At 47.8% G+C, this 108,296-nt stretch overlaps 2 protein-coding genes across 3 annotated transcripts; one reads left to right on the forward strand and one right to left on the reverse strand.

Moving 5' to 3' along the window:
• The first annotated feature begins 19,102 nt into the window (after positions 1 to 19,102).
• LOC144121632 (techylectin-5A-like) lies at positions 19,103 to 35,467 on the forward strand. 2 transcript variants are annotated; one of them, XM_077654939.1, is made up of 6 exons: positions 19,103 to 19,227; positions 19,581 to 19,761; positions 22,058 to 22,200; positions 24,192 to 24,297; positions 31,199 to 31,366; positions 34,929 to 35,467. In XM_077654939.1, the coding sequence occupies exons 2-6, from the start codon at positions 19,611 to 19,613 to the stop codon at positions 35,198 to 35,200; spliced, it is 840 nt and encodes a 279-aa protein (XP_077511065.1). In that variant the 5' UTR covers positions 19,103 to 19,227; positions 19,581 to 19,610; the 3' UTR covers positions 35,201 to 35,467. The 2 variants fall into 2 exon arrangements, with proteins under 2 accessions (XP_077511065.1, XP_077511066.1); XM_077654940.1 differs by having other exon boundaries at positions 19,109 to 19,234.
• Positions 35,468 to 39,481: 4,014 nt separating this feature from the next.
• Positions 39,482 to 96,198, reverse strand: Pi3K92E (phosphatidylinositol 3-kinase 92E). The gene is made up of 21 exons (XM_077654938.1): positions 95,951 to 96,198; positions 85,970 to 86,197; positions 82,833 to 83,064; positions 81,075 to 81,310; positions 80,071 to 80,247; positions 74,778 to 74,847; positions 73,071 to 73,237; positions 72,007 to 72,228; positions 70,828 to 71,076; positions 68,570 to 68,626; positions 68,099 to 68,284; positions 63,559 to 63,680; positions 61,238 to 61,381; positions 59,056 to 59,221; positions 58,406 to 58,524; positions 54,459 to 54,568; positions 54,081 to 54,159; positions 53,067 to 53,240; positions 43,396 to 43,513; positions 42,211 to 42,359; positions 39,482 to 39,904 (listed from the first exon to the last, which is right to left on the reverse strand). The coding sequence occupies exons 2-21, from the start codon at positions 86,114 to 86,116 to the stop codon at positions 39,637 to 39,639; spliced, it is 3,192 nt and encodes a 1,063-aa protein (XP_077511064.1). The 5' UTR covers positions 86,117 to 86,197; positions 95,951 to 96,198; the 3' UTR covers positions 39,482 to 39,636.
• Between the last annotated feature and the right edge of the window lie 12,098 nt (positions 96,199 to 108,296).

The raw sequence follows: 108,296 nt of genomic DNA on the forward strand, positions 1-108,296 counted from the left end.
GTACACCAATCAGGATTCCCTGGTACACAGGGATTGAGCGTCGGCAAGCACAATACAAATAACCAAAGAAGCAAAATACTCCTTTGAAAAGAGATACGCCTTGGCGGTCTTTTTAACCTTTATTTCGTTTTCATACCAAAGGTGCTGGGAGGTAATTTACTGAAGCAAGTTGGAACATAATAAGCGCGTGTTCGAGTGCCGTATCTTGTTGAACAACGAGGTCTCCAAAATTGGTTTTTGGGCCTTAATTACGCAAAGGGAGGAAACTTATGCAACTAAAAGACCACTGGACCAAAAGTGAATTAAAACAACCGTATTCTTCAATAGATCCTTGAAATCGGGCATCGAAAGTATTTTAAAACTGTCTGCGCCTGCATTCAGGCTGAGATCATGATAGATGTTCTTTAAGAGAAGCATTTATTCGGTTATTCCCCTCGGACTCCTCAGGGGAGCAGATATCCAAGAAGCAGTGAGAAAGGCGGCAACGCTCGGCACGCAAGTATTTCAAGCGGACGCGATCTACGCAGAACGAGAAGCAAAACGCCATCCTGGTGAGCACTCCGAGCAAAACAATAGCGGACAAGTACCGAAAAATTCGAAACGATCACGGTGAAATATAAGAGCTACGAGGACTCGCGAAGAAGCAGTTCCCTTAATTCTTCCGGCGACAAACAAGATCCAGACCGCAGCGGTGGCCTAGTGGTTGAGCATCCGCCTCGCATGCGGAAGGTGCGGGGTTCGATCCACAGTGCCGCCGGGTACCCACCGGTGAAACAATGGGTACAAGCTTCCCTTTGCCTGATGCTCGGCTTAATCAGGGCGAACTGCTTGGGAAATGGGTCTTTGACCCCACCTTGAGCAAACTACAAATACCTTGTGCCATGGCGCTCTTTCGCCGCAGATGCCCTTGCGCCATAAAAATTCACTATCATCGCAAACAAGCTCAGTCAGTCTGTCTGATATATTGGCATTGTATAGTGGAGCGCTTCAATCATACATTCGACACTAGTGGAAAGGGTACAGGGTTCAAGGTTGGGGGTGGGGAGGGGCACGGCATCGGCTGCAGAAGTCATGAGAAGGCGATTGCCCCCCTCCCTCCCTCCCTTATTCCGGAGTCCATGCGCCCGTGTTGAAACCCAAGGAAGGAACCATACGGAAGGTGTCCAAAGCAAACAGGCGAACCACGATGGCGCCACTCGGGCGTTGAGTTTAGCATTATGCGTCCCGTTAGCGACTCTGTGTTAATGTGCAATATCAACGATAATTCTAAGCTCAAGAGGCTCACCATTAGTAGTATCCCCGTGAAGTGGGTTGAGGCGGCCAGCATCCCGCATGCCAGCGCTTTCATGCTTTATTCAGTTACATTTTTACTACGCGCTTGAGGTGTGCGCCGTGTCGGTTTCGAACGGCGGCGGCGTGGCGGCGCAAGGCCATTTTTCGATGGCGGCGTCGGCGCTGGAGGCGCGGAAAGGTAAACCTCAAATTTAAAAAACTATTTTGCTACAGCCTTCTTTGCTAAACTCGTTGACATTTTGGGGATTTTAGTACTAAGGGCTCAGAACACAGAATACAGAGCGGTTGAAAGGTGAGAGAAATGCAAAATGTTCTGTAAATATTGTTTTTTATTCGCCCTATAAAAAAAATTTGGCGCATATCACATGCGCGTATGTTGATTGTGTTTATGCATTTCTTGCTCACGGACGTGCGAACCTTTCTGGTTTTCTGCGTTGTAGTCGCAATTGTTTTCTTTTTTTGCTGTCTTTTGGTTATACAGGTTTGTTTTCATTGCGCAGTCAGTGAATTCGTCTAGAATTGTTAAGCGGGCACCGACGCACGAAAAACTCAATATGTTAATCATACTTCCACTTGTTCTAAATGAGATTATGCTTATACATTATTCTTTGCGTAAAAAGAAACAGACCTCTTTTATGACCAACTTTTGCTTGGTTCAGCGCTTTACCTGTTGTCCAATCAGTAGATGTTATAACACAAGCATTTCCGTTCGGACAGTTGGGGAAATCACTTGTTCTGAATATTAATCACCATTTGTTTAAAGCAAGTGTTCTTACAAGTGCCTTTTTCCATAATAAAAAATAAAACAATTCTTTTGCAGTAGGTGAACATTTTTGTAGCTGCGATATGTGACAATGCGTTAATGCCGTTTTGGGACTTGTCGCTGATTTCACCCGCAGCCACAATGTCCGCGACCCTCAAGTCGTTATTCCGACGTTCCGAAACCGTTTCTTCTCATTGCGCCATGTTGCGCTTTTCAAGAAGTTTCGGAATGCCACGTTGCGTTGTCTGCTGGCGATGCGCATGCTGTTAGGTGTGGGGCTTCATCCCGTAGCAGGCCACCAGTCTTGGGGGATTTCGCTTCGATCCCACCGCTGCCACCAGTTGTTAAGTGCGGGGCTCCAACCCCATAGCAGGCCACCGGTGTTGGGGATTGCGCTTCGATCCCACCGCTGCCACCAGTTGTTAAGTGCGGGGCTCCAACCCCATAGCAGGCCACCGGTGTTGGGGATTGCGCTTCGATCCCACCGCTGCCACCAGTTGTTAGATGCGGGCCCCTGGTTCGCCTGTGCCGTCTCTCGCCAAGGTCGGTGTCCCCGGGTTCCGGATCGGGAGACTGCTGTAGTGGGGTTGACGAAGAGATGAGAGGGTCTTCGAGGTGAAGGAGAGACTGAAGGGTTTATTTACATTTATACAAAGATTGAAAGAGTGAATCGGGAGCTGGCGAACACACGCCAGATCGCTGCTTAAATAGGGTCCGCTGTCCTCAGGTCCCTAGTTGGGGAATCTAGTTCATTAAAAATGCGTCGAATCACTGTGATGTAGATCACGTGTCCAGTCTTCCGGGTCCGCCCCTAGCCACACACTCTTGCCACTTCTGGCAGATTGGGGTCCACGCTGTCCAGGCTTCAGTGATGAATAGCCCGAAGGGGGTCCCACTGAGAGCGTCGAAGGTCAGTCACCTGCACTTCACAGCGGTAGCGTGGGGGCGAATGGATCCCACCGCAGTTCGCAGAAGCTTTCACGTAGAGCGTGGGAAAGCACAGTCCAAGTCGAAGTTGTTTTCGAAGCACGAAGATTCCAGAGACGTTGGCTTAGTTAAACCCGGCCGCATTTGTCACGGCTGATTTGCAGTTCCGCCGCTCGCCGGCTCCCCCGCCGTCCCCTCCGGGAGAAAAATGTCCCGGGTGGGTCCGGTGTTGAGAACAAAAGACGAGTTCACCAAAGCCTTTCTCAAACAGCAGGGGGGGGGGGGGGGGGGGGGGGAAGGACCCTTGTAGACGCCACCACCTGCACTCGTAGCGCTGCAACCACATCGACGGCCCTTTGAAGCCTCGGTAGATTGATGATTCCCAGTGGCTTTAATATTCTTGGCATGTTGGCGTCTCCAAACGTAACAGCTCCTCCGCGGCCAGGACAATCTCGATCGGCCAGTGGTCACAATCACTGGTCGAGGAGAGATGACTTGAGTTGTAGCGTGGAAGGCCCTTCTTCATCTTGTCTGCAAGCACAGAGTAGAGTCCTAAACCTCGGACAACGGAGGCATTAGTCGAAATCAGCCACTCAACATGGCGCCACTCCCCAGGCAGTGCACGAAATTCACCCGAGAGCCGCCAGGCTGTTTTGCAATACTACTGCATTGTCAATGTAAACGTAAGCACAAAATTTTGTAGCTGACAGCAGTAATCTCGGCTACTAAGAACAGCTTCCATGTCTGCCAAATTCGCTGCCAAAGCCCGATTCGCCGAACACGGCTTGAAGAGAGGTGGCAAATTTGGAAGCAAAAGAAAAAGGATAATAGGACACCACGCCAAAACAAAGCTAACTAGCACCTAAAAAAAATACGAAAGGCACCGAATTGCCACCGAACGGATACCTCAATTATGGGAATAACCTGCTCAATCCGTCGGCATTGCCATGACATTTGCCCCTTTTGTATCGCACAGAAAAGTTATATTGCTGGAGGGCTAGACTCCATCGAAGCAAGCGGCCATTCTTGGGCGACATTTGACGCAGCCATGTAAGCGGACAATGATCTGTCTCGAAAGTAAATTTCGCCCCGTAAACATAACAGGCTAGCTTCTGTGCGGCCCAAACCAGACAAGCGCATTCCTTTTCCGAAGCGCTGTAGGCTTCTTCCCTTACGGTTAACTTCCTGCTGGCATAAAGGATAGGGTGCTCCTCATTGTCGTCTCCGACTTGGCTTAATACGACCCCCATACCCCGGTCGCTGGCGTCACACTGGACCACGAATTCCTTGCTGTAGTCCGGCGCGCGTAACACGGGCCGCGAAACCAGCACGCTCTTCAAGCTCTGAAACGAAATTTCTTTTGCTGCGTCCCAGATAACGCTATTCGGCTTTTCTTTGCGAAGCGCATCGGTCAAAGGACTTGCTAGCTGTGAATAGTTGGGTATGTACCTTTGGTAGTACCCCACCAGACCGAGAAATGACCGTACATCCGTCTTAGTTCGGGGCTGCGGGAATTCAGCGATAGGGGCTATCTTGAGGTCTGACGGTCTCCTCGTCCCTCTACCGACAACATGACCAAGATAGGTGACATGTGAGCAGCCAAAACTACATTTTTCGGCCTTAATGGTTAGCCCAGCGTCCCTCAAACTCGTCAGTACCCTCCTGAGATGGGAAACATGGTCTTCCCAAGAGTTAGAAAAAATGGCCACATCGTCAAGGTAAGGCAGCGCGAAATCCTGCATGTCCTTGAGGATGATGTCCATTAGCTTTGAAAAGCTAAAAGGTGCATTCTTTAGCCCAAAACTGAGCACCAAAGGTCGGAATACCCCCATGGGAGAAATAAATGCTGCATACCGACTCGCGCTTTCCGAGAGGGGGACTTGCCAGTACCCTCTCACTAGGTCAAGGGTGGAGATGTACTGTGCCGCGCTAGCTGTCTCGATCCTTTCTTCGATGTTCGGTATTTGCTAAAGATACAAAGCGAAACGTGTGCTCAAAATTCAAACACAAAGAAATTTGCTTACTCGGAACGGTTCTACATAAGCAAACAGCTCATCATCAACTCGGGAAATGTCTTCGCTGAACTCCTGTGAGTGCCTTTATCACTTGGTAGCATCTCAAATTGACACACGTCCTTTCTAACTCAATGGCACAATCACCTTTATTTAAGTTTTACGAAAGCAGTAACGCTTGATCAAATCCAAATTTTTAATTTAAAACAGAGTAGCATTTCCTTCCTCGTTTTTACACGCACACACAAAAAGAGGAATAAAAAAAAAACAGCTACTTCGAATTGCTACGCGGGGTCAAACATGGCTCACCACCCCCGCGTCGAAAGGATTAGTCCTTCAGCCGCGCCCGCCGGGGTCGCGCTCCGACTGATTGTACGACTGTCAACTCGTGACAAAGGGCAACTAAAAGAAGACATTCCTGATCGCTACTGTCCTCTCCACAGCCCCTCGACGCGCTATAAAGCCCCGCCCCGGTAGCCCACGCAGTGCCGATAACCGATTTCGGGCGCCGGACCGCGACAAGCGCAAGAAGCTACTCTCTGTTCTCGCCCCAAGCAAGCCCGGCTACCCTTTCGCCCTGCGCGCTTCCTCGAATACAGTGGGGAAAGTGAAGGACCCATCTTTCTCAAGAGCGCGCGCCGAACATGCCTGCGAGCGCGGTCTGTCTTGCTCGACTCCTGCGCTCGCATGCGCCGGGTGTACCGCAGTCTAGCGCCTTCTGATCTTTCCTGCCACTTTGCCTTTTTCTTTACCGCCTTTCTGTCAGGTCCGGGTTGTCTGGGTCTTAACGCTGGCCGATGCCCTTTCAAGAACATCGCTCCTGTTCTGCTTGGAGGACGCGTTTTTCTCTTTCTGTTTCTGGGGTTACCTTTAGAAGCACCTGCGCGTGCCGCCTGACCAGTAACATTAGCTGCAAAATTACAAGGTTCCATGTGGGAAGTCTTTTCTTCCCCTTCTGCCGCACTTTTATCTGTGCTAACGTTAGCACCTGTCTGCGCCCCTGTATTTATGGCTTGGCATTTCAACCTTTTTTTCTTGGTCCGTGCCCTCTTCCTGTTTTTACGCCTAGACCCTTCCGTTTGCGTCCCCTGATCACAACCAGATTCATCTAGTTTTTCTGCTCGGAGACCATTATCTAATTGCAAACTGGCCGCTTTGCCTTCGCAGGTCAGTGTCAGCTCCACACTGCTGACAGACGGACCTTCCGCTGCCCCCGAGTTGGGCATTTCTCTTTCCTGAAGGCAGTCCTCCACCGACCGCTTATCGGTCTGAGCGCTTACCCCTGAAACGCCCTGCTCGTCTGCAATTGAGCTTCCGTCATCTGTCTCAGCGTAGCTTTCGATACTGCGTTTCGACGCACTTACAGCTCCACAATCTTCATGCAGGTTATGCGCTGTTTCACAGTACTGTTTTACGTCGTCACGTCTGTCCAACTGGAACGATCCGGCCTGACTCGCTCTCTCTGGAGTCTTGGCTCTCGAGATCTCCTCTTCCAGTTTCTTTATCTCATACGCGAGCTGTGACCTTCTGAGCTCCCGTTCCTCTCGCTCGGCCGCTAGCCGTTGGCGCTCATTTTCCTCTTTCTTTCGGTCATTTTCCTCTTGCTTTCGCTCATCTTCCTTTCTCTTTCGCTCATCTTCCTTTCTCTTTCGCTCATCATTGAGGAGTTCCCACGTATCGATAATTATTCTTTCCTCTTCGGTTTCCAAGAGCAATTTGCAAATGTCCGAGTTTTTGATCTTAACCCCTACGTCTACACCCAACTCTTCGCACAGTGACAGCAAATCTGTCCTTGGCAACTTCATTAGATCCATGTTTACTGCTCCGAGCCTTGAACTTTGCTGCACAACTGTTGACGTGAGCTACACGCACTCGTCTCACTGATCAACTTCCCACGATTCCCAGCAGTTCAAAGTTTTAACCCAAACAATTGAAGCCTGGCGAATCTCAAGCAAAGTTCAAGCACTCACCCATGGAAGCAACACCACGCCGCATGGTCGATCCAACCGCTGCCAACCAGTTGTTAGGTGTGGGGCTTCATCCCGTAGCAGGCCACCAGTCTTGGGGGATTTCGCTTCGATCCCACCGCTGCCACCAGTTGTTAAGTGCGGGGCTCCAACCCCATAGCAGGCCACCGGTGTTGGGGATTGCGCTTCGATCCCACCGCTGCCACCAGTTGTTAAGTGCGGGGCTCCAACCCCATAGCAGGCCACCGGTGTTGGGGATTGCGCTTCGATCCCACCGCTGCCACCAGTTGTTAGATGCGGGCCCCTGGTTCGCCTGTGCCGTCTCTCGCCAAGGTCGGTGTCCCCGGGTTCCGGATCGGGAGACTGCTGTAGTGGGGTTGACGAAGAGATGAGAGGGTCTTCGAGGTGAAGGAGAGACTGAAGGGTTTATTTACATTTATACAAAGATTGAAAGAGTGAATCGGGAGCTGGCGAACACACGCCAGATCGCTGCTTAAATAGGGTCCGCTGTCCCCAGGTCCCTAGTTGGGGAATCTAGTTCATTAAAAATGCGTCGAATCACTGTGATGTAGATCACGTGTCCAGTCTTCCGGGTCCGCCCCTAGCCACACACTCTTGCCACTTCTGGCAGATTGGGGTCCACGCTGTCCAGGCTTCAGTGATGAATAGCCCGAAGGGGGTCCCACTGAGAGCGTCGAAGGTCAGTCACCTGCACTTCACAGCGGTAGCGTGGGGGCGAATGGATCCCACCGCAGTTCGCAGAAGCTTTCACGTAGAGCGTGGGAAAGCGCAGTCCAAGTCGAAGTTGTTTTCGAAGCACGAAGATTCCAGAGACGTTGGCTTAGTTAAACCCGGCCGCATTTGTCACGGCTGATTTGCAGTTCCGCCGCTCGCCGGCTCCCCCGCCGTCCCCTCCGGGAGAAAAATGTCCCGGGTGGGTCCGGTGTTGAGAACAAAAGACGAGTTCACCAAAGCCTTTCTCAAACAGCAGGGGGGGGGGGGGGGGGGGGGGGGGGAAGGACCCTTGTAGACGCCACCACCTGCACTCGTAGCGCTGCAACCACATCGACGGCCCTTTGAAGCCTCGGTAGATTGATGATTCCCAGTGGCTTTAATATTCTTGGCATGTTGGCGTCTCCAAACGTAACAATGCGTAGACGCGCGGAGACCAGGGTTGCTTTTGTTTATTTTGTGTTCATTCATTGCAACAAGCTTGACATGATGACTCCTTCACATGAATATATGCGTCAGACTGGGAAAAGAATTAAACAAGACAAAACCAAGTCACAAACGCAGCTATATTTGCGGGCAAAATATATTCATATGCGCCATCGCGCCGAGTGAAAACGTCGGCGGCGGCGGCGGCGGCGATCAGATTGCGACGGCGGCGGCGATGCAGGGAGGGCACACGGCGGCGGCGCGCCGATGCCTCGGCGTACAGTTCTACGGCGCGCATAACTGCTTGCACCATCTATTGGCAAAAGACCAAAGCACTGACACGGACCATCACAAAGCTTCGCCAGAGAGCAGTACGTTCGAAATGAAAAATGTGGTACAAGAAAAAAGTAATGCGTTTAAATTAACCCGACCTTGTCGCATCGACAAGGTAGTCTCTATTAAGAGAATACTTGAGAGACGCATGCTTTCTTGGGTTTGTGCATCAAAACAGTACAAATCGCATAAGAAGTTGCATAAACTTTGCATTAAATACGTAACGTCACTGCATTCACTTAGGAGGCCCGTATGTGTTCCCTGTGTTGCGGCATGCAGCTGTTCTTAGCTCAGACTGCTCTAGGGGTGGGTTTTCTTTAAACGAAATATTTTAGATCTCTTCTCGGGGGCACATTTAAATAAGTGTTCGTTATTCGTGTCCAATCCAGGACAGCCCAGAAATTTAATCTGGTCTCTTGGCTGAGATTGTTCTCTGCTAGTACCCGCTGTCTTTGAGCTAAATTTTTGGACGGCCTCCTCGGGGGCTCGTACTCAATTCCAAAGAAAGGTTTCACATACAAATGAGTGTTCGTTATTCGTGTCACAATCGTGGACGCGAGTGTATGGTCTTGAATGTCCTCTGCTACTTCCGAAACCGGCGTTCAGCGATCTGCCCGCAGGACGGAGAGCGCCATAGTGTCTGGCTCGTGAACCAGTGTATATGCGGTGTCCGATGGGGGCAACATAAAGGCACACGCACTTCCGGCGGTGTTAGTAAGAACAAGCAACTTGTGTGCTCGCTGGCAGTCCGACTGGGTCAGCGGTGTCCGCTTCGTTTTGTTTGATTTAGGCCACTTCTGCTGCGCATTTTTTGGCGCTAGTAATACTATGCAACGTCTGTTTGTTTTTTGGCTCTAGTATTACTAAGCAGTGACAGCATCACCGGCAGATTTCTTGGTGACATAGAGAAGAAAGTAGATGTTATCTGTCGGTGACGAACGCAAAAAAGTTACCACGCGGTGCAGACCATCACGGGAAATGATTTTCGAGACTGCGCAGTGTAACCAGGGCAGAGCTCTTTTGGCGGTTCTTGATAGGCCTAAGCTGTCTCCCACATTTGCTCTCGTCAAACATCGGGTAGGGCCGCCGGCGCCGAATCTCCATAATTAAAGCATGCACCACAGGTGTTAGCTGCAATCGATGCTTGTCACGTTATTTGGTGCGACGCGATGCACTTCCTGGGGCTAGGCGATGCTTTTCAGCGGCGTGCACTACCACTGCTTAATTGGGGACGGCCTGTCGAGCTCGCTAATAAGGAGGCGCGCAGTCAGCTTTCGGTTTTTTGCGGGACTGCGGTGCGTGCCCTTACAGATAGATATGCCCCGAGATGGAGATCGGAGGATAGCTTAATGAATGCGGTTCAAACCAACAGATAGCGATGCTACGTAGCCCTAACGACACGAGCGACATTTCAAGCGCTTCGAACCACATTTTCGTCGGCCATGGCTAAGTAGGTAGAGATCGGTATTGAGAGAACCTAATGCGACGTGTAAAGCTTTGGGCTTAGTTCACGTCAAGTGGTGGAATAGTTACTCATTGCAAGCTGGGTCGTTCAGTTGCATCGTTTGCCAACCATTTTAAATAGGCTAAGTGTGAAAGTTTCATCGCAATAAAGTGCTAACTTCAGTCTTACATTCCTTAGTGTTGCTTATCAAAAATACGTGCTAAAATGGCTGAGGCATGCTTTAAAAAAATTTTGATCCGTTATGCCCAAACCAATCCTCTAAAAAGACCGGCAAAAGAAAAGTTTCATTATGCCCAGAAATAAATAATAGCAAAATAGATTGCCTTTGCAGCTATTTTGGTGACGTTTCAGGTGACTGACACATGCGTTTGCACTCGATGTAAAACCACAACTTGTTTTTGTTGTGATTATTTCGGAATGGTGAAAGCTTTGCGCCTAAACACACGGCTGTACACTGATCCTGAAGCCATCCCGACATCCCCGGCGCAGGAACATCCAACAGTCACGGGAGCCCTCAGCCGCCTCTCGCCTCCGCAGAGGAAGGGGACCTCGAGAGTAGATCCGACGGAGGAGCTCAGGTTGAGGTCCAGGTGATATAAACGGGCGCGGCAAAGCGAGCATTCATAATGAAGGCGGGCACGAGAAGTGCCTGCTACTATGAGGACGCAGTGGCGAGCGCACGTGCAGGGCCACTTTGCACGTTCGAATGAAGCGGGCACACGAGGTGCGCGCAAAAAAGTCGACCACGACGGTGTGTCCAGAGGGCGATGTTGACGGGCACACAAGGCGAATGCAGCGAAACGTTCGCAGTGAGTTTAATCCCGGCGAAGTGTGCTGTTGAAAGCACTGCACGGAAAGGGTTCAGGCAGGTAGAAATTAAGCGACGCCGTCGACTGTTGGCGCGAAGACGACGGCTGCAGGGAGCACCTTTTAGCCTAAATAGGTTTTGACTCGTACTGCGTGATGCGTTCGGGGTTTTTATATAGTGGGAAATTGTTTTCGAAGTTGAGAAATTTTCTTAATCTTCTGCATCTGTGCTTATCTTGCATTTCCCCAACACATTTTTGAAGGTTTTGTGCACGCCGCGTGAAGGCCTTTGTTCGCGACAAACTTTGGCACTTTTCCAAAAGCGCATTGCTGATCTTATCATTGATTCCGTCAGCGTTTCATAAAATAACATTAGCACGATTACATTTTCGTTGCGGGCACAGGTGCACATGGTTAGGCCTGTCACAAGTACTCTCGTTGTGCGACGTACGTTTTAAAATACCAACGGTTCAGCTGGTCTTGGAAGTACGGCTGCTTTGAGAAACGGCAGAATTGCGTCCTTGAAAGGTACTCTGCGCAACTATTTCAGCAGTCAACGATGCAGCAATTCGTGCAGGACATTGCGAGACCCTTACGATTGCAAGCGCGCTGCTCTATGCTGCCATCAGACAATACGGCACAGGCTTCCATAGGTGCCACCAAGCAGCGGCACCGTGTTGCTGCACGTTTCCCATGCTTACGCCCTGGCAATGGCGCTTTGAAAGCCGGGCGGTTGTCGTAGTCGGCGTACATTATTTCATGTACAAGTCGTGCTTTCTTCCACCACAACCCATGTATATGGACGAAGTGTCCCGCCGGAGGCATGCCCTTCTTGCAGCCCTATTAAACAAATTTGCCCTTCATGGGTAAAGTAAAAAAAAATCGTTATGTATTTAGGGGATACCTTCAGAAAAACAAGCGGGTTATTGCAACCGCCCCCCACATACACATACACACTCAGGCGGGTGTTGGGAATTCAGTGGTAATCGCTTTTTTTTGGTCACTCGTGTCGGATGCCCGCCACGCACGTGCAAGTTTTGGAGATAAACAATAAACAGATCAAGTCGGTTAATAGTCTGGCCCCTCTCCAAGGTGCCTCCAAGGTTTTCGTCATGTATTGCTACCACACGAAATCGGAAACTGATCACAGAGGTCCCCGCAGTGGCCGCACACCGGCATAAGGGCGTCCTGGTCTGGTCCGATAACATCACGTACACACTCTCAGAGGTAGTAAATGATAGTTAAAGGCTAATAAGTGCAGCACTTACTAACTGTGACTTTGTTGACTACTTTTTACAAACTGTTGCAGCCCTCTTCAAGGTACGGTTAAAAAAATTAGCCCTTAATTAGTACCCTTTATTAAATATAGGACTAGGCAATGAGCTGCCACCACTAGATACCAAAACACAAAAAACTAATTGCGTCATTCACGAAATGCTACTCACGCCAACACCTAACAATATGCATTCTGCTCACTACGAGGGGCGAAGGAAAGCAAGGGCAAAAGCTCTACACAGAATGTGCAGCCAATATGAACAAGCGGTATTTCGATATGTCGCAGAATACAAACAGAAACAAATGTTTGCACTAGCGTCGGGGGACACGCAAGGCAGACTGTTAGTCTCCGGAACTACTAAAACGAGAACGTCAGAAACGGCAGAAGGGGCGGGTATCGCCCTTCCTATCATTAACACCAATGCTGATACTATACCACGCGACTCTAAATTCGCCATACCCAATTATTTGAGGGGAAGAATTTCTCAGGCAGCAAAAAAGATATTGGGTCAAGCAAAAAACTTAAACATAATTATTGGGTTGATATGATTCCCGGCTCACTCGCGGAATCCTGGTAAAGAAGCAGCACACATCGAATCTCGAGTATTCGTCATCCGAGCAGGGCACGCGGCAGTTAATGAGAGTTTCTCAAAGGACGGCCTACCATCATATCACGTAATTTCTAACCATTTTAAAATAGAAAGGAAGATCTTCCCTCCTCCAGTCAAAACCTTGGATAAGGAGCAGGAGACCACTGGAGGCGTCTCCAGACGCGATCCTTAATGATTCCTTACTTACTATCAAAATTCTACCCCGGTGATTACGACCCCGAATGTACACTACGGGGCGAAAGTGCCACTTACGATCACATACTGTGGAACTGTAAAGAGGAGCCGCCACTGGAATCTCTAGTAGAATAGTTTCGAGCGATGGGAGGTCGTGTTGGTAAGCTCAGACCCGGGCGTTCAAATCCGGGCCATTGAATGGGCTACTCAGGTCTCTGTCAGCAGAGTACTATAGGCACCTAGCACGGACCATCTGCATTTTGCTTTCTGACGAAATAAATCTTTTGCAATTCAATACAGATGCGGTGAATATTGGCGGTATTGTGGGTCATGTCTCGTATGGAGCAGAACACTGTTTTTGTTCACACCCTTGTAGGTCACGTGATAGACGACTGTGAACGGGACCTGATTAGGGCAGGCTGATTCGGCTCGGCCTTTTTCTCAGCTGGATGTCCCCTATCCAGGCGCTAAGTGGCGGTGGTCAGGCGCAGGACCTGTATTTATACAGAGTTATTCGTGTAACTATAAGGGCCTATGTATAGTAAAATACGAGGCGCTATTTAAAAAAAAAGCACTGCTGTGCACATTGACTAATGGGCCCATATCAAGCGCGAGTAATTTTTGCCTGACTGACTCCTCTATGATAAGCTTTATTCAGACATGCGCGAATAGTTACTAGCTGCTCTGTTATCAACGATAAGGGTGTGAGGTGATTTGGCGATTTGATTTGAATTGCATTTCCTTCTGATTATTCTGGCACTTCGTGCAAATGTACAATTGTAGAATATGTAGAATGCAATGTTTTGCAACACTTCACTGTTTTATAATTAGGTTTTCGTAGGTGCCTAACATTTACGTCCACAAAAAGAGCAGTATTGATGCTGCATTTCAAGTAAATGGTGGATTGGGGCTACGCCTACTCTAAAAAAGCAATAGCATGCACCTGGGCTTCTTCATTTCGCGCGTGCGATGTGCAGAATTGAAAAATACGGCACTTGTGAGGTCAAGCGGAACTAATATTGTTTTATTAAGCTGGTCTCTCCTGGTAATCATTTCTGCATACTGATGTCCCGGAATCCACATCACAGCAAACTTTCGTGGCAGCCGAAAGGGCGAGCTTGCTCGCAGTTTACTCTGGTGCCATTTTTGTGCTTCATAGGCTGCGTCTGCTGCTCGCAAGCATGTTCTTAGCCCACGCTGAATAACCTTCAGCCGCAAACTCTCCTCAGGTATTGAAACAAGCCTTCTGCAGACGCAGTACATATCTGTCTGCAATCTGCACCATGTTGATGAAGTGGTGTCGTCCAGGCTTCTGTTTGGGGAAGGGACAGTTCGCCTCTCCTCTCTTTATTTTCTTGTTATTTAGGAGTAAGCCGTGTCTAGAGGGGTCAGGTCTATCGCAGTCAGGCCGTTGCCTCCCGGAGGGAGAGGATGGGCTCGTCCGCGTACAGATCGCCGGGGATCCCTTCATGTCTGGGTATCCGGACGAAAAAATTGCAGGGTACACTTAAGGTCCACCTCAATTCAAAACTGATAGGCACAGACCAATCATTGCCAAGATGACCTTCTTTAAAGACAAGCAGAACATCCTTTCAAATGGCCACAAATTGAAGGACTCCAGTTTTGCAATCCGTGAGGATTTTTCCGCTACAACTCGTGAGGCTAGAAGCAAGTTGACCAAATTTGCAAAGTCACAATCCAAGTCTTATAAACTGGCATTTGATAAACTTAGAATGGACAAACAAACATATGCGTATGACCGAGCCACTGATTCGGTCATATTAGTATCACCATAGCTAGGCAATGCACCTAGATTGCGTGATTGTCCTCAGTCCACGTCATTCCCCCAGGCTCCGACGCTGTCCCTTTCATTTTCTAATATCCGAAGCTTGATGCCTAAACGTGACCATCTCTGCTCTTTTCTGCAAGACAGTGAATCTGATATAGTTGCTTTAACTGAAACTTGGTTGCACGCCGGTATCAAAGACAATGAAATCTTTCCAGACGCCCATGCTTACAATATCTACAGACATGACCGTGCCGATAAAAGAGGGGGTGGGGTGCTTCTTGGTATTAAAAAAACGTTACCATCCACTGCTATCAATTCTAACTCAGACCTCGAAATAGTTTGGGCTGCCTGCAAAACTATATCTTCGAATTTACTTTTTGGAGTGTGTTACCGTCCGCCCGATTGTACGACTTCTTTCATTCATGATCTTCTGTCTAGCATTGCTGCCGCTGTCGAACACAGTTCACCTAGCAACATCTACTTGTTGGGGGATTTTAATTTTCCTGAAATAGATTGGCCTCCCAGTTTACTCTGGTGCCATTTTCGCGCTTCATAGGCTGCGTCTGCTGCTCGCAAGCATGTTCTTAGCCCACGCTGAATAAACTGCAGCCGCAAACTCTCCTCGGGTATTGAAACAAGCCTTCAGCAGACGCAGTACATATCTGTCTGCAATCTGCTCAATGTTGATGAAGTGGTGACGTCCAGGCTTATGTTTGGGGAAGGGACAGTTCGCCTCTCCCCTCTGTATTTTCTTGTTATTTAGGGGTAAGCCGTGTCTAGAGGGGTCAGGTCTATCGCAGTCAGGCCGTTGCCTCCCGGAGGAAGAGGATGGGCTCGTCCGCGTGCAGATCGCCGGGGATCCCTTCATGTCCGTGTATCCGGACGAAAAAATTGCAGGGTACACTTAAGGTCCACCTCAATGGTATGACACGATTGCGTACTGGGTTAATTCTCATACATTCAGACGCGCATTCCCTATTTTACATTCACAGATCCCTGGGAGTCCTCATACCGCTCCTGGCGCAGTTAGGCAGCGGTTAAGAGATTGTGCCACTGCCCAGCGATGTCAGGTGCTCCCAGCGGTGGGCCTTGTGCGGCCCAGGTTCCTCTTCCCGAGCAACCAATAATTAATTTAACTGCCACCTGCCACGGTGGCGGTTTTCTCAATATCCGGTGGGTAGGTTGAATGCCGCTGCCATATCACGTGACCTAAGTGGCCCACCTGCGTCCTAGGTTGCTTTCTGGAGACCTCCGGCCACAGTCAAGACAATGGTTTTTCGCTCACAACGCCGACGCCGTCAACACCGACATCGGATTTTCGGGAGAACAGGGGCGTTAATGCTATCGCTTTAATTACTGAGCACGCTCGGATTCAGAACAACCCGCAAATACGAAAACAACGACGAGGAAGAAATAAATGACAGCCATAGGTAGATACACAGTGTGGCACGCAAACTTAAATTCATGACTGCCACCATAAACAAGAGAAGAAGGGCCAGAGCCGAATATGTGCGAAAAATTCTAGATTCGTCAATTAAGCCAGACTCACACATGCAGCCGAAAATACAGTACATCCACAGAAATCTGTGTTGAGAAGAACGGTAATATCAGGGACCCACCAACAATCGCCAGGAACGCGGTCGAAGCGAAGACCGCAAGCAAAAGAGGGATGGGTACGTACGTGAGCATATAGGCGCCAAAAGGGGCTTGGGAGACACCCAACCGGACTGTCGCCTGTGTAGCGTCAAAATAGACCTGCCTCTCCATACCTCTCAGCGGCTAATGCCAAGCAGCTTTCGATTATTACTGTTCTACGCGAGTAATCTGAGATCTAATAATTCTCCTGTAAAGCTTTCATGTACGAAGCGAACCAACTCTCACAATTGAAGGCAGCGTTTCCACAAGTCCTCTGGTCAAAACGTTGGCAAGCACCCTGAAGGTTTTTCCTCCCTCGTTCATCTTCTGTGTAGTTCCGTAATAGGCACATATAAATGCCATCCAGGTACAACAACGGCAACCTTGTAGCACTAGCCGAGTGGTTAGAGCATCATCCTAGCACCCAGGAGACGTGGATTTAATTCCCACTGAATCCTAGTCTTCTTTTGTTTATATTATTTTTGCCGGTGTGGACTGACGTACGAAAAACAGAGGGACAAAAATTTGCGGACAGGGTAGGTGAAAATGCAGCAATTAATGTCCCTCCTGCATTGAAAAAAAGCTATTCTGCTTAGACTGTTCACATGGAGAGTCCTTCGCAACGCTGCCATAAGAAATTATTTATGGTGGCCCGTCCAGATCGTTAATATTGCCAATGGTAGGACACAACTCAAGAACGCAGCGCCAACCGCAGCGGCGTCCTCGTGCTAGACTGCTCGTCTCGGCCACGGGAGGTCGGAGTTGCGATTCTCGCGGCCGCTGGTCTACCCAGCCGGTACATTCAATGGGACAGGCGGTCCCCCGGCCTAGCGCTCCGGTCTCCAGGACGGCCCCTTGCAACTGGAGCATGTCCTTGGACCCTGCAGGGACGCGGCTTCGGGTGTGAGTGGGACAAAAGCATTTTTAGTGTTTTTAAGAGACACGGGTTTGGTGGACATTCTTCGACAACAATGTGTGTGTGTTTGTGTTTGCGTGAGTATGCTTGATTTCACCATTCAGCCTTTCTTTTTCTCTTTTCCTCTTTTAAAGCGAAAGATTTACTGGCCGCGAACTTGAGATTTCGCCGTGGTGGTGCTCCGAGCAGGCACATGACGTCATAACGTGCGCCTCTCCACTGGTATTTCTCTTGTCTCTCGCTCCCTAGTCACTACTGCGCATGCGCCACTAGTAGCACCGAGCCACGGGTGTACCGCCTCTGCGCCATGCCTGTCCTCAAAATAAAATTTTCAATTTCCTCTTCCTTTCTTCTTCCCCCCCCCCTCCTTTATCTTTTCACTTGCGGCGAGGTTCTGGTGTCCACCGATACATGCGAGACTGTTACTGTACAATTTCCTTTCCTCAAAAACCAAAAAAAAATAAATAAGCCGAAGGCGTTCATAGAGTTCATTGGCGTTGACAACTTTGAAAAGGCCGTTTATTTTCACAAAATGAAAGGCGCACAACCGGCTCCGTGGGTCAGTGGAGACCTCAATCTCGTTTTCATGTACGTGTGGCAGGGATAACTGTGCTACGCATCGCCTCCTATGCGATGCGTAGCACAGTTACCCCTGAGAATAAAATTACTTGTCGGTAGGGTGAAAAAACACTGCGGGCAAATGTTTTCGTTAGAGCTGAAAAGCTGCCACTTTCTTTGTCATGCCTGTAAAACCACGAAGAGGAAATTGTCTGCCAATCTTCATTGCTCCCTTCCTCGTGCTCGATAAATGCACGGAAGCTGAGTAATACTGTTGCACCCAAAGCCTAATTAAGACGGCAACTGCTGGGTACGTAAGCGCGATGGGCGTCGAATCGCTGACAGCTGTGCTCTTCCGGCCGAGCTTTGAAAGTGCGAACCTCGATCGAGCGATAAGGCTAGCGGCGGCGGTCGTAATATCGTATCACGCGCCCAAGACGCAGACTTCCGAAGCGACCGCTTCCTTTTACGGAAGTTCGTCAATCCCGCTTGCGTAGTTTCAGTTTCGCAGTCCTTTGTTTCATTTCTCCATGCATGACCATCTTTCTTCCCCGGATTGTCGCATTAGATGACTTATCGCGTTTAAAATTAATTGGCAATAATTACGGGGAAGGTGCTCTGGTTGCAGTGTGACCATAATTTGCAAGAACACGAGATCCGCCCTGAGTCTACGATCCAGAGGCCTTGTGCTGCATGTGTAATAAAATTTAACGCACAATTTTTTCGAGTCATGAATAAGCTGAGTTTTCCTGATTCCATTGCAAATAAGGCTTACATGCATTTTACTGAGAGGGCTCTTTCTTCTCACCAGTTATCTCTGCTGTAAAAGACAAAGCACAGCAAAAGCACAAATGGGCACCTACCTGCACCGCGGTGCGCTCTTTTAAATAACTATTTCTTTCCATGACTACAGTGATATATGAGATCCATTAAAATTTGATTTTGTCCTTTGTTTCCGGGTTTCCTTGCCAGCCAGGTGCATGACTTAGGAGTTGCCTTAACGGCGGCGCGTTTCTGCTTATTGATATATTGATTTATTTATTAAACTTCAGCTGGACAGTTCAAGCTGGTATGCATGTCAGAGTGTGCCCGCTGTGGGAGAGCGCAATGGTAGATGATAGGCAGAAAGTTGTTGTAAATTTGACGGCAGGCATACGTTGAGTTGAGAACAGTGCTTCAGAGATTCCAGTGATGCAACTAAAAAAGCAGTCAGGCCCTGGCTTATAAAAATTGTGGGTAAACTGCGCAGCAGCGATAAGAACGTACGAACGCACAGAGTTTCCCCTTCCTCTCGCATGCAACGGCGGCACTCATTGGCTATGAACGCGAGCGTGTTGCGGCCTCGGAGTGGCTGGTTCACTCCAACGCCTCTTATCTGGCTTGAGCCTTCTCTTACATTGTATCTGTCTCGCATATACAAAGCGGCGCTTGAGGTGGCACCACCTTCGCGTGACATCAGCAAGTGTCGAGGAGCGTCGAGCATTTGTAGCCGAGGTTAGCGAGGGAAAGGACGCCTGTCGCGTGGGCTCGAGGTCTTGCTCTTCGTAAGTGGTAAGGTTCGCTAGTTACCGCAGCCAGTTATCAGCTAATTTGTTCATTTTTGATGCACCCAGCTCTCGTGCTTTTAGTTTGTATCGGAAGACTTGGATCGTAGTTCGTGTACCAAGGATATAACATTTGCAGATTGGTTTTAACTCTAGCATAGCATGAAAACAGTTGTTTTGTAGCGACCATGCTGCCCCAATGCAACTTGTGATGCAAGATGACATGCTAGATTGAGCTAATACTTGAAAACTCTAGCAAGCCAGAAGGGCCGTCATTAAGGGAATTGTTTTAGCTTTACTGCTTTTATTCTTACTGCGGACAGGCATTGCTGTCAAGGTGCTAGTTTTCGCAGGTCTAAAGTGCAGACGAGCTTTACGAAGAAATGCCTTCGACTTTCGCCGGGAGTAGGCTGCTCTTCGTCGTCGTGGTTTCGTGCGCATTGAATGTGACGGCTGCTGGCACAGTGCACACAGCCATTGCTCAGGCAGAAGGGCACATCAAGGACCTCATGAATGCTGTCTCGGACATCAAAGGTAAGCTTACCCAGTGATACAACATGGTGCTCGGGCGCCTTGGTAGCAGCGGTGCTGGGAAAGGCATTTCAATTGTTCGTGGGCGGGCAATGGTGCCCCAGGGTTTTACTCGACTAGTGTGTTTGTTTGCTTCTGGCTGCGGTGAATATTCTAGGGTGGTGACAGGTTATGACATATTATACCGAATTCCGCAGATACAAACAGCGTTAAAGTGACAATATCAGTCGACGGCGGAATTATTCGATAAAATATTTTACTGGCGCTTAAAAACAAGCACTTCATGAACATAAACGCTTTATATCAAGGGCAAAAGTGAAGAGGAGGTGTGAGTGGTAATATTCATGGGGAACCATGGCCGCTGCTAACCCAGGAGATCAAGTGGCTATCTTGTTTTTGCGCGCACAAAACTACATACAAGTCAATCGCCCAGGCACTACGGTACAGGAAGAGAGGGGGGCGGAATGTGGGCGGCCACCCCTTCCTCTCAACATTTCTCCAAAAGGGCATTGGCCATCCAGTCTCCAACATTTTGCGTTGAAATCATATTTTTTGACAAACTCTTTAATTTGAGGACTTTAGCCGAGCTAGTTGGCTTCGTATCCGGTCTTAAAGCTTTTCGTTCAAATAACCTACATCAATCACGTCCCACTAGAATTAAATGACTAACTCATGTTCGCGGGCATGATTAGAAGAGTTCAAACAGTCCACGTGGAAGCTTTTTTAAAGCACTCGATCGCTCTTTGCGTGCATTCGCAGTCAGCGTCAAATCAAATTCCAACAATACATTGAAAATGAAAACAGCTGCGAAACGAAATTCTAACGGAAGGACAAATAATCCTAGTGCACATAATTTTTCACTAGGACGATGCTAAGATTTTAGTGTGAAGGTTTCAATGAACCCATCTGGTATTCCTTCTCCAGAAACTAATATTTTTTTTGTCCTTGTGTTCACGTTTCAGTTCACTTGTTTGCGTGTCATTTGGCGCTGATGGAACACCTTTATAAACCTACACGTTTCGTTTTAAGGTTTAAATGCATTAAAGACATACCCTTTAAGCAATGAAGAGTATAACGAAAAATATCAATAAACACATTAAATACAAAAATAAATAACAGGCTACAAGTCCTGCTGCCTTGTCTCCTACTCAAGAAAAGTTTCCGCCGACCCTGCAGTCCCTTACCACTGGAAGCAGCGTAGACTCTCTGCAACACCAGTACGTCTCCATCTGTCCGGAACCCCTCTTCAGGAAAGTTTTACAGTAAAATTGTAGGGACGATGGTCAACGAGTCGGTAACGGGCACTGCTTAGCTTTCTTGGCCTGAAAGGCAGGCGACTCAACCGCTGGGTGTAATTCTACGCATTGCTCCTATAACGGGCGCCGCCCGCTCATACGCTTCACGGCGGTTGGTGAGGGCGCCGCACGTCTTTTACCAAGCGTCAATTCTGGCATTTGAAGAACGCGAAATGAGGTCACATTAAAGCTGCAAATTCATAGGCATTTAGAGTTGTGACTAGCCTTCCCCGCATCACTCCGATCGCGGTGCTCGAAGAGAATGCACAGCTCAACGTACTAGATGAGTTCGTGCAGCAGTGACGCGATGCTCATAGGCTTAAGGCTAGCCTTTCGCCCACAGTGTGTTCTCTCACGTCTTATGCGTCGTCGCACTCCGTTCTACCGCTGCCATCGGCAGTTCTTCCTTCTGACAGCGTGCACAACTGCGCGACAACAAGCCAACGTGTATACGTCGACCAACATCAATACATGGCGCGTCGTCCCTTCGTGACCGAATTACGAAAAATGCCGGCCGTCCGAATGGCTCCATTATCATCTACGTAGATAGAAGCACCCGGGCCTGCAAAACGGCCACTGCAGCTCACGGTTATTGCAAGCCTGCCCTTAATAAGATGTCTAGGTTTGGACTCCCGGAAACTCTCTCCTCGTAGTGCGTGTGCTGAACTGATTGCTGTTCAAGAGGCGCTTTGCTCTGTGGACACCATTCTCGTGATCCCGCGCCTCGCAGTGTCTTCGGCACCGAGGCCTTTCAAGTAACACGGCTACTCAGACGTTTCAATCGTAGTCCATAAATACCATATTCTCCATGTGTATCCTGAAGCAATAGATATCGCTGAAAAAGCAAGAAAAGACTATGATTCTAGCTACAGGCAATGATGGCATATATGCTGAGCCCCTACAAGTACTGATGAGTACCTATGTTCACAAAGATATCGAACGTTCAGTTTTAGTACCTGTTCCAATTTTGGATCCGCGTGTGAACACGACAACGACTTTCGCAGACAGAATACGGCCGAAGCATTGCGCCGACCATCTGCACGCGGGCCAGACGACAAGTGGCGTCTACACTATCTTCCTCCGGGCCGACGACCAAACGGGACAGGCTGTGTACTGTGACATGGAAACGGACGGAGGAGGGTGGACGGTAAGTGAATCCATAGCACCTGGCGGCCGCCTGGTGATCACATCTCTCTTAAACACAGTTGTATGGCGTCTCCTGGCCTTCGTCGTAAGATATACGTCATGCGTATGGAAATAGGCAACAGCTTACCTTCCATTGCTGCCGTAAATGTCAGTGTGCTCGCAATATTTCATAAAGAATTCAGGTTTACTCAATGCTGTAAACTTTTCCCGCCGGGACAATGATTTCGACTGAGAGAAAAAACTATGCGGTAGGGTTGTAACATAGTTAAACCAAGTGTACTACGTGCGAAAGCATATGTTTAGCCTAGTTGCCTCACGGTTTTGCTTTGCTGGATCGTCGGAACGTCTGGAGACAACATTTGTCCGAAAGTAGAATCAGTTGAGGAAGGCGATGTGCAGTGCACAGCTCGAGAGTGCGTATATTAATTAGTTCGATAATAGTACTAGTTGCTGAAGACTACAATGTGCATTGCACAGCGCGAGAGTGTGTTGGAGTTTAACACGAGGTGTGATCGGCTGCGGCGATGCTATAGCGCTCTCGTGCACTGGCCGCCGAAGCTAATTTGGTCGAGCTGCCAGGCGTTCCAGTCTCAGTCGCGTTAGTGTTTATTTTATTTACTTCTGGTTTGGCCAAGGTCACCCTCAAGATCAAGCTTCACGCAAACTAGGTGCGCCGGTTAGGCCTCGTGAATTCGTGCTTTCGCACTGAAAATTGGTTTGTGTGCGGTTTCTGAGACGTCTTGCACGCACGTATCCCGCTTTTTTGGGTAAAATATTTGAGTTCTGACAACATGGTGCAGCATGCGCTGCACGCGCGTGGGCTTCTGCGATCACACAAGGGCACTTGCGACACAACTTTTTGGATGAGGTGACCAATTGTTTTTGTGCTTCCCTAGTTGTGACGTGTTACCGGAACCTCAAGAGATAAAAATTGAAACCTTAAATGGTGCCAATACATAACGTAATATTAAATTAAGTAAACCCGAAAACTGAATGCCATATCGTTTTAAAGAGTAACTTGCACCGCACGCAATGCTTAGAATAAAAATGGACAAAAATAGACACGTATAAAGTTGACGTCCGCACTTAGATAAAGAGGAGAATAACTGAAACGCTCCCCTTCGGGTAAAAAGTGACTTGCAACAGCTGGCTCTCCGAGTGATGGCTCAATGATGACTCAATGACGACTTATATGCATGAAGAGTTTGAGGACAGTTAGTATTTCTCTTGTCTCGTTACGACGACCACTTTATAATCTGAGAATGTGTGGAAAGTGTAAATTTGGGGCAAGGTGTTCTACGAGTGGGCACCAAATCAATTCTTGCGTCGCGCGATGCGTCTGCTATCGAAGGGGTATATTTAGACTAAGAACTTTTCTATGGCAATGTCCCCAATGACCTATTTGTGTCTGTGCTAAAATCACCCAAAATAGGCGCTTTGGGACAGTGTTCTGTATGAGTAAGATGATGGACCCGACCAGCCGATGGATATTTGCCTGCAAGTTGTTGGAAACAGGCGGACGGCGACAAGAATAATCTCGATTGCAATTAGGTCCATACATATGCCTCGCATATCAACAACTTAGTTGAGTATGGTAGTTTCGAAGGGTGTGAGTGTAGCAAAACTTCCGCAAAAAATAGCCACTCCCGAAATAACACTGCTGTCACCGGGCGACGAAGTGGTAGTGGCTCCATGTGGATTCCGCGGGGTCCTGCCTCTCGCAACGGCGCGCTCCACCTGGTGACGGCAAAACTAGCACGAGCCTCGAGGCACGGGCCGCATGTGCGAGGTGTTCACGTGATCGCGGGCGAGCCTGTGCCATCCTCTCGACGAGCACCAGCACCGACACCGAGTACTCAAAACCCGGGAAACGAAGCTACTTAAACCCTGCAGAAACGCTTCTGCTCGTGCTGTGTGACTTCGATTGTGATTATCTCGCAAATGCAGCGCTTCCATCGCACAAATGCTACCTTTTCTTTGTGCGTTACGCAGGTAATTCAGAGGCGTGGCCAGTTCGGCAACCCTGCCTACTACTTTTACAGAAACTGGACGGAGTACTCCGTGGGCTTCGGGGATCCCACAAAAGAGTATTGGATCGGTACGAAACTCCGCATCTCATTTATCGCGCATGCAGTGCTACTAGAAGCGTAGGCGCGAGAAGTCTTGGAAGCTTTCCGTATAAGAAAGAGGCAGAGTGTCTTAAAGGGACCCTGCAATGATTTCGATGGGCATATTGTAGTGCAACGGATCAATAGAGGTGGTCTTTGAGGCAATTCGGCTGAAAATTAAAAGCTCTGCGTGAACCCTATAATCTAGCAATAAATTTCGAAAATTCCTGTTGCAGTAGCTCGCAACCGATTAGGGCGACACACCTCACCGTGCATCCCCTACCCCGATGACGTCAATGGACAGAAACGCCAGCCTTCAAGCTCACCCCGTCTGCCCACTGACGTCATCGGGGTACGGGTCGCACGGTGAGATGTGTCGACCTAATGGGTAGCGAGCTACTGCAACAGCGAGTTTTGAAATTATCTTTCATTTATAGGGTGAATGCAGATATTTCAAATTTGGCTCGCATACGGACGACGACGACGAAGTTGTTCTGTATCAGAATGCTGTCTTCACGTCTCTGCAGTTTTTTGGTAATTTGGGCTATAATCTGGGAGGCGCCGCTTCCTTTTTGCCACGGCGATGGAAGTGGAGGCTGCTGGGCCTCTATTGGAACCCGGTGGGTCGACAGCAGCCGCCTTAAGGAAGCGCCTGCACCGCCAGAGTGACTCGAGCAGCAAGGGCACTGTTGTGTACTCGGTGCCAAGCGAAGACTCCTCGTCCTCGGCCGACGACGGTTTCATACCGGTTGTTGGCAAGAAGGCCAAGCACAGACTGCGCAGACAAGCCGATTCGTCCTCATCGAGCACGTCAATGGTGTCCCCATCAAGAACGCCAACGATCATGATGGCGCGAAGTTCCTCGGCGCATACAGCCTTGTTTGTGCCGTTGAACTCAACGGACAACTTGAACCTTCTGAACAGGCAAGCCATCTCTATTTATCTGGAGAGCCTGGTACCGGGAGGCATTAAAGATGTCAGAATCAACCCGTTCAAAAACGTCATTGCCATTGATGTGGTGGAGCGAAGTGCACTAGAGAGTTTAACCGTAATCACCAAACTCGGCAACATCAGTGTACGCCTCTTTATTCTCCAGGACAGCGGCACTATGGCTGGCGTAATCTACAACGTCGACATCGCCATCAGTGACGCAGATTTGCCCATGTTGATAAATCTGGCAAGCAACGGCATTTCCATCATTCAAGTTCAGCGGTTAGGAAGATCTACATGCATTGAGCTGACCTTCAAGGCTGACTGCATACCATCGTACGTGAAGGTTGGACACTTTCATCATCCAGTTCGACCTTTTGTGCCTAAGCCCCTTCAATGCAGGAAGTGCATGAGGATCGGCCACGTGAGCGGCGTCTGCATCAACTCCATCGTGTGCCCGCGATGCTCCAAGTCACACGGCGGTGACGTTTGCCGCGCGACTACCTTGAAGTGCGCCAACTGCCATGGCCCTCATGACTATTCCTCGAAAGACTGCCCCCGCCTCAAGACCGAGCAGGCGGTACTGAAGCAAATGGTGCGAGACCATTCTACGCACAAAGAAGCCGCCGCAAAGGTGCGGCGACGTCGTTCGCGCCGCCGAAGGTCGTCAAAGAAAGCAGTCACATTTGAGAATGCCCCAAACGCATCTGCAGCTTGTCCGCCTCCACCAAATTCCGTACCAAAACAAGGGAGCCCTGCGCTTGGTGAGGCTGGACCTGTTGCCTCAGATTCAACTTGGCCACCACTGCCAAAGCCTTCTACGCCTACAGGGTCAGGGATGTTGGCGCACTCAGGGCAGTGTGCAGCGCCTACGACTGATCCAGCCAACAGGCACGATCAAGGTCATGGCCCAGATATGCAAGTGATTGCAATGATAACGTCACTAATGAATGCCATGCGTGCTCTGCTTTCCAGCCTACGCACGCCAGCAGCAAAAAGCGCACTTCAAGTGCTGGACGCGCTACATCCAGTTCTTGCGGCTCTACAGTAGAAGGCATCATGGCTCCTTCGGACCTGTCTTTTCAAAAGAAAGTCAAGCAAGCTTTCATTTTCCAATGAAATGCTCGTGGACTTCAGTCCCGGATTTCCGATTTACGGCACTACGTCTACGAGAATCACTTTCCCATTCTTGTGATTTGTGAACCGAAGACCCCGGCAATTTTGCGAATATCCGGTTACGAGGTATTTGCATCACCCACGCGAAACAGATCCAGCAAAGTCATCGTCTACATTCGACGTGAACTTACATATGTGCAACATTCAGTTCCTCCGAACGAAGACAATCAGTACGTTTGCCTGACAGTGAAGAGCCGAGACCTGACTTTTACATTACAGGCGGTGTACTTGGCGCCATCAAGTCGTTTCGAAGCCAGAAGGTTGAGTGGTTTGATGGCCGCTACACCTGCTCCGTGGGTCATTATGGGTGCCTTCAGTGCTCATCACACCATGTGGGGAGACGTTAGGATGGACTTTAGGGGAAGACAGCTTGTGTCCTTCGCCTCTGACCATGACCTCCAGTGCCGTAATGACGGAAGCCCGACCTATATACGAGGGGTGACTTATAGCAGCTGCTTGGACTTGACTTTCGTTTCACAGTGCCTTACCAACAGCGTCCGGTGGTTTTCGGATGTAGAAACCCATGGCAGCGACCATATCCCAACCTATGTGATTATTACCGGCCATTCCACATTTTCCCCAGCCACGTGTAGGCAGCGCATTGAATGGACAGTTTTTAAATTACTTATGGAGGCTGCTTGCACAGAGGGCTTCTCTACCGGTCTTGAACAAAAAATTAAGGAGGCCATGGAACACGCCACCTGCCCCTTTAACCCTGTCGCTAAATACACCGATTTTGACTTCGAATTGCACCGACTAGGATCACAACGGCGCAGGGTAGAGCGCAGATACCGACGCACAAAGTCGCGCCTATATCTAAGAGCTGCTAGGCGCATACAGAAGAAGATTCAGCGCAGAATTCAGGCACTACAAACACAACGCTGGAGGACATTTTGCCAAACACTTGATCCACGGAAGCCTTTGTCACGCGTTTGGAGCGTAATTCGGGGTCTTCGCACGTCCCCTCAACAGCGCTACCCGTTCAAATCCGTAGCGCTCCACCAAAGGCGCAGTGTGGTTGAGGTAGCCGAAGATTTCTGCGCAAGAATAACATGCCCTCCGAATTCAGGCGCAACGCTGCACTTCAACAATGTTCCACCCTCAAGGGATTCTCGGATGGATGCACTATTCTCCATGGAAGAACTTGATGCTGCGCTTGCTTGTTGTAGATGGTCATCATCACCAGCGCCCGATGGTGTGACGTACTCCGAAATTGCCAACCTTGGCCAAAAAGCTCGAAGGGCTCTTTTGGACACTTACAACAAGTCATGGACTGCTGGCATAGTTCCTCATGATTGGAAGACCAGTCGTCTGGTTCCACTTCTTAAACCGGGGAAATCACCGCTCGAAATTTCGTCATACCGTCCAATTGCACTCGCCAGCTGCGTCGGCAAAGCCATGGAAAGAATGCTGTTCACACGCGTGGAATGGTACTTGGAGCGATATCAGATTTATCCAACCTTCATGTCTTGGTTCCGACGGGGCCGCTCTTCTATTGACAACGTGGTTGACCTTGTAACGTCGGTGCAACACAGTAAGTGTTTGAAAAGATTGACCGTGGCATTGTTTTTGGATATCAAGGGCGCGTACGACAACGTAACGCATCAGGCCATTTTGGACGCAATGAAAGCTGCTGAGATCGGAGGCCGCACGTTCAGCTGGGTACGCAGCTATTTATCAGAGAGGTCGTTTTTTTTCCTGACTGCCGACGGACCAACGTCCTTACACCGAAATTCGCGCGGAGTCCCTCGGGGTGGAGTGCTGAGCCCGGTTGTCTTCAACCTTGCTCTCATCGGCCTGGTCGACGTATTGCCTCAATCTGCTCAGATCTCTGTATATGCAGATGATATCTGTATTTGGGCATCAGGGGTGGCCCGTCCTCAAGTTCGTGCGAGACTTCAAAAGGCGGCATCGATATTGACATCTTATCTTCGATTGCAGGGCCTGAACATTTCGACCGAAAAGTGTTCACTTGTGGCGTTCACACGCAAAATAATGTCACGCTACACCATTCGCATTAATGGTGAAGCCATTCCCTATGAGAGAAGCCACAGACTCCTTGGTGTTGTCATCGATAGGAACCTCTCGTGGAGTCCACATGTCTACGACATGAGAAAGAGACTAATTGCGATTGTCCACATCCTCTCCTTCCTCGTGGGAAAGTCCTGGGGCACATCAGTGCGCGCTATGCTGCAACTGTGCCGTTCCCTATTTCTGGGCTACATGCGGTACAGTCTTCCGATATTCAGTTCCATTAGAAAGACAAATATCAAGACTCTTCAAAGTGTGCAAGCGCAAGCTCTCCGTATCTGCCTTGGACTGCCTAAATGTGCATCAACAGCAGCAACCGTTCTTGTTGCCCGGGAACATCCTGTTCCTACATGCATTGCTGTTGACACCATGAGAACACATATTCGGCACCTCACACGGGTTCCCTGTCATCACCTCGCAACACTCCCAATAATTAGTCCGCGTACTGCATCCGCCAGAGTCATTGAAGCTCATCGCGCATATCTTCCATCGGAGTTCACCCCTGCGTCAAGATCGTGCTCACCCTTATGGAGTCTTCATGAACCTCGGGTTCACCTCTATATTCCTGGAATTGCGATGAAAGCTGGTGTATCACTACCCGCTCTCAAACAACTGACATTGAATCACCTGCATTCTTACCACAGTCAGCGCATACATGTTTACACAGATGGATCAGTTCACTCGACCAGTTCTCCGGGGTCGGTGGGGATACCGGCCAGATCCATCTTCATGAAAGTGAAGACGACCTATCCAACATCTTCAACTGGTGCGGAACTCGCAGCCTTACGGGCTGCGGTAGAGTTAATCAGTCAAGAACCTCCAAATGACTGGACGGTTTTCACCGACTCTAAAGCAGCCCTTCAAGCGCTGCACGCTGCGCTACGCCGCGGGTAGCAGGAACAACTTGTTGCTGAGATCCGTCTGCTGTACCACGGAACCGTTTCCAAAGGTCATGACATCATTTTTCAATGGCTGCCAGGACACTGTGGTATTAACGGTAATCACCAGGCCGATGCGGCTGCGCGTTCTGCTCACAACGACGGACTTCCATTGAGGATCCCAATATCAAGACCTGACGCATCGTGTGGGCTTCGCCCTTTGGCGCTGGAGCTCACACTTTTAGCGTGGAACACGGGAGAGTTTTGCAACCTCCGCCTCAAGGCACTGGGCCCTCGACTGCGCCTTCGTCTTCCACGTAACTTAGCACGTCGCGACGCAACATTGTTATGCCGTTTATGGGTCGGTGTTGCTTTTACCAACCACTATGCTTTCCGGATGGGGATGGCCGACAGTCCTGCCTGTGAAAGCTGTGGTTGTGAGAAGACCATCGCTCATCTTCTCTGTGAGTGCCCTGCATATGCAAGTGCAAGACATACACTGTGTTGTGCCCTGGACCGACTCGATCCTCGCCCATTAACAGAGCAAAAGATCCTCGGTCCGTGGCCACAGCAGTCGACTGCCCTCAAGGCATACAAGGCGCCCTTTGCCTACTTGAGAGCGACACACACTGTGTGTGTGTGTGTGTGTGTGTGTGTGTGTGTGTGTGTGTGTGTGTGTGTGTGTGTGTGTGTGTGTGTGTGTGTGTGTGTGTGTGTGTGTGTGTGTGTGTGTGTGTGTGTGTGTGTGTGTGTGTGTGTGTGTGTGTGTGTGTGTGCGTGTGCGTGCGTGCGTGCGTGCGTGCGTGCGCGCGTGTGTTATGCCTTTTTCCCCTTCTCTCTACCTCCTTTTAGCCCCCTAATCCCTCTTCCCCAGTGCAGGGTAGCCAACCGGAACCCCTTCCTGGTTAACATCCCTGTCTTTCCCTCCTCCTCTTTATCTATCTATCTGGCTCGCATACACGCGAAGACCAGCTCTACAGATCTGTTCCACTAGAATGTACCCATATAAATCATTGCAACGGTCCTTTTAAGATTGAGTTTATGTACCCACCTTGAGCGGTTTGTGTGAAGGGGCATTATGTAGAAAAGATCGTGCTACGTATGTCTTGTTGCTTCTGTATGTTACGTTGTTCTGGACAACAAGTAAAGAAGATGAAAGTTAGCACCAGTGCCGTGTCCATCCTCTCTTCTGTGTTTTCCAGCTTTATGCGCTCTAATGCTTCCTGAACAAGCGATCTCCTCGATGGCTGGCAGTCGTTAGAACAAAACATTTTCGGTGCAGAAATTGACGCGATGAACACAAAAAAATGTTCACCGGCCAATCCACGATTATTCTTTTGATGAAAAGAACATTTTGTGAGCCGTTGTCGCTCATTGCTTATACCTAACCATGCTCGAGTAAATACAAATATGTGGTAGCATTGAGAAGTTCACGTGCATCAGAGCGTGTCTGCCTAGGTGCGATAGCGGAAGAATGAATGTGAAAGAAAAATGACAGCTTATCTGCCATCGATGTGTTGCCAGACATACAAGAAATAGAAGTAAAACCTTCAACGTGTAAACACGCGTAGGTAGGTGGGAGGAGAGAAGACGAAGAGAGGAGGTTCGAAAGAGAGAAGAGAGCAAGCTTTCTCAAAAAGGCCGCTTCTCGTGCACATAGTAGTACTTTATGCTGATCAGGTGTAATGCAACGCTATGTTGAAGACCTCAATGTGACATTGTACCACTATGTTTCTTTGTCAAGGGGAACTCGTGAACCGATCTTGTAGACTCTCATTGTGCTTAATTCGTAACAGTAATCCTTCGGGAAGTTAGTTCTATGTCCCTAATGCAGTCAGTCACTTGGGAAATAACTCGCTAGGCTCGTTCCGTGCAGGAAACAGCGCTCTAAGCTCTCTGACGTCGGATCCGAATGACATGGAACTGAGGGTTGTCCTGAAGAACGACACGGGTGAAACCGTCTCTGCTGCCTACAAGAGCTTCCGGGTTGGCAACGAAGAAGAGTTGTTCAGGCTGCAGCTAGGAGAGTTTCTCGGTCCGTCTGGTACGTTCAAGCCAATTTTTAGAATTTCTGTAAGCAAACCAATAGAGGGGCATTGGCAAGGAAAGAAAAGTGTGCTGCGTTCTTAATAACGGCAGACATGCTACATGAATAATAAAGGTAACGTAGAGGTGCGCTGAAACCTGCGTCGACTTTTGTCACAAGCGTCACGATTATGTAATGAATGCACTTGCGAACACTTTTTATAGGTAACAGGACCTTGTTATTTAACATGTACGTAAATGATATCGTGAAAATCGATCCAACCGCTAAATTCATCATGTACGGAGATTATACCAGCATACTACTAACAGGTAACACTGGCGATGAACTTGTCGATGCTGCAAATGTACTGTTGGCAAAATTGAATGAGGGCAAGAATAGTCAACAAATTAATGCAACTAAAACAAAAATTGGCTTCTTTCGAAGTAAAAACAAACGAATAGCTGCAGAAAAGAATATACCTTTTAGACATTACTACTCTAGAAATTACTTCAACTATTAAGACGTTAGAGAATGTTTTCAGGATAATATATCATGGGATGCCCACGTAGACAGTATGGTAATGAAGCTGGCTCAGGTAATAGGAGTAGCATTCCGCAAACGTAGTGTACTGTCACCAAAGGTTCTTACGTTAATATATAATGCCTTGTTTTCATCTCGGCTTAATTATTGTCATTCAGCCGCCGCGGTGGCTGAGTGGTTATGGCGCTCGGCCACTGGCCCGAAAGACGCGGGTTCGGTCCCGGCCGCGGTGGTCGAATTTCGATGGAGGCGAAATTCTAGAGGCCCGTGTACTGTGCGATGTCAGTGCACGTTAAAGAACCCCAGGTGGTCGAAATTTCCGGAGCCCTTCACTACGGCGGGTCTCATAGCCAAAGTCGGTTTGGGACGTTAAACCTTAATAAACCAAGCCTATTGTCATTCAACTGGGGCTACAACAGCCTATGGAAATTTGCAGAAGCTTCACAAATTAAAGAAAAAATGTTTTAGAATAATGGAAAATCTGACTTTTAATTAACATATATTTCGCTTGGTCAGAAAATACAACATATTTCCTGCTCCTAAATATTTTGATTATGCTGTAAGGCTTTTAATTATGGAAAGACAAATAATGGCGCATGTCTACACCATCTAGCCAGGTTACAAGAAAACACTGCTGCACGCCAGACACGCCACACACAGGACTTTGGAAAGTGGGGATATTTAAAGCAACATTTGGCCTAAAAACTTTACAAAACAACTTATTAGATTGTTGAACAGATTACATCATGCACATATTCAGGTTTAAAAGATCACGTCTGAAGAACTTCGCAAGTATTTTATTAGACAGTAAGAAGCTTCTCTGCCATTTCTATGTTTTCCTTGTCACGTTTCTCATTCTAGATTTGCTTAATTTACTTCTTTGAATTTTGTTCAAACATACAATGAGCATAATTTATCCATTACATAACTCATCACCATATCATTACTGTTTGCTGTTATTTAAACTGCCTGCGTGACTTCCTCATTGCTTCTGACACGCGCCTCTGTTTGTTGATACCAAATTATCATAAAATGAAATAATTTATGCATTCTAGTGCATAAACTTTCGTTTCTTTTATGTAGTTATTTATATGCAGTTTCTTGGCATCTGCAGTTTCTTCCTTTTTTTTATGTAATGTGCCATGCCTTGCTGTGAAGGGTATAGGGGGGCCGGCGGCCTTGTCAAGCTGTCCTATGTGGCAGCCTTTACTGCCGGTCTCCCGTGTCATATCATATGCCGCAAATAAAGGATAACTAGTAATAAAATGAGTAGATCTGCGCTCTAGATATCGGCTATCTCGCTGTTAACTGGCTATCTTAAGTTACGGTATAAAATGGGAATAATACATGGTGATTATATACTGGAAATAACTGCGAACTTGGCCTCATGTATGAATGAAAATAGGCGTCTCTTTTTGCGCAGTACCTTCCACTATGAACCGATGCCAACTTGCCCAACTCTCCGCCCTCCTGCAAAGCATATATTGAATTTACTTTCCTTATGGTATGAAAATTTGCAAAATGAAGCAAAGTTTGAGACGCTGTTCGAGCTCATCAGGGCGCTTCAACAAATTCTGGACTTAACAAGTCTCTAGAACAGAATATAAGAGCAGATGTCTGTAACCTAAGCGGAGCCAGTGACCCTTAAAAACTTTACTGGTGTTACAGAGAAGATCCCCTTTTGTCCAAGCAGTACAGACATCGCTCAGTGCCATTACGTGGTAGAAGTAATTTTCATACTGAATTAATTATAAGTACCGTGCAGGAAAAAGGTGTAAAAATCCTTTTCACAGCATCAGTTCTAGTACGTAGGTATGAACAAATTTGGAACAAGCCGAAACGTATACTTTTCTAGAAATTTAAAATGATATTTTCTACATTTTCCGCGAAGTTCTTAACACACTTATCTGGTTAGGAACCTAAATTCTCCACATCTATGTGATATGGAAATATATGCAGCAGAACATCAATTCTGCATGAAAGCAATAGATTCTTGAGCTCCATTATTGTTTTAGGTCTGGTAATCATTTGAGAGCAGCAAGCCTGAACGATGTTGTGCTAGCCCTGTGGTAAAGCAGTTATCTCAGGAGAAGGAGTATTGTCAAAGCTATTCATGATTGACCCTAGAATATTTTTCTGGTCTCTATACCTAATCAGTTCAAGGGGCGATACTGCAAATGGGCATTATATTTTTTAAGTCAGGATTTTTACCATTTGTACGCGAATGCTCTGTTCAACATGAGTGGCTGCTGATGACTGTCACACCAGTTTCTAAATAAGTGGATAAGATAAAAACGGAAACTTTTTTGCCGGTACGATTACATCGATGGCGTGCAAAGTAACACGAGAAGGGCGAGTAGAATTGAAGGAAGGAATAAGAGTCGAAGGAGGCAGGAAGAGGTTAGAATTGCAATTTATTTTTACTCTCTTTTGTGCATTTGGGGACAAGTCTCGTGAGGGCAATGACACCAACTCACAATAAGTCTGCAAGGGTTGTCTCGAGTTCGAGAAAGCGGTGTTTGAGGGGCCCTTGATAATACTTTAGTGGCTAGAATTCGGTCACTGATCAGGATTTCTGGATCAGCACCATTTGTTTCACTTATAAAGGTGACGATCTCGTCGTTAGGTCCTTAGTAATGTGGACACCCAGAGGTTCGAATTCCTACCCTGTCGAAAATGTGACAGAGCCGGTCCCAAAATGCAACAAAACTTTCAATGGTGCTTTCGTTACGCCCGATTTTTCTGCAGCATTGCCAACTTGTCTGTTGTAGCGACCGAATTGCCTTTGTCGTTACGACAGGAAAGTGCTCAATATTACAAAAAAAAATCTTTTTGTTACTACAAGAATTTCTGTTGACAGGTTCCAAAATACCAAAGGAATATTTGTGGTCACAAAAGAATTTTTTTTTGTGTTTTAATAGGGTAGTGTCGCCCTGTAATGTCGTTCGGCACTGCAATGAAATTTGATACGCAAGAGACACTCAACTGCACCTTTGTTTAACGCGTGCCTCTCACCATAAAAATACGTTGCCACATGCAGGCTGGAATTCACTGGAAGAAAGCAACAAATGCGCCTTCAGCACTTTCGACCGAGACAATGACAACGCACCGGAAAACTGTGCCGTCACGTACCGTGGAGCGTGGTGGTACAACAAGTGTCACACGTCCAACTTGAATGGCCTCAACCTGAATGGCCAGCACGACAGCTATGCGGACGGCATCGAGTGGAGCCTCCGAGAAATTCCCGTCCACCTGTACCACTACTCCTACCCAAGCGTGCACATGATGATCCGGCCAACAGGGTCGCATTGATAGTCGGAGTAATTGCATTTAGTGCCTATATGAAGGTGTATTTAGCGACAGAATCTGCTTGTAAGCCTTTTTCAGAAAAATAACGTTGCGGCCGTATCTGAGAGTGTTTTGGGCAGTGTCCATGCAACAACCTGTTCACAGAAAGGATACGAGTTGATCTACACTTCCCAAACGTTGTATTCAAAGCCCAAACATCAGCTGCCTCAAGGATCGTGGCAGGGTTTGTTGGCAAGAAAATAAATTATTCTAAAAAAGGTATAAAACATACTGAACCGAAGTTATTATTTTTTACATCACTAAGCGCTTCGAGTGCATGAGCCATACTAATATGTAAGAACATTTCATAGGCACGCTATTGCGGAAAAGAATTTCGGGTTCTACTATCATAACTTCCAAAATAACCACGCTGTGTTGCAACTAACAGCTAAATTTTCTTTGTTGATTGCACTCAGTACGGTATTCCTTGCTGTAGATATCGAGGCTTCTTTTATTTTATATATCGTGCCGGAACAAATAAGCAAATTCTTAACAAGTGTTGCTCACACCATTTAGTTCTACCCCACAGCTCAGCTGATGAATTCCTGGCTGAAGAATATAGAATTCACAGAAACATGATTATTTCTTCAAAGGGTTAAAAATCACGTCTAGAAAAATTGCATCAAGAGTAAAAATTTCCCTTTGAATAAACTGCGCAGTATCTACGACGGAGTCACCCTCCCCGGTAAAGGGTCGCAATAAAATCGCCATCAAGTGCCGAAGGCTGCAAGTGCCGCCTTTGACGAAAATCCGAAGTGGTTAGACAGTATTCAATTGTTCAACATTTACCGAAAATTATAGGTGTCCTCAGCTGATGTTGCGATGTACTTCTTTCTGGTAAAGATAAAAATGGTAATTACGCAGTATTTTAATTTGACGACGGCTATTGACATTTTGTTTTTCGAACTGCACTCCGTACGCATATAAATCTCGCTCTTATGTGGAAGAAAACGCCAAATATTACTTCGCAGAGACAACGCCACGTGTTCCAGCTGAGTGTAACCAAGCTTTCTAAAAAGACGGTGTGTCGTTGCCTATGAAGCCAACAGAGGGCTGTTCATGGTCGCGTGGTCGAGTGTGAAATATTTTTCGTTCTTCGAAGTTAATTGGTAAAGCAAACAAGCTAAATTTTGAATTGTTGTCTCCAGGAATAAGCGTGGATTCTTAAGTTGTAGATCGCCTTGGAAGACAGCTCGCTGAAATTTTTTCACCAAGGTAAAATTTACGTAAAGCAGTTTTCTTTTAACCGACCTGAAAAGATAACTCGCTAAATTCAAAAGCTTCCCCGAGCCAGTGAGTCTTTATTGTCCCTAGACGCCCCTCGGAGAGCGAAATCCGTTTTTTTCAGGCGCGCTGTCCCCAACGGGGCTTTGCGTGTGCACAGTCGCAGGGATATGCGCCAGCAGCTGTGAAGTGGCAGCTTTCTTTCAAGATCGGTAAACAGCGCGGCGAAAATGGTACGTTGGCGTAGCCGTTTCATCCAGCTCTTTTCAAAATGATTTACAAATTTGGAATCTCGACTTCTTTCTTGAAGCCTGTAATTAAATAGTTAACTTAGTAGTATATTCATTGCATAAGGAGAAAAAAATTGCTGCATGCTAAGCCACTCGACTCACAAGTTCTCAACAGCTGGGAGTTGGTTTCACTGGGTTTGAAGACTCCGTATTTTTAGAAGCTAGTTTACACTAAGCTGGGACACCTGAAGGGGTGTCTGGCTTTGGATGTCAAAGTTCTGTTCACATAGCTTCCATAAAAAGTACTGGCCAAATTGTGTGCCGCAGTTAACTTCGTCGTGCATTTCAACTAACTGCTAGCTTCCGTATCAACAAGGCGGAAATCCCTTGAAAAAGCTGGATCAGTGTAGTGCCCTGGGGTCGGTCTCTCAAGTTTGTAAATATTGAAATGGTGCGTTAGTATACAGGGAGATCAAAATTAAGCTTTAAAGATTTCTTAAAACCAGGAATCGAGAGGTACTTAAAATTCAGCGCTGCACATAAGTTATGTGCCCGTGGGAGGCCATGGGGACGCAAAATGGGATGGTAGTGGTCACCATCAGGCGCCTAATTAATTAAGTTTGAATAATTAACTTTTTAGTGATTGCAGTAACTGGACATGTTTGTGTTGGAAACTAGGAGTCAGTCGTACTCCTGAATAATTGTAAGCGAAAGAATTATTCTAGCACGCGTGTGTTGCGAGACAATCGCGTCACTGTTTTAGCTAGATAAGCGTAATTACCCATGCTAGGCGGTCACCATCGGCGCTATAATCCTCCCGGCTTGACGCGGAGTTTCGTCTTCAAATGGCGTAGGGCGACCAGTGAAGCTCGTAACTGTTTCACTTTCATTTTCAGCTATCGTAATGGAAGAAGCGCTTTACGCAGCAGCTGCGTCACACTAGGGAGGAGTTTCGCATCGATAGCCACCGCCTTGCATGCGTGATAACGCGAAAGCAGCGAAAATTTTGAAGTCGAATATCTCGAAAACGCGTGCACTAGATGAATTCCGCCAGAGTAGTCAATAAATAACACCGCCTCTGTGTTTCTAATATAAACATCCACGCTAGCCGCAGTCGCTAAAGGGTTAATATATTTTAGTTAGTGAGGGGCCTGATGGTGTGGTGACATTTGTTATCTCACTTTGTGTCCCTCTGGCCGCATAACGCAAGTTCCGAGGTAGATTTCCCGTACCACTCAGTTCAGTTTTAAATAATCTGTAAGGCGTGGTATTGATCACCCTGTTTATATAGCGGCTAATTCGTGGTATCGCGGTAATGTTTCGGCATTACTATACTGTGCCCTAAGGCACTAAGTCACAGCACCAACTACGCCTTCTATACTTTCAACCGAGACGTCGATAAACCAGGGAGAAATTGCACCGCCATGTACTACGGAGCTTGGCGGCACAACCACTCATATATGACCAACCTGAAAGGCCTAATCCTCAACGGTAAGCGAGAGAGCTACGCTGACGGCGTCGAGTGCAGCCAGCGAGGAACCTATGCGGACCTGCACCACTACTCTTTTCCTAGCTTCCACATGATGATCCGGCCAGCTGTATCGCATACCCAGAAGTAACTGGCCTCGGTGGCTTTGGAACGACATTCAGAGTGCGAACTATTCGAAGAAACGAGTCACTGGCGAGGAAGGCGCTGAGCATAATGGTCACTAGTGCAAGGCCTCCGGCCACCAGTTCAAGGCCATCCCAACCAAGAAGAGGCGGTGCACGTCCCACTCCCCTATTCGACCATACTCCAACGACTCTCCCTTAGAACATACTCGCCCCTCACTAAAAACTGTTGTCTATAGGAGGCGACCTCCTGCCGCCAAAGCGGCTCAGCAGGGCCGAAGTGGTCAGGGCTCCTGATCGCGGCGCCGTTGCCTCGGCGTTGGGATCAAGCAATTCGCGCCCGCGCAAGCCCAGTTCACCATCTATACAACCAAAGTTATTGCGGTTTGCCCTTCAGTAAGGGACAGACACTTAAATATGCTGAGGACCTTAGGGGTTGATGTAGTGCACTTACCGACTAGTTCTTCACAGTGAGGCACAGTTAAGAGACCACCAAGCGTGTCGATTCTCTGCATCTTTTATTGTCGCCCCGTAACTTTTTTCGTTGCAAGAAATAGAAAAGCCTTGATCCCTTTCCTTGTATTACATACTCGGGTAAGTAATGTCGAAAGACGCAGGTCAATAAGTTCGCCACTCGCTGCCGACCAATGATTTGGCTGATTATTTCTGTGCACTCACTTTCGCTGGTTCTCGATTGTCTTGGAGCAGCCCATTCAGTTGCCTTATTTCACATCTGTACACACAGAAGAGCGAAGAACAAGTCGCACAGCCATTGCTTGAAACAGAAATGCGGCATTGAACGCCAACTCAGCACTCCGTACAGTACGCGCCGATGCTATCTATTTGAGCGCACCAAGGATCATGACGTGTGCTCAAAAAGTGCTTGCGTTCGCATTTCCCAAAGGGAAGTTTGCACGCTGTTCTCTATGACAGCTATTCCGCGCAATATTACAGCGAGCATATATTTAAATGCCAGAAAGTGAACTTCGAGCCATAACGTGCCACATTGTGAAACTGACGGGATCGCTTAGAAACTTTGTAAGTGATTACAAGAACCGTTTCTATTCGCTTTGGGCACGCAAATAGAAATCTGCTCCTCAGAAAACGGACCGGTGCACGTGCAGTTGTAATCCCTGACAAAGACGACTTTGAAATGAGAGCACAGGCCCTTCACAAAAAGTAAATGTTGTAAGACAATTTAATTTTTGCCGAAAACGCAATGGCACAAACATAAGTCCCGTAGTCCAAATGCAAGCAACATGATGAGGTGGAGGTGTACAAATCGTGGCGCTTCACAAATGTTTAAAGCGCACCACACCATGTGATGCGCCGTGGCTATTTGTTGTCCTTGCTGATGTTGTGCGCGAGCCAGTTGATTTGCGTTGTCCAGCTGTTCTTCCGCGCCTCATACAACTTGGCGCGGAAGTGGGCCAGGGCGTCCGCCTCGGAGTAGTCAAGCACCAGGGCATCCCGCAGGTAGTCCAGGTCCTTCTCCGAGGTGAGCTCGGGCATGCCCGTGGTGAGCATCATGGCGAACAGGGAGATGATAAGCGAGCCGTGTCGACGTAGAATAATGAAGGCCTCCTCACACAGCTGCTGGAATCTGCAGACACCCGAATTCATCCTCTTTTAATCAGGAAGTCTTGAATGTAAAGAAGTAATGACATGACAGAAGGGACCGGGGAACGAATAGCGAAGCAGGGACAAAGCTCTCAGTCCTAGGCCAACCATGGATCTTTGTATTTTCTGATGTGGGGATGCACTCGGGAAAATCATATCCCCACATGTGCTTCAAATCATGCAATGACATTTGTTGGTGGTACTTAACTCAGATTGCATCAACCTAAATACCCCTCACGCAGTGCCAACTGTGAAGCACACGATTGACTCAAAGAATTACGGGGATGTGTCAAGAGGAAGGTTTCGTGGAACGCTAGAGTGGGAGGTAAAATATTGAAGTTTTGATAACACCAGAATTTCGCCGAGGAGTCAATAACATTTACTTATTGGCCGGTCTTTATTCAATGGTTTGAAAGAGAAGACCGGAAGGATGCGTTGATGTGTGTGACGTGTGGACAAGCTCATGCACTTCTCCTGATTGCGCATGTTTCCACTTGTCCTCATTGTTGCCTAATACGCTTGCCATCACATATGCTCGGCTTTGAGAGACCCGACACTTTACACCGGTTTCATCAGAACAGCATCAATGCTCATTGAATTATGTGTACTCGGCACTGACGCGAACAACTAGGCGAAAATCTCACAGTGTTAGCAAGCAACTAATATTTTTCTGATCGTGAACTGACCGACGTAACAGTAATGGTAATTATATTGACCATTTAGACTGTCTGAATGGTAATGGTGTAAGGTGTGAATCACTATCGTGTTTGAACGGTTTCCTCTCTTTCGTGTATGCGGTGGTCGTCAGTCAACAACGTTCTCTTTCCTTTCCCTTGAAGTATTCAAATGGGCGCTCACGCTCCCCACTTTTCTTAAGAAAAGAGCTGCGCTAGTTGGTGCTTGAATCATCGATGCGCCATGGCTGCTGGCCCTAAATAACACAAGGGACATCGAAAAGGAACACATGACTCACTGCGCCGTGTGCTTTTTTTGCTGCCGTTTGTGTTATTTAGCGCTAGTAACCAGGTTGAAGCTATCAACCAAGCATCAACTAGCCATAATTTCATGTTTAGTATGCTGCTCAAGAGCACAATAGGCCCCATTCTTCCTCATTTCTTTCTTGCTGGCCCTTAAAAATAAAACAAGTACAAAAAGCAAAGCTCTGTGTCATCCCTGGCAGACGTACGTATGTACTCACTCCGTTGTTCCCATCTACGCCTCTGTGTAGAGCTCTCACTGCTTCGTATGTAAACTTTCTCCTTTCTCTCGTGGGTAAATTACACTGCGACCATGCCGGGAAGTGTGTGTGCATGCGAAAACAGGTGTCTCCGCAGCTGTACGTGGCCTGTACCATTAACACTGCTCCATCTATTTTACCATCCATGAGTTCGCTAGGATATGTGCAAATGGTGGCCCATCTCTTATTCATGTGTCAGTTATGTGCGGCTTTGTGTGTGTAAGACACCTGCCGCGAGTGCAATGCATTACAATCTGCGCGAGAGACAAGTGCCAGCCAGTGTGTGCGTGGACATCTCCCTATATAACGGCATCATCGTCTTCTCTTCTTTTCTCGCCACTTCTCATTCCCTTCGCCTAAACTGATTTTGACACAATTGTTCTAAGGCAGGGTGACATGTAGTGTGGAACAGCCGCTGTTCAACCGTGGCAACTTTGTCTTTCCTGGTTCAACCTGGTGCTACGCTTGCGTGATGAGCCCAAATAGCACTAATTATGTTGAAAGCAGATGAGCAAGACTATGTGTTTTGGATTTCATTCGATTCAGTGGTGCTAATTTGCTGCCTTTCATACTTGCTATTTTAGCCCTGTACCAGTGCACCAGCTATAATTGTAAAGGGGCCGGCGCGCTACCAAAGCTTAATTGTTAAAACCAAAGACAGAGAGGGTAAAAGTACCTACGCTTCGCATTACAGTGACAAACGCAGGCTTTGTGACTTATTAGCTAAGGATCAGTTCAGGGCGCCTTCTCCAATAATACCACTCTAATTAAGGCACCGCCGAAAGCGGAACGTGGCATCAAGAAAAATGTGCCATGAGCGGCGCCCAAACACATGAAAAAAGTAAACTATGTGCGCATGTGGCTTTACAATAGATGCTTGTAGTGAAGGTAGAAAAGGCTTTGAAAACTGACCGAAGCACTCGTAATTAAAATATTTGTCTGATGCATGCACTTACCGGGGAAAGTAGCCGCTTTAATTCGCGGCTGGTGACCAAAGCAGGGCAGGTTTTCCTTCACTTGTGAAGAAGTATAAGAAGACCCAAAAAGCGTACCTTTTGAACGCGGCGGTGTCGCTGTTCCGGCGTCCGTGCGTGATGACGTGAACAAAGTCGTCGGCGAGAACGAAAGGCACCCGTTCCCGCTTGATGCCGAACTTCTCCTTGAATTTGCCCAGGATGTGGCCGTAGTCGATGTGGAACAACTGCCAACGGCAACGAATGCCAAAGGCATTCATATAGTCGCGTCGCCGCTCGTCACACGGATTCACACACGAAATCAAACTCCTCAAACCGTATCCCGTAGGTTTAGAAGTTATTACCGATTTAGAGATTCTTACTTGCGCACAAATTGCAGCTTCTCCTGCTACACCCTTTTGGAATTCAATGTGATTTCTTTCCAAAGGAGATCAAGCATATCAGACTCTAAATTGAAACGCCGTTTATACATTAGCCTAAGCTACACAACATTGAGCTTCTCTTCAATGAAATTCATGGGATTGAAATAAAGACAGCTATCACAGATATTGATCTTGCTTTCATCGGTGCCAACAGGAAGTCTTGCCTTATGGCTCACGGGATCTTCTGTGTATAAGAAAAAAACCTCCGGCACTAATAATAGGCGATGCAAAATCTTCTAATAGAAGCAGAGAGAGAGCAGCGCCATTAACGAATTTTCTCATTCTGTGAAACGGCAGGGCGGCGCTGGGGAGTTTCCTCGTCGTTATGTAGCATAAATAAGATCGCACATCTCCGGCTCCGGGCATGTCTCTGTGTGTTCCGAACGCAATACTTCATAATATTCAACTCAATTCGCACGCCGTCCCAAAGGCGCTTACGCAGAGCTTTGCTCTTAAATCCATAGCGAAACGCAAGTAGTACTGCTGTGTATTGTCATCTACAAACAATAGTTGAAATACAGCAACGTAAACATTCCAGCGCCACCAGTTCAGTACTATATTCTTCCCTGCATACCTCGTGTAGCCCTTCAACAGTCGCCCCAACATTCACAGCATACGTACTGTGGAAGTATGTTCGCTTGCGTACCTCTCATCACATTATAAAGATTTTCTAACGCGCTCGGTCCTGAAGGTTCACTTGAGGGGATTCCACGCAGAACGGTGCTGCATTTCGGCGGCACAACTACTCGCAGTGAAAATAAATAGACTAAAGCGATGCAATAATGTTGCCATTATTATGGGACATTGTACACATGAACTGTCGCACAAGGCGAGGGCTCACCTCTCCATTGGCCTTGACCATAATGTTGTCACTGTGCCTATCTGCGACGCCAAGAACGTATGTTGCCACGCAGTAACCAGCGCATGACAAAGTGAAGTTCTCCACGGCTTTGTTGAGGCTGCAACATTCATGGGGATGTAGCATAGCACACGTAAACAAGGTGCAAAATGCCGATACTGATGCGAGTATTCGTTGTGTGCTAAGTTTAGAGCCGGAAAATGACTCGTAGATTTTCATCGCGCTTAAGAGTGAGCTATGCAGCCTAATAAACGGTGGATCTCGGATACAGATCATATCCAAAATAGGCCATAAATAAACCCGATTTGTAAGCTGCTGCCTATAGTCGGATACAACTTAAGAACAAAGGGGCAATGCCCCTTAACATGGAGGCCCTCCAAACAATGGCCTCGGCCTATTGCCATGCATGGTGAGGGAACAGCGCTAGGGACTAGACACAAGGAGCTAAACACTGAAAGACGCACATGGGCGGTGACTATCAACTCAATCTTTATATCGAATTGCACAGAATATATAGACAAGTAAAAAAGAGCTGGTACATGCATAAGAGGGTTGCTCGGTCACCAGAATGCAGAGAATAGTCACGTCTATAGTAAAGCATCTATTTCTGAAATAAATGGAGGTGAAAGAGGAATACGAGGGAGGGGAGTGTAGAGGGCCGTCGCGCGAACAGCAGATAAACACTAAAAGAAGGTGAACAGGTGCCCAAAAGGGGCCAAAATCGATAAAAACGGAAAGCTGCAAGGTGTAAAGGGCCTTCCAGCAAAAAACATTAAAACCTAACGAAAGGTGGCATTGAAGGGGCCAAAAAGAGGCTATAAACTTCAACTCCGGAAAGTTGGGAGGTGTAGACGGCCTTCAAGCGGAAAACATTAAAACCAGTCCAATAATAAAAGGAGTGGTCCAAAACCTCAGAAACCAGGAGTTCAACGATGAATCACAATGACAGGAGCAGTGAAACATTCGAGCAAAGTGACATGTCACAATGTATGCCCAGCTGTGCTTAGGAATTTCAGTTCTTTCTTAGAAGAATAAGTAGACCATGTAATGACATAGTGATCCTTGGCACGACGGATTTTGATAGCTTCAATTATATCTCTAATCTAGACGTATGGTCTCGACCTTTACTGATAATAACGCATTCATCGAATATTGATGTGAAAGTTACACTTTCACATTTTTTGCAGTGTTTGGCCAGATTCCCGGAGACGGCAATGTTACCATCGGTTGCAACGTTGTTTTCACATTCTTGCAGCCCTATATTTATGCCCATCCCCGTATGACCAATGTATTGCTTCCCGCAGGACAAAGGCACTGAATAGGAGGCACAAGAAACGTAGGTATTTCTGTGCGTTTGTCTGGTTTTTGAGCTTTTGGCCCACTTTTATTATCAGGCTGATTTCAATGTTTCGTGCCTGAAGGCCCGTACACCTCTCAGCTTTCCCGTTTTAATGCGACAGCGTTAAGGGCTCCGTGTCGCAGAAGAGCCGGTGTCGTCGTTGGCGGTGTTGGTCGTGAGCAAAATAAAGATTAAAATAAAACAGAGAAAGGGATTGGTCGAGTCGGGGAATCGAACCAGGGCCTCCGAGATGAGAGACGAGCACGCTAACCATTCCGCCACGCCAGCTCGATAGACGGGAATGAACAAAGGCGCGTCTAGTGAATACGGTGCTGTCTTAGAAGGGTGCTTTAGAGACATGCACTGTGGTGCTTATGAGTAATTATGAGCATGGAAATTTGAGAAGTCGCAGTTCAGCGAGTAGCAAAGTACGCGTTTCCGCTACTTTTCCTCTTCGCTTGGCGCGCACGTAGCGCCATTACGTGGCACCCACTAAAACCACTCCCCTCCTCCTCCTAGCAATGCACGCCACTGCCCCAACCATGGAGGAAGAAAAAACTAGAAGGGAGCGTGGCGTCATAGTCTTGAAGCCTAGTCATAAAAGATATAATGGAAAGCATCATGGGAAATAGGCTCTCACGTGACAAGGCAGCGGCAGCTCTTAGCCGGATTTCGGTTTTCGTTTCGTTCTCTCGCTGTGTTGCCAAGCACGGACGTTCACTAAAAAGCACCGCATCGAAGCTGGTTGGCAGTCTGGTAACTGTGGAGGGCCTATTTCCCAAGAGTCAGCAGCGGCGTCAGAGGAGGATGGCTTGCAGAGGCTGAGCGCGGGACGTCATGCTCCCTCCTAGTTTTTTTACTACTTCCATGGCCCCAACAGATAGCGCGCGACGGCAGCGCCTCCCGCTTGTCTCGTTCGGGCGCAGCGGGCCGTGCGGGGACACAGGAATCGCGCGATGAGCGGCGAACAACGAAGCGCACATCCAAAGCGCGTTCACCACGAAGCTTGCGGCTTGCTGCCCGTTCTTCGGCGCGGAAGCTATGCTGGCGCTCGTGGCACCGGGTTTGTCGAGAACGATGCGCCAATGAACTACGACTGCAACCTGAGCCCCGCGCTTTTCGGCAAGGCACCTGGCAGCGCTTCAACGTGGTTTGCCGCTCCGCGCGTCCGTTTAACCATACGTAGAATCAGCAGCATCAGGTTCACCTGGCGTCGAAGGCTTTGGCCGTGAGCGAAAAATCCCGGAAGGAATAATAAATAAAAAAGAGTAGCAAGTCGGTCTAGGTAGGGAATCTAACACATTACGCTATCACGTCATATCATCATTCTGGAGCTTGATTGCCCTCTCCAATTTTTAAATTTTTTAGTCTCTTTTGGGTTTCTTTAACTTCAGCTTCCATTAGGTTTCAATATTTTTTTTTAATTGAAGGCCCTCTGCACCTCGCACCTTTTTGTTTTATCGATTTTAGCCACTTTTGGGCATCCGTTACTTCACCTCCCTTTAGTGTTTACGGCTTTTCGCGCGGCGACGGCCCTCTACGCCCCCTCCCTCTTAATTACCTTCCATCGTCACTTATTTCACAGGTACATGTTTTACTACAGACGTGATTATTCTCTGAACACCGGTGACCGAGCAACCCTCTTATCGATGTACCGATAGTTTTTTTCTTCGATATATATTCTTTGTCTTCCAAACAAAGATTCAGTATATAGTCAGCGCCTCGTGGGTGTCTGTCAGTGTTTGGTTCCTTGTGTCTGGTCCCTTGCGCTGTTTCCTCACCATGCAAAAAACTATCTAGCCCGCCAACTCGCTCTTCTATTGTCATGATCGTCATTACTACGAATGTCGAAGTCAGTGGTAGTAAATCAGAATTGAGCGTCAGTTCCGCTGTACCTCAGGGGTCCGGCTTGGGTCCGGTTTTGTCTTTAATCGGCATTAACTACATTGAATCTGATATTAATAAAGAAGTTACAGTGAGCCCTTTCGCCGACGACTGCTTGCTCTACTGCAGCATAAATAATACAGACAATCAAAAAGAACTTAAAGGGGCCATGACATGGTCGTTCATGTAGCAGTTTTGTGCTTGAGTAACTAATACAAGAGCTTATAATTCAGTTCCGAAATTTGGTTGTCCTGGACCCGCTGTATATTGTGAAAAATGCGATCGAAATTGAGAATGTGGAACTCCTCCCACCGGCAGCGACCGCCATATTGAATGCTTTCGTGACATCTCTAGGGCCCACACGGAGCAACGTCGTCTGCTCTCGTTGCTGCAATGTGCACAGCGATGTCCCATTCCTATATGTACTTTCGCGGGCGGTCGAAGTAGCAGTCGTCCCTCATATGTGAGTGACTGGTGCCTCAAATCGTTAATAACAGTAACACAGTTGTTCTGCGGTATAGGTAGGGTCCAGTAACACTAGGCCGATGCAACGGCGATCGGTGGTCGGTTGGCTGGCCGGTATGCAAATGCCGTCGCTGACGCGCCGGTCTGTCACGCTAGACCGACGACGACGCTAGCATGATCAACGACCCCGTATCGCAGTAGTGTAAACAGTGAACTTAGTGGGAACTGGTCTAGTATGGTGTGGAACCAGTTGGTACGACATTCTATAAACTTAAGAACTTTAAAACTTATTGGGCATCATCATGCTAGCCACGGCGACATACGCGATGTGCGCGCACCAGCGAAGATGTGCTTTCATTCGGTGCCTACGCATAGAACCTATCGGCGAGACAAGCGACACGGACAGAAAACGCCGCACGACGGTGCCGCTCGTCGCTCGCCGCACTAGCCTGGGCTTGTGCGGCTGGGCGAAAGCTTCACGCCGGTGAATTGACAGCCCGAAAAACTGTGGTTGTGCACCTTATCCGTATCGAAAAAAGCGAAACGAGCGGCTGTATTTCATAACTTCACACTTTTTTACTAATCAGCGGAGAACTCTTGCCACATTCTTGAATTTCGGTCGACGATGGACCACCGCCCCCTTTCGTGACGAGGCCTAGCGAGTATGCAGGATTCGTGTGTGCGATTTCGGCGATTGCGGAGAGCGAATTCGAAAGTTTCAGCACCTGAAAATAGCTGTCGAGCGTAGATTTGGCTACAGTGCGCTCAAAGCAATGACTGCCTCTATCGCAGGGCGCGAGTACAATAAGGGGGAAGTGTCGATATGTGACGCGGTCTTCACAGCATGTGCTGCAGGCAGCCGGCAGCAGCCGTCGGCGTCGACTGTGGACAACAAATCTGGTGGTTTTCATTAATTCAAGTAATGTCCAAACGTATCTTTGACTGCAACGATTTCAAATCAAATATTGTTGACATATAAGGAAGCAGATACAATTAAGCGGGAAGCGCCGATCCTACGCGAAGCATTTCCCAAGCAGAGGATATATATCATCAGATGCGCTTAATTACTGCAGTGTTATCATAGTGTGTAAATGAGTAAAACTACAGTTTGTGAGCAATACTACGTAATATTAAAAATATGGAGAGCCCCCCTTGCGTTTTATGCTACGCAAACGAGCAGTACTGTTTGCGCACAGCTGTGTAAACAACCCCAGCGCGGGGCTGCACTTGTAATCGTCGCATTTCCATGGGCCACAATACGAACGCCCAATTAACACTAAATGATGTACAATTATTTTCAAGCACTCATTTAGACGGCGGCAACTATTCATCGGTGCGGGCAGTGAAAGCATTCGAGTCGCGTAGGGTTTTGCAAGCGGCTTGGTTCCCGCAAAAGGGTTCTACGAGCTGGAGGGAATGTATGTAGGACTTACAAATGCACACATGCAGCAGGGAAGTCCTCTCATTCGGCACTTTTCCCTCCTTCTTTCGTGCTTCGAGGTTACTATAGTGCCATCTTGTGATAATTAGAGTTTAATTATCGAGCCGATGAATAGCGGATAAGAAATTGGTAGCCAGCTACAAAACGGCGCGAGTTTCACGGCCCACATCGGCGAAGGCATATACGGTACGTGCCGCTTTGCACATACGTGAGCACTTGACTGCTCAGAAGAGACCACACTCATAACATAAAACTAACGTGTTTCTGAGCGTAAATAATAAAGCAGATTTTTGTTTCCTTAACGATCACAAAACGGGTGCCATGAGGAGGTCCGCTTTCCGGAGGATCTCAGCCCGCGTACTAAGTTGAAGGCTTCCGAAAAGAAAGCACGGAAAATGCATTTTATTTCTATAAGCTAAAAAAAGAAAACTTTTCGAGGGACCGCCGTCTACGGTGTGCATGCAAGAACCTCAACAGCGCGCAGCAGACGGCCCGGGGCGTGTATTTGCCTGTGACGTCAGCGATCAGAGATTGCCAGACCAGCAAGCAGTTCGCAGAAGAAACGGAAAAAATTTGTTTTAAAACTATTTGCCGCACAGAATCAACTGATACTTGGGGGAATTTTAATTTAATGCGTTGAAACTTAAATGCGATAAGCAGGGCATGCGTGAAAATAGGCTGTCATAGCACCTTTAATTATTCTCTCGCAGCAGTGGAAAAATGATGCTAAGGCTGCAAAATGAAGACCAATTAAGAAAAAAAAACTGTAGTTTTGGGTGTCACGAACCGTACTTAACATGCCCATGAGCACTGTTGTATGCTCGGCTATACCGCACTTAACACAGTAGCAACAATTAATTCCTGGGAGTCCTAATTTCTAGAGATTTAAGGTGGAAAATTTATGTGCTAAAAATCGGTTCAGTCGATGAAAAGAACTGATCATTGCGTCGAGGATTAAAACTGGCCTCACAATCTGCCAAATTACCTGCCTATTTAACTTATGTGCAACGAACAGTAGAATATGCCTGCATTATATAGGATCTCTAGAAAGTGGTTTAATAAAAAAACTTTAAAGTGTGCAAAGAAGAGCAGCTCGATTTATATCTTCCTGATATACGCATACTGACTCTGTAACATAGATGCTGCGCCTTCTTACTGCGCCACCCCTAGCCGAATACCGGCGACTGACAGATAAAATTTTTATTTCAGCTCTCAAGAAATTCCTTCAACATAAATAATACCGATTGCCTGGTCCCCAAGGAACTTACCCATGAGAGCAAGCAACGAATACTGTTACCAAACCCCGAACCCATGCATTAATGTGCAAGCTAATTTTTACTTTCCGAGGACGATAGCAGAATGGAATGATTTACCAGCTTCTTTCTCACAGTCCAGTACGTTAAAGGGACACTGAGGAGAAAGTGAAGTTGGCTTGTATCGATAGAATACGCGCTCCTGATGACAAAAACGCCACTCTTACTGAAAACACAGCTCTTGTAAGGTAGAAAATAGCAAGAACCAAAATACAGGTATCGCCGCCACAGGCCAACCTCGCAAGTACAAGCGTGCTGACGTCATAAGACAAGAGACGCCACCTTGGAGGCATTTTTCCACCTACATGAAGGTCGCGAATCTCTTAGGCTGACAAAGGAAGGTTGCACGGTTCAATATTGAAGTAATTTGCGTTTTAAAACCGATAGTACACTTTTATCACACAAGACAGACAGAAAAAAGACAACCTGAATGTTGAAAGCAAAGAAAACTGATGCTTGGCGGCGCCACAGGCGGCCAGGAGAGTTTCGATTTGTTATCGCGCTTTGCGTCTATGAGCTTTGCGTGCCCTGCGGTTTTGTTTTTCACGCGCCTCGATTTACAAGCGCCGAACCGCAGAGGAACTCCAAGTGCCGTTTCAAGTGCTAGTTAAATTTTGAAGGAGCTTGTTAAGGCTGGTCAGATGATCGCCACGGCCGATAATAAAGTATGATGGCACGATGGTCGGTGATCGTAGAAGGCAGTTAGCAGTATAAAGAGCCCTTGTGTCTTCGCACGTCCGCCCGTCGAAACGATCCCGGCTGTGCCAGACAACTTCAAACTATGTAACGGAAATCGTTTATTAGGGACGGGACACAAGGTAGAAGGCAGTTAGAAAAATTGCTGATATCCTAGCTCTGTTAAGCCAGGATATACGTAGCGAAAGCGCGGACTTTTCTGCATTGGAACAATGCATTCACTAGAAGCGCCTTTATTAATTGCTGACCTTGAGCCGTCGTGGCGGAGTGGTGGCGTCTCCGCCTCATACGCCAAAGGCACTGGTTCGGCTCCCAGCCTCGGCGCGGAATTTTTTCTTTTATTCAGTGAGTGGGCGGGGGGTTTCAGTGGCTCCCATAGATGCCGCCACCGAATGCGTTGGTTAGAGCTGAAGCTCAGGCTCTGTTATATCGCGTTTATACGCCGGCGTAATGCGCGCGCGCGCCCTGCACGGCGAAGTCACGCCGGTCAAAGCGAGACCCTCTATACTCCAACTGCGCTTGACAGCCGACGCGTTCGGCGGCTTCGGCGTACTCTGGCGGAGTGCTTCGAGCATGTCTCTATTTCGCGCCGAGTGCTCCAGCCGCCGCCGGCCCGTCCAGACCGATTCGGCTCCGCGGCGAGGTGCGCGTTGTGACTTAATTCAATAGCTTCGGCAGTTGGGCGGGTTTGTTCTTTTCGAGCTCTCGGCTAATTTAATCCATTCACAGTACACCTCCGAAAGTACATGCAAGTGGGCGAGAGAGCCCGATCCAGTGGACCCATTTGATCCAGCTGAAGCCGTTGAAGCGTCGTGCGTCGGCTTTAGTTTTAAGCCGCCAACTTTAAACGCGAGCGCCCTTGAGCACCCATTCGTTTTTCTTTTTTGTGGCAGAAAAAAAAAATAACCTGGCCCTTGCAACCGTGGGAGACCTCGACGCCGCCTGCTGCACCGTGCAACCACGCCATTCAAGGAATCACAATCCGTTGGCCCCAAAGCCCTGGCCAGCCGCCGATGGGCGCAACGCGCCGACCTTGTCCTGGCTCCTCGCGACTCCCCGCACTGGGGTTATGATATCTGATTTGCAACGGCTGTTAACTGAGGAAGGGGGAAACGACCCGCCGGCGCCTAACCTAACCGTGCTCCCTCAAAAGCATCGCACGCTCTCTGGGGCTGCGGTCGCTGAAATGCAGGCCGGAGTTTTTGCGAGAACTTCGTCGTGGGGTTCGGGAATAGGATCCATCGTAACGCTGGCAAGACGTCGGTGTAACCGTAAACGAAGCGACGGTAGCGACACCCGATAGATGCTTTCAACGTGTGGCGGCGGTAGCTTTCATTTCGGCAGCTGATAGACCGCACCGCTAGCTTCCAGAAATCACGAAGTGCGTTTACGTCACGTTTCACGTCACTCCGTCCTGTGACATCATAAGAGTTCTCGAGTTTGAATCGGAGCGGCGGGAAAAACTTTTTCAACTTGGAATCCAAGTTTCTTTGAAATAAATGCACCTTTCGCTCGCGGAAAATTGGCAACAAAACCATGAAATGCCGAACTGTCAGATTTTGCTAATAAAAAAAATTTATCGATAGAGTTCTCCTCAGTGTCCCTTTAACAACATTTGAAAAAGCTATTTCAACTTCACAACAAAATACCTTATCAATGCAATACATATGCCTAGCCGCTTTGTGGTTGCATCTCGCCTAAGGATGAAGAGCGGAAATGTATAATGGTTCTTCCTTTTTTGTTTTCTGTGTCAATTCACAGATTTCAAAGTGAATATTTATTAACACTGCTCCTGCAAAAAAAAAAAAAAAATTGTTGTTGCAAGAAATGTGATTGTGTAGATGAAGGTGAACTTTGTATTGCAAGGGAGCATGTTGCTCCTTAAGTGTCACGCCCCACCACTGTAATGGCCCCACGGCCAACAGTATTTGCAAATAAATAAGATAAATAAAATAACTGCCCCTGACCACAAGGCGGCTGACCACGACGTCATGACAATACATATGAACTACATTGCTTGGAGGGCATATGCGTTGACCTGATGTGTCACTTCGTTCTTGGGTTGTACCCGAATATAGCCCAAAACACTCCTCAAAAATATTGATAAGAGGATAAGCAACGGTGTGTAGCTACTGTGCCAGTGTGAGAATTTTTTACTGCTGCTCACTTTTCTCAACTTCTAGTAAACGGGAAATAAACAGCACTAATCGGCTTAAAATTAAATCTTCATAACAAACTTGAAACTGTCGCGCCCTCTTGCAAAACCGCTACTGCCTGAACTGTATCAGCTGCATTTTAACTGCTAATTTATTAATATGATAGAGCATCATTTCGAGGTGACTTATCCAGCTGTGCACAAATTTAAATGTCTCGAAGGGCGGCAATGACGTTCAAGTTATCTGGCGCGGTCTCAACAACGCTCGGCACAAGAGTTTCGTCACGTTTTTCGCGGTTACATGCAGTGCACACTCGCGTATCGCATTGTGCGCTCGCTGCCGGCCGGAGCATACCACACCTGTCTGGTGTCTTGTTGTGTTCTTTAATCCAGGCGAGGAGCGAGCCTGTCTTGAAGGCCGACGTGGCGCTCGAGTTGTGCAGCTTCTGGATGTTGGCGATGGTGTTGGACTGGCGGACCACCTCAATCAAACCGACGTTGTGATCCGTAGACAGGCACTCATATGGTATCATCCTGGCCCAGGGCAGCGTTTCATGAAGACACGCCAGGTAAACGGCGTAGATAAATCAACAGAGGTCACTACCAATTAAGCTCTAATGAGGACTGTAGGCAGAAAGCGGGGATATTTTAGGTGAGCTTTCAGTATTAGATGCATAAAAATTTCTACAAATAAGTTCAGGGAAACAATGAGAAATACAGTACTGTGATGCGTAATAAACAAATTAAGCGTTTGCGCTTGTGCTGCTGGATATAACAGGCTTCGTAAAGCGTGATAAGTTGAAATTCTTTCTTCCGCAGCTAAAATTTCTTTTATTTGCTCGTGCTCTCACATGAGGATTCCTGGTTGATTTTCTGGACTTATTCAGTTATCGTCTTTAGCAAATAATCGCAACCTTCGAGAAAGGTACATCGCGACTGGAGTAATGGTACTTTTTTTCATTGAGAGCAAAAGTATATTTTTTACCATGTTGATATTTGCCTCTTTTTTCATTTTTTGCGAGCACTGCAAGCAACGAGCTGCTGGTGCTTTGTAAGTAACTGGAGCAGCGATTGGTGTTTGCTTAAATCTTCAAAGTTCTTATTTTCCCTTTCGGTGCCGTAAGAGGTCGCTATACACTTTGCAAGAATGCTATTCATAACTTTGAGCCTTAATATTTTCATGCTTATTGTTTAATGTCCAGTGCCTGCTATAAGACTGCATTAATTTAAGCACCTATCTCCTTCGCGGTGAAAAAAGTGAGCTGGACAGTTCTATATAATATAGAGGCTAGCGTTGTGAAGGCGATGTCATCCAGCCAGCACGAGGCAGGCTGAAAACTAGCGAATGGCGACAAAGAACATTGGCTGCTCTACCTGAAGTCGTAGCCCTCGTCTTTCCACAGCTTGTCCATGATGCGAATCATTTGCAACGTCAGCATGTCTTGCCGTAAGTCTGCGAAGCATTAAAACAGTGTTAACTGGCAGAAAGCGCTTGTTGTGCATACAAATGTGTCAGCATAGAAGTGCCTGCAGGGTCTACAATTCATATTGCTATTAAGCTGCTGCTAGCCTAAGCTACTGCTATTGAGATATTGAGTAACGGGTGGCTTGTCAACCGGAAGGGTCAGGAATCTTGCTGTTCCATTGCTTATTCAACAACTTGGAGCGAATATAAGGTAGAAGATGTCATGCACACACAGCGCTCTCTTAATACAAGCACCGAGAAGTGTATTATGATACTTGTATACTTGCCGTCTCCGTATTTGAATATGATGGCAATGTCATCCGTAGCAGGATCACTGTTTTCAAAGACGAGCCAAAGAGGCTTCATCTTGGAGTCCATAAAGCGACACTTTTCTGGCCTGCGAAATAATGGTAGGTTGGGATGTCACAGGGGCGAATAGTCGGTAGAGAGAAAGAAACGAAGGCATATCTCTTAACACCAATTCATTAACTGCCGAGGTGGGTAAAATTTAGTTATTTTATCCTGCCAGTGTAAAAAGAAGCGCTAACTTGAACATGATTTGACGGTAAAGCTTGAAAATGTACGTCACATTTCAGTGTAGATGAACCACAGATTGTTTTATATGCCGAAAGGGCACGTAACCGATGAGAGACCTCTTCGTATAGGTGATTAAAAAAAACGAAAAATCTGGAATTTCAACAAAATTGATAAAAACAGAAAAGCTGAACGCTATACTTCTGAAGCTCTGAGTCCTAAAGCTATAGTATAGCTTTAAGCTATAGCTGAAGCTTTAGTGTAAGTATAGTTGAAGCTATACTTCAGCAGTTCTTTGTATCGCTGCCAAGACTATGAGCGTGCTGAGGCGTCTTTGTTCGGCTGCGAAATATATAAAACGAGCTTAAAAGTGTCGTGATTTATTGCATAATCACGACTTGTACAAGCATAGTTTATAGTGGCGTTAGTAGGCTTCTGCGCAGAGAAAGGAAACGCAGTTTTATATGATTTGACATTATTTTTTATATTTAGTGCTCCAAAGCAGTAACATTAAAATATAGTTCCCATTAAACGCTGTATCCCAGTAAACGATATAAAAATTATTTATTACATATATTCGCTCAGTGTTAAGGCGTCACTAGACGAAATTTTAGCGCACTTTTGAAATAGGATAACCATTGCATACTACAAACTCAGCGCAGAATTAAGGGAAGGCAGTGCTCAGGCACCAACAGTACTAAGTTGCTCTGGCCCTGCCCCTCCCTACATACGTTCCGGCAGAAGCACTCGCTCTGACGCGGACTGTTGTCCTTCCCTCCACTATGCATAAAGTGGCCTGCGTTCGGTAGTTCTGAGCGCTATATCTCTCTCTGACGGCTGCTCGTAGATAGACTGCGATGTCGGAGCTGTGGACCACGGCTCAGTTAGATGATTCATCATATGCCGCTTCTTTTTATATTTTTCAGCAAGCTAATCTCAGTTTTAGACTGTCCGACCTCATGATATATTAGTCGTGACTATGGAGAGGGTTCCATTGGGTGGTGCGATTGGGTAGCATATATTAGCAGTTATACCTCGCAGCATGAATACCCGTCCTCAAATATTGGCAGCCATTTCTCGGCGACGAATATTTAATGCAACACAGTGATTGCCTAGGCGCTTTGCCCGAAATCGCTAACAGAAGTGCTCGAATGAGGTTGTGCAACTGTTCTTTACCGCGGCGCATCTGCTGGTACGGGCTGGGAAATTGTATTTTTGTTCCTTTTCTCACCCGTTGCACTGTTCTCTGCAGCACAAGTGATACAGCAGTGGTGCGGACGAGGTTCTGTTAGAGCGAACGTTCTATTTTTCGCACTACAACTTCAAAGGTCAAGATTGGTGCGCCTTTGACTTTGAGCCGGCGGTGCGGAGGTATGGAAAGTGACGTCAAGCCACGTGACCCGCTTTGGAGAGACGCCGCAACTGCGCTCACTCGGAGTCTCGCCGCTGCTTCACAACGTGATTAGCGTGGGTACAACGGCTGCTTCGCTGGCGCTCGGTTGCTCCGTCTCACCATAGATGACGCGCCGGATCAACTACGACGCCAAACTACGCGTAAGCATGCTTAACAGAGCTTTCACTCGTATCAATAGGTTTAAGAAGCGCTAAAGCTCTGCTAGTTTTCTTCTTGCTCACTTTAAATTGCTCAGACTACAACCTGTCCCTATCTATTTTTTACGGTGCCCGCAATACATTAATAGAGCGGGCGAAGTATTCTTCTCTCAACCTACAGTCTGTCTATTCTTTACGGTACTGGAAGGCGTTCGCTATCCTCAGGAGAAGAGCGTATGGGTAAGCAACAGTATATACCGACACGTACTCAGTGTTGAGCGCAGAGTGCGTGACTAGAGCTCGGAGTGCCGAATGTTCATCCCGCATCGTGCGTTCGCGGAATCACCTTCGTCCACTTCTACAGCGGCTCTGGGCACCAGCCTTGAGCACGAGATGTGTGAATAGATGGTGGATAGGAGCGTCCCCTTTGAAACGCTGTGCTGACAATGACCGCTATGCTCGGCTTTTCTTGAAGCTATTAACAATAAATTCGCCATTTTTCTTTAAATACAATTTTTAATCCTCAACTTCCATATTCCGTCACCACCCTCCTTTTGAGGCAACAATCTTTCTATCGGTTTTTGCTTTTTTCTATCTATGCAAGCGACTGCAGCGTCGCCTGGTGGTCGCTTGTTGCCCACACTCGTGGAGACCTTTCTGTGACTGGAACAATAGCTGTGAACGCTAGCCGACGCCGTTCATATCTGGGAGCTTATCTCCGAAGCGGGTGATCATCAAGCTGCCATCTCCCTCTCAGATGTTCTGCTGGAAGACCGGAAAAATGCTGCCACTTGACGCCTAACAGTACGCGCCTCAATTCCTAGCTCCCTTGTCTCCTTCCTGCTCTAAATAACGACACAAGGGTTGAATCGACGTAACCGCCAGAAGCTAGTTCTGTTCATTCTTTCACACCCTCGCCCTTTGGAAATACCTCGGATTTTCGCAATGTGCATAAACACTCTAATAACAACTGAAACAGCGCATTTGGTATCAAAATCGACCTGAATGAAGAAGTTGTCCTTTAAGCGTCAGATTGGCTCTTCAGCGTGGACACCTACGCCATTCCTGCTGTGTAATGTGCCATGTAGGGGCATTCAGCTTCAGTGCAGCGCATCCTCTTCCAAACAAAAGCGCTTTGACGTTGTTTCAAAGTGGCAAAGGCGTTAAGAGGAAAAGAAGTATAAACAAATTGCATGAAATGAAGCTAAAAGAACAATGCAATTAATCACCTCCCAAAGAAAAAAAAAATCATGGGGCACTTATTACGTACTGTATATTGCTCCGATAGAAGCTGCAAAATTATCGCCCACTGGGCATGCACCCCTCTTAGCGGGCATTTCTGAGCGCGCTCCTCTGACACCGAAGTAAGTGAGAACGTCTCTTGGGACGAAATGCAGCTCAGCGACAGAGACAACATTCCAACGACCACTTGACATTTTTGTCGCGCATGGCAACAGCGACGCAAATGAAACGATGACGATGCGTCAGCACCTGCGTAGTGCGTGGGAGCAAGCGTGCCCGCGCGCGTGTTTCTAAGTGTGTGTTTGAGTGTAAAATATTTTTTTAACGTGGTGAGCAATTAGTTGTAGCCGCTTAGGCAGTTTACTGGCGAAGCGACTGTACGACGGTTGTGCTAGTTTAAGAAGCAGTGCAACTGCAATGTGTTAATATAAATTAATAGCGAGTAACATGATTTAACGAGATGAAAACACGTTTGCTCGCGTGAACGCTTGTGCGCGTCTTGTCGCCGCCGAAGCTTCTATTCGAGAACTAGCTCCAGCTTCCCATCGCGTTACGCAGAGAAACTCTGGGGGTTCGTTACTTGCCCATGACATACCAAACCGAGTATATGTCTACCTGGACTCGTGACACTCGATGACGCGAGCGCAAAATGTTTGACAGCGGAAGCCATGTAACCTACTACTACTACAATACTACTACAAGCTGTCGTTCTAACATGACTTTCACGCGCGAGTCAACTGTTTGGCAGAGGCCTGTTCTTAAGCACGCAAAGCGCTCTGGAGTGGAGGACACGTACACAATCTGCTAATAGAAAACGTCGGGGAAGCAAACTTCTAAGCGAATGGGGTTGCGAAGCGGGCAGGCTCAGCCAATACGGCAGCAGCGGTAATTTTGTAAAGCGGCTTACTTGATCCGGCTGAAGACGTGGCAAGGGTCCAGCGGGCTGCACAGGTTCCGGAAGGTGGCCTGGAAAGTCTCCTTGGACATACTCTCGCGCATCGAGGCCACCAGCTTATCCCGACTGTCCTGTCTTGACACGGTTCGCGCAACGGAGGGTGACAGTTATGCACTGGTGGCTTTTTCCAGAAGAAGGCGGATTTCATTTCGGCCTCTTTTTTTTTCTGCCGCAGACCTCGGTGCCTCTTGTGGCTGTGCACTTTATTCAGATTTATACGGGAACGCTGAAAACTAATGTAATGACTGCCAGGCTTTGGTCGGGTTACGACAAACTTTTTTCTTTCAACTACAGCGTTCAGGCAGGCAGGGGTGCAGACCTGCGGTGGCAGGGGTGCAACGTCGCTTCAAGCAGTGACAGATACAGAAAAGAGATTTAAATATAAAAACTAATTAAAACAATATAGTTAAATTACACCGACGATGGTTGCTACGCAGCAATGCGGCGGGCTGAGCCTCATCATGCCCCATGGCTTCTACGTAAGTCAAATCATAAGCACCACTTTAGTGGCATGCACCAGTACTATAACTACGGTGATGCATTTTCTGTCTTTATGACCCGAACGGCCGCGCAATCAGAGAGGAAAGGTGAAGAGGGCCTGCCTTCCTCTTGCTGGCCTCGTAGTGGACCTGCTCGCCGAGGCTCCGCAGCTTGAACAGGGCCTCCGCTTGGCGCAGCAGGGCTTCGCGGTGCTCGGGCGCCCCGTGGCAGTACGCCTCCAGCACCAGGCCGAACTTGACGCTCAGAGCTGCCACGTGCATCTCGCACCTGCGACGTCGTCGGGGTTGCATAGCGTGAAGTGACTGCACCACAGGTTGCACCACGTAGCGTGCCTGGACGTGTGCACCGTATAACGAAATCCCTTGGCACCTTAAACCTCTGCGCTACCATCCATTTGTCGGCCATCGTTTGCTTCCGTACAGTTGGCAACCGGTAAGGGATGGCGTTAGTGTGTGGCTACCTTCCACCTTTGTTGTTTCAGGCATAAAGACTATTTTTTTTTGCTGCGACAGAGAAAGTAGCGGCATTGTTGCAAAATGGCTGCGTCGTGCTTGAGAAACCTCCATCATCTAGATTGCCTAGAAGCACCACCCACTGGCCACCGCCCCGCCCCGCACCCCCCACACCAACCCCACCCTCTAAAACTGCCACCCACAACAGCCACTGAAAAAATATACTGCTGCATTAATTTCCATCACACCGCCTGAAATGGAAGGTATGAAACATCCAGAGCCCGAATATCTCCAAGCACCTCGTCGCAGACACGTTGCGCTAGCCCAGTGTAATATCGCATATAATTGAAAGTAAAAGCCACAGTCATTGGATAAAGTTCATGCGCACAGTTGCGGCGAAAGTTAAAAGACCCTCGTCGCAAACATGCTGCGCCAGTAAAAAGGTAAACCGTTTGTCGTGAATGCCACAGAAGTGAAGGCGAAAGGCCCCTGCTCTCCTAGCTTCATCGTATCGGTCGGTACTACCTGATGAGTGAACCTTAAGGCGCCTGCAGACGAACGCTTTGTTGTGTCCTGAAATTGCGAAGCATTTTGACCCCAAAATTGATGGGCGCGGTCGTCACTGTGGGGAAGTGCCCGATAACTTCCAAATGGTTTGGTCCTGTCAGAAAAATCATTTCCTTCCCCCAAACCCTTCCCATTGCCGAGAGGCATGAGAAGCAGCCCTGCTCAACTGCTCGAGGCTGGAGTCTCAAAAAGCTCTAGTCCAACGGGCGAAAGTAGCAACATTGTCCAACGGGTCCCAGGCTAACGACTCCACCTATCTATCTGCAAACTCTTTTTTCATTGAATAAAATGTTGATCCACCACCACTATTTCCCATCAGTTTTTTTCTTCTTGTGTGCGCGTCTGCTGCAAATATGAGTTCACAAATAAGTTGACGGCCCCTGACAGCCCACACTTCTACTTCAGACCCCGGGCAATGGCATTGACGAGGAAGGGCTCTCTACATATTTGCTTAGATGCACCTTCACGAAAGTAGTTGCTATTGTTGCCACTGAAAGAAGGATGAAAAGGCAAGTGCACGGGCCTGCCCACTGGCTCGAGCTGAGACACAATCACTTCCACATGCAGACAGAGGAGAGTTGGAAGATGTGGGAAAATATTGAAAGGACAGGCGCGCGTCACAACAACCGCGTCCGCCAAAGCGATGACGCCAGCTTTAACAGCTACCCTTCTTCACGAAAGTTCTGCTTTCCTGCAAAGCCAGCTGGAAGGAAGGCATAATGTGGGCTGGGTACTTTCTGAAATCTGTTATGACAACACCGTGACACACTATGGACCATTTGAGAGATTTATTTTGTGTTCATCGCTCTTCACCTTTGTCCCCTGAAACGTGCTTAAATAAGGTGTAATCAATGAAAGATGAGCACAAGCATCTGACTTTTGCTTCGTAGATATTCATCGCTGTTTTCATTAGTGTGGAATTAACTAGCTCTGAGCCTTCGCCAGTAATTGGGGAAAAAACCCTTCTGGTTTCCCTGACCGCCACCACCTGGAGCATAGCTTTGAAAATTAGAATATATAGCGCTTACTTCATTCGTCTCGTAGGAAAATGCCCGAGTGGTTGCACAACAAAACGTGATAAGCCGCTAGGCTTTGCAGCGCTGGCTCGGCGCTGTCCCTACTTCCTAGTAATACGTTTGATTGTTTCCATACTTGAAACGTGATGAGTAGTCCCGTCGTCATTAAAAAATAACCAGCTTGCTGCAACCGCATAGAATGTAGTTATTGCGTACTAGGCATAACTAAAGAGTGGTGTCCGACTCACCTCATAAGCCAGAACATCTGATGTCCGATATGCCTGTTCTTGAGAGCCCTCTCCAAGAGAAACTTGGCTAGATCACAGTCCAGGTAAGATTCGTGCTTCAGTGCTTGCACGAGTTGCAACAGGTACAGTGACAGCTCTTCATCACTGTTACGCAAAAAATGAAAAGATGTAATAACAGAGGACGTTGACACAGAACTCGCGGTCACAAAATAACATCTTTTTGACTGCGCTCAACTCCAGGCAAAATTCCGAGATGCGTGCTTACGAAAACCAAGCAATCGAAACAATATTTGGGAGATATTCTTGATGTAACTGTTTTGATATCCTATCTTCAACGCATCGTTCGAGCAGAAATACTGTAGCTCTCCAGTGCAGCCGTGCCTTGGAGTCCACAATCACATAATGAGACCATGTCATTCCACCTATAGGTATGCTTGTATGCTGGCACGCTATATTAGGGCACGAGCACGGCATTTGAAAATATTATCAACTGAAATACACTAAAGACACAACTAATTTTGAGGGCAAGGTGCTACAGCTGTGCAGAAGATAAGTCCATTGGTATGTTTCTAAGCCTGTCCGCAAAAAGAACAAATTAAAAGCTAACACCATATTGAAGACTTTTTGTCGTAAGTTCATGCTGGTGCCTGGCTACAAAAATCAGAACTGCCAGAGCCACCGTGGCTGCTTATACATTAACGGGACTTGCTTTCTGAAAATTACTTCAAGTCTTGCGAATATAAGCGAGGCATTATCACATGTGACACATGAGATGCGAAAGGGACAAATATTGGCGCTATTCTGGAGACATGGCGAGAGAATCGCCGCCACCTATGTTTGCGCGGAGGCCACTTCCGCAGCTTGACGTAGCGGCAGCACACACGCAATTCTTAGAACCCTTCACGATTCTAGCCGCTGGGAAGGCCAGGAAAAGTCACCCTTTTTTTACTCTCCGGTTAGACGCAGCACATCAAACCTTGCCTGTGTGCAATCGTGATGGTCAGTGCACAACGCCAGTCGAAGTTTTTGTTGAGGCACGTAACATTTCAAAGAAGAAACGGGACACACATTATTTCAACTTTTCTCCAAAGGAATTCATTTCATAACAGAGGACCGTCTCTTCAAATGCAGCGATCGCCCTTCGCCCGTCAGCCAATGCGGCTATTTTCCCAAGCAGCACAAGTAATTGGCCCAACATTGCAACTGTATTGGCAAAGCTCGCCCTACAAAGGACCGGGATGGGACCATTCATTCGCAATATTGGGCCGATGATTTGTGCTGCTTGTGTTCAGGTGACACAGAGCAGGCTAAAAAATTAACTCTCCTTGTTTACTGCAGACGTTAATGACAGCGTAGTAAAGAAATTTAACGATTTTCGTAGAAGCTGCCACACAGTGTCGCTTGCATTGCGAAACAAAATTATATAAATAAAAAATTCTGATGCAACGCAAGAGAGCCTGAAGCCGAGAACCTCGCACGCCCCATTTCTCGAAACGAGTTTGTAATATTTTATTGATTTTGTTGCCAGCAACTGCGACGCAAAAAGTAACGAACCTTTCCAACAGTATGCTTCAGCAAGACGCCGAAGCAGGCGCGGACTGTGCTGCCATAGATATCTGAGCTGAAACGCTTTTCAAAGTTTGGTATAAACGAAAAACCGCGCGACCGGTGAGGCGCAGTGGAATTTTTAATTCCATCGTGCTGAATCATGTCTAACATTCCCTGATAAAAATGTCATTATTGAAAAATTGTAAGGAACTTTAATGGAAATTTTGAATGTAATTTTCTATTCTTCCGGTCTGCAGCAAAATATTGCTTTTAATGTATTAAGCACCGAGCAGTTAGCGCTGCCATAGAAAACCTATCGGGAACGCTTTGGTCGATAGCAAAAATGTGAACAGCAAAAAATGCAAGCCTGCCGATGGTAGATCTGCGGACATGTTTTTTTTTTATGACGAAATCTAACAATGCATGCAAAAGTGGCGTTCGTGCAGTTTTTTCGTTCCAAAATTCTTTCAACCAGAATGTTGGGTATGAGCTTACCACAACTCTACTAGGCAGCCGTATAAAAGCACTACAAAAGCGAGTCGGAAATCCGTCTTGTGCCTGTAGCCAGAGCATCAATTTCCAACTTGGAAGGAAAGAAAATTCTCTTTGTTAAATAAGTTTCATCTGTGCCTTTTTGAGAACGCCAAACAGTGTCGTTAATCTAAAAAAAAAAAACTCAGCACTTATCGATGTTTTGCTACCATAATGATGCACAAAATGTGAAGTACTGAAACTGCATCTATAGGTATAGAGAGGTTATAGTCTTCACTTACTTCATTTGACGCAAGCAACGGACGGCAAAGCTCCTCACGAAGGTGTCCGGGTAGCTGTAGTCCAGGAGCTCCAGTGCTTGCTCCGGCTTCAGAAGCTTCCATATCTGCAGCAGTGCTTGCATCTTCACCGGCGCAAGAAAAGTGGCAAAGTGGGATTGGATTTTAGCACTTATGGTGATTTTGTTTCCACAAATTAAATTTTCTTCCTCCATACGAGCAATAGCAAATTTCCTTGCTGGCCGTTCCATAAACACGTTATTCTGATTTATCAGTGCAGATTTTCAACACAGGACATACAATGCTATATATAAGAGCATAAAACCACATATTTATTCAACTGCATTCCCTAAAAAGTCTTCCGGCCCCACGGTTTTCTTTAAGTCGTATAGTGAAGTATTCAAGGCACTCGTCGAGCTGGAAACTTCTACAAGGCGAGAAGAGCCATTGCACTTGCCTTTAGGGCCATTTGGCGTTTAATGGTACCGTGTGTGTCCCCCTATGCGGCTCAAAAGCAGACCCTTAGGCCCGAAGAGTTTTGACCACGATTGTGCATAGTCATATTGTCTCGGACTACGATTACAAGGAAGCGTGTGACGATGCGGATGATGCTCTCACGCTAGACTTGCGGCCAGTAAATTATGCAATCACCATTCGTCATGTCATTCTGCGTTAATCGGCATGCCGCCATGTAACATGCGGTGAAAGACATCGTGGTCGTCCTCATTTCGGCCCCGGAGCATCGGTGTCTGTCGTTCGCTAGGGTCTTCGGTAGAGTGCTCGTGGTACTTGTCTCCCGACAGTGCTCCAGCACGCCATATCCGTCCCAACATTGCCGCTCTCATCCACCGCGTCCCCCTGCCCGGCTAGAAGACACGATGGCATGATGACTACCATGAACCGCCACCTCATGAGCCTCAAGCCCCAATGACCACCCTACGTGAGAATACGGCACCCTTGCCCCGGCCGTTGAGCGCTTCCGTTGGCCTTGGCCGTTGGCTTCTGGCGGCCGGTGGCTCTGAAGTCTCCGTGGGCCAGGCTTCATCCGCTCACTGTAGGCTCTTCTCCCTTGTCGTGACGACAAGACTTTCTCATTCTCTTTTTTCTCCTACCATCCTGCCACGCCCAGAGTCATGTCCTGCATCTCGCCGGCCGTGTTGTAGAAAGAAAGAAACAAAAGGACTGAAAGGCAGGTAGGATAACTTGGCGATGCCCAGTACGCTACCCACACGTGGGAAGAGAGTCACGCCTTCTCATTCGCAATCGGGACGATTACACGGTTGCCCGAGTCGTGCCACGGACAAGGATAGGATGAAGCAGGCAGTGGAGCAGGCGGAGCGCTCAACCTGCGGCCATTAAATCATGCCATCACCATCCGTCATGTGATTCTAGGTTCATGGGCTTGCAATCACGAAACAATATCTTTAAAACAAGCAAGATAAACTTCCATGTCCCCGTGCTCTGACTTACCTTCTTAAGAAGGAGGCTGAAGTGGACTTGATATTGGAGCCTTAAAAATCTAATGCTTTGACGCGATTTCACATTTCAACGGTTCCGGAAAGAGAAATCCCACCCTTTCAATTCTGTCTAGCTGTACACAATCAGCGCTGTGGTGTAAAACCTTGCACACTTTCCCTTCGGCACAAAAAGCACTTGCTCCTTGAAACACTCACAACGCGATATAACAGTTGCACACAGAAGAAAAGCCACTGAATGAGCAAAAAAGGACATCACATTTTCTCGCGCCGCGTGCCGCTCAGGTCGTGATGCTGCTTTTGCTTGAGTGTTTTGTGTAAGCCTGATTGAATCTGGGAGCTTAAATATAAAATAAAACAATCAGCCTATATGGCCAAAGAGAGTTCTTCAATAAGCTATCATTTGCACTTAAGAAGTGTTAATTGCAGGGCTAGTTGGTACTGCAGCTGGGAGATCATTTGCTTTAGGTTAAAGGCGCTCTGGGGAAAAGTTGAAGCTGAAATTTATCGCTATACTGCAGCATCCAAACGATAAAAATGCTACTTAGACTACAAAGTAAGCTTTTATAGCCTACAAAACGTGAAATAATGAAATACACATGTCGCTGTCGCAAGTCGGCGTGAACAATTTCGCAATGCTGTAGTCTTGGCCACACCTCTATTCACTTCAAAACAGTGATTATAGAGTACTTTTTGTCGTGGGCGTCTTGAATTTGAATTGAGTTAGTAGCGGGCAATGTTTAAATGTCTTTATTTTAGCAATAAATGTTTCCTTCACTGCCGGTAGGCGTTGTCATCAGCGTTCCTTTAGGTTCTACTAATTCATTTTTTATGCTCTCGCTCGTTTATTTTATTTTTCTGAGAACGCAAAAGTTTATTCCTACTAAACAAATATAGCAGGCGGAACTGTGTAGAAATAAGCGAGATAAGCCTGGAAACTAGGACATGAGATAGAGAATAAGATGTTTGCTCTGCAGCATTATTAAACATTTTTTATGTGTGGCCCTCTATTAAAAGCCGTGAGGAGGTTCATGCCTAATCAAGTGAGACATATGCTTATGATAGAGGAGATACTGACACAAAAGATCGCGGCAAAGCAGGTAGCACGAATGTCTTACACGTGGAATAATATTAGGAATTTTAAAATGATTGAGCACTCCGCTCACACCTCTAAAGCGCTTTCCACAACTTGCAATGTTGTGAGGCCACGAAATTATTTTGTGAAAGGGACACCTGGCGCTGGTCTTAGCAAATAAAATCAAATCAAATTTATTTTCTAGCAACTGGATGGTCGCCTGGGCTAAAGCTGTACAAACAGCTTGACAAAAGCCCAGGAAACCAAAACATTGCATGGCAGTAGCAAACAGAATCGAATGAACAATTCATGAACAATACAGAAGTAGACATAAAAAAGCGTATGAACGCATACATCAGTATAACAGAAAAAAGTTAACAAATGGCTTGTCAACAATAAACGCAGTAGATATAGTTCAGCAATACGAAACCGTTCGTAAAGTCTTCGATAATAACCGAAGTAATTACATATGAAGGGATACAGATTTAAATTTGCACAAAGTAACTTCTCTGCTGTTTTGGAGTAAATCATGTGGTGTCTTTATATTTGTTAAAAGATGGAAGGTTATGAGCCAAGTATTGCAGTTTGTAATTGGTTCTAAACTCTGGTCGAGACCAAGCGTGACTACATCGAGTGTTGACAATAGAAGTACGACGCTCAAGAGCTGCAAGCAGTGCTAAGGAATTGCTCATACCAGCGGAAGAAAAGTACATTATTTGCCTCTTGTGTAATCTTTAATGCCTCAGAGCTACCCTAGAGCTTGCGAGAATTTTTTTGTGAAAGCTCAATACGAGGCGTTCCATGTAATAAAGTGTACTGATGTTATCCTCCCCGTCAGCCCCTTTGTGCGTCGTAATGCAAAAACTAGCGCTTGCACCTTCTGGCGAAACACAGGTTATGGTTTTTTTTTATAAGGTTTAACGTCCGAAAGTCACTGAGGCAATGATAGACACCGTAGTGCAGGGCTCGGGATAATTTCTACCTCCTGGGGTTCTTTAGTCGCACCGACGACGCACAGTACACGTGCCTCTAGCATTTCGGCTCCATCGACATACCGCCTCCGTGACCGTGATCAAACCCACGTATTCTGGATCAGCAGCCTAGCACAATAGCCACTGAGCCACCGTGGTGGCCAAACACAGCGTTATTGAAATGGGCCTGGTCAAAAAGCCTTGCAGTTCGGGGTGTGGCCAGTCTGATGAATCTGCCGTCTATGGTAATGAAATCCAGGTGCGTTTGAAAAACGACACTCTTGTGACAAGTGCAGCAACAATTATTCCATCCAAATCGGTTATAGGGTGGTATAAGTAAAGTATGCTGCTCTACTGCAAGGCGAGACTCTATAGCGACGTTCTGATACGAGTATTACGCATGAACCTCTGACAAAAACGCGAGAACCACCGCGAATTTGAGGACTGCGAATGCAAGCAACAGAAATGAGGAGTTATTTTAGTTCCTGCGCATTCCTCGTACTTTTATGAAAACACTAAAGATGCAAGCGTCGATTCCGAACTTACCACCCACTGACACGATGCTGTTGTACTGGTTACTGCGCGGAACACACGCTCGTTGTTAACTGCGTGGCGTCTGTTAAAATGGTTCACTTCATTTTATCACCCTACAGACCTTATTCAGGGGGTACTGCTTAAGGGGGTCAGGCGTACAAAAACGTTGACAATAAACACATACTTATTTTTAAGCACATTTAGCGGATTGTAGACGTTATTTTTTTGTGGAAGAGCGCGTCTTATGTGATCGAAAAACGCTTTAAGCGAGCAGCCGTAGCGGAGAGACTCTGTCCGTCGCTTTCCCTACACAATACAACTCCAAATTCCAGAGGGAGTCGAAGGCCCAGACATCTGTGGCCATAGTTTACGGAACACAACACAAGAACCTTCCATACTACAGACACGAGAGACTCATTTGAAGGCAGATCTCCCGGCACCAAGAACCCGAGCCTGCACACCACCCACGTCAAGAGCATACCACGAACCATGGCCACGTCGCGGTGCCGGCCCCAGCAGAACGAGACCAGCAGCTTGGGCAGCGAGTGCGGCACCTCGCGACAGACGGAGCGCAGGAACCAGAGCAGCTGCTTGTCCTGCTCGTGCACCGGGGCCAGCGGGTCCTGTTCGGCGATCTGCCGCAGCTGCTCGCGGTGGCTCTTGCTCACATGGTCCTGTGATGTGGACAAGCGAGCCATGAACTCCTGTACGACACGATACACTTCACGTGTCGCAAATAAGGCGTGAATTGGTAAAGTGGCTGGCTGTTACTGCCGCCCGTCGATATCCTCATCAGGATGGCGGCAAATATTACGCGAAAGCCAACCACCGATGACTTAGGACTCTAACGTAAGGCTAAAGCAACAGTGACCAAAATTGGGGTATAAAAGCAAAAGAAACTAACACGTGACGTTTCCAGCAGTTAAAACGAGACCGCAGCCAAGTATTAAAGTACTCACGATGCCTAGCGCCGATTTGCCTTGCTCCTTGACAGATGATGCGGCGCATTCAAGTATCTGTAGAAAGCAAAGAAAAAAATCGCCTTTTCATTCTTTCATTTCTGAGGTCTTTTATGATAGGAATATCTCTTACTGCATGTCAATTCGCCGCTGCTGTTGCTTATTTACTGTTGAGTCACAAGAATTACGATGCTAAAAAGTAATGTTCCATTTTCTAAGCATATCTCATTATTGCTTACAAATGCTTGTCAGTTGGTTGTCCATGCTTTCAGCGCAGAAAACACGGACGAAGGTAGCGCTGCGTATATCCACTTCATGTCTTCTTACGTGCCTTTTTTGCGGTGCTAAGAGCATTTTTCGGTGGAACGTACATTTCGCAAAAGCTACCTAGGTGGATCCCACGAAAAGACTAGATTAACGTTCCGTAGAACATATGGCTCCGAATGGCAGCTTTGTGTGCAGTGCTACTCTGTTGTACGAGTCGAATGGATGACGTCTTTTGTGCCTCGTCAGGCGATCTCTGTGATTCGGGAGCGTGTGATTTGTCTTTCTTTCGGCGATTGCTTCTGCGTTCTGCGGCAATTCATCAACTGAGTGTTGTCCTGACTTTGCCGACCATGTGTAGCTACAGAAACTTAAAAGAATCGGCAGGATTTCGTTTTCTTCGAGCCATGTATTACCTTTGTCCTTCGTGTCCGGCGAAGTACTTAAGGAGACGCCGAATATGCCAGGCTGCGACTTGTGTTGGAACGGTTGTCTTAACCGTACCCCTTCGTTGTAAAACATGTGCACGTTTTTTTTTTTATAGCGTGTGGCGTTGAGAAGTTCTATGTTTAAGCTCACTGGCCTCACCGCGAATCAGTGAGCTTAAAGTGTACATCAGCACGTCCTCAGATTTGAAAGATATTCGACGTATGACAACAAACAGTGCCCTCGGGTTCCATAGACGCTTCCCGTCATGAACTAAGCCTATCAACCAGCGGCGTGTCTCTGCTGATGGCTAATATTCTTCCACCAAATGTTGATTTTTATCGATGAAAAAAATAGACCGGACGTATGTCCTGTGCTATTTCGAATTTCATCGAAGGTTGGAGTAGTATGAAGTGCTAGTGGCAGTCGAAGTGTTTAGTAGACCTGGGTCTGGGTAAGTGATTGCCATGTCTGGTACGTTTACGTCGCTTCACTCGCATTAGGCTTGACAGCCTATTGCAGACAGTGTTCTTGAATTCGGCTGCAGCAACCAGTCAGGCGGGGTGGGGGGGGGGGGGGGGGGGAGGGTAGTGGCGTTAATGGCAACAATGAAATAGCGGAGTGCAGCAAGTAGTCATGGACTGTGAGGGTGCGGCGTTAACAGTTTTCAGGTGCCAGGGCGCCACAAGAAGCCATGGATGAGGGGGGGGGGGGGGGGGGAGTCAGGAATGCAGAGCGCGCGGATAGCGACTACACGACCTCGTAGAACAACACCCATACAGGTGTCGCTGAAAAGCCGTTCAGTTCCCACAGCACCATTCGTTGTAGCTGCATGACCGCGTTTAAGCACATCGGAAGAGCAATTACTCTCTTAACCTTCCTTTGTACGTGTCGCTGTTTAACTCCCCCGCAGGTGCCTAGGGTAGTTTTTACCAGACTGCTGCTGGCGTTGTGTTCACACACTTTATTTTTTCAGTAAATAGGAATGGCGCTTAACTTTTGCATGGGAATAAATCTAAGTCATGGGATACACATATTTGACAACGAAAGTAGAAGGTTAACAGAAAACTTTTTCATGTACATTGAAGATAGGGCAACGAGCAATAAAATAGTTTGTTAATGTAACGTTCAAACACAATGAAAAATCATGAATGACATACACATTAGCGCCTATTTTGAAGAAAAGACAGAATAGTGTTGCAAACTATGTGTATAGCACTGAGTAAAGATGATGGCATTTGAATGGAATTCCAATTAGAGGCACCAGACAACCACATCGACAGAAGACTCCAAGGAACGGGCATGTGCGGGATGCCCGCGGTTGGCGCGAACCAAAGGAGTCGAGCGAGCGCCAGGAAGTGATGATGTCCTGCAGCAGCCTAATTGCAACTGCAACAGCGAACCTTAGACAGCAGCTGCAGCTTTCAGCATGCACCAAAACTAGAATGACAATTTACTTGTGCAGTCCGAGACTTGAGCGCCAATCCTATTGGAAGGAGCAAAACTGCCTTTGGTAATTGAGAGCAGAACTGCTTCGTTCCACAGATAAGAAATCTTTCCCAACTCGCCTCGTCCAGTTCAGGAAAACACACGATCCGCCTGGCGTGGTAATAGTGGAAGGTGAGCAGGAGGAGGGTGGCCCGTAGCCTGTCCGGGTTCGCCACGGCGGTGCCCAGCGGGTTCAGCATCGTCGACTCCTCGGCCTGAGGGTCCTCAGCGTACGTCCACAGGCTCAGTTCAATCGAGCCAGAGCGCAGTGCTCCCCGGTAGTCGTACACCGTCACGTTCGCCCACGCGAGAGGCGAGGCGTACAAGTCCTGGAAAGATGCGCGCGACTGCTGCTGACAGGACCTGAACTTCTATGTCCGCAAGGCTGCAAGTGACGCTGAAACACTCCATGGCTCATCGGTGACGACCCCTGCATCCATGGTGAGCACTCGCTACTCACTCAGTTAAAGAAGCTTCCCTTGAAGTAGAATCTGTACTACTATGCAGCGGAGTACAGGCGTTAGCGTAACGCTCAGAAAACTGAATTTAATCCTTATTCATGATCTGCGTCAGAAAAAATACGTTGCGGCAAAAGAAAGCAAAGAGAAAATATATGAAAGCGTAACATTCATGCACGTTTGAGTGTTATAGCCGTGCTGAGTGATTAACTCTTACAGAGGGAATGCTGCCAAACAGAAAAAGAAACCAAGAGGGGTTCTCCGAAACGCATTTCCATCGCTTTTAATTACTGTGCTGTTTCTCATGCCATTCGAAGCCACGAGATGCTTTAATCGAAACTAGTTTTTAATCTAAATTTAAAGCGAAACTAATTCATCGAAAATTTCAGTTAATCAAACTGTCGTATAGACCTCTAACGGTTAAATACGATATGAACAGCGCAGAAACTGATACACACACAGTAGGACGGCGAGAGAGACGAGAGCAGCGCTGTGTTCGTCTCATTGTTCGTGCTGCTGTGTGCGTCTCAGTTCACTCTGTTCGCTTCATGATGCTTCACAATCGACTAGCCCACCAAAGCGTTCAAATGCTATATCTTTTGGATGAGTAGCAGCAGAAATTATTTCAATCACTTGATGAAACTGCTGTCTGTGAAGCATTTTCATGCAAGTTGGGTGTTCGAGTCGAAGGGTTAGACAGCGTAGCATAAATTACTGCAAAGAATAACGCTGCATTGCAGGAAGCATCATGTGCAAGCAATCACGGCAAAGCCACAGTGTTTGCGAATGGGGACTGCGCACCGGTGCGAGTCTCCTGCGACCTCGCTGCTGTCCCTTGGTGCCTCTGTTGACCTCGTACATAACAAGGCAGAGTCGTGCGGCGTTGGGCACGTCCTGCACTGGCAGCGCAAACTCCAGGTCCTGGTCCCAGAAACAGTTTCCTTCATTTGTGGCGCACTCGGCCGTCCGGCACGTCTCGCACAGCAACTCCGTGCCGTGGTACACGCCAGCCTCCACAGCCAGCTGCGCACCAACCGCGGAATGACTCGGTAGCAGTCTTAGCGCGCTGAAGCCATTCCAGAAGATAAGTGTCATCTTGAAAAAGCAACTTTGTCAAGTGTTCTTGGAAGACTTGTTTAACTATACTGGCTACAGAAAACACTGAATATGTCCTGTCATGTCAAATTGAGTTCAGGGCGTGTTTTCACATTCAGGCGCCAAGGACTGCAGCAGGCTCTTCGCCATTAAAGCTTCACCCCGTCTACCGGCAGCCTTTGTCGCAACATGTGGGGTGATGTAATTTAGTAGTTATTTGTATGCCACATGGCTCTCTGCAAGATAGTTTCTACTGGACAGCACAGAGGGAAGTTTTTCAGCTTTCAAAATTACTCCAAGACATTCAACTGCTAAAAACAACGTGATGGCGACAAATAGTGTCTTTTCTAAGTCCTCACTTGTGTGGTGACAGTTACTTGCTAGATCATAGAAGAGCGCATGAAATGGTCGATATTTTATATTATCGATGTGCCATTACCGTGGAGCGATTGCCAGCAGCGTTACTTTACGCGCTGTTTGCTCGACTTGTACCTCGCAACAGTCACACCTTCGAATATAGGAACACAGTAATCAGGAAAACATTTTATCTCTCCTACCACGTAGTAACAGCCAGCATCAGGTATTTTATCCCACCGCTCGTGCAGATCGCCTCTCGCTGAAAGTTAATTTCGACCTCCTCCAGCGCATTGCTGTAAGCGTTAGTGATATAACAACTCCTTTGCCCGACTGAAATTCGGGAAACAAGCGAGGCAATTTCCTCCCATTAAAGTTGCAAGCAGGGTAGGGTGGACTGAGCCCGCGCCGTGTACCTTGGCCCCGGGCTCGACGTTGATGGCGGAGGCCGACACGACCCTGACGCAGAAGGGGTCCGTGATGGTCCACGCCGACACGCACTGTTCTTTCTTCAGGGCTAGCCGCGAACCTACGCCGACGGGGCGGGTGTTTTCGATCTGGGCGTACACGATGTCGTGGTCGGCTGCGAGACAAGACGAGAGGTAACTCACTTTTTCATTCTTGAAAACACGTGGAGATCCAGCTCTTCCGTCCATGCTGCTTCATAGTGCTCACCACTTTGCTTGCGAAATATACATGACGGCCCGTATTTTTTAGCTATATTTCTTTTGTTTCTTTTCACTTGTCCACTGTCATTTACAATTGTCGCTTGGGACGTCAGGGCTGATATGAGAGAAGCAATACCAGTGTTTTTCAATACCAGGCATGATCGGATAAAAAATGGGCAATAGGGAAGGAATAAAAATGAAACTTCGAATACATGGCACAAGTTATCGCCCAGGTAAAATATGGAGGCCAAGGCGGAGTAGTTTCTATCACCTTCTCTGCCATGTTCACCAACCGGTGCGAGCTATTAGGAGCGGGGTAGGTAAGCCATTATTCCCAAAAGGTGGCGTAGCGGGGCAGAATGGGTATAATGGTAGGAATAGCTCACAATATGTGATAACGTTGGGGCTGTAACTTCAGGAAAGGACGGCTTGAGGTTCGAAGGGAAGGCTAGTGCGGTTGACGGCAGTAGTTTTAAATAAATAAATAAATAAAAGTGTGTGTGAGTGGCCGCGCGCGCGCGCGTGTGTGTGTGTGTGTGTGTGTGTGTGTGTGTGTGTGTGTGTGCCCATCACGGAAGCGTTGTCCTACCCGGTTAATTCCATAGCATTTGACATAACAAGTGACGCACACGTGTGGTCGCATACTGTTTAATCACACGTGACGAACGGCCAGGTGGCATATGACTCGATTTGTATCGTCACATTTGTTGAGCCAATCAGTGTTTCCAGGAAGTCTACCTCTAAACACATGTTGGCCAGCCCTCTGACCTGTCCTAGGTTAGCTAGGCTGGAAAATATATGTGCAAAGCGAGAACGCGCTGTCATCAAGCGCCGACAGCAATGGTTGTGCAGTCCCGCTAGCGTCGCAACAGCACATAGAAGGTAGAAGCGCTCCCCTACACCGCTTGGCATCGGTGACTATTCGCTTCCTTCATAAGCGTGTCATAACGAGCCCCTCATTTCCCTTCCCCTATAAGCTCAATAGCTTACGAGGGCCTCGGTTCTGGCAGTCTTGAGGGTTCTTGAGTGTTCTCGCACAGCTCCGCCCTCTCTGTTTGATCACGTCCCATGTCACACTCGGGATAAAGCAGGACGCACTACGTCCGCCGCTATGGACGTAGTTGGCGCTAGTAAAAGCTCTCAAGCACACAATGTAAATACTCACGAAAGTAGAAAATTGGGCCACCGCCGCAGTAGCTCAGTTGGTAAAACACCGGAAGCGAAATTCGGAGGTTGTGGGTTGGAATCTGTCTTGGTTTCAATTACTGTTGGCTTCTTTCATATGTGTGTTATAACGAGCCTCTCATTTCCCTTACGTTGTTTACTAAGGAAGGCATTAGGTTAGCAGTGACGTCCGAATTAACACAAGCTATTTCAACAGCACCAAACGTTATATCCGCCATCCCTATCTATGCATTGCCATAAAACAAGGCCAACTTTCATGTGTTCACTTACTTTGAATGTCGCTGATCGGGACAATCAAAAACTGCGGTTGTCGGCCTTCCGAGACCTTGTCTTGAACGTACTGAAAAAGCAACACAGTTTTCTGTACTGAACAGTTTGACAACGAGATTTTCAGTGAGGAGGAGGAAAACATTTCTTAAGAGCATAATTACAAGGTGGGTTAAGTAGGAGAACTCATTGGTCCCCATTATAATCCGGCCCCTCTCAAGCAAAGATTTCTGGTCGGTGGGACAGTGGCTATGAAGGGTTGCCTCCCAGCGCTCATATGTCGGATCGGGGTTTCTGTATAAGTCTCGGTTTCCTTGACGTTCCAAAACTGTGTGAGTGTGCCGACTGCTCCACAAAAGGGGCAGGACGAATCGGGTGTGCCTGGATACCGTTCACTCAGTAAGTAGGGATTGGGCAGAGTATTACTTTGTAGTCGCCTGATTATGTGCTCTTCAAATTTGCTAAGGTTTTGTGAGGAAGGGGAGATTACTTTCTTGTGATCTTATAGTACTTCGCAATTTTGCGTAGCTTAGAAAGGGCGAGTGGTTGTTAATGATGTCACAGAAAGGCTTCGTGCCAGATCTTCGGTGGAGGAGAGCTCGAGCAGCTGTGTTGGCTGCCTCACTGTCCGTCGTTGAGAGCTGCCCTGGTGTCCAGAAGATCTGGACATTCCAGGGATTAGACGTTTCCGAAGTTTTCCAACACGGAGCGCCCACGAGACCCCCGAGATACTTGCATACCGCTGGTTGTGAGTTGGACATGACCGTTGCCACGCTATTATCCCATATCGCTAGTGTAATGGTTGAAGAAGCAGCCGATGTGGTATCCACGGCTTGGACAGGGCCGCTTGCGATTATATACCCCCGGGTTGAAACTGCTGCAGTTGCCGCGACCCCGTTAACTGTTCCAGATGCATCGATGTAGATCGTGTCCTTGCTTTCATACCAACGCTTAGAGAGGCGTCTAGCCGTGGCTAGTCTGCGCCCTTTGTTGTGTTCCTCATCCTAGCGCTTTGGTACGGGTTGAGTGATGTGTGATCTCGTCTGCATGGACATGCCGATCTTGTCGGCGCCTTCCCGGGGTGGACTGATTCTGAGCTTCCGTAATATTTTCCTGCCAGGCTTGGATGTTGCGAGCCTGAAAATTTGGTTGACACTGTGGGCCTCTATTAGTTCGTCGATGGTGCTGTTTATCCCCAGCCGTAGGTGGCGCTTCGTGGATGTGCATAGAGGGAGCCCCAGCGCCGTCCAAACTGTCTTTCGTATAATAACATCCAGGACGTATTTCACCTTTTTGCTAATCCACAAGTACGGGGGACAGAATGAAAGCCTGAACTAATCTTAGAGCCTCCTTCCCTCTTAGCCCATTTCTGTTCTTGATTGCCCGGCGTAGCATTCCAGAGTCTTGCTCGGAATAGGCCTGGAGCTGTCTCATTGTTGCGGTGTTAGTGCTGCATGCCGCTGGGCATGATGACTCCCAGGATCAAGATCCTGATTTTAAGTAAAAATTGTACTCGAAGCCTCTTCTGTCCGTTCCGGTGCACTGAAGAGAGTAAATAAAGCATCGAAAGATCGCTTTACATGAAGATAGTGAAGGCAAGAATCAAATTAGGAACAATTGCGTTTGAACAATTCATAAAACGCAATGCCAGACATTGTTAAACAACTCTGGAAAAGCGTTCCGCAGGATACCAGAAAAGAAACATTAAGAAAATGATACGCATTGAAGAATATTATGTATCCCGTAATTCAAAGCAAAATTGTGAATAAAGTGTTCGCCAAGCCAACAAAAGCGTAAAAAAATTTTAGAAGCAGAAAATGCGAGACAATGTGGAACAAGCTACATTAATTATTTATTCCAACCAACTAACTCTCTATTTAATTAACCATTTCACTCATTCGTTCAAACTCGATCCTATCATGTTAATGTGAACTGTTAAAGAAAACTGTTCAAGGATACGAGAAAAAAGGCCCGGCGATCCAATGTGGCAACGGTGTGAAGAGATCACTGCGACGTGCAGCGGCGCGAGGCATATGATTTCACACTTTCGAATTTCAGAGGGCAAGACAAAATGTAAATGCATTACGCAGTGATCTTGACATCCGCGCAGATGCTTCAACTGGCAGTAAATCTAGCCTTATGCCCCGAATGAATATAAGGTAGAAGTAGAGGGAAAAACTTCATGCTCTTCCACGAAGGCAAGTGTTCCACAACCGCGTAGGAATACTAGAAGCCATTCCCCTGCATGGAATGGCCCACAGACCACCACGACACAGCAGACATCAAGGCGCTGTGACTGGTTTCGCCGACAGCAACTTTCCGCAGGTTACGTGTCATCTGCAGTACACATATGAGCCAACACATCCGACTGTAAGTCCTTTTGGTCTGGGTGCCTGGCCGTCAAAATAGTGAAAAAATACGAAAGCGTTCACGCCCTAGCTCGCACTCCAAACCATTGAACTTCATCATTATCATGGTCTAATTTCTTCTTCGTTCGCCTCTTTTTTCCCATCCTTATACATGGCGGAGCTATACCCCTGCGCGTTAATTGCTGCAAGCAGCAGTGTGACCATAAATACTGCCTTATTTCGAATGGCATCATATTGATCAGGACACGTCGAATACAGCGCAGGCAGAGGTGAGACTTATGTGAGTTGCAAGCAGTATAGAGTATTTCTCTACGTCACGGAACGCATGCACATACATAGCTTCATGTATGTGAGGCAAAGGCAGGAAAAGAAACGAACCCTTCCCTCAGAGTCTCTCGCCACGTCCGATATGTGACTCTCGTAAACGTCGAGAGAAAACATAATAAACTTCGGCAGGCCGATCGCGCCACCATCGCACTCAAGGTAAAAACCGTTGCGAAAAGCGAAAGCCAGCGGAGCGCGCTTATGGCATGCACGCTTCTCTGCAAGAGCTACAACGAAGGTGGACCCTGGCATGCGGCCTCGAGGACGCGCTGTTTCCTGCCTCTCTCTCTCTGTCACCTAACGGGTGCGAGACACTTCCGGTGTAGCGGCGAAAGCCTAACGAACCCTCATTCACGCAGCGTGTGCATTTGCAGGTCTACTTGTGCATGTGTAACATTTACAGGCTACGAAAGCCGCCCACGGCGCTCAGCCCTTTCTTTCCCTGCACGCAGCAGAAGCCTAGAAAAACTTCACCGTCGACCGACCCACGGTTGCTATGGATGCGCTATGAAGCGATTGGGTTCCTTCACTACAAACAACGTTTATCAGCTCTGAGGTCAAGTTCGCTTGTATATACGCCGACAACGCAAGACAGAGTGCACAATAGTCCGAAGAGCGAAGACATTCGCAACCTTTTATTCGAAAGGAAACGCTACGATGATGGTTACTACTCTCCTTTCAGGTACCGATGCAAATAATTTAGTGATCAGATGTAATCATTTGCTTGAAAAAATTGGTCATTGGTCACAATCAAATCAGCTTAAAATCAGCCCTAAAAACCCAAGGTCATGCTTTTCCGGGCTCGAAATAAAGTATTCGTTTTAGACCAACCAATTAAATTTGATGGACAAGATATTGAAGTGGTTGAACACCACAAGATTATTGGCGTTACATTCTCCTCATATTTAACATGGGATTTACACGTTGAGAAATTATGTAAGAAGCTTTCCTCTGCAACTGGGGCAATATCTCGTACACGCGTGATTCTTCCGGTAAAAATAAAACTGCAAATATATTACGCTTTGTTTGCCTCACAAATTAATTACGGCAGTTTGGTGTGGCTAACAACAACAAAACAGAACCTAAAAAATATTCTCCTGCTACAAAAAAAGGCTATTCGATTCGTCATATATTTGTCTAGATTATCTATCTTCCACCATACAATTTTTCCAGCAGTAAAAAATTCTTCATGTAAACTGCATGTATGAATACAGACTCTTACGCTCACATTACTTTTCACCTGTCAGCTTTCGGTCACTTTTAGCAATTACTGGTCCATTGCAGCATCACACTAACATCCTAAACACACGCAGTAAAGACACACGGCTCGTACCCTTTTTCCGCACCGATTACAAGCTCCAGTCTTTACGTCACAATCCTCCGTCCGTATTAAACAAATATCAACACATCAAATGTTTGACACCTGTTCAACTGCTACAGCTTTTTTTCCAATTTGTAATGTGGTTTTTTCTTTCGCTACAGTGTTTCTTAGTTATTCTTTTACAGCTTCCCCACAATTGCTCACGAAGATGCCTTCTCATTATTCTTGCAATTTGTGTCAATCTGTAACAAAAAATGCAGTCTTTGTGTACAAATTTGCTATCGAACTACCTGAAAGTGTTTCTTGTTTTTTGTAAAGCTGAATATTTCCTGTTCATCTTTTTTTCATCATTATTATTAGTGTTATTTAATATTTATTGGTCTCGTCTATGCTGCCTTGTAAGGGTTGCCTGGGCCTCGTCAAGCTGTTTGATTACAGCTTTTAGCCCGGGTGACCCACCAGCCTTTCTGGTAAATAAAGATCAAGTTCAAGTTCATGTAAGTTGATTGCGCTCTTTCATTGCGAAAGCTAGGAGAGAGAGAGAGTATAATGCCGCGATAGGAAGAGAAGACGCAATCGCAACAGCGGTCTTTTCGAAATCGAAACCCAAGTGACTGTTATGCACATAAAAGCACAGAGTCCGTCTCAAGGTGCTAGCAAACGTCGTGAGTCTATGTCACTTGCAAACTACTGCAAAACAGCCCCGCGCTGTAGTACATCCCTGCATTTTGGTGCCTGTGGGTTGTCAAGAGGACCAAGTGAGGCCACAACAGGAGAAACGTCGGCGGGATAGAGCGCCCATTAGTCCGATGGTATATAGGGACTCTAGGCTAAGGATGTCTGATCTGACATTTACATCCTCTACAATCCTGAAGACAGTTTTGTCGACACATAAGAAGACATGCTTTGATTGTCTTACGACACATAGGTGCTCTGCTTTTCGCGGTTCATGGAATAATTTTACCGCGAATAATTATTCCTGGGGCACCACCGCATATCACATTGCTCAAGTAAGGTGCTGCTTCCCCCTGCAACTCTTAAATCGCAGCTCGCTAATTGGCACGGCCGTTTCCTTTTGCTGTGCTCTAAGCTAAATCACTTCTATGAGTGGACAGGGTGTCAAGCTAGAGTCGGATCAATTGTCATTTTTTATCTGAAATTAGCTACAGAAAAGAAATAATAGATGCAAAGGCGATCTTTGTAAGCAAACCCCTGGAATCTGCTATCCGCGGACCCCCCATTAATTAATTCATTGTGATCCAAGCGCCCAGACTGTGCTTACCTTGTACTGAAGCAGTGGAAGCTCCTCGAGGAGGTATTCCTCTCTGCCGCACACCTTGAGCACGAGGTTCGCAACAGTGTGACAGCGGAACTGCTCCTCCGTCCTGGCAGCTAGCATGACCTGTTGCAGCAGCTGCTGAGGCGTGGCGCTCACTGACGTGCTAATTATCTGAGTCTTCTGCAGAAAGGAAAGACCCGACTAGATGTGAGTGCTTTCACGGCTAATCATTATTACTGCCGTCTTGAAAATACGTGTCGGGAACAGACGTTTTAGATGCGACGTCTAGCCTCACATGTGGCCTTGACAGCCTTACATGCTTCCTTTTGTCATTGTGGCATACGTGTCATTGCCGCAACGGCGCCAGAAAGCTTGTACAAATATGAGAAAATTTTATATTTTGCCAATGAAGAGATAATCATCAATTAATTCATACATTGAAAACAATCTCTACCCTAACCGATAACCTTAATGTGATAAGACTGCAAAATGGTTCTTACTCAAGGTACAAAACATACAGGCAAATACATTGTATGGTTTTGTCTGGTTTAATGTCCCAAAGCGAATCAAGTTCTGAGCGACGCCGTAGCGGAGGGTTCCAGATAATTTTGACCAAGTGGGGTTCAGTGACATCGCATGAAGTTTGAGCGGATAAGCAGGCCGCAGGTGGCGCAAGGCATGGGTAGCTGTATAAATATGAGAGAGGCCTTTGTCCTATAGTAGCCGTAATTAGGCTGATAAAGATAGTGAGGATGAATTGCTATTAACAATGTTCGCTTCGACTGCAAGTTCACTTCTGCACTCAACCGTCTGAATATTTTGAAAGTTGTGTTGCACCTACGAAGGCTACTTCCTCTTACCGGGTGTAAGGGTGATCACTGAATATCTTCTTCCAATTAAGTTATTAACCCTGAGCAGTGTCTTACTACCTCCTATCAGGAATGTCCTCACGAGACTTGTCTGTTACTCCACTGCGAGACGCTTGTCCGAACCAGGTAATCCCTCACCCCGCTCTCCAGCAGGATGCGCGCGTCGAAGACGGTGTCCTCGGTCACCCTGTCAGACATGTGGCGGGGTGGGAACTGCTCCGAGCTGCGGTCCACACGCGCCGGGTACCGGTACTTAACCAGCTCCAGGGGCGGCCACTCGGCGCGTTGGTCGGCGATGGCTTTGCAGAAGGCACGCATGTTGCGCCGGAACTGGTTCACTTCGGCGCTTTGTAGGGCCTCGAAGCTGTTCACACCTGCGTGGGAAAAGGAGACGCATTGCTCTAACTCTGTTGCTTTGAGAGACGCCGTAGTGGAGGGCTCCGAATTGCCCCGATTGAAACATGATTGCACGGGCGTTTTTGGATTTAGCTTCCATGTTTAGGCCATCCGGGCCAGCAGGCGAAACCTCCGAGACGCCGCAGCAGGTACGGAAGTAGTACTTCGAACTTCACTATAAAATCACTAGACTGTTGCAATAAACCGAAGCTGACAATAAAAGGGACATCTGCTAAGCGTGGCCGATTCTTAGCTTTTTAATGGACTTCTTGAAATAGCACCCCCCAATAAGCACCTTTCGAGTGGCACACAGGGTAACACAATTTAACGTAAATTTTTTCACATTAGATGACTGAACCCTGTGTATGGAATTTGCAATTAAGAAGAGACATCTACAGACTCACACTCAGTCGTGAATAAGCGGCACCACATGTTGACAGTAGGCAGAAAATCAGAAAACAGTGCTGAACGCCGAACACGAAAGTTTTATGTCGATATCTTGAGTAAAGTTCGTTACTCTGGGGCTTCCTCAGTGCAGTTTGTGGGTTGTTGCGCTAGCAACGCTATTATATAGGAGCGACGTGATAAAAACTCACCTTCTCCACAAATTTCCGTGCTTCACCATCATCTCCGATGTAACAGCTGAAAGTAAAAGCCTGACGAGAGAGCGACAGGGTATTTTCGCTTGACAAAATTCTCCGAAGTAAGGTATTGGAGACAGTTTAGTCACAATATGATGATGTTTTCCAGTGCGGATCTGACTGTTGATGAAGTAAGTATACAGTTCGAGTAGCTTTTAATGCAAACCTCTGAGTGCAGGAATCACTGGGCCCCATTTTGAGAGCGCCTGTGATGAGAAATGAATATACCACACACCAAAAAGAACGCATCGAATAGCAAGTGCAACACATTTGACATACATAGGCCAAGAATAATCCATCTTCATCCTTAAAGTCTGCCTCCTACTCACTCCTCCTAACTAATGTGCACTGCAGCCTTCTTACTATGAAGAACGGGCTGGATTGTCAGTGCCACCACTTTTCTGAACCGACGGCAGCATCACTTCGGCTGCTCACGCATGATCAGGCGAAGTATGCAAGGGGTGCAACGAATACTTCGGTATTCTGACATGTCTGGGGGCAGATTTGTGGTCAGCACTTAGAAGAGCGGCAGTAGAGTGAAGTGCCCAGTGTATTTCTTAAATATTTTTGGTTCACGCTTTTGCAGATACGTTCCGCGCATGTTTCTCTCGAGGAAGGGGGGTAGACTGTTGCCCTCCCTTACATCCGCGTGTCACCCAGTCCCGAGTTCATGGCTTGGTGTGGTATCAGTTACGACTTGGTCCCGACACCCTAAAGTCCTGGATGTTGAGGTGCGTGGTTTTTCGCACCAAGTACATTCGTGGGAGTTCGAGCAATACAACGGAAGACTGCATGAACAAAACAGTGCTTCGAGCCCGTCAAACGTGGCCCATGGGCTCATCACCGAAAAGGCACGTACCTTTGCCGATGAGCAGTCCTATCTGGGCGTTGACAGCACGGTCGGCCTTGTCGGTGCGTCGGTCGACAAGCTTGAGCAGTGCCTGAAATGGCCTGACATCGCACAGCCGGCGCTCCTCGTCCGTGAACTCCTCCCGCTCCGAGGTCCGCTCACTGACGCACGTGAACACGTATGCGTCGCGATCTCGCAGAGCCCGGTACAGTGGCAGTTGGCGGGCCTCGCGCCATGTAGACTGCGCCCAGTGAGGCGGAGAAGAAAGGCAGAGGATAATAACTGGTCGTGCTGGAAAAGTGGCTCTTGCTAGCCATGGGGAGCTTGCACTGAACACACGTGAGCGATAAATGGTCCAGATGGCCGCCGCACTAGGACGTTTGGTGAGCATTACTCTACACTTCCCACTGAACGCCAGCAGTTCACACGGAAGCGGCGCCCATGGGAGTCGCTCCACCAACCCCCCTGCTCTTTCCCCGCCATCCCCAATCCTCTTCGATAGCTGAGATAATCTGTAGCAAGCCTTCATCGTCGGTTTGGCGGAGGTTCCTTCTGCTACGATCCTTCTTTGCACGCGTCTTCCCACGACTTTCTAACCAAGATCAGTGATACTTCACGTGTTCACGTGGCATTCAAGCTATTGCAGACGTCATAATGCTTGCGCACATTCATGTTTGGACACCAGAAGACAGTCCAAAGATAAACTATTAGCTGCTCGAAGGGAATGGCATCCTGTACAGCCTAAAGCTGGCTGGCTTGAAAGAATAGCAAACCATATACTAGGCGGAGCTGACAAGTTTGTTCGTTTGTAGTATTTAGAATCAGTTCATTTCCCCATTCTCTAGTATTGCAACAACTACCAACTGCGATGAGCTGAGTAGCATTAATTTCACCAATTGTCAGAACAAGCCCGCTCACATTTTATTATGGTATTGAAGGGTTTTGTATCAATTTTACATGTGATGCTATCTGGTGGCACACTTGGCGGCGGTCTGCTGTCATGAACAGTGCTTATCTTGTCTGTTATTCTGGTTACCCCAACGCGGGTATAATTGTATCTGCCTTCTACGAAAATAAACTAGTTGGAAGTTGCGCTCTGTACATGTTGTGTGTGTTCCTTTGTTGTGTCCGGTCTTCTTCGCGCAAGTAAGTGCCCGTTCAAAGGAGGTAAAGAGAAAATACTTAGTAGATAACAGCACTCACAAAGGTAGGTGCGCTGACGCATGTGGAAGAAATCATGTTTTCCAGATTAAGGTTTTGGTTATCCATGCAGTGTAATATAAGCACCACTGATTGTTCTTCAAGATTCATTTCAATATCTCGTCTATACTTTTCCCGTCTTTTCTTTTCCTTATTTTTGAGAATATGTTAGGACTCATGTATTTCTTCATACTTGCAATTTTACTTCAACTATGTGTTTCCGTCATAATGACGTCATTCTACTTGCGAAGTCAAATGGAAACCGCTGTTGCAACTAAGGATCGCAGTCGCCGCTGACGCCCATGCAATATCAAGTCCAACTTTCTCGGGCAAAATTTTTGAAAATTGAAAAAGTGTACGACACTCTTATGGAAATATTTAAGGTCACGGTCCGTTCTTCTGATTGGTAGCAAATTTCTTTCTTTTAAAGTGTTTCCATTCATCGCTTCGAAAAGTCAAGACTGCCGAAGAAAACGAATGGGGAACGCTTTTGACCACAGCGAAAACTTAAATAGAAAAATAAAATAAGACTGCCGTAGGGTGATATGCTGGTATATTGATTGTTATAGTAAAACCTTGCATTATATGAAAAAAATTCCTTTAATAAACGGTTTCCCGCTCAAAATGCTTTTGTCCAGAATGGCTGGGTATCGTTTGAACTAATTAACTCAGCTCTTCCATAAAAATTCTGTACTGTTTGCTAAAAGTACTTGTCGTGATAGGTTGATTTCAAGGAATTCAACAACTTTTCTTGCAGCCTCGTGAGCGCATGTTATCCTAGTTTAAAATTTTTGTTTTAATGTCAATTGGAAACAAAGTTTTATTTAGAGGCATGAAGTTAAATTGCAGCAGGCTAATCGTTTTTCCTTTCGCATTCAACGAAAAAAAGAATATGCCTTGCTGTAACGCCAATAGTCCGTCTTGCTGTTTCCCGTGTTCCTAGGAACTGCCTCTATTGCTTGGTAGAAATTTAGATAGTCATTGCTTCTTAAACGTGAACTGCGGATTTGGAAGGAAACAACCATTTTTTCACGGAGAGGTCGAGCAGCTGGGGGGCCGTTTTCCCACTCGTATTTCGACGCCTTTCATAACACTTAATAGTCGCTAAGGCACTTTTTATCTCAAATTACAAGTGACTTTTTTGGTTTATTTGTTGTGGTTTGCCAGAGGAATTCTTTGTGATGACACAGGACCCTCTGTAAATCGCCTTAGTGTTGTATGCACGCGTCGACAATATTTCAACCGAGGTAACCTCCATAGGTGTTTATACTAGGCTGTTGCACCGCCACTATCGTTCATTATGACTTTAGTTTCCACCCTGTAGTGAAGAAAATAAATAGGTATACATTCTACAAACTGGGCGCATTCTTTGCACATAGGGTTAAGATTATGACATGATAGATATACGACATAAGTTTATCTCGATTCAGTGCAGAATGCGCAAAAAAAAACTTACACTACTGAGCTCATTTATTCATTCCTTTTTTATTTCTTTTGGCTGCTTTTTTTTCTGTTGATGTGGTTTTCAGTGAATCATATTTATAACCGAACAATGTACGTAACAGTTGTGACATCACTGTTTCGGCGCTTTCGACACATAGTGGATTTTATTGACGCTAGGACTTGGTAGCCTAGTCCGGCAGGTTCCTCGCGCACTCATGCCTACTGACCCTTCGGTAGTTTTTTTTTCACCTGTATCTTCGTCTTCCTTAGTAATTCTCGCATAAAACTAGGCATGAAAGCATAAGAAAACATTGGAACAGCCTTCAACACAATACTAGAAAGAGCCATGAGAAAACCTTATAATTATGATTTAGAACAATATACTAGCGTCTCTGTGTAAACATGAGCAAGTTACCTGATGTTCAAAATGGCTTCGCGGTGAATGCAAGAATACAATCATCGCCTTGTGACTAACAGGGTAGACAGACGCGTGTATTGCTTACCTCCTTAACTTGTTCGAGCGTGGAGTCCTTGGGGACCTGCACTAGGAGCACGAGGCCATTGGGCAGGAGTACGGTGACCTCGATAAGGGAGTCGTGTCCCAAGTTCCACGGATCCTCCAGCAGGAGGCCGCTGCCCGGGGGAATCATGGCGCTGACTTTTCGTCATGCCGTCCAGGAAGGGCCAGCGTGCACAATCGTTTCGGTAGCGGCCGTCGACAATGCAGGATCCTGTGCAGGTATTCAGAAAAAGTGAAATGTGGGCGCAACAAACTGAGAGACAGACGAAAGGAAAAGCGAGGGCGATCGAGTAGGCAATGAGGTTTTTGAAGAGAGCGACAAGTAAGGTATCAGCTATTGACTGCGTGCACCAGCGTCTCGCGAATGCATATCGTCCACACTGCTATCGGCGCGCACTTAGCGTGGTTCAGCATTCATAACACTCTACCACCGCCAAGCTGTGACAGCAATGCCGCCAATATTTCGCCTGTGGCAAACTGCGGAGTGCAGGCGATGAAAGGCGCACATTGTGAAGAAAAACACAGTCATGATGCACAAGGATCGGCCATCAACTGTCGTTCATTGCAGCCCCTCTCACATTAGTCCCTCATTCCTCACGTAGAACACGACGCACTGACACCCTGAACATTGTGCCTTTTCGTGTTTTCGTAGCGAGAGCTACACTGGGCTACCAGTCGAGCATTTCGCGGTACATGGGAGAGGCCAGTTGTGCGCATGCGCCGTTACCATTGCAGCTGAAGAGTAGCAAAGTGCGGCGTGCTCTTCGCCATCACTGCGTCCGCGCGCCCTCTCCACCGTCAAAGTCGAGCGTGACGTCACGCGCATGAGCAGTTGTGCGCATGCGCCGATACCATGGTAACCAGAGAGACCCCACAGCTGCGCCGCGTTCTTCGTCACCGCCTCGCCGCACGCCGCTCTATCACCCGAACCCCGCGTCGCATGCGCAGGATTGCGTATAAAAGGCGGAGATGTAGTGGGCGTCTGTATCACAACGTTTGACATGTATGAAGAGAAGGAGATTCCAGCCGCTGCTAAACGGTGGTACATAGGTATAGACAAAAGAAGATTAACTCTTCCGATCCTCAGGTTCTCGCCTGGTAGTTGGCTTGAACCAAATAAAAACGCTGGAGTTAGTGCGTGCGTGAAACAATGTAGCACCGCCGTCCGACATCTCCCTTTGATCGCGGTGAATAATGGTGAAGCCTGCAGAGTTCGGCTTCTGGAATGCGGCATTATCGTCCAAGGAGTCTACGTGGCACCGGGAACATCTGTCAAGCAGACAATTGATGTGGTTTCCACGTGTATACCAGCCTATGGCACGGTTTCACAGGTGTGTGAGCCTTTGGGCGATTTCAACAAGAAACGGGACTCTCTCAAAAGTTTGATTTTAATTTAGCTTCGGACCCTCACGTCCAGACTACACAATGGGGAACTACTATAGAGCTTGTATACTAAAGAGGCTCCACCAAATCGAAATACTGTATCGACAAAATTGAGACCGCTGCATGCTACTTCACAGATCATCGGGCAGTCTTCGTCTCTGTCAAGCAAAATGAATAAAAGATGTGTATACCCAATGTATCTCATTGCTAAACATACAATGACCACAACAAGTTCAACCAGGAAAACGAACCTCTCGCTATATATATCCTGGCATAGCCGAGCTAAGCCACCGCCAATTTTTTTAGAGTGCTTTAAGTTTTTTTATTCCATGTCGACAAATCTGGAACAACCTTGAGGGTTCCTTGCGTATTTTTCCTCCTGAAGAGTTTTCCAGTTTACGGCTTATGGTTTTGGGCGGTTTAACGTCCCAAAGTGACTCAGGCTATGAGGGACGCCGTAGAGGAGGGCTCCGTAAGTTTCGACCACCTGGGGTTCTTTAACGTGCACTGATATCGTACAGTACAAGGACATCTAGAATTTCGCTTCCATCGAAATTCAGCCGCCACGGCCGGAATCGATCCCGCGTCTTACGAATCAGCAGCCGCACGCCATAACGACTGAGCCACCGTGGCGGGTTAGTTTGCCTGTACATTGCCTTTATATATTACGATCTAATACACTGTTATTCTTTGTATTCCCATTTGTAATCGCTCCTGCAATGTCTCTCACCACAGACAGCAGTATCTGTATATAAAAAAACTCAAGCGTCTCATGAACTGAAGAAACAAAGCTTTAGACAGTTTTGGGTACAACTTTTTTATCAGCGCCGGTTCTTTTTGTCCAGTAGAGTGAATGGCTTCACTTGCTGCTTGCTCCAACTTTAAAAGCGTTGTAGACTTGTGCTGGGCTTAGCACTCGAGCTTAGCACCCAAGAGCGGCACGCAGCCAGATGAGGGTCAAAGATGAATGTTGCCGTTAATGTCCCCTAACGACAAGCAACATCGTTCATCGGGCAGGTTGTGCAAGAAGTTTTGCATAAGGAACACGCAAAATTTACTGATAATTCCTAAATAAGCGATTGCGGCTCACTGTGGCCTGTAGGTTAACACATTTATTTCAGGGTAAATCAGCAGTATCGGCAGACAGAGATAAATATGCCCGCGCTGATGTACGTGGACGCATACACAAGTTATGTGGCGTGATTTACACAAGAGTTGTCCACGCCAAGTGACAGCGATGGCGCTTAGTTTGCATAAAAGAGGTCAATAAAAACTTACTCCCACTTATTTCACCGCATCCTCATAGTGGCGCCAGAAGGACAACGCAAGGACCAAGTCTCAAACGATTCCTTGTACCACGTACCCAGCATGGGCGGCCGAATGTGGTTGAGACCAAATGTTGGCGAGGATTCATGGCCGCGGCAAGGCTTATATCTGCTGTATCCTAGTTTGCCTTTGGAAAGAATGTATTTCAAGGGAATGACAGCAAAACCTGGTACTCTTCCCCCTATGTGCAGCAGGCATTGTTCATCTTTATTTTCGCCATCAGTGCTGAATAAATTTATTGTACAATCACCCTTGTCAATGTTCAAAACGTGATCGGCATTTCCGGGTTTCTACGGAAGGCCAAGAAAGCATGAAAGTGTTCATCGTTCAAGTGGTAGCAAATCCGATCGATCAAACCGTTAAATCATGTCGACTTGAAAGAGTATAGGCATCTAAATTTTGGGTGCCTATTTTCTTGTTTGGAATGATGCGTAAGGCATTATTTTACATCGATTACCAACTGGTATTCTCCAATGATCGCTAAATAATTTATAATCGCATTTCTTTCACGTGCAGTTTCTGTTTCGGTTTCAGCAGTCGAAAGAGGACTGTGACGTCAGCGTGTACTTACAGATCGCATTAGACAAAGAAAACTGCGATATAATCGCTGATTCCGCATTCGTTGTCATTGCGGCTCTTTATGAAGGCTGGCTTCCGCACTGCAGTAAATTAAAACGATGAAGCAGCGATTATATGGACGTTTTTCCATGCCTCACGTTACACAAAAGCGCCCTTTGACGTCACAGCCATCGTTCGGATGTTGAAACCGAAACCGAAACAGTATGACGGGAAAATTTTGATTACTCATTCATTATTCAGCGGTCGCAGGCGAATATCACCTGGTGATTCACGCGTAGTACTGTCTTCCGCATCATTGTAGAGAAGAAAACGGGCCACCAAAATTAGTGTCTTTACTCCTTTAACACACGTCTGTCTCTAAACATTTGTGTGGTTGTGATGCGTACTCTTTGTGCATCGATCATTCGCATGCGATCACTTGAAGCACCAAATCGCTTAATGTTAGTACCAATTCTGGCGCTCAGGGGATAAGTGTACGCGTGCTTAGCATGACCGATGCAGCGAATACACCGTTTAGATATTGAAATTCTTAACTGAAAAAAGGAGCATTGGCGGTTTATAGGGTTTAATGTCCCAAAGCGACTCGGGCTACGAGGGACGCTGTAGTTGAGGGCTACGGATAACTTCGATCACCTGTTTTTTTTTATTTATAACATGCACTGACATCACACGGTGCACAGGCCTCTAGCATTTCGCCTGCGTCGAAATGCGATCGCGCGGCCGTGATCGAACCCGTGTCTTAAGGTGAGCAGCCGAACATCATAACCACACAGCTATCCCGGCGGTTTCAAAGAAAGTGAATTGTAATCATTTTGATAACAGATTTTATCTCCTCCGTCTGATTTTAAAAGCGCTAATGCCAATAAATGTAGGTCATATATCGATCACATATTTGCGGATGCAAATATTAGCGAAGCTTGCCAGCGCGGTGTGATCTGTGTGCTGTTCTTCAGATGGAGAATTAATTAAAAAGCGGAGAGTAAAAATTATCTTGACTGAGGACTCGTCGATCTTTTCAAAGGCAAGCGCGTCGCCTGTAGAAATTTAAAAGGCAATTAAGGCTGAATGTTATTGATTTTTCAATCATTGGGCCCATTCGATTCGTTATGGCTAATATAAACAGAAGGTAATAGACATTCAGTCTTTTATTTCAATATTACAGCCGCTGACATGTCCTTCAAAGTTAATACTAGTATGGACGTTTCTGTGCGGACTGCTTAAGTGACATCAAGTTTTTCACCTCCCTGTTAACGATTAGAACTATACACCTAAGCTTGTGGTCGTCAGGACACTTGCAGCGGAGTGGTGTCGACACTGCGCAATGAGTTTTATCGACTCTATGCGGAACATGCACCGTCGGCACGTGATACAGCGCGACGCTTACGTGATGCCTGCCATTTTTGCCAGCCGGATCATCCCAGCATTTCCCTAGTATTTCCAGGCACTCCATGACGCAAGCGGAAAGAGCAGATCTGCTCGCATTACAAAGAAGCACGAACGGCTATACAGACGAAGTACTTTTGGAGGAGTCGTAAACTTCATACAGTTTCTTCGTGAGACAGTTGGTTAATTCTTGGCTTGAGAACTTCTCTCTGCAAAAGAGAACAATCTCATGTGTGCGCCCACTTCTGTCATGTGATGCTACCTTATTCACGCGAAGTTTTCGAGCACTTAACCAACTAGCAAACCGGATTTATATGCAGGCTTTCTATTTTATTTAATGCAATCAATCAAATGCACTTCATCGCTAACAATTACAACGCTTCCTTATGTTGCCGCAGCGGTGGCCAAGTGGTTGAGCATCCTCCTCGCATGCGGGAGGTGCGGGGTGGGTTCGATCCCCAGTGCCGCCGGGTACCCAGCGGTGATACAATGGGTACCAACTTTTCTCTGGTCTGTTGCTCGGCTTATTTAGGGTGAAATGTCTCGGAGATGGGTCTTTGACCTCACCTTGAGAAGTCGAAAAATGCCTTGTACCATGGCGCTCTTTGGCCATAGATGCATTTGAGCATAAGAATCCATAGTCATCATCATCTTCAGTTCCTTATGTAGTTATCAGTGGTTATTTACAAATATGATGAAACGATAGCTGCCTGACCATGAAAACCAATTTTCAAAAGCAGCGATCTGTAGCAATAACAGTCTCTCTTTGTGACATACGTATTGTGGAAAACGATGCGCCCTGCATACAAATCCCATATTATCACTTAGAAAGGTCGGCACGTGTGTGCGTTTTTGGTTATCTGGTGCTATTTACGACTGCGTTGATGCATAGGCATGATAAAGATTCACGTAGGATCACTGACCGCCGCTCGCAGGGTGCGCTTTGGGAAAACGACAGATTAGAAATTGGCCGCGGCCACACTATTACGGAGATCGTGTTACGGCTTTGCGCAAGCAAGGCATTACGATGTTGACACCGCACCCACACGCATGCCCACGTATGCACGTGCAACGCACTGGATTCCGCCAAACTGCTCCAACCCGTTTTTTAAGGGCACTGAGGCCCTGTCAACGGTACATGTCCATGATCGCGTGACAATTTGCGCAACACTGGCGGATACGCTTCGCGCCCATCTCAATTCAAGCGAAACGAATTGATGCGGCAGTGTCTCGGTATAACCTTGCCGACTTGCGTAAGGCGCCGGTTTTCTTTGAACCCCGTCGGGAAAAAGAGCCCAGCTCAGACGTTACTTCTTTTTGTTGCTCATCGAAATTATCCGAAACATCCGGGCGGAAGTGGAGTTTTCTAGTAGTTAATTCATTGCCGTAAAATAAGTACATGGCTGAAACAACCTCCACTCCTTGTGAGCACTGTACAAATAAAAGGGACTTCAGCCATTTGCATGCTGTTATGTTAAGCTATAATAAAAATATATTTCATGCAGTGATAACGCAAGGTGTTCTCAGTATGCCGTATTCAATTGTGTGGTTCTTTTAAATTTAACCATTTAGGCTGAGTTGAGGTCATTTAAATGCGTCGCAAGACGGAACATCGACTCTCTCGAACGATGAGCGAAGAATCGCAAGAGCTCTTGTGCATATTAACTCGTGCGCGCGCAGTTTCACGAAAACTTTTCTCCTGATTACGGAGTTAATCCGATCATTGCTTTGTTTTTCGGGCGATATTTTTTTACACACAGCGCCCAAGAACAATTAAAAATTCCAGGAGGTTCATAATTCCTCTTTCATAGGTCATCTCTAAGATCACCTCTAAGCGTGTGCCAAGATTTTGCTTGATCATCATGGACATAAACACTGTATTCTTGTATTGAAATCCTCCGAAGTGTGTTCAACACGTCAAATGCTTTATGCAGAGGAGATGAAAACCCTGAAGCTACAACCAACACTTGTGACTTCCACATAAAATAACGAGTAGCGATGTCATTTTCAGTGCGGTGGTGTGGCGCTTGAATGGTCCGACTGTAGGAAGGAAGGAATGCCTCAGACGTTGCTGGCACATACCCACTACGGGGGAGTGGCCAAGACACAGGCGGTTAATTGCTAGATACAGGAATGTTTTGACGGGAGAAGGAGTGGTAATAGTAAGTAGTCTGATAGTGTCAGCGAGAAATCCCTTAAAATATCTTCTTTTACAATGTTATCTGTCGAAGAAACGTTGTCTCGTTCCGTGATGTCCGGCGCCTGCACAGGTGCCTCTACGCACACGATAAGCGCATGCAGTTGCAGAGCATGGGTGAGTTTTCACCATTATCACCAACAACAGCGTAACTGTATCTACGGTAGGACGAGGGCTTCTCCCACATCCCCGTAATTAATCGTGATGAAGCGATGGCGTACAGGTAGAACTTCCACTTTGCGTGCAACAGGACCGCGGTTTGAATCCTGGTTCTGCCGCAATTCGCCACCATAAAAGGGGAAAATCCGTACATTGATGCAATTAAAGGACGAGGCCTGCGTTGGGGCCTGATCCTGGTAGAGCCGACAACACAAATTCTAACCAGAACAGGATTTGGCCACCTTGGTCTAGTACTGTTCACAAGCTAATACATGAAGACAGCAAACAAGTAACTTATATGCTTACTGTACTGCGTTCGCGATTCCCGGATTCATCGCCTCTAAAGCACCATCTACAATAGCACCCCCATCCCCCCCCCCTCAAAAAAAAACAATCGTGGTTTATCGGCAGATGTCATGGTAGGCTGTGATAGTGTCATCTTAGGGACCCTAGTCACTGTGGAGACAAAAGAGCGGCCGAAAGCGAGTTTTCTTTTTGTAGCGATAGCTACATTACGGTAGCGTTTCGAGCCTTCAGCGTGGCGGCGCCGCCACCCTGTGGCTGCGCTGCCACGCTGTCACGTGGTTGGTCACGTGGTGTGGAGCAGCTGCCGGCGGCGCGGCGCAGTGGCTGATCACGTGGTTGGTAACCTGACCAGCCATGTGGTACGGAGCAGCTGCTGCTGCTAGTGGCGCGGCGCGCCGGCGAAACCCAGCCGCCACAGCTGTGCGCATGCGCCGTGTCAAGTGAGACGAAGATGAAGAAGGAACGTGCACCGAAACGGAGCGGCGAAAGACTGACTTTGCAATTCAACTGAACAAGTTCCACTCGGCCAGCTGTAGCTATCGCATCACTCCAGGTTTAACCAGAGGTTAACCACCGCCAATTTTTTTAAATGTTAGTACAGTTTTCTCTTTTTTTCAGCGACTGTGCAGCGAGTAAATGGTAGTTTGCAGAAAAAACGCCGCATGAATTCAAGTGTATACCTGATTGGCGCCTAACGTAAGCCGGCCCCTTGAGTGCGAAGCTACATGAGGCCAGGAAAAAGCATAATTAGACAAATGATTGACCCGCATGGAAGTCGGAATAAAATTATGGCTTTGACTTTTTTGCTGTTAGATTTTGCAGCACACGTGTTTAAGCCGTAGAGGGCAGTTTGATTTGCGTTTCAAAAATGATAATCGTTCAAAGCTTTGTCGGAATCTTGGTTCCACTCGAACGAATGCCATGGACACATCCTGTATAACATTTTCCTCTAGTCTGCCATTACCTAACACTGATTTTTGAGGAAATTTTGCGTGGATTACGAAAGTCGCTTGAGAGGCCGTGTTTAGACGGAGGCAGACCTTTTTGCCCATAAATATTCCTGAATAAATTTGGCCACCACGAAGGTCGACACCGCTGATATTTATAAACTATGTCGAAATGCGAAATAGGTTCTGCTGACAAAATCACGCAACAGATTAAATAAGGCTTACACGAATTCCCGGCGGGGGATGAAATCCACAGTAGGTCCAGACCACGCAGCAATCAGTGACCAAAGCGAAGACATGGGGCAGTGGGCTGTTAAGCAACTTTACTCGCTTTCCATGCAGCAATGAAAGAGTGCGCACTAATTTTTTTGCAGCGCCACGTCTTGTTGCGACCATGGGCGCCATGAGCAACTGATCTCGAGTTACCCGTGTCTTGCGTCAGCAGCAGCCGCCGTGAACCCCCGCAAAAGCCGTGGTCCTTTAGGATAACCCTCCTTTGCTTTGTATTCTCTGTGCCGCTGTAGGAGAGACTACTGGTTATATGGCCTGCGCATCAGGTATGCTGGCAAAATTCACATGGACTTTTTGACCACATAAGCTACGTCCTCCACAGGAACGAGTGTTACTTAATATGCAACCCATATTGTGAAACCTAAACCAAGGCAGTTTATTCGGAGGTAGATCGCAAGCCACGCCAGCTTCCCGTTGGTTACTACTGAGGGCCGCTTGGGGTGTCAGCGTCGCAAGTAGGCAAGAATAAACGGCAGCGGATTTCAATCCCTTAACCATATTGTATCCTATCAAAGAATGCGACAATAGTCCACCAACTAGTGAGATCATGTTACCGCAGAAAGCAGTTCACCGAGAGCACCAGTTACCAGCCCACCTGAACCTTATGGCCCAATTTAACGAAATCTTCAACGAAATTAATGCGCCAATTTTAGACCATACAATCTGAGGTGACAACAACGACGTTTGCTCTTCAGAGAAACTCTGTACAGCTAGCTTTTGCTCTCAAAAGCGTTCAGTGCCTCCTGAGAAGGGCACTGGATGAGGCTGGTACACGAATCTGAAATAGCAGCCCGTTTAAATGGCAGTAATGGAGGTATAGAGAGGATCAGGCAACTAAACCTAGCTATCCGGTATGTGTTGACGTACACGAAAACAGCGCAGTATAAACTGGGACGAGAAAACATCAGCACAAGCTTGGACAGCAGTCATGCCTGCCAGTCGCTTCACCCTGGCCTTAGTACTGTTTTGCCTTGGGTCCGCTGAGGCCTGCAGAAGCTCATGCAGGAACTAGAACCACCATTGCCTACTCCTGTTCAGCTCGGCTGCGTTAATGTTTAAAGGAACTAAACAGATGGTTTAGGAGCTACACCTGTCCTGGAGCTTTCATTTCTGAGAGCGGCCTCTAGCGGCGTTTAGAAGAGACAAGACCTGTAAACTACATTTATTTGTTAGAACTTTAGAAGACAACGCTAAAAACACATTGGGGAAGCTAACAAGGCCATTATCAACGGGTGTATAAATGCGTGAAAACTATCTGGCGACCGGGATATTTCCGTGTGGTTAGTTGTACTCAGGCGACGGTGAGGGTTAGCGCCATAGACGTACGAGCTATCATGGGGTTTGTAACTCGCTAAACAGCGCCCCTTTTACACAGCAAGAACAGGAGACCTACCTGATGACGTCAGTGCCCTCGGTGGGCTATGAAACCAAGAAGTATGAGACCACCAAAGACGAGTCCTGGTGGCCACAGCCGAGGTCGCAAAGATCGCACGCCACTGATCAAGTTCCGTTGCCCGCACGCTTCCACTCTACGCGCATCTCCCCGCTGCGAGACGGCGACGGAAAGGCAGCGACAGTCGCGGCTGCGGCGACAATTCGGAGCGCTGCGGTTTCCGGCGCGTTCTAATCGAAAAGGAAGCGTTTTGAAAGTGCACCAGCCCGCGGTTGCCGCTTCACGTGGCGAGGGGTGTGGATATCCTGTTTCCCTTTCGAAGCCACGCACAGGCGGAAAGCCGAGAGACGACGCGGCGTGGCGGGCCCTCCCCTCCCCCTCCCCCCACTTCCAGCCCTCTTCATCCACAACCCGTGCTGTGTGCCTCGGTTTTGTTTTACGCGGACGTTTTGCAGTGCCGAGGCTACACCGGGAACCTTGTTTACAAGCGCCAGTCCGATACCGCCGAAGCTGTTGTGTCGCTCTCTTGTGTAACGCCCACCGCACGTAGGCTCTCTGCTCTGCCAACGGCAGCTCCGGCAAACAAAGAACTGTTACAGCCAAACTGGGCGCGACGCGGCGCGCGATGATGTAGAGTCGGCGAGTGACGCGTCGCCTCCGACGACGGATGGCTCACGCTGGGTGACTTGAGCGCACTCTTTCGCGCTTCTCTGCTTCTCCGCGACGACTCCGTGGAAGGGCATCGAGAGTCGTTGGCCTGCGATGCTAACTGAGGGTTTGGTGACCCCTTGCAGCATGTCGTGGCCCGTCTTGCGAGGATTTCCTCGAAGTCTCAAGCCCTCGTATAGAGAAGGCGGCTGCTATGCACGTTTGCATGGCCTTGTTAGGTGTAAGGTGCAGCAAAAAAGAAAACGAACACATATTTCCAACCTTTCGAGAGTAACTTATCTCCCTGGATTCAAATTACAGAAAATTTAAATTGGCAACATTAGTCAAAATTTTCTATAAGGAAAGGAAGGGTGCAGTAAAATTCTCACTTAGGGTAAACAACCCAAGCGTGCTGTGAAAGGTGGAATGAAGATGGGGTCGAAAGGATGGAAAGAACTGGAGCCGCCGAAGTTAATTACCCAAAAGGAGTTTCCACCACGTGGCGACTTTAGGCGTGTACTTACTCCGCAAAGAACGCCGAGGTCCCTTGAATTGTGCTACATCGAAGAGCTTACACCGCCGTGATGGGCAGCCAAGATCGTGCTCAGCAGGCGCTTGCCATACGCGCTGCGCTATGGAAAGTCTCCTGTGATGAGGCATAACGATTAATCACGAATATTTCGGGTATCATCCACTGTTTTAATTTTGTATTTGTGCATTCGTAAACTGTACTTTTGACCCAAGAATGAGCCAGACAGTAATATGCAATATTTCTGGTGGCCGTGTGCACTACGAAACAAAATTAAAGAATCGCAGTGCCAGGGTTTATTAGAAGGCACAATATGTGTTAGAACCGAAATAAATAAGCCTCTCGATAGACCTCAGTTTTTCTTATAACCACACTAGCGAGGCAGTAGAGTTATTCAATGCCAAACGGAGTCCAGTGTACGAAGATTCATTTTTTGCTCTAAGGTGCTTACGGCGTAGTACAGAAGTCAAGAATCCCTGCGTAGCGCATTTCCGGAGCTATATAGCGATGTGTTGAAAAAAATGTCTCGATGTATACTTCTTCGAGTGAAAAAGACGTGAACATGCATGCTACACGCTTGTTTTTGAGCAACTCGAACTGGCGCACTTCACTTATTTTCAGCCTGCGTCTATATGCTAACATCCGGTTGCGACATCATGATTGAGAGGTAAACTCCATTGCTGGCTTCGTTGCTAAATGTACAGCTGACCAACGGAAGTAATCCTGAACATTTAATCAGGAAAGGAACCGTCATCGTGCCCTACACGGTACTGCAAACGGGATAAAGGCCTTGCTCCGGCCACCTAATGAACTTTTCTGTTGAATGCATATTTATATTACACGTTTTCTTTGTCTCCTATACGCCCCTGAGCACCCTAAAAATCAAAACGCCTATGTGCGAATGGCGTTACATTCTGAAGAGGACAGGAGTAGAAAGTAACAACAGGAGTAAAAAGAAGTAAGCTGTCCTCTACCGCACTCTCTGTCATAAAAGAGAGTGCGCTAGTGGACACCTTACTCCCTTTTTACTCCTATACACGCTTATTTGTTTATATATCGAGTACAAAGAGAGCGTACAATTTTCGTTACAAAGAGCATCCACATCGGCCCTTCTCTCTGAACCAGATTCATGTCGCAGAAATAGCTAGGTTACGCTCATTCTCAGGTTGAGTAGCGCGATTTGACCCTTTGTTTGTGCCGACCGGCAACAAGGATCATATCGGTCCTAATTCTGAGGCTCCAAAGCCTGAAAGGGATTTATTTTACATATAAATCTTTCTTAAGGGCGGGATCTTACCTCGGAGAGACAACGATATCACTGGCTTCCTAACTGCATGTGCTTCTATGTGTTTCGTTAGTTCTTGTGCTCGGCGCACTGGAAGGGGTGGGGGGCACTATCAACATTGGACACATATAACAGTAGTTCCCGGGGCCCTGCACAGATTTCCTTACGAAGCGCAACAAGTTAATTGCCTTTCCTGATTTTCTGGTTTACTTTCTGCCACTTGGTTCCGACCTTCAAGCGCAAAGCCACAAGCATGACGTCGCCGTAGAGGCTGCCACGTGGCGGACGTCTCACACGTGTCTCACCGCACCCTGGTGGCGTTCACGGACAACCAGGCTGTTCAAAGCGCGCACTGGGCACGATGGAAGTCACACAGCTCTCACTGCTTGATCGTCGCCGGCAGTAAAATAAAAAGAATGAAGAATGTGGAGGCGCTGATTGTAAACACCGGCCATATCCGCAGATCGCCATCCGGTCGCCAGGGCAGCTCCGGACGCACGCGCGTAAAAATCTTCGTGGCCGTCGGTGCTGCGATGCATCCGGAATGGGAGCGGCCTTACCGTAAGGGCCTGTTTTGGTGACAGCGAAAGGGGAAGTGCCACCGCTTGCACTTGTCGCTGGAGTGCAGTTCAGCAATGGAAGAACCGACCTTGAGCCAAATGTGGTGCAGGTGTGCTGTTGGGGCGTACGGGAGTCAGGCGCTCGCCCTTGAATAGCGCTAAAGGTGTGTCCCTTCGCCGGAGCCATTGCGCCATCTTTGGTAATAAGACTAACTTCCCTGTGGTCATTCCCAAGGATACTAGCTGTTCCATTCGCAAAAAATAATAACCAGGGGCCGAATCCACAAACGAGTTCGCTTTACGCGTTCGCTTTGCCGTGGCGTCAATTTGACGTAGGCATCGTGGGGAGAAGTATGGGACGAACACTGTGGGAGGAGGAGGAGGCAGGCAACAGCCAATCGGCATTGTTGGGCGGTCCCATCTCGGCTTTTTGCATGTTTAAGGGGCTATATAACTTCGGCGCGTTTTTAACCTCTCGTGCCGACACGCACGATCGCCTGAGCAACGGCCAAAATCGTCCGACTCACAGACTGCGGGAGCCGTACAGTTGCCTCGCTGCCGACTGTCGCATGGAAGCCCCCGGTAGCGAGCAACCGTAGCGCGCAGAGTATTTTGCGCTCTGTTGTGAGCGCACTTTTCCTCGTTGGTCCAAGATGGGGGTTTTAGCTATTCGCATAGCCGGCGTACAAGTCCCTTCGACAGCCTGAAATGCCTTCGGAAGGCATCGTCACGCATGTCGAAAGGATTGTCATGCACGCGCGACCGCCGATGCCGCCGATAACGTCCGCTGAGCACCGCTAACAACAGAGGGGCGACGGGAGGAACCGGCATGTTTCTTCTCGCGCCGAAGCGAACGCCACTTTCAGAGTTCCACACACAGCGACCGAATACGTTTGCTTTCACTTGATTGACATGTCTCGGGACGTAAACAAAATCCGTGGTCACGCCTCCGTGAAGTGATGTCACCCCCAGCGGTGACGACACACGGCCTATAAGGCCGTGGCGAGAGAGAAAGCGAACTGTTTCGTGGATTCGGCCACAGTTTAAATACAGTGCCATACGTTTTCTTCTGATTGGGACATTTATGCTAAGTGCGCCTTCATGTGTCGAAAATTCAAGCCGAATTGCTTCTCTAGAAAGGTGACAAAATATCTCCATAGGCTGCTCCATACGCCTCCCCCCCCCCCCCCCCCCATCTTCAATTAGTACTGACAACCATTGTTCAGAGATTCTGGATCACGCTCAGTTCTATTTAAGCAAGGTTGTGCTCTTCCCGGCGCTTGTGTTTCAAGCGTTCTAACGCAACTTGCGGCGGTAGCCTTGGATTATTTTAAACACAAAGATGCGGGAATGTCCTGTGGCTTTAACTGTGACCGAAACTGTCTGTTGGGCTCGGCTTAATTGTGGTGACCTAACGATCAGTATTGTGATGACCCCCATAATGCGCAGGTCCACACGGGACGGAGAGGCAAAGAGACACCGTATGGCTCAGTTTAAACAAACAGGTATATTCAATAATTACACATGATTAGGATTATACATCAGAGGCTGGGGCGTCCGAGCTTACGTGCCGACGACTTCATGGGGGCGATGGAGTGGCTCCGGAGTTGGGCTCGAGCGGTTGCTGGCAGAAGCTGCACGCCGACGGGCTTCGGCGCTGAAGGCCCTCTTGGCGAACGATGTCGTCCTGAGCGTGCTTGCAGTAGAATTTCAATAGTCGTCCGTTTCTTCGAGGATGGTTCACAAACCCTTCCTCTAGTGTCGTTCGGCTTGGAAGATGAACAGGAGGCGAGCTTGTAGATGATGACAGCAGAGCATAATTTTACAACAGAACAAACTTTGCACTTCTTTACTCATCGACCGGGCAGGTTAGTGCCTAAGTAGCATCACATTACATGCTAAGCATGGAGCCCCAGCTCAGACTGGACTGCATCCGTTTACATGTGCTTTTAAGCACTTGATTAACAAAGGACTAAGGGCGGTCATTTCCAGTGGCCCGCCCAAAGCATCAATTCTCCAATCCAAAATAACATGCGAGATGGGGACCACCCCTTTGGGTTGGGCTTAGCCTCGAACCCAGAGTCTGTTAACAATACAAACTAAATAAACAACAAAAACGCCACCACTCTCTCTCAAGTGAGAGTATACACAGGCTCTCTCTTCGGAGCTAATTCACTAGCGCCTGTCTTTCCACATTCTTGGCGAGTACTGCCTGTCCGCCATGACAGGTGTCCGTCGCGGCCCTTCTGGGAAGCTGTGGGTGCCTTCCCGGCGATAGCCCACGACAAAGGGGGGGGAGGGAAAGAATGTCGTCTTCGCGGTAGCGCATAGCGTCGGCTGTGGTACGGAGCGCTCTGGCCCGCGGACAGCTCCCTTGTCCTGGAATGTAACCGGAAATTGGGGAGGATAAAGCCTGTTTCCCCGGGGCGGCGGCGGGTCCGGTTTTTCTGGTCGTCACTCAAAGAGCATGGCTGGGTAATTGATGATGCCGCTGTCACGGGTCTCCGTCTACGCCGCGCCGTCGAACGTGGATCTTCGTAGCACACACGGAATGTCACACTCGCTCACCCTCCAGAAGAATGTTCTCCGAACATTTGAGTCTACGCAGCTCCCCTTGTCTTTCTGAATCGCCTCGCACAGTGCGTCCGACAAAACACTTTTCGCTGCACTCAACACCACTGCACAACACCATATGCCTCCGCTGTCAATACTGGCATCTCCAGGGGCAGCACTGATCTTCTTTTACAGATAAACATGAAACTCAGCACCCAAGCCTCTCCTTTCTAGTCCAAACTGGACGAAATAAATTTACCACAGTTAAAAAGGAGCTCCCACTTCTAGCACGATCACGGCACAGACAAAAATATAGATAACGAAAGGAAGTAGGGCAGGTTCTGCATGCGCTCCGCATGCTCTCCTGTGAAGGTGTTACTTAATGACAGAAAGGTTTAACTACCAACTCCGATAACTTAACACATAAGCACATAGCAATGTTATGAGCTGCGGCATTACACAATTCTAACCAGTTCACAACTCCGCTCTGTTTACGCCATTAGTCCGACTTAGCTTTCCGATTTCGCAGCGGATATCGGCCTTCATGAGTCATACTAAGTAAGTCTGTGCCCCTTTGTCTGCTTTGGGACTCGCGAGGGCTCGTGGCAGGAGCCTCTCCTGGCGTTATCTGCGCGGCAACCTCGCGCGCTTCTTCTTCTAGCAATGCATGAAGTAAATCCGGTGGCATTCCGGCCGTCACCTCGGGCGCCTGCCGAACAAATGCAGGAGAGGGCGTTTCTTGCGAACTATCTGCGCGCTCCGCTTCACTTCTGTCCCCATCAAAATCCGCGCTTTCCCTTTCCTCATTTCGTGAATACTGAACCGGTGCCGACTTGAGGCGATTTGCGTGTATCCTTATCAAACGCCGGTTCACGTCTCGGACTCTGAAGTTTACCGGAGAAAGCTTCTCGACAACCTCGCACGGTCCTCTCCACTTCGTCTGGAACTTACGAGCTAGCCCAATCTGCCTTTGGCAGTTTTCAATGTACACGCTGTCCCCCACATCAAACGGCGCGTCTCTAGCACTGCGATCGTGCACCTCCTTCCTGCGCTTCGCCGCTTTCTTTAAGGACTCCTTTGCGATGTCCCTCGCCACTTGCAAGCGCGATTCTAGCTCAACCTTATAGTCGTCCAGTGAAGCGTATGGGACACGACGGGGGCCCTCTGGCACTTCACTAGGCTGGTCCGGGTCTCGGCCGTAGAGAAGAAAGAATGGCGATTCGCCCGTGCTCTCGTGTGCTGCGGAATTGTAGGCAAACATTGCATACGGGAGCCACAAGTCCCAGTCCCGCTGGTCGCGCGAAACAAAATGCGACAGGAACCCGGCCACGGTTTGGTTCAGTCGCTCCACCGCGCCGTTGCAAGCCGGATGGTACGGTGTTGTCTGCTTCTTAGCGATCTTAAGCAGCTCGCACTCTCCTCATTAGCTGCGACACGAAGTTCGTTCCCCGATCTGTCAAGAGTTGCCTCGGGGGTCCATGTCGGAGCACGATCTGTTCGACAAATGCTCTTGCAACCGTGTCTGCCTTCTGATCTGGGAGTGCTACCGCTTCCGCGTATTTTGAAAGGTGGTCGACAAATACTAAAATGTACTTGTTTCCGGAAGTGGTCGTGGGCAATGGGCCCATTATGTCCATACCTGTCCGCTCGAAGGGAGCCGAAACCTCAGGGAACGGCTGAATTGGAGCTGGTCTTCGTCCCTTGGGTGTTTTTCTTTCGAGACAGGAATGACACTTCGCACAGTAGTCTCTAACATCCTGTCGCATGCCACTCCAAAAGTACAAACGCTCCACACGCCTGCGTGTCTTCGCTACGCCAAAATGACCGGCGCATGGCGCATCGTGAAACGCGCGAAGAACCCTTTCTGTCCACGACCGAGGTATGACGACTCTCTCCCAAGCGGTTTTCTCTGGTCTCCCTTTCCTGGTTGGCCTCGTGCGCCGACACAGGGTGCCGTCTTTGTCAATGAAATAACCTAGCTGTTCGGGATGAGACGGTGCGCCCTCTAAGCTTTCGATTATTCGCTTCAGGTCAGGATCTTTGCACTGCTCTGTGCGTAATTCGGCGGGGTCGACTACGGGGACAAACTCTTCTATAGCTGCCACGGCAGCTGTGCGGCTGAGTGCATCAGCATTCAGATGTGTCTTTCCTGACTTGTGCTCAACTTCAAAGCAGTATTCCTGCAGGTGTAGATTCCATCTAGCGAGTCGCGAGCTAGGGTCCCTGACACTCATCACCCATTTCAGAGGATGGCAGTCTGTGACTAGCTTGAATTTGCGGCCGTAAAGGTAGCATCTGAAGTGCTTTACTGCCCAGACAACGGCGAGGCACTCCCTTTCCGTAGCTCCGTACTTTTGCTCTGTGGGGCTCAACTGTCGGCTAGCAAAAGCAACGGGATGTTCTTTGCCCTCGATAACCTGAGATAGCACGGCACCAACTGCGAACTTTGACGCATCTGTGGCCATAACGAAGGGCAAACTAAAATCCGGGTGGCGTAACAGCGGTGCACTCATTAGCTTCCTTTTCAGGGCCCCAAAAGCATTCTCCGCGTTTTCGTCCCAACGAAAGGCGACATTTTTGGCTGTTAAGGCGGTGAGCGGCTTAGCGAGCTTGGCGAACTCCTCTATGTGCCTTCGGTAGTAACCGATCAGGCCGAGAAACTGCCGGACCTGGCGGACGCTAGTCGGGGATGGAAAATCCGAGACACACCTTAGTTTCTCAGGGTCCGGTCGCACGCCGTCAGCTGAAACAACGTGCCCGAGGTATTTCACCTCGTTTTTGAGGAATTGGCACTTAGAGGGCTTCAGTTTGAGACCCGCTGCTCTTAGTCGCACCAAAACCTGCTCAATATCGCGCAAATGGTTATCAAAACTGCCACTGTATATGATAATGTCATCCATATACACGAAGCACAGCCTCCCCAGAAGACCTGCCAGGATAACATCAGCGGTTCTCTGCCAGACAGCAGGGCTGTTGGCCAGACCCATCGGCATTCTTTTCCATTCATAGTGCCCTGAGGGCGTGTTGAATGCCGTTTTCTCGGCATCTGCCGGATCCATTGCTATCTGCCAGAATCCCGCCGCCATGTCCACTACCGTGAAGTACCTGGCAGAGCCCAGCTGAGAAAGCGTCTCCTGTATATTGGGGATGGGGTATGGATCGATGCGAGTTACGGCATTTAGTTTGCGGTAGTCCACTACCAATCGATACGAGCCATCTGGCTTTTCCACCAATAGTGCTGGTGCTCCCCAGGGTGACTTTGAGTGTTCGACAATGCCGCGATCAATCAGGTCCTGCACCTGCCGCTCCATCTCCTCACGTTGGGAGTAAGGAATCCTGTACGCACGCTGGTAAACGGGCGATGAAGTGCCGGTTTCTATCCTGTGCTTTATAACGCCACAGCAGCCCAAATCCAGGTTGGACGCGGCGAATACCTCCGAGTAGTCGTTCAGCAAACCAGCCAGAGCCTCCCTCTCCCTGGATTTTACGTGAGAAAGATCGAACGACACCTTTGGAGCAGCCGAAGGACTAGCATGCTCTACAGTTGCGAGTACCGTATCGGTGGGCTCACGTTGCTCTATCGCAGAGGTGAAGAAAGCCAATGTTTTGTTCTTGGGAAGGCTCAGTGGCTGCTGGCTACAGTTAACCACCCGTAGGGGCACTCTGTGGGCGTCATTAACTGTCACGAGGCACGCGGCTGCCTTCAGGCCATTGCTGAGAGAGTCGACCGGCTCAAGCACTCCCACGGCGCCGCTCTCTACATCTGAAGGCACAAACGCGTACAAAATGTGCTCCGACCAAGGAAGGACGACCGCCTCCTCGACCAGCCGGACGGCAACCCGCGAATATACCTTCTCCAATGATCCCACTGTTTAACGGGTGTCAATATCGGTAATGCGAATCTCAGCCCCTCTCCTGTTCAAAAACGGAACTTTTGAGCCGCCCGCATTAACCTCTTCCTCAGAGAATGAGACTACTACCTTCCCTTTTCTCAAAAAATCCTGCCCTAATATACCTGACACTCCGTTTGGCAGAGACACCATGTCCGGGCATACGTAGCAGGGGTGCTCCAATGCAATTCCGCCGAGAGAGAAGTGTAACCGGTAGAGTCCACTTATGCCAAGAGGATCCCCCGTTATGCCTACAAATTTGGTTGCCATACCACCAGACGCTTCCAACACCTCGCGGTCCCCCTTCCTTCGAAGCGTGTTAAAACTGCTCTCCTTAAGCAATGTCACCTTTGACCCCGTATCTATCAACAATTCCATGCAACAACCATTTAACTTGCAACGCACAACAGGGCATGCCTCGTCGGCCACACAAACTACCACCACCTCATCATCTACTGCTCCCTCCCCACGCTCCTCAGGCTGGGGAGGACTAACTAGTTTTTTGTCTCGGTATCTGGAGCCCCGCTGTCGGCTTGCTTAGGGCGTGTCTCGCCTGCTTCTCTTTGTGGCTCCCCACGGCGCACGTTTTGGCAGAACCTGGCGATGTGTCCGCGACCCTGGCAAGCGAAGCATACGATTTCTTCAAAATCTCGCATACCGCGCCTGTAGCTTTGTGGCGGTCTCCGGTTTCCAGCGAATGGGCGCTGTTGAGCGCGCGCTTCAACCTGGCGTTCTACCTGCTGAGTTAGCAGCTGTTCCAAGCGATCTAACCGCTCTGTCAAGAGAGCAACCTCAGGGTTGAGCACCGCTCTCTCTATGACGCGTACTCTCGCTGCGGCTGTCGTTAACGCCTCATTTCGTTCCTCATCCAATGCGGCCTCCACGGCTTGGTCGAAATTGCTCGGCTTGCGCGAGAGCACGAACCGGCGCACGGGGTCTTGCAGACCAGCCACGAACAAAGCGGTCATTTCCTCTTTAAGTATATCCTCCGCGTATTTCTTCCTTAACTGGTCTCCTTCCTCCTCCCTGCTTAACGTATCGCGTGCTAGGCGCTGAAGCCGCGACGCAAATGTTCGCACGTCCTCCCCTACCATCTGTCCGGCGTCACGGAACCTCTGTACCCGCACGTGACGTGGTTCAGTGTCGAAATGCTCAAACGCGAGCTTCTTAAATTCCGCAAATGATTTTGTGGATTTTACTTTTTCGTCTCGCCAGGCAAAATCATGAGCAGCTCCTGCCATCTTACACCTCGCCATTCCCAGCATTTGAGCATCGGACCATCCCCCCATTTTCCCAATCTCTTCTAGCATGGAAAAGAAATCGCAGATTGGAACCCCTGTCTTATCTCCCGTAAACGTCGGAATGACGCTTCCTAATGCCAGCATGCTTGCTCCGAGCGACGGCTGTGGAGTGGGAGCTCCCTCAAATACAGTCATTTTTTTTTTCAAGCCCTCCAGTGCCTCAAGCCTCTCAAATGGGGGTAAAAGTCCCACAATCAGTCCCGTGATTCCCTTTTGATTACAATTTTGAAGTCATGAATGTCACAGCATTCAGAGGACATTTGCTTTTGAGACCCCACTTCTGACACCAGTGTGATGACCCCCATAATGCGCAGGTCCACACGGGACGGAGAGGCAAAGAGACACCGTATGGCTCAGTTTAAACAAACAGGTATATTCAATAATTACACATGATTAGGATTATACATCAGAGGCTGGGGCGTCCGAGCTTACGTGCCGACGACTTCATGGGGGCGATGGAGTGGCTCCGGAGTTGGGCTCGAGCGGTTGCTGGCAGAAGCTGCACGCCGACGGGCTTCGGCGCTGAAGGCCCTCTTGGCGAACGATGTCGTCCTGAGCGTGCTTGCAGTAGAATTTCAATAGTCGTCCGTTTCTTCGAGGATGGTTCACAAACCCTTCCTCTAGTGTCGTTCGGCTTGGAAGATGAACAGGAGGCGAGCTTGTAGATGATGACAGCAGAGCATAATTTTACAACAGAACAAACTTTGCACTTCTTTACTCATCGACCGGGCAGGTTAGTGCCTAAGTAGCATCACATTACATGCTAAGCATGGAGCCCCAGCTCAGACTGGACTGCATCCGTTTACATGTGCTTTTAAGCACTTGATTAACAAAGGACTAAGGGCGGTCATTTCCAGTGGCCCGCCCAAAGCATCAATTCTCCAATCCAAAATAACATGCGAGATGGGGACCACCCCTTTGGGTTGGGCTTAGCCTCGAACCCAGAGTCTGTTAACAATACAAACTAAATAAACAACAAAAACGCCACCACTCTCTCTCAAGTGAGAGTATACACAGGCTCTCTCTTCGGAGCTAATTCACTAGCGCCTGTCTTTCCACATTCTTGGCGAGTACTGCCTGTCCGCCATGACAGGTGTCCGTCGCGGCCCTTCTGGGAAGCTGTGGGTGCCTTCCCGGCGATAGCCCACGACAAAGGGGGGGGAGGGAAAGAATGTCGTCTTCGCGGTAGCGCATAGCGTCGGCTGTGGTACGGAGCGCTCTGGCCCGCTGACAGCTCCCTTGTCCTGGAATGTAACCGGAAATTGGGGAGGATAAAGCCTGTTTCCCCGGGGCGGCGGCGGGTCCGGTTTTTCTGGTCGTCACTCAAAGAGCATGGCTGGGTAATTGATGATGCCGCTGTCACGGGTCTCCGTCTACGCCGCGCCGTCGAACGTGGATCTTCGTAGCACACACGGAATGTCACAGTATGATAAGCCAGCGCTGCTTAACCCGCACGCCAAATTTAAGAATTGAAGCATCATATTGCGGCATTTAAATCAAACGTTCATTGATCTTTAAAATATGCTAGACCTCCTTTCAGAATACATGTCAGTAAGTGCATAGAGAATTTTCACAGAAAT

Source organism: Amblyomma americanum, chromosome 2, assembly GCF_052857255.1.
Source record: "Amblyomma americanum isolate KBUSLIRL-KWMA chromosome 2, ASM5285725v1, whole genome shotgun sequence".
NCBI classification, from domain to species: Eukaryota; Metazoa; Arthropoda; class Arachnida; order Ixodida; family Ixodidae; genus Amblyomma; species Amblyomma americanum.

Bases quoted from the DNA above. Each gene is read 5' to 3' on its own strand.
- Pi3K92E (XM_077654938.1), bottom strand. From the start codon at position 86,116: ATGATTCCCCCGGGCAGCGGCCTCCTGCTGGAGGATCCGTGGAACTTG. The intron at 58,525-59,055 runs GCAGGCCCTCTT...GTGTCAAGACAG, and splicing joins ACGAGGCCAGCAAGAGGAAG to GACAGTCGGGATAAGCTGGT. The intron at 43,514-53,066 runs GTGTGGTATGCT...TGAATGTTGCAG, and splicing joins CACAACAAGACACCAGACAG to CCTCAACAAAGCCGTGGAGA.
- LOC144121632 (XM_077654939.1), top strand. From the start codon at position 19,611: ATGCCTTCGACTTTCGCCGGGAGTAGGCTGCTCTTCGTCGTCGTGGTT. The intron at 19,762-22,057 runs GTAAGCTTACCC...CGACTTTCGCAG, and splicing joins TGCTGTCTCGGACATCAAAG to ACAGAATACGGCCGAAGCAT. The intron at 31,367-34,928 runs GTACGTTCAAGC...TGCCACATGCAG, and splicing joins AGAGTTTCTCGGTCCGTCTG to GCTGGAATTCACTGGAAGAA.